Source organism: Cygnus atratus, chromosome 5, assembly GCF_013377495.2.
Source record: "Cygnus atratus isolate AKBS03 ecotype Queensland, Australia chromosome 5, CAtr_DNAZoo_HiC_assembly, whole genome shotgun sequence".
NCBI lineage: Eukaryota > Metazoa > Chordata > Aves > Anseriformes > Anatidae > Cygnus > Cygnus atratus.
This window is the reverse complement of record NC_066366.1, coordinates 22668535-22812713: the sequence shown is the minus strand read 5'-3', so window position 1 is coordinate 22812713 and position 144179 is coordinate 22668535.

Here is a 144179-nt window from a genome sequence, read left to right as displayed (position 1 = left end):
GAAGAAGGAAGTTAACCTAGTTATACTTTTCTTATAAATTAACAGTGAAGGGATGAGAATATTAAAAAATGCACTTAATTTTCAAGCTTGCTTTTATTTCCATTTTTCCCCTATTGTCTACATTGTGTCATATTCATGATAACGGCACTTAAAACTAAAAATAAACATGGGCTATTTTCTACAACTTTTATTCCACAGTAACAAAGTATCGTGCATGTCCCGTCTGATTAATTTGGGATTTTGAGTATGAACATAACAGTTTTCAAGCCTCAGGGTACTGAATATTGGCAATATTTCCATTTTAAGATATTTTTTTCTTCCTGAATCTGCCTTAACTGACTAGATCCTTGGCTGTGAAAGAACTGCATATTGCACAAGTCTAAATGGTAAAGACAGAGAGTGTTTATGATCTGAAAATGTGGAAACCAGGAGAGAAGGTTCATTACTAAAACAGTATTGTACACATATTTGACAAAGGAATAACAAAATGAAATCTAAGCCACTCAAACTGTTTTGAAAACTCAAAAGCCTTTTTATGAAATGTTTATTTCCAAATATTTTTGCATAATACCCTTACCTATCATCTCTTGTGAAGTTTCAGCTGTGACCTCATTTACTTTGTTAGAGATCAAAAATTATTGTACATGAATGCATTCAGGTGCAAAAGTGTTGCAAAATCTAATAAGGGCCAATTTATTTTAAAATGCATGTAGAAATGGATGTAATTCAGCCTGCCATAAGCAAACTTTCCTTTTATACCTTTAAGACCATCTTCTCTGTTTTGCCCTTTTCTCCATAACTTAGATTAGTTGTTCTGTTCTGACCCTATAGTAAAAATAATGAACAATTGGAGTTTAGTTTGTGTTAGTGTGAGAAGTCTTCAATCTGCCATGGGGTAAATTCTGCAAAGTGTCAAGGGCATTACTAAAGGCAGAGAATAGACTCATTTTATGTTCCAGTTCCATGAAAAAAAAAAAAAAATCAAAGTTGTTCAGTAGTGAATAACTTTTCTACCCAAATATCCTATTAATTAAAGAACTGTACTCTTCTCTTTTCCTCAAGGACCCCAAACCTCATAAATTTTGGTTCTCTGGGAAAATTAAAGTGTGTTCAAAGTGATCTCAAATTCATTTTTCCCTAATCGGTTAGCTCATTAAGCAACTTGAACCACCTTATGTAACAGCTTTTATGTTAAATAAATTATAATAAGGAATCAATAGTAAAGCTAGCCTGATCAGGGAGATGATCAAAGCTTTATATACAGATTATTGGCTGAATGTCCTTGGAATGTGAACCCTATGAAATTAAAGGCAGATGTTTAACAGTCTACAGAGTGATTTTTATATTGCAAGTATGCAGATACATGACCAGTCCTACATGTCTACAGGTTTTCAAACAGATGCAAGTACAGGTCAAAACTTATAAATGCATGTGTTCTTCATACCTTAAGCTAATTAAATTCTATTCCTTGGCATGTTCATATTTTAATGAATATGTTAACAATACCAAAAACAAAACACTACTAAACTGGCTTTCTAAAAATAACTCATTTTTTGATGTTAAAGAAACTGTCATGTTGTCTTTCCTTCACCATTTGCAATAATATATGTTTAGATAATATTAAGTAAAGTTTCTAATTTTCCAGTAATACAAAATGTAGGGTTCCTTTTCAGGAAATTTAATGATGTTAGGATTGTTATCTAACACTTAATGGATGTTATAAATGTGCAGATTCATCACTTCCTGTGTGCATGAAGGGGAAGAAAATAGGGAAAAAGATAATTAATTTAAAGTTCTTTTGTAGAAAAAAATCATCCAGGACAAGAACAGCCTTTGATTAAAGATTTGCTCTAGAATGCAACTTTGTAAAACAAGAGTGTGGGGCTCAGCTTTTATTTTAGTAATTTGCAGGGAATATCTGCTTTGTGTACAAGTGGAAGGACTATTTATTCTAATAGCCACTCAGATCAATGTATGACCTAAAAGACAAGAAAGTTTGATATGGTTTGGTTTGGTTTGGTTTAGTTTTACTTTTGTTGTGTTTTGGTTTGTTTTTAATCCTTACTCAGGTATATTCATTAATAAAGTTTCTGTAACTGCAATTTGGCTTCTAAATTTGTGAATGACATGGGAGGCAGAATAGAATAAGCTATTCTTTTATTTTACAGACTTCTTTAAAGGAAATAAATCTATTGCAAGCTTTCTTGCTAAAAGCATCAGATAGATTCTGAATGCCATCGAGTGTTTCCTCAGAAAGGACCTGATCCTATCAGGTTTCAAGAAACATTAAGCCTCACAAATCCCAGACTTAGTCACCCTTGCTTCCTTGGACCACTTGATATTACTCCTTTCTGTTCTCAAAATGAGAAAATAGCTCATGGGAATTGTTTCTTTGCTGTACCCAAGTAATCAAGCTTCAGAAACAAATGAAAACAACAGAACAAGTGGAAACAGAACGGCTCACTTTCCTGTAAGTTTGTATTTTATTGCTCTTTCACAGCAAACCCTTGTCTCATCACCTGCTATTTTCAATCATCTAGTGGGAAAGGGCACTTCCCATTCAGACCCTCCAGAGTGAACAGGGATTGGAGAATAACTGTTAGTTTGCTTTCTTACTGCTGGAAATGCTCGTTCACTGTTAGTGATGGTTACAGTGAAAGAGTTATTTTCATTCTCAGTCCAATTGCTTTCTATTTTTGGCTGATTCAGACCCATTTTCTAAGATCAGAATGCTTAATCATTCTTTCATGTATTTAGTGGTTTACACATTGGCAGTTTAACTTTAGAATCAGAAGATTAAATAATGCACTCTTAACTGAGCACTGTGGCTAGCCACCTTGATTTGTCTTGCACCTTCTGCGTTTCTTTGAGTTGTTAGTACACTATTTAGTTACTGAGAAGTGCAAGTTATGTTTATAGATCTCAGCCGCTCAAGGCCTCTTTCCGAAGACCGTTCATATATATAAAACACCTTTGCTCCATGCATGATGCCAGGAAAACAAACAAGATTTTCAAATACTATGATAAAGATGATCCTTTTTAATAGATGTGAAAACAATTTTTCCAAGTGACTAATCTAGGATGTCCAGATCAGTCTTATTTCAACTTTTAAATTATTATCTATACCATAATAATAGTCAGCCCTGAGGCTGATCTGCAATCTTAATTAAACTGTTGTGAAGTCAGTTCTCAGTAATGAATTAATTATTTGTGGTAGTGTTCTTAAACTTCAGAGAAAGATACCCACTCCACAGCTGGAGTGGACTCAACAGGTGTATGTGGATGGTTACTATGGCTGAGCTGACAACTAAAAATTTCTTTATCCCACATATATGTAGTCAGGTCTAGTTGCTGGTGCTCCTCCATGTCAGTCATGCCAAACTTCTTTTATCCTGTTTCTAAACTGAATTTACAGAGTCTATTTCTCTACTTAAGACAGCAGGTGTTAATGGCTCTTTTAAAAGCTCTAGACAATACACACAAGATTCACATTGGAACTAAACCTGTTTTTGACCTTCTCCATACCTTTAAATAGTGTGCAGGTATGCTGTTATAGTTGGAGACTTTAAAAAATATTTCTTAGAGTTTTATTTCACTGAGTGTAACTGGATAATAGCAGGGAAGAAATGTCTAAATATAATGTATACTAAGGTCTGAATACCAGTTTTCAGATCAACATTTGTAGAAAGAGAGACATGATCAACAAATACGAAACTGTTTTCTCCTCCAAATACCTCAGAAAAAAAAAAAAATTTAGTTGCTGGTAATTAGAAATGTCGGTCATAGGAATATTTCCAAAATGCTGCCACCAGCATAACATATTATGTATTACCACATCTCTTTCCGTGTTTATAGCTTCTTCTACCGGTTACCCTGATGCAAAAGTAGTTGCACAAGGGTTTACATAGTTTCATAAGAGAAATAGAACACCAAAAAATGTTGTAATTCTTTCTGTCCTGATCTGAATTGGATTAACTTCCCCCTGGACAGATGGCAAAACTAAATCTTGTCAAGCTGTGAGATACAAGCTTCCTTGACAGTGCAGTCTCATGAAGAGTTTTATCTATACATCACCAACAAGAAGTATCTCTGTGTCCCTGTATTTAGCCTAAGGTAGACTAGGCTCATGAGAGACTCACTACATGAATACGTCGTCCTAGTACAGGGTGAGTCAGGATATCTCTTTCACCCAGACTGTTTTGTTTAGGATGGCCACACTGATCTATGCTGAAAACTACTTGTCCAGTCTTCATTTTACTGTTCTATGTTTCTTCACCTCCCATATTTTATGAGGCAAAATATCCTTCTATTTCAAACCTTTCACCATGCAATTATCTCTTTTTTTCTCATGTTGTAGAACTGGAACAGGAGATGCTTCTTCATCTATGTTGTTTTGATCCTTCATTATTTCACATATATTAAAAAAAAAAAAAACATTCTTTTCATTTATTATTTTTTCATGCCTTTGAGCATTCTTGTTTTCTCTGAATTCTCTGTATTTCTCCCTTTATTTGTTACAAAGATTAGCAAATTAATTTGACATTTAACAAATTATTTATCCTTATTTTCAACCTCTATATTCTCAACTGAAAACTTTCTTTCCTCCTTTTTATCACACTGAGAATATCATTTTTCTGAAACTGCATAACTGATTTATTAATCATTTATATTTTGATATTTGTCATTATAGTCCTCATAAAATTGCAGTTAAACAGATGAAGAGCAGATCTCCTGTATGAATAGATCAAATACATCCTATGAATAATATTACAGCCAAATTGTAACTTTCAGTGGGACAGACTACTCAAAAATGGACACATTTTTGAAAAAAAAGATTCTGTGACTTAAGTCATTTAAAAGTTTATCAATATTCAGATTTTTAAATTCTTAGATTACAGAAAGGCATAGATCTCAGCCATTTATTACAATATATTTAATAGTTGTAGAAATCCAGGGTGAAAGACTCTGAAAAGAACATTCATAAGGTACAAATTTTCTATATTAGATGCTTATGTTAGACTTAATTCTTGTTGAAGACTGAGGGCAGCATATGTGTGTGTGTCTATGTCTGTGCATGTATGTGTGCAGGGGATGAAAGAGAGGAGGTAATTTTAAAAATTACATGGTCATCTAAGACATTTCTAGGGATTTTAGAAAAAGCCTGACAGGTTTCTAGTGTCTTTCAAATGCAATGTGATACCTAAGTCATTTAAACCTCTCCAGAAATTTTTCCCTTAAATGAATGACCTGTGATGGAAAAATGCAGCTCCTTCTACTGAAACTGAAAACATGAGTTTAGGATTGTAATTTTAAACAGTAATTTAAAAGATGAAATGTTAATAATCAATAATTCAACCTGAGTTAGCCACTAAATAACCTTTCCTACCTCCTTTTGCCTCCTGCTTTTTGTTCATCCAATATTTCTTTATAAAATTGTAAGTCTCTTCAAAAAACAAAATGGAGCAGTAGATATTCAGAGGTATTATTAATGTGCCTGTCACAGCAGTTTCTTGTCCGCTGGGAAATAGTTCATTTATGGTGAACCAGACCTCGACTACAAATGGAGCTTTGCGAGCTAAAAATATTTCCCTTCTCAATAATAAAGAAAGGACTTAGAAATAATATGTTAAAAATGTCATTGAGGGCACTGTAGATGACTAATGAGTGACTTGAAAAGAATGAGTGCAATGTTTTTAGCCTTAGAAGATTATTTACTGACTGATTTTTACCATATCTATTTTTGATTGACCTTTTCTGAAATATAAGAATTACTCTGTGTCTGTCACCATATTTATGAGGCTTTTGTTCTAGTGATTAATAGTTAAAGAAAATAGACATACCACTAAAGATTTGGTCTCCTTTCTTATTATTTTTTAAAAGGGATATAAGTAAGTACTACCAATACTACGTCTATGCTAATGCCAGTCTGCAGACTCTTGCAGGTTTTAGTCTTGCTTGTTTTATCACAAAATTCATATCTGTTAATTTGTTTTTAAACAGAAAAGCCAATAACTTGAATGAAGAAAGTCTCATATGCTTAAAAAATCCATTTTATCATTAAGTTGGTTAAAATTCTAGGCTAATTTTACTCAGATCAGAGTCCAGTTTATTTAGCAAAACAATTCATAATAAGTCCTTCATAAGAAAGAAAGAAAGAAGTTAGAACAGTTAGAAATGACATGAACATTTGAGAGGAAAACCAAAACAAAAAAGTATTTTTTTCCTCCCTTGATAGAAGCATGGATAGGAATTTTATTACAATTTCCTGGGAATAAAGCATATTTGATCACTTAGCAGCACGCAAAGTTTTTATATTTAAATGAAAGTAGAGAACACTGAGCAGGAGCTAATATGATTATGCCTGTACTGATGAGTCACAACTAACGACACCGTTTAATACTCATGAAGAAAAGCACATGATGTAAGTGAGAAAGATGCAAGTGGCAAGACTAAAAAGTCAGTGGAGGAGAATATGCATCTATATACCTGTGAGGTTTAGGTAAAAAAAAAAAAAAAAAATAACGTTTTTCTAGAAGAAAATGTTTCTGATAACTTTTTGGACAAATCTGCTTACTGTGTAAGAAATTCCAGGAGGAACCTCTGCCAATGTGTAAACTGTGACAGAAACTTTCATATCTAACATTTAGAAGAAAATCATAGAAAAAAAAGTCAGTTACATTTTACAAAGAGTGAGATGATAAAAAGACAGAATTCATGGACTGTGTTGGAAGGGTTTAAGACGACCTTAAAGACCATCCAGTTCTGAATCCCCTGCCATGGGCAGGGACACCTCCCACTAGACCAGGTTGTTGAAGACCCATCCAACCTGGACTTGAACACTTCCAGGAGTGAGACAGCCAGTTTGCTGAGCAACCTGCTCCAGTGCTCAACCACCCCCACAGTAAATAATTTCTTCCTCATGTTTAATCTAAAACTGCCCTCTTTCCGTTTACAGCCACTGGTGGATGACTTCAGTTGCTCATTTAGAAACAAATTCCATACTGTTTTCAGTGAGTTTATCCAACTTTTAATGTAGAATTCACCTTATTGAATTCTTTTCTACCTTTCATTTTCTGTTTAGTGTTTTTCACACTTTTGTGAGTACTGATTTTGTGATTCCAGAAACTGTGATTTTATAACTGACATTTTTCTCAATTAGACTGTATTAAGATGCCTCTTGTTGAATTGTTCTTTTAATGAAAGTACTCAAAACATTCCATGACAGTAAGATGTCAAAGTCCATCTCTAGCAGTGAATTTATGCCCGACTGGATAACTCTTATGCTGTTCCCCTAATGTTAAAATGTCTTCTGACTTCCTTTATTAAAGTTAAATCCTGTTAAATGCTCTCCTTTCCATCATAATTCATAGACATTTTAAGTTTGTATGACAGGGTTCAAAGACAAATAATCAAGTTATTTACTCTTTGCCCAGAGAGGTTGTGGAACCTCCCTCCTCTCTGTCAGCGTGTTTCCGTTATGAGTGTTTCATTTGTCTTCCTTTTAAGGGACATCTACAAAGCTACCTAACTATCATAACCACTGCTATACCTCAAAACACTCAAAATATAATTCCTAAAATAGACAACTCCTTCCCCTCTTTGCAGCAGTGCTGGGCTGCATACGTCTGCTCAGCTACTTAGTCTAGGTGCCTGGACACCACCACAAGCCTTGTGTGAGACCAGGCTCTGTTGCTTGTGCAGCAAGAGGAATCTGAGTCCTGGTGTCCCAAATGCTAACGTGTCCTGTGAGGTGAATGATTCTCAAAGATAGACCTTCCTTTATTGCATAAAAGAATATCAGTGTGTGAGAGAGGAAGAAAAAGACTAACTATATTTTACTCTCATGACACTTGTCAGGGGTATGCAACAGAGACAATTCAGGGAGATTCTAGTCACAGTGTACTTGGGATACATATGGAAAAGTGATACAATTTTCAGCAGTCACTGGGAAGAAGACTTACTTCAGGATGCCCCATGACACCTGGGATTTGCATATGCACAGCAAAATGGAATTCAAGTTTTGGCTCCAAATCTCTTCCATGTGGCAAGTAAATATTTTTCCTTGTGAGTAGGTGCAGTTGCAGTTAGCTCTTATTTTTCATGGACAGAGGGAGACAAAGTGAAAATGTCTCAGTGTAAGAAAATTCAAACCCTAAAAGTAGGTTTTGTGGCAGGCAAGAGGCACCTACCCCTGCTTAGAACAGAAGTTTAGGAGCATAAATTGTACTCTTTTTTTCTGTTTCATACCCAGAACATCTGCGACTCTTTTCACAGCCTCTTAGTTCTTATTCTGAGATCTTCTCTTGTGTGAGAAGTTTGGTTTGCCAGATGTCCCTTTAAATCTGGATATTCAGTGCTGATTTTACCCCACTGTACTACTCTTTTTTTTTTTCTTTTTTTTTTTTTTCAGGAAATAGCCCAAGGAAATATAGATTAACACAGTCTGAGGTACTGTCAGAAAAAAACACAACTGTTCATCTATGCTCCTCTAGTACTCAGTAAATACAATGTAATTAAACATAGCTAGGTTAGAAAATAAAGAGTAAGGACTGTTCTGCATTTGATTTTGTCCAAATGCCCAAGTCCCCTCCTTGGGAACTGTTATCATGGCTCAGCTGGTACACAGTAATTAAACTGTAAGAGTTTTATTGTATGCAAATCCTTAAAATGCTTTCTAAATCTCTCAGAAAGATCCTGGAAGAATGGTTTGTGTCAATACCTCTACACTAATTTCCTGCCTTCTCAATAATTCCACAATTAGAACCCATTTTCTTCTTCAGTTCAGTGCTGGTCTTATCACTCACATTCTCCTTCACAGCTACAATATGTGATCCAGATTCTCCTCCTACTGTGAAACATGTCAGAGTACATGCCTGTCTGACTAACAATATCAGACTTTTGTCTTATCTTCCTACAATTGAACATACTTGATTTTGAGGATGTAAGGGAATTCAGTTAGAGATGTCCTGTATAACCCTGTGAAGATTAATGTACACTTCTGAATCTCTGACTACTGGAGTTCCCAGTGGATGACAGGATGAGAAAAGTAGGATATTTTGACATGACATTATGTCCTAGTTTCACACTCCATGGTACAAAGCAGTCATTCAGCTCTGAGAGAAGTTACTTGCAGGGATGATGAATACAGAATATCAGAAAGCTAAAAAAATAATAATAAAAAAAATATTAGAATGAAGCATTCCCAACCTCTTACTAAGAAGTGCTATAGCTTGTCAATTACATTATTTAGCCTCATGACTCTGTGTGATTCTGTGTGATGGAGACTAGCACCTTGCATATATTTGCTACCCTGCATGATTTGGAATGCCAAGTGTTTTAAGTAGTTCTCACCTCCACCTAGTATGTAGACATCCTCTAGGCAGTTGTATCCAGACCTCCTTCTTAATGTAGTTGTGCAATACGTCTGTACTGTAATTCCTGACATGCTTCATGATCACACATGGAGCTGGATTTAAAAGCAGTAAATACAATGCTTACTTGTGTTATTTCTCTCAGATATCAGACTGTCTCCTTCACAATGTTCTGCTCCTTGTTTTCCTGGGCTTAAAGACTTTCAGAGTGGCTCTACTTCACTGCTGTTCTTTATTGTCATAGTTTGTTTAACATCTTGGTTTGAGGTTCTCTCATTTCCATATCTAGAGCAGGTAGGAGAGGTTCCTTCTCAAAGTTGCTTTAATGATAAAAGGAATATGTTTGTAACAAATGAGGGGCATCTTCAGAAGGCAACAGAAATTCCAAAAATAATGACCTGTTGTGCAAACTGTGTCAGATTTTGGATCCACTCCTCTCAGCTTTCACTGTTATATATTGGGGTCAGGAAGTATTACATTATTTTTAAGTGGAATTTCAGTATTATAGAATAAACAACATTTTTGGTGATAATAAAACTTTTTTGAAAATATTAGAGAGGAGAGGATGAGATGAATGAAGAGGATTATGTTTCCATAAAAGCCCTAAAAATATAATTTTTATGTGGTAGCACACTGGGGAGAAAAAAAAAAAAAAAAAGCCTTGGTTACAGAACAGAGAGCTCTGGAGTCTTTATCACACTACCAATACTGAGCTGTCAGAAAGCTGCTCTATTTTTTTTCTTTCTTTCTTTATTTTTTCTTTCTGTAACACTTTTTAGCCTCCTGCAAAAAGGGATTAAAAGGAAGCAGCTCTGGCTAGCCTTAGAAAAGTTATTTATTTTGCGTATTGTGGAAATGTCTTCCCCAGTTAGTTACTGCCGTTTTATAACACTGCAGCATATGGGATCAAAGACTAGAACTGCCACCTCCTGTTTACAGTGGGCTGGAGCAGTCACAGAAGTGTCACAGCTGCTTTCTGCCTCAGTATGACTGGGAATAGGACTGATAATGGTAGGTTGCTGCCAACAGGTTATTTATTTATTTATTTGCTTGTTTGTTATTTTGTTTCCTCTGCAATGTCAATGCATGTATTGCTAAAATTTCATATTCAGAAGGGAAAGTACATCTTTGCATAATTTCAAATATTTTTGACTACACCTGAAATACCACTCACAAATATACATGCAATTCTGTTGTTTCAGAGAGAATTTCAAAAGCTAAATCATAGTGAAACAGGAAATAAAAATTAAAAATAAACATTTATGTGTACTCTAGGTTTGCAATGTATGTTATGATGAGACAAGAACTGCAGTTAAACTTCACTGACACTATATTCCAGGGCTTGCATTTAGAAAGGGTACTTTTATAACTCTGCCATTATCAAATCTCTGTGAAAACAGTGAGCAGTCTTTATTTTGCAGTGACAATATGGTGTTTAGTAATATCATCTGGCTGATAATAATAATTTCTTTTAAAGTTGATAATTTCTTTTTAAGGTAAAGTTACAAAGGGTCCAAAGGGTGTAAATTTCGGGCGTTGTTAAGAAAATTGGCATTTGGCAGCCCAAATTATAGTTTATGCTTCTTATTTCTCTTTCCAGCTCTGAGCAATTATTTTTATTATTATATCACCAAATGGAGAAACAGAACAGAGAGACAAGAGAATGTAATTTTCTAGCAAATCAAATGAAAACTTTAAGATTCCCTTCACTGACTGTGCCTCTAAATTCAGGTACTACAGCAGGAAGATATGCATGGACCTTTAAAGATGTATTTCCAAAAGGAGAAAGAAACAGAAAATAAACTTGGGCACTCATCATGTTCTGATAACACAAACTCAGGTGAGAGACCTGTACCTTTCTTCTGTGCCACTTCTGCATATACCCTAAACAATGCTATTCCCAGTCCTGCATGTGCACTATGCAAGAGCTAGGAATTACATCACTGTGTGCAATCAGTGCTTCTAGTTGGCTATCCAGGGGGTGATATCCATCACATGTTAAAAACAAAAGGATAAAGATGAAGCTGCCTGCTGCTTTCTTTCTTGCAGTGGCCTTGGAGGTAGACTAAGACCACAGAGCAAGATGCACACGGCATCATAACACCAAGGAGTTTTTGACCTACATCACTGTAAAAGGTCCAGATCTTTTGGTGCATGATTTCTGATTGTCATACTGAAAGGCTGACTTGCATGCTCAGGCATCAGTTTGAGGGCTCTGGGACTATATTAGAACTTATGCTTGGAGACTTTGAAGATTTCTACAGTCTGTACAAGTGCCTTTTATTTCTTTCATGGTCTTCTACATCCAACCAGTACTGCTTATATTTTCAGCTCTGGAAGTTTCTGATTTAGCTATGATGGTGATTGTGCATCTATTTCTGCCCCAGAGCTTGCATATTAGGTGCAAAATAATTAATGTTCTTAAATTTTGATAAGATTCTTTCCTTGGGTCTCACAACACTTTATGAAAAAATAAAGGAATGTGAACTATTAGGTACATTGCTTAGTTTGGAACATTAAAAACAATGTATATTATTTTCAATACACTGATAAATACACTTTCTGTAGAAATTTTACCAAATTTTAAATGTATAGGTAGAAGTTTTTCCTTCTTAAAGGTGAGGACCTGATCCACAAAAGCAGAGCAACTTGTGCAGTTTTTAGCAATTAAAAATTCCCAAATAATTCACAATAAGGATAAAATTAACATATAAGCTTAAAAATTATGCTGGATCAAAAGTTATATTTGAATATAGTTTCTTTATATTTTTGTGTAAGAAAATGTACCTTACTTGTGTAAAACATTTCAGACTAAAAAGCACACATTTTCTTAAATGTTTTTTCTTTGTCTACATTGAGAGATCAGCAAGTAACTCAAATATCTTCAATTTTCTCTCTGAACTTCTCTACAAAAAATTGAGAAAAAAATTTACATTTTAGATCTGTTAATACAATCAAGAAATTATGTCAGTAGAGAAATGCAATCAAGAAATGATGTCAGTAGAGAGTAATTCAAGGAAAAAAAATGGTATTTGACATCTCAGAACATGAATGGGACTCTGAAATGTGTCTCATACTGAAGCCATTTACTTCCTCTGTATTTACCAAAAGTTGTTATTAAGTCAAGTGTTCAAAGAACAATTGCTTCAAATCTTGCATCTGGCCTACTTCAAACAATATCCTTGTACCTTTCTAACTACTACTTCTTGCCTTGTATATTGATTTTAAATATCTCCATCTAGTTCTTCTCTATGTGTAATTCTGTTTAATAGGGTGCTGTGTAGAAAGCAAAACACTCTGGTAATTACAGGAGCATTCTAGAGTAAGTTTTTCTGCCTCAGGTCCCCATTTGGAAAAATTATTTATCTTGGTAGCAACTCATCTTTCATTAAATCTTGAAAGCATTTGGCCATGGAACTGAAAAACCCTAGTTTCTGAGGAAAGCAAGAATGTGTTCTTGCCGTGTAGTAGATTGATGATTACATTGCCATTTCTTTGCTCTTCTCTTCTAGCTGTAACCTGCAAAAAACATATTTAATAATGCTGTCACTGAGGGGAAAGATATCCATGGAAATGTTCATTCTGTTGAAAGCATTATTAAAAAAAAAAAAAAGTTTTAATTTTAATATTGTTCCTTAGGCAACACTCAGACATTCAGCATAGGTTACCACCTACTAAGAAGGAAAATGTCTGCAAGTGCATGTAAATCTAGTTTGTGTCATTTCTTTATACTCATGGAAAATAACCGGTTAATCTGTCAGGCTGTCTGGTCAGGTGTCCTCTTGTTTATACACCTAACTACTCACCTTCACATCTGACAAAAACAAACAAAAGAGAAAAAATAATTTCTAGCTTGGTTGCTTTCCTTATTCATAAATATGAATAAAGAAGTTAAGCATTTCTTAACTGTTTCACCTGCGATTTGGATTTCATTTTTCCTATCATAGAACAGAATTGTGAGGATGATGATTCTAAAATCCTTTCCCTTTGTTGATATTTATAAAGCACAGAGGGTGGGGGTTAAGCTCTGACCATTTTCAAAGGATTTTCTCATCAGCCAAGGGCAGGAGCTGAGCTCCAGAGGGACCTTGGGTTCATAGCTGTATTACCAATGAGTAATGCCTTAAAACCGCATCTAGTTCTGCCGCATTTCAGATGTTTATGTGGTGCCGGTTTTAGTACCTTGATTAAAACTTAGCAGTTAACATAAAGTAACTCTCTTGTCACTATATATTTTCAACACTTTTGCTATTTTTTTTTTACCACTCCTCTTTATGATCAGAATAATAAATGCACCTCTATAGGCTTTTCCCTGCCATTTTATGCTTCTGACTCCATCAATAAAACCTGCTGCAGCAAGACTAAAGCAATGTCTCAGGCAGTTAAATAAGCTGAATGACCATATTAAATAGATGTTTTTCAATATTTAAAACTAAAAGATGCAAAAAGACAAAACATAAGCAGTTGGCCTTTTTTTTTTTTTTTAATTCAGTAAAAGACATACAAGAATTGTTCATTCCTCCACCTACAGCTGAATGTGGAATAAAGCAACTTGGGCAAATTTACTTTCAACAGAATATAATTAAGAATATAATTACACCTAGATTTATTTAAGATTACCCCTATTCATTCCTGGCATTTTCTTAGAGATTTGCAGACCTGTTAGCTTTTCCTCTTCTCTATTTTTTTTTCTTTTTTTCCCATAGTGTAAAGTGATGATCAGGTTCAGTGTCTAATGAGGCAGCCACTCTGAACATGTCGAGACAAAGAAATGGTTTCCCTAGCAACGAGGCCCATGCCAAAGCGCTCAGAACAGTTATTTCCCTGCATTAGGGTTCCTTTCTGTTTAGGAAGCCAGTTAGTTTGAGTATGCAGGCAACGCCTGGCAAGATTCGCAGAGATTATAACTTTTTAATATACATAATAAAATACATCTAACACTATGCCTTCTGATTAAACTAAAAAGTGGGGAGCTGGCATGTTTTGTCATTTTTATGTCTTGATTTACAGAAGCTTAAAATGGCTACTACAAGATCATTACATGTGTCTAAGGTTATTAAATATACTACCTGTATCTCTTTAAAACTGAACAGATCTCAACAAAATTTGTTGGAGTTTACTCAATTCTGAGCTATATTCCTGCCGTCCTTAGAATAAGTACTGGCCTAAGCCTTAGTTCTGAAATACAAATGAATTTCAGTACATAGAGGTGTGAGTAAAGATTTTGAATCATATAGAATATAATTTGGGTTTAAATCTGTGTTTAAATTCAGAGAAATATTACTGTAATCGAGTATTGAAATATTAACCAATTTTTGCTATTTTAAGTAAAAAGTAATTAAAGTAAAGCTTATTTTAATTAATTTAAATCTTTGTTTCCTTGGAACAATTTGAAATCTATGAACTTTCTATGAGCAAGACTTGTAGGGTCAGATCAAGAGACAAGCACTTGCACATCCTTACACTATCCAGAGCAGGCTAGTACATCATCCATGCTGACCAGTCCCAAGTTTGGTCAGCATCCTGAAGTTGTTCATGCAGCTATTCAACTCAGCTGAGACCTGCTCTGGGAAGTGTTTTCAAAGTGCACCTACTCACATACGTTAAAAATATACCTGCAATTTTCATTTTAGGACAGACATGTTAATCTCATGTCCAAGACACTCACTGGGGATGTAAAAAGTGTATATTTAATTGCATGTTCTTCAAGAGAGAATTCAAATCAGCTACCCTCCTTTCTACCTCCCCCCTTCATCCCTTCTTCCCTTCTGTCCTTCTGCCCTACTAACCGCAATTCATTGTATACAGTATTGTATGGAGCGATGGACAGCATGTGTCTGAATATTTTAAGGCAATAACAAGGATTGTTTCTGGACAAGTACTGCAGCCAATAGATTTTTACTGCAGTCATCAGCTACTGTCAGTAGCTGAACTTTCAAATCATTAATCCTGTTCGTTTTTTTTGAAAGAAAGATCCTGAGCATTTTAAAGCTCTTCAAGTGAAAATTCAGGCATTAGGATCCCAAGAGGACAAGAGCCTTGCAGCCTTGAGTAAAGAATTTAAAAGGCAGAATTTAATATCAGTCTCTTCATTATTCGCTATTGATGATCTGTAGGAAGCTATATAAAGAGTGTCTATGCATATCGAGTAGAGTCCTGCACATTCAGAGAGGACCCTAGGCAGGTGCTTCCACTGGGATCTTAAACAGATGGCATACTAATTCCCTCTGTGTGCAAGATAGGAAGCAAGGTTTTCTGATTGCCCTGTAACTATTGGGAGCCTAAAAAACAGACTTTGCAGAGTACCTTGGATATGGTTCTTATACACTAACTAAATCACTTGTCACAAGTTCAGGTGGGACTGATAGGGCCAGGAAGATATTGCAGCTCTCCTTTATATCCTATCTCAAATTCAATTTCACTGTTATATGTAAAGCCAAACTAGTTGCAAAATAGTAGATCTGAGGAAGAGAAATAAAAATGAGAACTAGGAAATAAATAAAAAAGTGGAATTTTGCTTTGAACTAGTAAAGAAGATATTCTCATTTTTTTCCCCCATGAAGATTGCAAAGGAAACTCATTTCAGCTTTGTAAGACCACAATGATTGCTTCAGACACAAAATGAATCAGGCCTCTTGTTGTATTATGTGGGTGGTATTTCTACTCTTCCCTAGTGTGATAATTCACAGCCTGCAGCTGTGGCATGCAAACTTAAATATTTTCTTTTTCTGTTTGGCTTTAAAAGGAAGGACCTGCATTCATTTGCTGTTTTTTGTTTTTAAGAAAAGATAGAAAAAGTTGAAGGCCCATTAACGACTGGTAGTTTGAAACAGAGCAGTCATAAAACAAAACAGTGTAAACTCAAAGTGAATTTGTTTGTCTTGACAACAGCGTATTTCTAGTGTAGTCATAGTCTACTATGGGACACTGAAGAAAAATATGTGCTTGCTCAGATTTATAAATAATAAGATAATGGTTGTAAACAACATGAAGTCCCTTTTGCACTGTTATCAGTCATAAAGAACACTTTTTTTTATCTAATATTTACTTACCTGTTTTTAAATAATCAAATTTTCTCTCTGTACAGAGATTTTTTTGATATTAATACCTATTAAAACATATTTCTAGGATTCTGTGTGCAATTTGAATGAATCAGATAAAATATAAACCTTAAACTTGCTATTCTGTATCATTACAATCACTTTACAAATTCCCAGCTGAACTTTACTTCCAAATACATTTTTATTAGTCTAGGAGTGTCTTTTCACAATTAAAAACAACAACAACAAAAACCCTCTTGAATTAAATGTTTCTTTGCTTGCTGCTACAACATAAAGTTGATCTTCCATGGCATGTTTCTTAAAAGCTGCTCTAAAAAGTTTTTTCATACCCTGCAAATTATTTTCTTTCCCTAATGGCTTGTTGTATTGTTTGCCAGTACAATGACTAGTACAGCACTATTAACACTTAAGCTAATTAAGGTTTTAAGAAAACATTGGTTATGTTGTTCTCATTAACAGACTTAAAAAAAAAAAAAAAGGCAAAAAAAAATCATGCTATTCAGATGTATGAAAAAAGAAGAAGATTGCTTTTAAATCTCAAGAAATGAACGTAAGTGTTCATATTCTGGTACATTAACAGTTTGTTCCAGTACATTGATATTTTATGTGGAAATCCTACTCTGCAATTAATATGCCTGATGCAAATTGAAAAACCCATAATCCATCCTTCTCTGTTGGAATGTAAGAGCATATTATTATTGAGGAACTACAGGATACCAGAACCGTTTTTTAAAGTTGAATGCTCATTACCTTAAATCTGCCTATAAAATGGTTTTCTTCAGACTAGGTAATACATAACTGAATATATCATGATACACATGAAATTGTAACGAATAATAATAATAACAACAACAATAACAATACTAGTGTGTTTCACCTCTACAGAGCTATTTATGTCTTCTAGCATTAGAAATTAAAATTAGCTAGAAAGTAAACATGAAACAGTAATGAAATACTTGACTATTCTGGCTATCAGGAGATATCTGGGTAGTCAATTCAGTTAACCCTGAAAATCAGGTGATTGTTATTAACTTGCTAGGAGTTTACCAACTCTACTGAACAAAACAAACCTGGTTTTGTAAATATCAGTTAATAATTTTGTAAGTGTAAATTAAGTATGCCACAGATAGTTACTGCCTTCTGGAGACATTTTTAGCTGCAGTGATTTTTTGGGCAGTCATTGATAGTGAGATACCCTTTCCTGATAAGATGTGAAATGTTTATTATGAAGGAGCAGAGTGCTGTGGCTGTTAAGGACACAACTCTCCTATGGGTAAAAGCAAGAAAGATTTGTACATTTCAGTCGTTTGTCATTTTATTGATCTTCTGGGTCAAGTCCTCTCAAAGGGCTTATCAGAGCCAAAATAGATGGATATCATTGGAGATGTCATTTCCTGACCCAGTTTTCAGAAGACTTTGTCTTTCATGCTGACAATAATGTGAAGGAAAAGGTTTTCAGAAGACTTTCAAACATTAGACGCAGATCTGAATGTAAAATTGCTTTCTGATTCAGGTAAAAAAGAAAATATCATTGAAAAGTTTGAGTTATTTAACCTTTATCTGAAATTGATAGTGGCAGATTTTGGAAGACTGTAGAAATCATACCTGATTTCCAAAACCAAAAATACCTAGATGTCTTTTGTATGACCAGCAAGTGCAGAGCTTTTTCACAAACTGGCATACACAGTCGGAAATTTCATTTACCTTTGAAGTTCTCTCTCTCTCTCTTTTTTCTTTTTCTTTTTTTTTTTTTTTCCCAGTCGCAGTCTGTCTGCACATAAGAAAGAGTCATGTTGCAGGAGTCAGGTTGTCATATTTGGCCGCAGAACTGAGTAGTGTGATATTCTGGGTCTCAATGCACTCTATGTGAGTTTGGAAAGCAACTTTGCCTTTCTAAAATAATTTTTCCTTCTGAAGTCTGCAAGTTGCAATTTTTCCTTAGGAAAAATGCATCTATGGAAGGTATATTAACTGCAGGCTTTTTATTAACTGCAGTATTTTGCTCTGACCCAGCTTAGTCTTCCCATTTGGTGTTATTTTTTCTTTGAGTAAGGAATGGGTTTCTGCTCTAGCAATTTTCTTATTAACAGCGATGACAACATCTCATTGTATTTTACTTTTCAGAAATTGAGACAAATCCCCACAAGGTTTGCTAAATGAAGGTATTAATTGTCTATCACATTGATTTGCATAAAGTGAAGGTGTATTCCAGAAAATCTGAGGATTTTTTTGTTTGTTTTTCAATTCTCTTAAGATTTGGTGTAAGAGGTAGAAGTAGAGGAATTGTTTTTGAATGAAGAATCATTTATGTTCTGCAAATGCTTGCTCTTGTTGTGTATCACTTAAAGACCAGTTGCTACATTGAAAATAGTATAAATTGCTCTGTTTATTGAGCTTACATTTCAACATGTTGGTTCTTTGTTAATAAAATATTTGCGTGGTTTCTTGTTCCATGTGCATTTGTTACTTATTATTTGCATGAGTGGCAAAAATAAATTGACTTAAGTAAAGGCACAATTTGTGGTGACGTGGAAATTGGGAAGGAAAATAAAGTAGTTACAAACAGAATATTACTCCTCCCTATAAATTATCACAAGGTAAACTCTGAATAAAACCAGCAAACTGGCTTCCACAAAGGTGTTTTAATAAGGTTGATTTTTAAAGGTCTAGATTTGTTCTTGCTTATAGATGTATTTTTTCCCTAATATGCAATGAATATAGTAATAATAATAATAACTAAACCTTAAAGAAAAATCCATTGATATGGTATCACAGTTTAAAAGCTTGCTGATTTTGAAGTTGTCAGAAGGCCTTCAAAGATTTCTTGATTTCACAAAATATGTTCTCTTGATTCTTGCTCAGGAAAAAGAAGTCACTGAATTTTGTATCCAAGAAGAAACAAATCCACAGCTAAATATGCACTGTTGTCACTCAGCAATGCGAGTTCACAACTAGTGTCAAGTTTTCTATTCAAGTTTTCATCTCTTTAGTTTTTACTCTTTCTCTCTAAATGTTGTTGATGAATTTTGATTCATCCTTAATCTCTTAACTTTCCTTCTTTGATGGGTTTGTTACATTTCTCTTCTGTCAAGAAAACAATAAAGTTACATTAAAAGAAACACTTCCTTCCGTTACAGCTAGACAAGAGGTTTTTTTGTTTTTTTGTTTATATTTGATATTTGCAAAAACATATAAAAAGGAAAAAAATCCATAGAAAATCTTATTTATCTTTCCCCATTTACTGTTATACCAAAAAAAAATCTAGCAAGAAATATTTTTTTTTTCCTAATTGTCATAGTGTAATCAAACTACTGCCCCTTGATGTCTTCAGCTCTCTGTAACAACATCAGGAGCACAAATCACCTCTGCTGCTTCTTGCCTTGCAGGTTTTCTCTTTCCTCGTTCAAACTGTTTAGTGCTGAGGCAAATGAAGGGAGACAGGGTTTGGACATAGAGCATGGTCTAATGATTGACATCAGTACTACTGCATGCATATTTCTATGAAATACATACTGCAGTAGAATGTCAGAATACAACTCTGCTGCTTTTTCTTTGATGTTGTGGCAACAAGTTTACATGATATATCAAATCAGTCTTTTGTACAGAATGCAGAGACCATATTTTGAAAATGTTTATCCTATCACCCCTTACTCAATTTCAAGTGAATATCTCAAGTAATGTAGCTTTTCAGAAAGATCCTGATTACTATATTATTTAAACCTTTAGCAAGCAGAGTAGTTAGAAACTTCTGTGATTCTTCAAAGATCAGTCAATGTCTGTGGTGCCCTGGTGCATTCTTAAAGGCTTCTGGCTTGAAGCCCTCAATAGAAGATGTCACCTTGAAGGTAACATTTTGCGTTACCAATTCCTAAGCATGTTATCTCAGTGGACAAACAGCACCTTCCCAATTTTGTACTGGAATGCTGAATACTGCATACTCTGATTTTAGGTATTTCCACAGCTGTGGGAAATTAACACCTCAAATATTACATACCCTGAAAAATTCTTTAAAGCCAGACAAAGATTTAAGTATCAGAAAATAAATAGTACATAGTGATACCTCTACCCAATCTAGAGACACCATGTTTCTGCTTGCACTTTAGAGCCCGAAGAGATTTTGCTTTCTGATTCACGCAACAAAAGCAGCTGGGATACTGCCTGAGCTCACAAAAGCAAAGCCTTCCTTCAGAGGATTGCTCTCTGAACAGTTCTCCCTTTCTGGGGACACATGCAGCTTTCAGAAACCAGAACCTTACTGAGACCGTAGTCAGACTTCAATCTATCTTAAGGATGTCAGGAGGTAGCTTTTAATCTTCTTCTTTCTACAGAAATGTAAAATGGCTGACAAGAAATATTGCTGCCATTTGGATATTGCAGTGCTATCATAAGCCTTATCTGTAAGCAGAACATGCAAACCATTGCTCCAGTACTTGCCTATAAACAAATAGTTCATCCTCCCCTGCTTGATTGCTTTGTACTTTGAAATCAATATTTTTTATAAACATAACCAAAAATAACATCATCTTACAGGAAAATGTAGTTCATGCCTAGTTTTTGGTCAAAATAAGATATCACAAGAGCCAAACTTTGAGGTCATAAAGGAGGTGATTTTGAAGGGTCCTATTGCTGTCACCTACAAAAAGATGCTAAAATTCTATGAAGATTTTGTCAAATATAATTGAACTTTTAAGACTATATTTTAAAACTCATAATATTGATTTCTATAGCAATTCCTTTCTTACTCTGTTGGAGCTGGAATTGCATTAGGTTATGGAGTTGTTCCATTATTCCTGTATCTCAAGCTATGTAGGTGCATGAACTTTAAGTATATATATATTCTAAGAATAGCTAACGCCAATCTAAGAGAAAGCTTTCCTTTTCCCTGACTGCTACTTCCTGCTGCTGCCCATCTAGTAAGTGTGCTTACTAGTACGCTATTCAGTGACTCCTTTTGGCATGAGTTCTATTGGAGAATATTGCCATCTTGAGCTTAGAATGGAAAAGTCTCACCCCCACGTCCTCTTGAGGACATGCTCATGACTGAGCAATGTCAAACATGTACAACTTTCCCTTTGATTTAGTTTGAATTTAGAAAAATACAAATCAATTTGGGACAAAACTAGATTTTAAAGTCTTTATTCTCGTCCCCCCAAATGACTTTATTGAATAACATTTTCTTGTCAGGTTCTATAATTTGACGTAGCATGGAACACTATCATTGCTTACACCCTGGCATCAACTGCAGTCCCTATGAGAGATATCAGGCTGTCACAGACAAAGCAGCTAGAGAGACAAAATGATCAGCACACTGTAAGACAGACAGCCACATACTTATGGCCGAACTCCACTCTGGTGGCAACAGGTTAATAATGTTTGGAGTGGCTGTGACAGCTGACAGAATGGTACCTATGAAATTTTCTTCACACTAAATAAATTCTCAAAGAATGAACCTGAGTACTAGCAGTAGTCATAGCAAAAATGAGGACAAAACTTGAAAGAATGAGATATAATTTTAAATTAGAGTTTTATATGCAATTTAGCCTCCTTTGAAGATAACTGTATGCTATTTGTAATTTGGGCTCTTCTTTTTAACAGCTTTATTCCTTCTCTTTTCACTCCCTACCAGGCGGATCTCTCTCTATATATATCTCCTCCTCCCCTTCACTCTCTCCACTCATTTTACTCTCTCCCTCCCCCCCTTCATTCTCTCTCTCTTCCTCCCTTCACTCTCTCTCTCCCCCCTTCAGTCTCTCCCCATCCCCTTTACTCTCTCTCACTCACCTTCACTCTCTCTCTCCTCTTCACTCTCTCTCCCTCCTTCTCTTTCCCCCTTTCCCTACCTCTCCCCTTTGCTCTCTCTCTCCTTCTCTCTTTCCTTCACTCCCTCCACTCTCTCACTGCACATGCTCCACTTTCTTCCTTTTTCACCATCCCACTTCAAAGTCTCCTGTTAGACAAAGTTATTAAAATAAGTTAGCACTTTTCTTCACAGAATTGCAAAATTCTCTGGGCAGAAGCAGTCTAGGTATTGTTGCAATTTATTTTTTTTTTCTTTAATATATCCTATGCCTGTTACTGCTGGAAATGCCTGATAGAAAGGCAGTGACCCACAGTTGTCAAGGGAGGCCACATGATTTATTCTCCCCATACCACAGAGGGATTCTCAGTCTTAGTCTGGAGTCTATTCATCTATTACATGATTTTACATCTATAGTCCCAAGTGAAATCAACTCCTTTAAATGAAAGAAAATTCCTTACTTTACAAAGTCATGTTTTCTGATGATTTATTTTAATAATTCCTTAATTTTAATACTCCATGTAACTCCAAACATTTTTGGGGGTGGTGGTGTGGACTTGAAGTATTTTTATTTAACTATGAAGAGCAAACCATTTTCAAGTCTCTGAATTCTGAATTTATATCATATTTGTTTAATGGCTGAACTGATGTTCTTTGTTTTTTTTTTTTTTTCCGTTTTTTTTTTTTTTCTTTGCTGTAGTCCTGAGATCTACAGAAGTTAATGAAAGAGAGGACTTGAGGCCAGATATTTTATTTCAGCTGAGCAGTGCTTGGATGTCTGTCAATCACTGAGGAAGCTGTGATGCAAGAATTATGATGAAGACTGGCTCAGACCAGCTTAGTCTTACCTCATAAGACAGATACTCTGATCCCTCAGTCATCTTTGTGGCTCTACATTGGACCCTCTCTATAAGTTCTGCGTCCCTATTGCACCGGGGAGCCCAGAACTCCACACAATATTCCAGGTGTGGCATCACCAGAGCTGAGTAGAGGGGGAGGATCACTTCCATTGACCTGCTGTCCACACTCCACCTGATGCAGGCTAAGATCCCATTGGCCTTCTTGTCCACAAGGGCACACTGCTGCCTCACGGTTAACTTGTTGTCCACCATGACCCCCAGGTCCCTCTCCGCAGAGCTGCTCTCCAGCAGGTCAGCCCCCAACCTGTACTGGTGCCTGGGGTTGTTCCTCCCCAGGTGCAGGGCCCTGCATTTGCCCTTGTTGAACCTCATGAGGTTCCTCTCTGCCCGACTCTCCAGTCTGTCCAGGTCCCTCTGAATGGTCACACAGGCCTCTGGCATGTCAGCCACTCCGCCAAGCTTTGTACCGCAAACTTGTTGAGGGTGCACTCTGTCCCTTCATCCAGGTCACTGATGAATAAACTGGACCCAGTACTGACCCCTAGGGGACACCACTAGCCACAGGCCTCCAGCTAGATGGCACCGTTGAGTACAACCCTCTGAAACCACCTGTTTTCTCTTTTATATGAAGGTTTTAAACATTATTAATTTGCCAGGAATTTTGGACTACCTGTTGGGCTGAATATCTTTTATTTGTAAAAGATGATGTTATTAATAACACTTTTTTTTTAATAATTTCAATTTATGTCATATATTTTTATAAATTTAGACAAAGCTAATAATTTACATAAGGACATCTCTGTACGTATTGACTTTGAAGAGCCAAAAAAAGTTATGTCACACTTCCATTAGGAAACTGAAGTTGTGACATATAGCAAAAGGCTTTATGGTTGTGATGTCGGTTTCAGTGAAGGAAATCAAATCATAGAATCATAGAATCATAAAATATCCCGAGTTTGAAGGGACCCATGAGGATCATTGAGTCCAACTCCTGGCACCACACAGGTCTACCCAAAAATTCAGACCATATGACTAAGTGCACGGTCCAAATGCTTCTTAAACTCTGACAGGCTTGGTGCCACGACTATGTCCCTGGGGAGCCTGTTCCAGTGCGTGACAACTCTCTCAGTGAAAAACCTCTTCCTGATATCCAGCCCAAACCTCCCCTGTCACAGCTTAGGTTCTAGCTATCATTGGTAGGACATTCCAAAGACTAGAAGGATAATCGTGAATTTAAAAAAAAAAAAAAAAAAAAAAAAAAAAAAGATTCAAAGTGAAATATAAGTTCTTCTGATCTAAACGAAGAACTATTACACAGATATCCACAGAAGACTTCCAGTAGGTAATTGTTAGTTTCTTCAGTCTTTCTAGCTGCACACAGTGTCTCTTCCTTTAAAATTAATTTTACAACAGAGTACAATGCCTAAAAATTCTCTGGGGACTATAGCTAACTAAAAAAGGAGAGCTGTTGAAGTACTGTGTACAAGATGTACTTTTCACTACTCAGATACAAACATCTAAGAGACACTACCCAATCATTTCAGTGATTGCTATGTGTTCTTTATGGTAGAGAATGGGTTGAACTACACTTTAATCCAAACACTCTTTAAACTGGGGCTGTGCAAAATCTACTGCTAAACCAAAGACTGATACTTGACAATTAGGTTCACCTTTAACCTCTGTGAGTTTGCAGAGGGATTATGTCTGATGGTCAAAATGTCCTTGTATTTCCTATCTGAACTATTCAGATCACTGTAATGTAAATCCATTATCTAAAATGTTATGTTTTATGCTGTTACTTGTTGATTCCTTTTAAGTTTATTGGGAAGTGTGTTTAAGGACTTTTATCTATGTTTAATTTGCTTCATATATGATACCCTCCTGGTCCTCCCCACACTGCCACACTGTACAGTCTCCAACAGGTCATACATAACAGGATACATAAAGGGATTATGATTGTGAAAGCTTCACTAAACCAGAATAAATATAGTCTTCTGACCAAAAAAAAAAAAAAAAAAAAAAAAGCTGAAGGGAGATAACTTTTCAGGCTTTTGCTAGCTTGGGGGATTCTTATAATTTTTATAATGACAATAATTCCAGGCCAGCCCTGATGTACAGACACACTTATTCTGATGGAAGACCTTGTAATGGATAAGGTTGTTTTTTCAGATATATTTTTCATGCTACCACCCCCATGACAACATGCAGCTTCAATGTAGATTGTGTGCCAGCTGCTGTGTTGTTTTTTTTTCTCTCAGCTCTCCATTACATAATCTCTGCTTTATTAACAAGACCATATTACTCACAATAGTAAAAAAAAAAAAAAAAAAATATTTCCTTGCATATTTAAATAGGATTGTTTTTATTTTGTTGACTTCAAATCCTTAGCCTGTTATAAATTTTCATACTATTGTATTTATCATGATTTTACAGAATTCTGAATGTTTCCTGTATAACTGTATGACAATTACTAAGAAATATGGAAAGATAAGGCAACATACAAACACAGACTGTTATTTCTGGTTTTGACTTATTTACAACAAACATACAGTAAACACACATCTTCATAATTCAGGGAATGTTAAGCCAAAGTCATCAATATGAGTGAACAAATCCATGTTCTGAAGCCTATGTTTTGTCTGATACTCTAAGGTGGATATGCAGAAGATCATTATGTATTCTTCACCACAGGTCAGTTGCTTAGCTACCGGAGAAGTAGAGAACTACTAATTGAAAGTATTCAGTATTGCTGGCAATATTTGCTGCAGGACAGAGGTCTTGAAAACAGTCAGGTATAAATGATGCAGAAGGAGAGATGAAAGAAAAGCCTGTACAACTCCATGTTGCTAAAATAACAAATGTCTTTCTTCAGTACTGATGTATGGATTCTCATCAGTAAAATGGTATTGATTCTGATGATCAGTCATTAAATGATCCTGTGATTAATTTAGTAGTTGTAGAGATTAGTTATTTCCAGCAAGTTAATATACTATGTTTATATTTTAAATGTAATTATTGTTCAAACTGCTGGAGTAATCGCTAATATAGCTCCAACACAACACATTTCCAAGTGTTTAATTATCATCAGGAATCTCTAGCTAATAGGTACAGCTATTAAAAGGGAAAAAAAAAAAAAAAAAAAAAAAAGGACTGGACAGAATATCATCCTCTCACAAGATCCCTAAAACTCTTGCATTTGGTTCAAATATAAACCTGAAACTCAGCAGCAAAAATGAATGTTCTTCTTCTTCTTCTTTTTTTTTTTTCTTTTTTATCTAATTATTCTTTATTATATCTTAGGTGCATGACTGAATCAAATGTAACATTGCAGGGCTCCAATTTGTAACTCAGTAAATCCCTATTTCTAATTGCATCATTCATTGTACACTTGAAAAAAAAATAATAAAATAAAATAAAATTACTTTTTGTTTAAGTTATACAGTTATCCATTACAGAGCAAGCCTAGGACTGACTGTCTCTTTGATGCCTTTGTAAAATGTCCCAAAACCTATTCACCAGGGAAAGTAACAAGTGCAGCTTGTTGTAGACAATTTCAGCTCACAAAACTGCATATTCTAAATAAGACACCCAGTTGGATATGCATATATTTATGACTGCATCACCTTGCAGTGAAGAATAGGACAGTAAGGCAGTTTACTTTGCCTTTTGTAGAACTAAAACATGATCTGCAGGGAACACAGCACAAAAGATCACCTGAAGTACAGAGACATGTTCAGTATATCAGGGCCTCCTTAAATTCTTACCTATGAATTCAACCTTGTACTAAATTTCCTCAGACAAAAGAAATTTTCTCCTTCTATAAAACAGTTATAGTTCTACAAATGCTAAGACATCACTAGGTAGTCTGAGCTGACAGATGACTTCCCAAGGCCTAGGATTGCTGTCAATGTTACTGCTTGTTTTTTATCCCATGGGATGCAGTTTCTGTTGTATTTAAGCCCTGCCCATTAAGCCGAGGATTTCTTTTCTCTGTTTTACACCTTCAACTCCAAATTACCTGTTCCTTGGAGAAAGTAGATTTAACTTCATAGATGTAGCTAGAAATGTTAACATTGTAGTTCTTATAGAAAATTTTTATTGTCTATTTCATCTGTCTTATATTTAGTACAGGTTCAGAAATACTTATCTGGTCTGTAGGACTCATGTTCCTCTAGAACAGAAAGTGGGATAGAAAATATGTGTTCATCCCAGCACTGTTGCCTGCCTCCTGACACTCTCCTGCCAGCTATCCCTGCCACGATGGCCACTGTTCCTTTGTAGCCTCCCTCCCTCAAAGGAGAGGGGAGAAGAGAGGAAGGCTCTGAAGGAGACATCCTGTCTGTCACTGTCATTATCCATGTGCAAGAAGCTGTGCCTCGCATTCCAGAAATTGCCATACAGAAAGTAAAGAGAAGATAGCAGTCATTAATATGTCCCTGTCTAAGATCAAATCTAACACCTCTCTAAACTGACTTTTTAAGGCTAATTTCTGAAATAACTCTCTTACCTCCCTAGCAATAGCAAAATTTCCTTATACCACATTATGACCTTCCCTGCTCCTTTTGGGTAAAAATCATCCTCTTTCCTTTGACAGGTGCTATTCTTGCCTTGTCATCTGTTTGAAATGCCCTGAAATATATATTGACAATTCAGGGGTCAATGAAGATTTGGTCTCATTTTTTTTGTTCCTATTTGATGTAAATAATAAAACTCCTAACATAGAAAATATGAGTGTTTCTGTAAATAATGTTCTATGTTTGGGAAGTAATCAGGTGGTGATTGAAGGAAAAATAAATACTTTTCATCCCATCAGCTATTAAGCAGGATGTTAGACAACAACTAATAAAGTTGCACATTTAAAATCAGAAAGTATAGATGATTTGCAAACAATAATTGGAAAAGGCTAAGCTGATGAAGTCTCTGGATTATTAATATTCAATTTCAACAACTCTGAAGGTTACAAAAGACTGATAAGAAACTGTCACTGCACATCTGGTTTAACAGAGTAAAAACAGTGGACCAAATAATTATAGATTTTTCAGTCTGACCATTCTCACAGATTAAACAGCAAAAATCCTGATGCAAGATTCGTGAAGAGATTTAAAGAAAGCCAAAGTAATTAATGACAGTTAACAACTTTTTAGCAAACAGAGCTATCCTTGAACGCTTGGATGTATGAACAAGAACACTGAATGGGGTAATCTGTATATGTCTATGTATATGTATAGTATCTGTATATGTCACTGGACTACTGTGTCCTCTTAACAACTCAAGCTGCACAGTGATAAATTTAAAGGCAAAACAAAACAAAACACACAGGCATACAAACAAACAACAACAACAAAACAACAACAACAAGAAACAGTAGAGTTCAGTTGGTGAGGTTCCAGATAGCTGAAAAGGAAATGACTGTTAGGTGGAAAAAATATAGTAATAGAGTGTCTTAAGTCTGGCTGTGGAATTTCAAAAATAGAACTAGAAATAAAACATGCATTTTAAATGTCAGGATTTCAATGTATATAGTTGGTTTTAAAATCAAAAATGAGATGAGACCATTTGATCAGGCTCTACTTTTACAAACTACAAAACTAAATCTGACCCTTTCATTCTCACAAGTTAAACTGCAGTAAAAGCCAGAAATGAACCCATACAGCTAAGAAGGCCAATAGCACCCCGGAGTGTATTAGCAAGAGAATCACCAGCAAGCAAGTTATGAGAGGTGATCCTTCCTCTTCTACTCATCGCTGCTGAGGTACATCTGGAGTACTATGGCTAGTGCTGGGTTCCCCAGTATGAGAGACACAAACACATGCAGGTGAGTCCAGCAAAAGACCACTAAGATAAATGAAGGCTTGGGGCATCCAACAAACTAGGAGACGCTGAGAGAGCTGGGACTTTTTAGCATGGGAAGAGAATAGCCAGGGAGAATCTTATCAAGGTGTGTAAATACCCAGTGGGAGGGAATAAGGAAGACAGAGACAGATTATTCCTAGTGGTGTTTACTGAAAAGAAAAGAGACAGTGGACATAAACTGAAATATAGTGAATGTCATTTAAACAGGAAAAGTTGTGATTGCTGTAAGATGATTGAACACTGAACAACATTGAATGTTGCACAGAAAGTTTGTGGAATCTCCATCCTTGGAGACAGTCAGAGGCCAACTGGACACATTCCTGAATAACCTGCTCTGGTTATTTTTACTTTGAGCAGACGGATTAGACAAGATAGCCTCTACCTAGATGTCCCTTCCAACCTTAAATATTCTTTGATTGCCTGATACAATAGCTTTTGGTCATAACCAAAAGAGGACACAGTTGTGTTTCTGATGTTTACTAAAAAAAAACTGTGACCAGAGGTTTGAGATGACGCTTCCCATAATTCTTTGTTATTAGATATTGAAATACTTTTAGATGTTGAAGTTAACCTATGAATTGTTAAAATAAGTTATGGACACTTACCTTATGAACTTTCCCTTTTTTCCCTTTCATTGTCCAACTCCTTGGTACACGTATGACCAATATGTTTTACTCTCTCTCTTTATACAAACAGACTTATCATACAATAACTGAAAATTTTGAGATACTCTCAAATTTGCTGTGAGTTTTACTGATATTTCTCTTTGTCAGTTTTCATGGTATGATCCCTGTTTTTAACAAATAGGTACAACAATGAGATGCCTAAATGGTATGCAGTAAACCACACATCTCAAGGTTTCAGTTTCCTACATGCTCAACAATATATCAGAGCTGGGAGGTATTTCTCTAAATTCACATTTAGAGAATGTTGAAGAATGTTTAGAGAATTTGAAGTTTTACAATAAAAAATAAAAAAATAAATTTTTGTAAAATAAATATATTTCAGTGTTTTCCTTTCCAGGAATTTTCAGACTTTTACCTTTTTTCAGTTCCTTCCTCCACCAATTTTCAGAATTTTCTAAGGACTGTAAAATTCTCACCAGGTCTATTATCAAATACTTTTTCTATATTATTTTTATACTGGGAAATTAAAATAAAAGCAAACACTTTTTCCACAAGTGATAAATAGTTTTCTTTAAGAGCTTTTTTCCACTAAATTTCTTGAAGGAAAAAAAAAAAAAAAAAAAAGAAAAGCAGTATTCAGAACAAGGAAAAGTTCACTGAGAGTCCCATTATCTCTTGCTTCTTAACCCAGCATCTAATTTCCTCTTCATTCATATATCACTTACTCTGACATATAGAAATATACAGTACCATGCTATTAAATTGGTGGCTTATACAAAGGAATGGTTTCCCACTCATTTTCTGACTCTAAGCTAGTCTTTGAAAATGTCATTTCTGGGTAATAACCTCCCATCAAAAAAATAAAAAAAATGATATTTGTTTATGCCCAAGTTTATTCATAACTTTTATGGCATGTGCAGAAACTGGGCTCTTAAACTGAACTTGCAATTATAAATCAGGCATGCTGGTCTCTGAAAAATTATTGTTATTACATTGCTTTTGTCTCCCTGATATAGTTTTTGATTGTGCAAACAAAATCAGTCTGCTTGGTCTCACTGATAGCTGTGGTTTGTTAGCTGCAGAATCAACATTGTCACAGAGATGGTAGTAAACTCTTCCCACCTTGTCCTCATGACTGTTCTTCATACCAGAAGAAGAAGCTAGTCAAAATAGTTCACGTTAGGAACAGTAGTACTACAGCAATATATTAAAATCTATCAATTAATTTGTTAAATTGTCACATTGTTTTAGAATCCTGGAAATTTGAAAATAAAAATAAAATTAAAAATAATAAAAATAAAAATAAAAATAAAAATGAGTAGGGGACCTCTCATACTCATAATGAAGCTATAATCAAATCTCCATCTCTGTTGCAAATATCTTTCTTGGTAATGCAGCCAATAAGTAAGACTTCAGCAAGCAGTTTGATTAATAGTATGGACCAAAAAAAGAATCTTTTATTTGAATAAAGCAGGTGTTTACCTTACTCTTTCAACTCACGCTGTTTTTTATTACCTATTGTTTCATTCCAACTACTCTTATTGTGTTTTCCTATTTTTTGTTCTGATTATTAACTTTATTTTTAGTTACTTTACAGACAGCAAGAAGTCTGACAACATGCCAGGAGTCTCTGCATCTCCTTTTTAGGTGTTCTACTCTGAATTATAAATGCACTATGTCCACTTTAAACCAGTAGATACCTTGATCATCGAAACCTAAAAATGTTCCTTTTATCCCTCCAATCCTGCTTTCTACACCACCCTACTTAAAATACTGGGTGTCTTTTCAGATTTGCACCATAGGCTGAAATGATGGAGGAGCATGAAGGTTTATGTCCAGTAAAGTTTTAAAGCAATAGAATAATATACACAGAAATCCAGAAAAAGAATAATCCTCTAAATTCCTACTGGTTCTGTTATTTTAAGTCACCCAAGATGACAACATATACTGAATTTTGACTTATCTTAAGTGTGTATTCTTTAGCTCAAAAATATATGAAGTGTTCATTTCCTTTTCCATATGGATTCAGCTTATGCTCAATTTGTATGCAAAGCAAATAATTTGCTTACACTTGTAAAGGATATGCATTATCAGAACACAACACCTGCAGGACAAAAGAGAGGTTAATTTCATTGTTGCTATGAAGCAAAGGAGATCATTATAGAGACTGCAGTAACCAAGCTCTGTGAAATAGCTGCATTAGTCATTAACTTTCCAGCACTAAATTTCATATCAGACTCAATTAACTACTACATAGCTTTTAATGACAATATTTCAGATGCAGCTCTTGTTTACTAATAAGATTTCCCATCATAGCCATTTTTGCCATTATTTTGCTGGTGTTAATATTCCAGTCCTTAGTTTCTCCATAGAAAATGGGGCAATGAAAATCACATTTGCTGAAAGTACTCCTTGAATTATGCTTCAAAATTTTAAAGTATTTAAATTACACTTTTCAATAAAAGGCAATGAGAGTATACAAGATGAAAGTCATTCATGCATTATAACCACAGATTGAAGTTGTCAAAGAACTTCTACATATGTGATCAGAAAATTTCTGTTGCTTGAGATTTTCATGATCAAAGCCCTTTAAATAAGAAGTGACCTTTAGATTTGTTATTATCTTATCATACTGAAAGCCAAAGCTCAGAATAAAAGTCACAAAGTAAATATAACCATGAAATAATTTACTTAAGTAATTAGCCTAACATGCACATATCAATAGCAGCTGGATTAAGAGATCAGATTGCCCACAGCCTACAGAAAAATATTCTAGTCTTTGTCTCTCTGGTGTCCACCCACAATTTTGCTCTTTTGGAGGGATGAAGGAGATCCTTAGATTCAGATAACGCCATCTGTACCTTTACCTTATTTGACTGATTGGTTTGATGCCTTTATGCCCTTTGTATTACTGCTAGTTTTTTATTATTATTATTATTATTATTATTATTATTATTATTATTATTATTATTATTTATTAGTCTGTGCTGTGGGAGAAATTACAAATGGAAATGGCCAACTTATAAATCAGAGTTATATTTTCAATTTGAAAAATACCCAGGCAGTCACAGCTTACCTGTGAGAAAACATAGTTTTGAAAACACTTGTGAAAGCACTTCTCTCTAGTTTGGAAAGAACTGCAAATGATATACTTAATATCTGTAGTCAATGTTGGATTGTTGTTGCTTTCACAGCCTCAGAAAGCCTGAGTAGCAAGGCTGTACAACAAAGAAAGAACTATTAAACAGTGGCAAGTTTTGTGGACATAGCGTGGAGAAATAATTCATGAAGGTATCCAGTGGAAAAAAAAAAAAAAAAAAAAAAAAGACTTCTCAAAATGAAGGGTAAAAAGTAGTCTTTAAAGTCGATTCATATAGACTGTAGTTTTTCTAATGCAACATAAAACCTGCTAATGTTGTAGCCTGGTATGTTTTTTCCTGTTTCTGTGACTTCTTCTCCAGCTTTCTCATCTCTTTTGTTCAAGATCATCTCCTTCTGCATGTTTCTATCATTTGCTATGCTTTACTATCTATCATTTGCTATGCTTTACTATTCTCTTCTGCATATGTGACTGGGACTATAGGAAAGAATCATGCAGTAGTGAATAAGAGTTATGCTGTTTTCATTTGATTTTATTATTTATTTATTTATTTATTATTTTTTTAAGGAAGTTATGTAGCTTAGTGACAACCATCAGGAAATAAACAAACAAATGAAAACCTCTACCAGTTACTGTCTAGGACAAAGGACTTATCAATCACAAAGCATTGGTAACAACTACCATCAGTAAATTTTGTACTATTTGTAAAGATCATGTTGTATTGAGAATTCTGGAGTAAGATCTAGTCATGTTTTCTCACAGATCCTGTATGGGGCATTCACTATCATTCTCCTTGTGCTGGGACCAGTTGGGATTACTGTTTTATTTGTACCATTGGGTATTTTCTACAGGTATTACTCATCTGATCTCATTTTGATTAGAAAACCTATAGGAGTAATATCTAAACGGTATGGAAAATCAAAAGAAGGATCTATGTTTAGGGCAACGCTCCAGTAAGGAGTGGGATTGCTGCCAAGAGCAATATTTATCTGAAAGAGCATATTTATGAGCTCCGCTGAGGTTCTGTGTAGTAATATGATGTGACATAGAGATGATGCATTGCACCTCATGCTGAATCCTGATGTTATAAAAACATAATGAGGGAGCCCTCGCCATTGTGTTCCCGGAAACAAAAACTATTTTAGCATAGGGCTGCCCTCAGTGACTTACATGCAAGATTGCAGAAGAGAGATAGCAACATAAGACACAGCAAACAAGCACAATTGAACTAGAAAAAAGAACATACTCTTACCACAAAGTACATAGAGTGGGGCGTATGTCCGTGTGTGTGTGATTATTTTTCATTCTAAAACACCCACCTTAGATAAAGAAATATGGTTTTCAGGTAGATCACTGTCAAAGAAAAATGTGTTGTTAAGGAAATGATCCATCTGTCAGATGAGCAAACAATCTGAGAAAAATGTGGTGGATTTGAAAACTGTTTCGAAGAAAGCTGTTAACAGTTTTGCTTCCCCACCTCATCCTGTGCACATAGAAGAATCCTACTAAACAGCAAAAGAAACTAACTTAATTTGTCTTTCAAATAGTGTTGTGGAATAAGACTTCTCAGGTAGACTTAATTAACAAAACAGAGTTCACACCTCCTATCCCTTTTCTCCAGTATTCTTTGCAGGGCAATTGTATGGGGTATTTCTCATGTTATATGGGGAACAATTCATTATTTACTAAAGGGGATAATCTGTATTGATAAGGCAAAAAGGTCTCATGTGTGAAAACTTTGTTGTCTAGTCTAATTATTTTGTATGTTGATCTCATAGAGGGAGATCTCCAAGGTTATACAAATTTAATACAAATTCAAAACATAATTTGGTGTAGGCTACTTTTCAAAGTTTATACAGTTTTAATTTGAATTGTGGCCTCAGGGGTGAAAGGCCATTAAATAGCCTAGTGATCCATGAAGACAATTTCAAAATGTACAGTAGGTAAAATAATATGAGATTGTTTTTGCATTTGCATTTTTAATTTGTTGCTGCTAAAGAACATTATTAAAAATCTTCATCTTTGGTATATGTTTTTTCTCTCTAATGAGCTAGTTGAGCTTTTCAGTACTGACCATTACACATTCCCTGTGAGACCTCTCGTCCTCCTAAAAAAATGTGTAAAGATCAGCTCTCTGGATGCTTTCTGTACTGCCTTCTATCTCCCACATGTGTCCTGTAAGATAACTGGGTTTATAAGTCAGAAAGAGCAAACTTCTCCCTTCCTCCCATCCAAAAAAAGTTGTATGCAATCATAATACTTTTTACATGCACACCTGCAGTAAACCAAATCACTTCCTTCTGAGTAGTGGTATGGTTTAGTGGAGGACTTGTCAGTATTAGGTAAGAGGTTGGACTGGGTGATCTTGGAGGTCTCTTCCAACCCAGACGATTCTGTGATTCTGTGATTCTGTGAGTATCTCACCTAGTTTTTTGCTTCCTTTGGTGAAACTTGACAGTAAATTAATTGAAAACATTTCATTACTAAGAGGATGCAACATCCTGAGAAGAAATGATAAACCTCTTTTCACATGGCATGAAGTGTTTAATGGCAGGTAAACATTCTAAAGGATATCCGTTGTCCTTTGCACCTTTAAGTGGATGACTGGCTACTGCAGAAGTTAATTGCAAATTGAAAATGTATATTTCCAGGAAGAGACTAGCTTTTGATTTTAATATTTTCCAAAGAAAAAGTTGTATTCCTTTACTGTTTTTAAAATAATAGATTCATTGATAAATCTAGATTTAAACAGAACCTTGGAAGGCCATCTTGTCCAGCCTGGTTTTGAAAGCAGGGCCTCAGATTAGGTTTTCCAGGTCCCTGTCAAGCCAAGTCTTGAATATTTCCAGTGAGGGAGATTCTACCACTCCTGTGGGGTAACCTATTTAAAAACATCTATTATTCTCATATTAAAGATTTATTTACTAAAGGGGTGCACTGCAATTTTCTCAACTGGCTGTTCAGCAGAACTTCCATGTTTCTATTTGGGATTATTTTTACAATTAGAGTTTGAATAATTTAAAATGGTCTTCCTGTAAATGATGAATAAAATACCATTGTCTGCAAGATTAACATTTTTTTCAGCTTGCCTTTTTTTTTTTTTTGCCTTTAGTTTGCGAAAGAGATGGAATTTGATAAATTATAAAAAGGATTAGATAAAAATGGCAGAGCTACTGCAGTCAGAAATTAAAATATTATCTTTGTATTGTCCTGAGGTACATTGTATTTTTCCATGTTGGTTGTGACTTTAATATAGCTTGTTGGGAATTGATCTGTAACTTGGATTTATAAGGTAATAAAAAGCATGGTATACAGTAGTACATTGCACAGAAGTGTGCAGGGTAACAATTCATGCTTTCCTGTGACTGTGAGGGGATAGACTCCGTGACTCCAAGGTTTATAATTCATATACATCAGATGCTAAAGGACTTCCGAAGTGAATACTCATGTATTAACAGTCAAAATATTTCTCATTACAAGTGTGAACTGCTTGAGATTTCAGAAATAATAAGCAATTGGATAATCTAGATTGTTCTCTCAACTTCAATGTTAAGCCATTATATGTATTTCAGCACTTTAAGTTGTATCTATTTTTTTTGTGAACAGTGACACTCTAATTTTACCTCTCTTCATCAGTTTTACAGAGTTTTCAGCCTAAAACTTCTTTCTGAGTATGTATGTTTATTGAGATTAGACAAATAATATTCCCTCTCTCTTTGGTGTTTTAACCACAGATATGCAAATAAGGATACATGTAAAGGAAAAAATCCTCTAAATAATTGTGGGAATATAAAGCTGCTTATGGATATGACAAATAAAAGGGTTGTTGACATGATCCCATACAACGGAAAATTCACTCCAATTTCATACAAATGTTTGCAAACATCACCATCACAAAAATTGCCTGGCTGCCAGCTGAATGGAAGATGACAACTGGAGCATTGCAAAGGACCACACTGTTGCAATGGAAATACTCAAACAATAGAGCAGGTGAGGTACAGTATCAAGAGCGAGAAAATAAGAAAATAAAAAACAAAACCAAAAACTTCAGCTAAATAAGAGGCGCAGAAGACATGGGAAGATGAAGGCAAAATAATACTGCTTTAGAAAGAAACTGTCATTCACATCACTATAGCACTTTTTGGTACTAAGCCTGGGCCAGGGATAAATTATGCTAAGTTTTGCAGAAAAGCAGAACAAAAGGTAAGATTCTCTATCCCCCAAATTAAGAAAACACAGTAAGTAACAACAAAATCAAACCAAATTTCCAAATTAGTGTTCACTTTTAGGTAAAATTCATAAACTTTCAAAGTAAAATAACTTTTCTTTTTAGTGAAAAGTCAGTCTTTTAACAAAAATTTTTAAAAGGGCAAATTAAAAATAGAGATTTATTAGAGTTGAGCTTCCTAACTAGAGAAAACATAAGAAAACTTTCTAAAGTGGCTAGATAAGAGGGAATATATATACATATATAAAAGCATATATAAATATTTATATATGTATATATTTATATTTTATATATATATATATTACATATATATATATATATATATAAATGCATAATAGCCTCCTAGCCACTCAGTCTTTGCCAGGCAGGTTTGCATTTCTGATCTTGCAATCTCTAGAACCCTCTAGAGTGCTCAGTTGTTCTACAGGGAAAGGAGAAGCTCCAGCTCATCCCAGAGTTTCATCTACTACAATTCCTCTCCTTAAAGAAGCATAGCTTAGAGCTAAGACCACACAAATTGAACAAATGCTATCCATTTAAAAGCTCCAAATACTTTATTGAAGAACAGCTACCTAAACAAATGTTTCCAGTCCTGATTTTGCATGGTTTTCTTTTCTCTTTTTATATTTATTTAATGCATACACATTTATATGCTTTTATATATATGCTTGAACACCATCTACAGGATAGGCTATCAATTTTTCAAAATCTTTTTAACTCTCATGCTGTCAGCATCCGTGCTCAGAACTCTCCTTCCCTCCCCAGAAAATAGTCCACCAATTTACTATTTAATATTTTCATTCCACTGTTTAGTAGTAAAAATATTAACCAGAAAGAGATTCACTTGAAATACCATTCTTGCTATTTTAGTATAATTTTTGTCACCAGAATAAATTTAGATTGGTTTATAAATTCCTTTAATTAAATCTACACCATCATAATAGAACAATCACTTAAATTTTTTTCTGGTTTTAGGTTTACCATATTTCCATACAGGTATCTTCAGTCAGCCAGCCAAAGCAAGAAAAAGGAAATGTTTAGGAACAATATTGGTTTTTTGTTTCCCCAGTAAATTTTGTTCAGTATTATACCGATTAACTACAATATTATTTTTATTAAAAATAAGGTATTTTCCTAATCCTACTGACAGATACACCAAAAATAGCTGTAATTTAAAGTTCTCTCTATATTACCATAAACTGATAGCTACTTGGGAAGTGGGTTTCAAAACGCATCAGCTATTCCTGTTTCAGTCTACAAACACTGATGTTGATATTTCCAAACTTCAAACTTGTATTTTTATGCGTTTCATATAAACAATCAGAAAGTTCCCAAAGTTAAGCATAATGTCTATAAAATGAATGTAATACATCTAGTAACATCAGCAGTGACCTTTTGTCTTTATGTTTTTAAAAAGAAAAAAAAATAGAAATTGCTCCTATTTGAAGTCAAAAAGAAAAAAAAATCTATTTCCCATATTTTGTAGAACAATGTCATGAGAGGTAAGATTTAGCTCTTCCTGCCCATACGATTGCACTTGAAAATAGTTATTGTATATTTTTACAATAGAACAAAGAAAGCTAAATCTTACCACTTTTAAAATTCCTTTCCCCATGCTATTACCATGCTTATCTTCAGCCTACATAAAGCTGCACTACATTTTATATACCTTGTAATTTCTAACCATGTCATCTGAGCTTCTCATTTCAAAACCAGTCAGCCCCCTATTCATTCACCTGCTCCTGGATTTTATCATCTCTCCAGTGTTGTTTTAGCTTCTTTACTAGTTTCTGCCTTTTGCTAGCTCTTTTCAAATTTTATAGACATAAGCAAGATTTCTTTTATAAAAAAAATACGTTATTGTTCTGTTTTTCACTTACATTCATCAAGAGTTTTTCAAGTAATTCTTCACTGGCTTTCTAATATTCTACTGGATTCCTCTATTAAAGAAGGAAATTCACAAGTCTCTTTTTGAATCCTGGAAAAGTATGGAATTTATTAGCGGAAGGTATGGAAACAGTCATGCACCAGGTTGATTCAAAGCTAAAGTCCTTTCTCCTAGTTTCGGCATTCAGATTATGTCTATAAACCAAAAGCATGTTTACCACTGTAATTACCTCTCTTTCGCACAAATAAATCAGCCTGTTAGGAGAAGAACAATGTTGTTGTTGTTGTTTTTGTCTTTGTTGTTGTTGTTGTTAATCCTTTAATAGCAAGCAAGCATGAATAGAACTTACAGAATACTCTGATTGGTGATCTTAGAGGTTACAATCACCCCAAGAAAGGTACTCGCAATATGCAGAAAACTCTAGTTTTCCACTAATATAACCACATAACTCATAACAATCCTTCATGTGGTGAAAACCTCCCAATAACAACTCCTCTATATCAACATAAGAATGGCATTAATATGTAAATTCCAGGATTCAGAAAGTAGGTTTTCTTCAGTCAACCATGCTGCAACAACAAAAAAATACTTAGAGACCCACACAAACCTTAAAATAAATTTTGAAATCATCTCATAAAACATAACACTCATACAGTGTTCCCACAAATGAACCTAAGCAAACTTGAAGACTATTAGAAAGGAGTGGAAACTCAGTGAGAAGTCACACATTCCACTTATTGAGAAGACATATTCACAGTAGGTGACCATACAATAATAGCTTGTACTATCAGGATTCTTAAGTCTGAATTTTAATCTCCCTTGAGTTTTCAAAAAGAAACCTCATTTATGTCTTCAAACTTTAGTCATTCTCTAGCCTTTCTTTAGAGAAGATCCTTCCTTTTGCTTCCTACATGCAACAGTGTCCTTATAGTTAGTTTCTTATAAAGCACTGTGATTACTTATGTTCAAATGCAGAGCTTTCAGAAGAACAGTGACAGGCTTACACATTGATCATTTATGACTGAAAAAGCAAAGAGCTACTTAGTTGGAGTAAGACTTTCTGAAATGCAAGATTTTTGTTTTGAAAAGACACTTACAGGGATGCTGAATTTACCAGACTGTCATGCAGGATTGTTGATATAAAACCAGCTCATCTTATACATCCACAAATTTTTGGACTCATTCATTTTGAACTATATCAAGCCACTCAGCGTTTCTTCTGCAGACTCCGAAATATCAGAATATATTTCCATTAGATTTGCTTGGCTTTCTTATCTTCCTTAGCCTTTTTATTTCATGCAATAAATCTCTCTTAAAGAAAGCTTTTCAAATAAACAACTTATCACTAATGAAGTAAATATATTGTTTATAAAGTTAATATTAGATTCAATACTTGTTTCATAGTCATAGTTTCTTCTAGTTCTTATAGTTTCATACTATAAGAGAGTTCTTAGACTTATCTACTTTACACCTACCTCACTTTTGATTTATTGAGAAAAACAACTAGCTTTAAGAGCTTCAGTATGGAAGGAGGGGAATCCCCAAAACTGCTACAGGAAAAGGACAGTTCAGAGACTGAAAAATTAAAGTGTCAAGCTTTTGTCACTGTTTATGAAAAGAAGTTAGATTTTTCTTACTATTCTACTTGACAGCAACATCTTCTGAACAGCTGCCAGTTATTACTACAAAGATGTGGTTTATTAAAACTGGGAAAATTAAGAACTACCAAATAATAATAATAATAATAAAAAAGTTAGTTTCATAAATGATTTTTTACAATTGAATACATTACATCTTATGTGCATGCAATTTTCTGTTTTACTCTGAACTTTTGCAATATTTGCAATTAATAAATTTGGATCCATAACAATTATGAAGCTTCATTTACTATAACTGCAATGTAAAATATATTCTAGATATAAAATACTATTATGCAAACTAATCTGTCTTAGGAAAAAAAAAGTATATATATATATATATATATATGTATATATATGTCTGACAGCTAACATAAGAAAACAAGGAAGAAACAGTTAAACTAGTAAAATGACCAAGCAGTTGAAAAACATTGTTTGTATATTTTCAAGCACATATTCTATATCATGCATTTAGCAATGATTCTCCTCAGTTCTCATTTCTTCCAAGTCTGTTAGCATTGCACTAATAACCCGCTTACCTAAGTGTGTCAAACTTCATGGAATGATTCTCAAGTCCTTTCAAACTCTGCCAGCCCTGACTGAAGACGTCAGCTCCTTTTGTCCTTTTGTTCAGATTACAGAATCAGAGAATCACAGAATCACACAGAATCATCTAGGTTGGAAGAGACCTCCAAGATCACCTAGTCCAACCTCTGACCTAAAACTAACAAGTCCTCCACTAAACCATATCACTAAGCTCTACATCTAAACATCTTTTAAATACCTCCAGGGATGGTGACTCAAACACTTCCCTGGGCAGTCCATTCCAATGCCTAACAACCCTTTCGGTAAAGAAGTTTTTCCTAGTATCCAACCTAAACCTCCCCTGGTGCAACTTTAGTCCATTCCCCCTTGTCCTATCACCGGGTACGTGGGAAAACAGGCCAATCCCCACCTTGCTACATCCTCCATTAAGGTACCTATAGAGAGCGATAAGGTGGCCCATGACCCTCAAGGCTATACAACCCCAGCTCCCACAGCCGCTCCTTGTAAGACTTGTTCTCCAGACCCCTCACCAGCTTCGTTGCCCTTCTCTTGACACACTCAAGCACCTCGATGTCCTTCCTGTAGTGAGGGGCCCAAAACTGAACACAGTATTCGAGGTGTGGCCTCACCAGAGCCCAGTACAGGGGGACAATCACTTCCCTACTCCTGCTGGCTACACTGTTCTTTATGCAAGCCAGAATGCTGTTGGCCTTCTTGGCCACCTGAGCACACTGCTGGCTCATATTCAGTTGACTATCAACCAATACTCCCAAGTCCTTCACTGCTAGGAAGCTTTCCAACCACTCATCTCCCAACCTGTAACACTGCTTGGGGTTACATGTACTTTCTTTGCAAAAAACCTATGGACATGTTCCAACATGGCTGGAAGTTATCTGAAAAGGCAGTTAAAATCATTACCATTTCTTTTTATCCTTAATATAAGGGTTATTGACAATTAGCTTAAGAGCTAAGCTCTATCTTATCTGTGATGACGAGTCAATATATTAGTGTGTATTTCAGTTCTGTCCTCCTCCCTAAATTGAATGTTTTAGTGTTTGGATTAATCTCAAATCCATTCGGACGATCATACCTTTATTTATGAGAACAATTGAACATTTAAGAAAGTTTATTTGTCTGTGAGAAGTCGGTAGCATAGTAGCATCTTTTTTTTTTTTAATATTATTAGTAGTAGTAGTAGTATTTGTTTAGTTAATTAGCAGTAGTACTAATCACGTGTTTTTAAAAGTTAAGTTTTTTGTGATACTTAATACATGCTGGCAGATGCAAGCAGTTTTGAAACTGGATGCACTTGTTTATTTTTACGGTATGCATTAATATATTAAGGAAACTGGGTTTAATAATAAAACTGAATTTCAGAAATGAAAAGAGAGTCCTCTGTGATGCCAGGTGTTTAATTCAGGTGTTAAATTTCTATAATTAACATTAACACTGAAAGCCCTTGTTTATTATAAGCAATTCATGGGTTCACTGCAAAAAAACTCATATTCTCTTCACAGGTGCTGTTAATTCTGTTCCTTGTTTGTAGGATATGCTGCTCAAACCAGCATATTAAACATTTCATAAAATTGTTATCAATTATTTCATTTCATATTGATAACAATGGACAGAAAACAAGCTAGTCAGCTCATTCCCTACAAATTTCTAGCTTTCTTCCGTCCAGGCGAGTCAAGGGAAAGGCTTTGGATCATAGATTTGCTATTAAATTTTGCTGAGAGGAGGAAAAATTAAAAGATAGTAAGTCAAACATGAATGAAGAGAAATAAATTCTTACTAAAACAGAGAAACAACTATGACAAAACAATGAAATAATATTCTATATCTTGAAAATAAACTGGAAACCTCCAAAATAGTCTTGACAATACTGTCTTGTCTTGACATAAAAGTCCAAGTGTATTAATCAGCAACACTCCAAAAAATCTTAAATTTCATGATACTTTCGTGATTTTATATTTTCATTACTGACTGTGTATACAGATGTTCATGAAACACCTTTAAAATGAGCTACAAATTTAAAACCAAATTTAAAATTACATTGACTTTATCTCACTGAAGGTGAAATTCCACTATGATGCAGTTGGATTGCTTTTTATAAAAGTGCATGTTCTTATGAAAGGATATAAATGTGTCTTTTTTCCAGTTCTAAGTACTGAAAGATAGACATGATGTTCCTAACATCTGATGGTGAATAGTCCCTTTAGTATTAATTTAGTTTTAGGACCTTCATCCTCATTTCTGCTACTTATGTTCTACTGAAATTAAAGATGTAGTACAAAGAACATGTTAAATATGAATTATTTTAACCTCTTAGTTCCAAAAAAAAAAAAAATGTATTAAATGTGTTCATATTCAAAAAATTCTGTTGAAATTAAAAGCAGATTCCTGGATTGATGGGTTGGTTTCTTTGTTTTTGTTTGTTTGCTTGTTTTGTTTTGTTTTGTTTCTTGAGACCTGAAATGATCCTAAGAACTGGCAGGTTTACCCGAACTGTTACAAAGGCACCTCCTCTTGTGGAGTTTGTTTCCCAAAGAACATATATTCTTCAAGAACAGATAACATCCAAGAGTTATCTTATATTTAACCAAGATAATGTGCAAAAACCTTGGAAAATTTCAGAATCTGAAAGTCAGTTTCAGTGTGATCTTAAATTAAAATTTCAACTAATCATGATTCTTATTCAAATAGTACCTCTAACAGAAACAGAAGACTTGTACTTTTTCAACCCTAAATCAGATTTTTTTTTTTGAGTGAATGAACAATAGTATATTAAATACTGCACAACCAGTTCAAAGTTTTCACTAAAGTGTTGTAATAATAGCTTCAACCATTACTTTTACTACTGTAATTTAAACCAATGTTAGGTTGCTTAACACTCCCAGTTTTACCCATTTAAGAATACTGATACGTCAGCTTTATGCTTCAGCTTTATACTTCAGCTTTTATATGTTTCCCAGAGATTTCTATAAGACGATGTTAGAAATTACAGCAAAGGCCTATATTCAAATCCAAGGTTGTAATGATGTTGTAATGCTTAGAGTAATTTCAGGCATGGAGTTAAAAGAAGGCTTCCATCAGAGCAGAGACATTCTCTGTCAGAGCTGTAAAAATTGCTGAGCCAATGTCATGAGATCGCACACCTTTTCTTTGCTTGCTTGTACAACAAATGTAAACTGTGAATAATAGACCTCATACCTATACCTCTTAAGTAAAGATAGAATGGGTAGCTGGGGTGCGGATGGGGAGGGAATAACCAGTGACACTCCCCACCTCCCCCCCCCCAAAAAAAAAAAAAAAAACTTTCAAAAGTTAAATCAAAAAATCAAAGGGGTAGGTGCAAACATAAGGTTTCAAATTTCTCTGTATGTGAATAGCAGAGTAAGACAAAATCCTGATAACTCCAGAACCAAAGTTTAATGTAATACTTATGTGACATGAACTTAGCATTTTCACCAGAGAAAGCAGGTCTTCCTTTCCCATAGACCAACAAGCTTTTCCTCCTCATGCAATGCTTTAGTGAACTACACTGAGAACCTGATCCAAGTCAAAATTAATCTGGAGGGAAAAAAGGCAGTTTTTCCTCTGATTGGTTCCCTGATCCAGTACAATTAGCAGTAGCACAAACATTTCTGTTAGCCCAAGAGAGGAAGCAAAGAGGGTAAGAATAAGCTATCAGGCAGAGAAGGAGGTCAAGACTGCTACTTATGGCAGCATTGCTATGTGACAGCGTATTGGAAGGGAAGGGGAGGGAAGGGGAGGGGAGGGGAGGGGAGGGGAGGGGAGGGGAGGGGAGGGGAGGGGAGGGGAGGGGAGGGGAGGGGAGGGGAGGGAAGGGAAGGGAAGGGAAGGGAAGGGAAGGGAAGGGAAGGGAAGGGAAGGGAAGGGAAGGGAAGGGAAGGGAAGGGAAGGGAAGGGAAGGGAAGGGAAGGGAAGGGAAGGGAAGGGAAGGGAAGGGAAGGGAAGGGAAGGGAAGGGAAGGGAAGGGAAGGGAAGGGAAGGGAAGGGAAGGGAAGGGAGAATCTAAATTAAATGATAGAGTTCCATCAGTTCAGAACAACAATCTTTATAGGATTTTATCTTTGAGCAGCTTCTGTAATTGAATGTGGCGGAAAATTACTTCTCATGAAGTACACTATTTTTAAAGATATTAATGTTATATTTGAATGGTTTTGGAGGCCAATGCACATGCAACTATTAGCCATGAAAGCTAGCTAGTGAACTGATGTTTTGATTCACACTGGTTACAACTTTTAAAGCAATGATTTTCCCTCAGTATAAAACCAAGATTCAATTTATATAACTATAAAGGTGAAAGACCAACCTTCTGTTGGAATACCCCTCAGTTGAATTGGATTCATAATATGACTGCAATGCAGATCTGCAGATTACATTAATTTAGAGCTGAAAGTCAGCAGATATACAGCAAATATTATACACTTCATACATACAGTGCAGTGAAACAGCAGTTGAAATGAGGTAAGGATGTAGCAACATGTCATCTAACCATATTTGCTATCTTGTGACAAAAGACCTCTTTTGTGGCACAGAAATCATTTACTTTTTCACACATTCATGGATCATAGACTCCAATTAAATACAAATAGCTTCAAATATTTGACAAGTAAGCAGATTTCTCAGATAATGTTTAAAACAATTTGAGACAATCAATTCCAGATGACCAACTGATTTTTCTTATTGTTTTAAGTGAGTAACAATATTAAGAAGAAATAGTATTTGCTTAACTATACATTAGCAGAGAGCATTTCAGAATCCTGAGCTTCCAAGGCAGCAGGATCTGATGCTTTGTTATAGCTGTCAACAATTTGCTGCATTGCAGGCTAATGGCAGTGGTTTAGGACAGTAGTGTTAATGCTAATGTTCAAAGACTGTCATTAACCACTACACTCATTCTAAAATAAGACGTTAATTGACCCCACAGGAGTGTTAAAATGTAAAAAATATTGTCTGTTAATTCTGGACATTAGTCAATTTCTGCTAGATTTCTACCTCTGCTACTGCAGCAACATAACAAAACCAGAAACAAACTTTTCATATAGAAACCTCCTCAGAGAATTGCTTATACAGTTGGACAGAAGAATGTAACAAAGAAACGTTAGAGCTCTATTTCTCCTCTCTCTTTTACACAAATATACATAACATACCCGTACATAAAAATACACATGCATTTTGTTTAATTTCCCCAAATATCTCTGCTGCCTGATATCTACTTGCAGCTTGCTTTTCAATTTTTCATGTTTTATTATATTAGAAAAAAAAAAATCATAACTCAAATAAAGATTAATAAATACTGCAAAATTACATAAAAATATATAAATCATCAGATTTTGTTTTCTGATTGAAAACATCAACTATTTGATGGTCCCAAACATTGATATTCAATGAGATATTGTGTCTTTACCATGTCAAGTTTTTGGTAGCTATCCAGAAGAGAAGATTTCAAGAACAAGCATACACACTTGCACTGAAAATTACAGCATAGCTTTATATGGTAAGGTCTTTCTGCTTAAAAGATTTCTCCTTTGTATTCTTTAGAATCTTTGCTTCCATATAAATTTCCATGAAACTGCTTTCCTCACTGGGCTTTTATGTGATCCTAATTTAGATTTTTGGAGCCTTAAATTTCCCCAAATTGCACCAAAAAAAAAATCCATAAACCCAACAGGATCTTTCAAAACTTGTAGTATTCTAGGAACCCAACCTGTACTCTAATGGTCCCATCACTAAATTCAATTACTTCTACTTTCTACAGCTAGTGCGCTATGCCTGTTACCTTCAGGGCACCAACTTGTAATTGCTATTCATGTAAGGCTTTTATCTCTAGAACGGTACATACACATTCACCAAAGTGATGTACAGAAAGGGTGAAAAGAAGCTTAGAAGGTAGTCAGTTGCTCAGTAGCTTGTTGTCTTAAAAGGACGTACTGTGATCACTGAACCAGAGGTACAAATCCTGTACCACTAAATCGAACCCTTCCTATCAGAGGTTGCATCTAACTTATAGGCATGTTGGTGCTATCTGCTTTTGTCAGAGGTGAGAGTTATATGGGAGAAAATTAGCCTTGCACATGCAATTTAAAAGGGTTAGTCACATACATGTCATTGCAGAGTACGGTACTTCTATCTGGGTGATTAAACTGGAAGCTAACTTTAATTGGTCGGCACTGATTAATTGAAAGGTTGATGTAAGACCTTTTTTTTTTCTTTAAATCTTGAACTTAAGATCAAGAGATTCAAATACAAAATTATTTGTGATATTTGGATAGTTTGTTTCTTGGAGCACTCTTGTAGAAAGTACAGGTTGGGAATGATGAGCCTGCAGCAGTGATTAGTGGAAGAGGCTGGAGGCTTTGACTACTAAGATCATGGTTTACATGAACAGCATAGATGATGAACGAGAGGGTATACTAAAGGGCATCTGGAGTGGTGGAGTGCATGAAGAATTAGACTGAGATAGCTCAGTCTTCCTTCTCTTCATCTTGAACTCTGGAGAACCTTTCTATACAAAGATCCCAAACATCCCAGCCAGGAAAATCTTGGCTTTCAAATAGAGGTGATGATCTCGATTTGCTTTTCTGGACTGATTAAATGAAATGGCATTATGGAAGATTCCTTCCTTTCACCTCACCTGGAGGCCTGGGCATCTCTTCCTAAACTCTTGAGAACACCAGAAAAAGAGAAGGGGATTTTTTAGAAGACTTAAACACCTTTCTTCCATACTTTAGCTAAAAACAAGTCAGAGATCCCACTACTTTCCTATGAGGCAAGACATGTCTTTTCCCCACATTTTTTTTGACATGTCCCTGTCTTTTCCCCACATTTTTTTTTTTTTGACACAGGATTTTGTCTGTGCTAGATTCTAGTACCTATCTCTATAAAGAAGCTCAAAGACAAAAGGAAAACTTTCATCATACTCTCTGGAGTGCAACCCCTAGTCTTTAGCTGACTATGATATTGCTATCAACTGGAAAAAGCCTATGGAAATCTGTTTCTTGTGAGGTTACAGTTTTGTCTTTTTGTGTTGAGTCAGAAACCCTTAAACCCTGAATTTGCTGAAGTGAACTCAACATCATAAAGATGATACACAATAAAAATGATACTGGATAATCATTTCACAAAGTAAATAAGGGAAAATGTCAATGTCAATAATAAATATGAACATTTAAATATTGGTATCAGAAGTACTAATTCAAAATACATTAATTAGCTTGTATAAATTTCATAGAGCAAGACTAACTAAAAATACAGATAGAGGAGTTAAATTTGGAGAAAAGTAACCAAATTTAATTTGCTGATTTTTGTTTTAAAGTTTTAAATGTAAAATTTATGAAAGCATTAATTATTATTTAACTTTCTATTTCACTTGAAAATTCTGCTTTCAGCTTTACAAAGTGATTGGAGACTTGTCCAGTGATGAATTATATTTCCTCGACAGAGAGGAGTGAAGGTTCAGGGACACATTTCCTGGCTTAGTCTGTCCAGCTCATTTGCTGTCAAGGCAACAAAAATCTCCCCAAATTGTTTGAATACATATGGATATCCATATTAGTACTTCTACCTCTCTTTTCATAATATGAACATAGGGGACATTTCAAGGCTGGGGGAGATTATGAGCAAAAGAAAAGCCAGATTACATGCTTCAGTGATACTTCAAAGATGTATGTTCCCTAGAGAGCTGAAATGATTTAAGTTTGTTGGAATTTGTTAAAAATGACCTTAGAATCTGTAACAAATTACGAACTTTTCCCATTGGACTTACTTCTTGGAATACTTATTTTTAATTATCATGCATTTTAATGGTATTGAGAGGTCCCATTCGCTGCTCATGACTCCTATATAACAGAATATGTTTGTATTATTACTGTAGGCAACCTACCTATAAATTCTCCTAGTGTATGCTCACAAATTTTAGTGCGGTGACAAGTTCAAGAGAATTTGACAATGATTAGAAGAGTATATTTTATTGTTCCAAAAGAAATGTGTTTACAGAAATTAACAGAAAGTAATACGTATGTGAAAAAAAAATAAAAAAAAACTCTATGCTGTTCCTACCACAAGAAGTTTCATTTAAATTGCCATTTTCACTTAATAGTATTTAAAATTATTTTTTCTTAATATACACTGTTGTGAAAACAGAATGTATTGTATGAGATTTTTTTAAGGATCAGATGGATTTGGCCTCAGGTAAGCACTTTAAATTGTATAACAGTATTAAAACCCATTTCGTATAATCATAGAATGAATTGGGTTGGAAGGGACCTTAAAGATCATACAGTTCCAACCCCCCTGCCATGGGCAGGGACACTTCCCACTAGACCAGGTTGCTCAAAGCCCATCTAACCTGACCTTGAACGCTTTGAGGGATGGGGCATCCACAGCTTCTCTGGGCAACCTGTTCTAGTGCACCACTACCGTCATAGTAAAGAACTTCTTCTGAATATCTAATCTACATCTATCCTCTTTCAGTTTAAAGCCATTACCCTTTGTCCTGTCACTACACTCCCTGCTAAAGTGTTCCTCTCCAGCTTTCCTGTAGGCCCCCTTTAGGTACCGGAAGGCTGCTATTAGGTCTCCCTGGAGTCTTCTCTTCTCCGGGCTGAACAACCCCAACATCCTCAGCCTGTCTTCATAGGAGAGGTGCTCCAGCTCTCTGATCATCCTTGTAGACATCTCCTGGACTTGTTCCAGTAGGTCCATGTCCTTCTTTTGTTGGGGTCCCCAGAGCTGAATGCAGTACTCTAGGTGGGGAGTCTCATGAGAGTAGAGTAGAGGGGAAGAATCACCTCCCTCAGCATGCTGGCCACGTTTCTATTTAATGTGGCCCATGATATGGTTGACTATCTGGGCTGCAAGTGCACATTGCTGGTTCATGTTGAGCTTCTCATTAACGAGCACACCCAAGTCCTTCTCAGAGCTGCTCTCAATCCATTCCCCACCCAGTCTTTTTTGGTACTTGGCATTGCCCTGATCCATGAGCAGGACCTTTCACTTGGTCTTGTTGAAATCCATGAGGTTTCCATGGGCCCTTCTCTCAAGCCTGTTCAGGTCCATCTGGATGGCATCCCCTCTTTCTGGTGTGTTGACCACACCACAAAGCTTGGTGTCATCAGCAAACTTGTTGAAGGCACACTCAATCCCACTGTCCATGTTGCCAACAAAAATGTTAATAAATGCTGGTCCCGATACCGACCTCTGAGGAACACCACTTGTCAGTGGTCCCTTAAGTACATAATTATATTCTTTAGCAAATAAATCTAAATTTCTTGAAACAAAGTTTAGTATACACTGTTTACTGTCACAAAATTAATTCTGAATTCAAAATCTTTACGTTAGCCATCAGATATAGAATTACACACTGGCTACTTGTGGCAGAGCTAAGAAAAAATAACAAATATTTGCAGTCTTAAAATACTCATAGGATGTCACATAATGCCTTTGTTCCCCATACCACACCCCCACACAGACACACTATTTTCCCCCGGCAAAATGTAATCCTCAGTTTTAAACAGACAACTTTTCAAATCAAGCACAAACATTTTATATGTAGAGGACTCTGCTGTGATAACTGAAAGGAGCTTATTTTATTTTCAGGGAAGAATATTCACATTGTTTTTGTACTGTGAATATATTCTGGAAGTATAAGATGTAAGCATAAACCCAGAATAAATGTACAGCAATAGTAATAGCATGAACAAACAGTGACCTAATTTTTCTGAATTTTGGAAAAATCTTGATTCAGTCATTGTAACTTCAGAGACTGAAGCTGCAATATTTGCAGTGTGTTCACATAGTATATGTTATAGTGGTATAATTTTTTTTTAATTTTTAAATTTAAAAATGTTTTTAGTTTTTTAAGTTAAAAGTGGCTAGACAGGCTTATTCATTTTAGCAAAAAGTACAGGAAAGAGACTGAAGTCAGGTACCTTCTAGAAACCCACCATAACAAGGTGTTAATGCTGAGGACTGGAGGTGCCAGACTCTGGGGAGGAGGCTGTATGCATAATCCCATGGGGTGAAACAAAACTTTGAACAAACACGTTGTAGTCAAAGTCAAAAAGACAAGGAATTTACTTAATAGAGTAAGGCTTGGGATAACTGATAGTCACACTAACACAAATATTCTCTGGAAAAATGAAGCAAGAGGAAGTATGATAAGGAAGCAAAGAAAATAGCAGAGCTTTTGGTAGATGGCAAAGTGTCAGCAATACTTTTCACAGGCACTCAGTTGATCTCTGCTGGTTTGCCATCAAGCTTTGTTCTCTGAGACTCCTGACTGCTTATAGGTAATTCAATTCTACAATGTTTTTTATACTAGAGCTGTAGTGTTAAATAAAGGTCAAAAATGAACAAATAAGAAAATGTTACATTTTTCTCTTTCTAAGAATGAATATATATGTATATTTAGATAAGGAAGTTAACTGCTTAGGAATCTGCTTTGAGTGTACCAAGATAACAAAGATAGTTGATGAATTATCAAGAAAAACACACAAAGAATCTCATTTTCAGTTTATGGGAATTGTGAATGGTCTTTGATATGTAGTCTTAACCTGAACCATCACCAAGAAATTTTCAGGAACAGAATACGATATTTCCAATATACATGAAATGAAGATAGATTGGGGATTTTTTTATTTATTCATTTTTCTTTTCAGCAGTCCCCTAGCTCTCATTTAAACAGGGAGTGGTAGGCCTCCAAAAAACGCCGTTAAGTTCTGGAGGGTGTGGAGTGTCAGTATGGTGGGTTTTGCCCTCTAGAAAGTGGAAATAATTAAGATGACCTGCATAGTTCCCAGATGAGTTAAGTCAGTAACGATGGAGCCTAATTAAATCACAATCCTTACATCTTGTCTTTCCTTTCATGTCCAGGACAAAGCCCAGTTAGCAAGTAGTTCTCGTACATTTTGTGCACTCCCTGAAGAGTAAAGTTCCATTACATCTTAATGGCTACTTTCTGCAAACTTTGCCTTTGAGTCTTTGTAAATCTATGTCATCCCTCTTGTACTGAGCCAGTCAAAAGATATACACCTTTCAGTGAAAGATGTGCCCTTTGAGTGATTTCACAACACCATGCTTTATCATGATGTTATGTTAGAGTGCAATTGTGGGCAAGATGGAACATATTCATACTGATTCCAGTGTCCTTGCTACCCAGGGGTTGCTTTCGAAGTGCTAAAGAGATGAAAGAGGCAATCAAGAAAGAGATTCCATTTCATTCTCCAGTGAAGGAACATTGAGCTTGTTTTCATGCAGTGTGTTTTTGATGACAGCTGACACATGGAGAGACCTTAAGGCAAGTCCACATCCTCTCATAAGACATGACAAAGGGCACAAGGCTGGCTCACTTTTTTCTTACCATCTGCCTTCATTCCACTGGCATTCTAAGTACCTCGTGAGTACAAAATTTATTAAAAGAAAAAAGTAGAACTAAGCCAGGAGGGAAAACTTCATAAAAGAGAAGGTACAGGAACTTGGCAGGGATATAGACAGCTGCATTTTTGTCTTGCTTGCTTAATAGTGTAAACAACTTTTGTTGGTTAGCCTTGTATGTGACCATTCAGGAAACCCTCTATATAGACAATGTATCTTGTCAACCATTTCCTGTGTGTGTAAAATGTAATTCGTCACCCTGCACTGTCTTGGCAGCAGCCTTGTGAAGAACACACTGAATTAATGAATATTTCATAAAGATGTGATTTATTAGCATTCCTTTGCCTTTGCTTTGAAAAGGATCTATCCTTCAAAAGCTGAACATACAAAAGCTTTCTGCAGGTATGGAAAGCAGACTGAACCCCCTAAAGGCAAAAACAGTATTTCTTAATAACCTCTGGGCCATATAGACTTTAGAAGAGATATTTAGTCAATTCTTGTATTAATATTTTAGATGGTAAAGAAATGCAGTACTAAGCTATTATACCGAATCTGATTGTCAGAACCATGAAGTATCACGAATAAAATTATTACCAACTCAGAATTTTTAAGTTTCATATATTTTGATGAACATATAACAAAATAACAAAATAGGTCACAGCATAGTATAAATACCTTGGGGCCTTCCTGATCTATGCACATTTCCATACTGCTGCAGAACACTTTTCCTTCCCAGAACCCACCAGCAAATCTATCCTATGCACAAATTCTAACGTTGTTTGTACTGATGTTTTTATCCTACCTACTAATGCCCTCAGGTACTATCTAATACAAGACCTGCTGTAACAAGTGTTCTTTTACTGTGATTGCTATTATATTTGTTTTGTTCATTTAATATGCATAGTCCTGTGTTTCACAGAAAGACATTGCTCCTTTTCTAAGAGTTTGCAGCTTCTGACAAACATTGCAATATAGGCACAAAATAAAACAGAAAATCAAATGAGGTTTCGGTATCTTTGTCGGTGCTTTAATCTGGTGACATAAAAAAAAGCATCTTAACTGCATTAAATGAAATGTTAAGTCATTTGCATTTTTTTTTCCACAGACATCCCTTATCTGCAGTGCTAGTACAATCCCAGTGTTATTTGATGGAATAGACATGAATAGAATAGATAAGAATAGGATAGAATAGAAAAGAATAGTATAGAATAGAATAAAATAGACAAGGACAGGTTAGGACAGGACAGGACAGGACAGGGTAGAGTGGAGGGGAGGGGAGGGGAGGGGAGGGCAGGGGAGTGGAATGGAATGGAATGGAATGGAATGGAATGGAATGGAATGGAATGGAATGGAATGGAATAGAATAGAATAGAATAGAATAGAATAGAATAGAATAGAATAGAATAGAATAGAATAGAATAGAATAAACAGAACAGAATAGTTTGAAGGGACCTACAAAGATAATCAAGTCCAACTGCCTGGCTGCTTCAAGACTAATGAAAACTTAAAGCAAATTATTAAGGGCATTATCCAAATATCTTTTGAACATTGGCAGGCGTGAGACAACAACCATCTCTCTAGGAAGCCTGTTCCAGTGTTTGACCACCCTCTTGGTAAAGAAATTTTTCCCAATATCCAGTCTGAACCTCCCCTGGTTCAGCTTTGTGCCATTCCCACACATCATGTCATTGGTTACCAGGGAGAAGAGACTGGAACCATTTCCCCTCCTCAGGAAATTGTAGAGAGCAATTAGGTCGCCTCTTAACCTTCTTTTCTTCAAAACTGACAAATAATCCGGTATTCTAATCTACCTATTACCCTTGGCAAGGCCTCTCATCCCTCCTGAAAGTCAGTGGCACCTCCCAGTTTAGTATCATCAGCAAAACTGCTAAGGATGCATTCAACTCCTGCCTCCAGATCATTGATGAAAATGTTGAACAACACTGGCCCTAGAATTAAGCCCTGGAGCACACTGCTAGTGACCAGCTGCCAGCCAAATGTAGCCCCATTTACTACAATCCTTTGAGTTCTGCCTGCCGTTCAGCCAGTTCATTGCCCAACATAGTGTGAACTTGTTCAGCTCACTATTGGACAACTTCAGAAGGATACTTGTCCTCTGTATATTCGATCCACAACGCACGTTACACTCATGTGATTTTTAGAGCTGCAGGAGCTTAACTTCTACTGCAGGAATTGATATTTTCATTTCAGGAGTCCTCTTATTCTGTTGAGATGGTAAATGCCATATAAAGCTAGACCAGACTATTACATAGCAGCACAGAAGACTGCTCAAAGATCATCTGTTATAATTGTGTTTAAATGTCCTAGACTAGAACTTCCATATGTTTCATTGCAAGTGGCTGGAAGATGCATAGCACCAATGCATAGCTTTGGGCTGTAAGATCACAGGAAAAAGATGAATGAGCATGACAAGTTATAAAGAATGAATTATTTTTCCCAGGTGATAGTAGAGATTTTTTGTTTGTTTATTTGTTTTTGGTGGTTGTGGTGATGGTGGTGGTGTGTTGTGTTTTTTTTGTTGTTGTTTGTTTATTTTTTATTTTTTTTTCTGTTTGTTTGTTCTTGTTAGTTTGTTCATTTTTGGACTTCAGACAGAAAAATACGTATGACGGGGAAAGAGGCTTCTGTTACATAAATAACAATATGAAAAAAAAAAATGCTAAAGAACTCCTGAGGCATAATATGACAAGAATGGGACACGGGACCAGCTGGAATGGACAATCCTAACATCTTCTGTACAGAGAAAGTTCCTGCAGAGTTTGTCTCAGAACCTAGAAAAACTTTCCCGTTTACCAAGCTATGAATCTAAGCCCAAAATATTAATGGAAAATATGGAGATACTCTTCCTGGAAGCATGTACTTGTGGAAAGGCATTCATCTAGAAAAATCATACCTATAATCCATCAAGAGTGCATACTAGGCATTCTGCATAGCTCCGATAAAGCTTATGAATGACTCAATCAAAGACTGGTGTGACATACATAGCAAAGTGAAGAACTATTGCATATTATCAGAAGTTGGCATTGTCAGACATGTCAGAAGGAAAAAAAAAATTCTTTAAGCTATCTTCATCCCCTTTTAAGAGCCATTCCCTGGAGTCTTGATGAATATTGTTGGTTCATTCTATGACCACTAGAAAAGGCAAAAATGAGTGGTTGTGGTCAGATTGCAAATTATTGTACCTGCAGAAGCAGTCGTTTTTGTAATGCAGAGGCTGAAAGACTGGCAGAAGATGTATGTCACTGACTACAAAAGGTGGATGAAGATACTGTCAGAAAAAGGACAAATTTATTTATTCTAGTTTTTAAGGATTTGTGGAACTAAATCTGTCAACGCAAATACTTAGGCTCAGAGATTGAAAGTGACACTTAAGTGAAGGTTACTAATATGGTAAAAGTGCAAGCGATTAAATTACAAAATTGCTGTACTTGTCTTCCATAGATAACCTGATATACAATGTGATAATTACCCATCTAAATGAGAAATTAACATTTTGTTGGATTTTATTATTTTTGGGAGAGTATCACAGAATCACAGAATCACAGATTTGAAGGGGTTGGAAGGGACCTCAAAAGATCATCGGGTCCAACCCCCCTGCCAAAGCAGGTTCCTTAGAGCAGGCTCCCCAGGTAGGCATCCAGACTGGCCTTGAATATCTCCAGAAAAGGAGACTCCACAACCTCCCTGGGCAGCCTGTTCCAGTGTTCCATCAGCCTCGCTGTGAAGCTCTTTTGCTTGTTGGTGCGGAACCTCCTGTGCTCTATCTTGTGGTCATTACCCCTTGTCCTATCCCCACAAACCACTGAAAAGAGGTTGGCCAAATCCCCCTGTCTCCCACACCTCAGGTATTTATACACATTGATGAGATCCCCTCTCAGTCTTCTTTTCTCCAGGCTGAACAGACCCAGGTCTCTCAGCCTTCCTTCATAGGAAAGATGCTCCAGGCCCCGTATCATCTTTGTGGCCCTCCGCTGGACTCTTTCCAGGAGATCCCTGTCTTTTTTGTACCGGGGAGCCCAGAACTGGACACAGTACTCCAGGTGAGGCCTGACCAGGGCAGAGTAGAGGGGGAGGATCACCCCCCTTGACCTGCTGGCCACGCTCCTTTTAATGCACGCCAGGATCCCGTTGGCCCTCTTGGCCATGAGGGCACACTGCTGGCTCATGGTCAACCTGTCGTCTACCAGGACCCCCAGGTCCTTCTCCTCAGAGCTCCTCTCCAGCAGGTCATCCCCCAGCCTGTACTGGTACGTCCGGCTGTTCCTTCCCAGGTACAGGACTCTACACTTGCTCCTATTAAACCTCATTTAGTTTCTTCCTGCCCAAAGAGTAGCATTGAGCAAGAGTTTGAAGCAGTCACAGAACATATCCAATGAGTCAATAATAATTTACATTCCATGAGGAATTTGTAGAGCAGTATCTAGCCAAGGAATTCCAAAGATAAGGTATCTTACACAAACATTTACTTAGATCTTGATGTCCATCTTCTTAATTCCTGTTAACTATCAGAACATGCAGAATTGTTGACAGAGGTCATTTGAAGTGGTGGAAAAGGTTAGAATGTGAGAAAATAGAAAGATAAGGTACCATGAAAATCAGTGAAGAATCAGCATGTCACTATGACTGATGCGTTTCTTTCTTGGATGGCCTACCATATTACATACAGCACATTTAATTAGATTTACCTATCAGACTCTTTCCAGAAAGGAAACATAAAAACTGTTCTCATCATGATGTGAGGCAAGATTATTTTAGAAAGCTGACTGGTCCTTCAGCTGTATATCAGGGTCAGGTCAATGAAGTGATAGGTGGATTACACAGTTGTGACAAAACTCTCAATGATCACATCACCATTTTTAGAAAAGGGAAACAAATCAAAGAAAATGTGAAATCATTGGGGGAAACCAATCTACAAATTTCAGACAATTCAAAGGGAAAATCTGCATAATGTAGTTAAAATATGGAGAGATGAAGGAGGAAATTTATCCCAATCCCTTAAATGTGGAGGCCATTGTAGGCTGACATATGTGAATGTCTAAACTTTCATAGGACTTCCAGAATATTATAGAAGTGTGCAGAAAAATTCAGTGACATTCTCACTAAAACAAAACAAAACAACCTGGAAGGTTAACAAGATAATTCTGTCTGAAAATTACGAGAAGCTTTAAGCAGGTAAAGACATTCTTGTCCTTGTGTCCTATCTTTGCTGTTCCAAACTTTGATTTAATATTTGAGCACATCTCCAATATATGAGATGTGCTTATGCAATTTGGAATAGATAGAGAAAAAAAAAAAAAAAACACCTTATTAATTTTCTTAAGCAAAAATATTACTGGATTTGAGCAAATGTTTTCTATGACAGAGAAAGTATACTTTCAAGCAGCACTCTTTAATTTGGTTTCAGACAATGAAAGGAATATATTCTAAATTGCTATAATAGAACCTTCTGTTTCAGAAATATAATGTGAGAGATGTTTTTAACAAAGGTAAAATGTGCATATCAAAATAGTAGATGATTTTTTTTTTTGGTACTTTTTAGTAAACGGGAAGTTTACATTTGAATTATGCCAATATATTTTTCTTTTCCTGTTTTTTTTTTTTTTTTCTGTCTTAACCTTTATCTTGTGTCAAGAGAGACTTCATAATAGTTGGCAAACATCAAAGCACTCTAGTCTTTACCTGTATCATCTTTAAAATAAATGCTTCAGAGCACTTAAGTATGCCCAATTTCTTGTAAAGGTCTCAGGGCTACAGAAAAACTAGGGAGAATATGAGGGAAAATCAGTAAGCCTGCAGAGGCTTCTATAAACACTGTTAATGCCACATATCAGTGTGAAAGGAGTATTTCCTAGTGATGCCTACCACAGAATCTCTGATAAGCAGTAGGATAAAGGAAAGACTGCTTAAATATCAAGGGTCTCTACCAATTCATTGTAAATAGAACTTATTTGCAAGACAAAATAATATATTATTTTTGCATTAGTAAATAATATTAAAAAATGCAATTGCCTGAATTATTAACATAAAAATTAATGCCAGCCAAATCTCTCAAAGATATGATAGTACTGCCTACAGAAACAGATGATGTATTTTTCTTTGTAGATTTTTGCCACTCTGCAGTTACCAGTATGCAAGTTTTATTTCCTCAGTTTGACTAACGATACAGACACTTTTTTTTTTCTGAGAGTTCCTGATTCCATCACAATACAAATAAGTCTAATTTGACATTTTTATTTTCTATAAAGATATTATTTTCTTATATAGCTTAAAATATGTGTCTCATCATATTACTAAAACTAGGGAATTTAAGTCAAGATGTTTTGGAAGTTTATCTCTGGTGCTTTAAGACGCTCTGCTGTGTGCCCTCTTCCTCTTCTGGAGGGTATTGTCTAGGTAGCTGAACTGGATCTTGAATCTACACAACGATAGACATCAGTTAGTTATATTATGTCATCCATTTTTATCACCATTTCCCCTAAGACACTAGTCTGTAAAATATTATTGCTGAAAAACCTACTCTTTCTCCATGTTGTCACTTTTGCTGAATGAACAGGAGTCTCCCCAGAGGATCAGGGTGGCCATATCATGGAAGAGTTGCATCTTAAGCTGCATCTGCTGAGTCTATCACATTTTTCTTCTCAGTTACAGTATGTCAATATTCCAATGCAGTATTTGCCTTGTCTAATTTGAGTGAATGGAACCTCATTCCTTTCTATTTTGAGGTTCTTAAGTCAACTGCAAAACCTAAACACAACAGGCTTACTGAAGAATGACATTTTAGCATAAACGTCCAATTTTCTGTGTTTCAGTAATTTAAAACAAATCTTTTTACTCTGGCTTTTAAATAATTTTATTGTGAATTCTACTAGCATTAATAATTAACTTTAATAGTTGAATTAAAAAAATATATGTAAAATGCTAAAAGGTAACCTTTGGATATTAGTTTAATGTTTTCTTTTGTATGTGTTGACAACATGGGATTAAGTAATGAATATATATAGCCATGCTTGGTGGAGAATGCAGAATTGTTTAGTAAGCAGTCTGAACATTTTCATACATTATCAACCTTAGAATATATTGCAGAAAAAGGAAATAAGCACAAGAATAAAGTACAAGTAGTCTGTGAGTGCATAAAACTTATTGTTAAATGTCAATTGCTGATTTACGTGTCATCTGCTACACACTTTATGTTATATCTGAATTCTCTTTAAAAATGTATGCCATGGTATGCATGTAGGAGAAGTTCAGAGGATTTTTAATAATTCTCAGCTGTACAATAATGTATTTATTAACCCTCACTTATTCAATAATATGTTTATTATGTCTAATTATATAGGTCTCCAATCTGCAAAGCTTTCATAGGTTTCAGGTAGAAATACACCTCAAAAAATGCATAAAATATATATTTAATTTGTACATTAAATGTATTAAAGAAATTTAATTTGAAGAAAGTCTTGTTTTTTGTTGTTATTTTGTTCTTGTTCTTGTTTGTTTTTTGTTTTGTTTTTAATATATATAAATGCAATGCTTGTAAAAGGGGTAGATAATTCTTGAGAAACGTTCTCATGAGTTATACATCTATGAAAGGCATTTGCATATCGCCATTCTCTAAGAGTACCTGTGGTAATTAACAAGACCACAAGACCAAGAAGAGTTCACAAACAGCCCAGTCAAGAAACTTTTTTTTTTTTTTTGGTCATGTTTGAATATATTAGAATGAAAAACAGTGTTACAAAACTGAAAGATCAGTATAAAGATGGCATTTATATGGTGAAATCCCCCAGCATTATATGTCTGGATCAAATTTAGGAACAATTACAGGAAATTATTTGCTCTAGAAATTCTAGTGGTGCATATTATATCTTAGTGCATTAGGTTGCATACACGTTTCTAAAATTTGATCATTATTTTAAAAAACTTTAGCTAAAGCTAAAAGAAAATATATTTTAAATACTAACATAATAGATACTCTGAAACACAATGTGCACAGGAAAAAAAATAAAAGAATAATGATTAGAATGGAATTTTTAGAACATTTCCCAATCAATGAGAGCAAATACCTACATGGAAATGCAAAACAGCCCAGGTGACAATTACAAGCTATTATCAAATTATTATCAACCTTCAGTAGAATTTATTGACCTTCCAGAAGACTGGAATATAGTCTTTCAAACCACATGGTTAAGAGACATCATCCTTGTAAAAGAAATAGTTTACATCCAGTTAGGCAGAGCTATTGAATATTAAAAGTAACAACTAAAAATAGACAGGAAAAAAAATTTTGGTATACATAGATACAGGAAACTGGAGGAGTCAGAACCCCAGGATTACTGGACAATTATGTTACTAGAATTAAGCACTCAGATAGTTTCATGCTGCCAAGTAGCCAGACTATCAGGAAACAATAAACGCAACCAAATGCAAAAGCTGCACTTTGCATTCTGTGGAGCACAAAATTCACATTGCTGAGTGCTAAAATCAATATATATATATATATATATATATCATATATATAGAATACTTTAAATAGAAAGTGGAAGGACACAGTGAGCCAAGTGGAATTTTTTGTTATATATTTAAAATGTAGTCATTTTAATTTCTGAATAAATCTAAAAGGGTACCAGTTTTGTTAAGATCTCCATCTTCAGTAATGACAATTTTGATGCTGTTACTAAAGGAAGTATTTTCGTTTGTTTGTTTTACTAAAACTTATACTGAGAAATATATTACTGCATTCATATAAATAAAGTAACAGCTGTTTGTAATATATGTATCTGTAATATATCAGTTTTCAGAATATTGTTTGATCACACCAAATCGTATCTCACAGCTGAATGAAACATTGCAAAATATTTCTTCATGCTTGATCCTCAGGGATGCAGATTAATGATAATTATTAATACTATGTAAATAGTTAATAGTATCCATTAACCTTTGTAGATTATTAGGGATAGAAAATAGAAAATGAATATTTTCTTTTTTTCTTTACTTACTGATTAGTCAAAACAACAAAAACAAGTTTGGGGTCAAAAAAGTCAGATTCTGAGACAATGAGAATGTGGTACAGCATGACAAAGCTATTTATTTTAAAAGAGATTTCAAAAATGCTGAGAATTGGACTAGGTTGGGAGGATAGGCAAACAAGATTAATTCTCATTCTACATCCATGGTATAATACAAATTCAATATAAAAACCACAACAGAGATCTACATTATAACACTTATGTTTTAGGTGCCATGATTTTTTGGATTAGAGTTTTGCTGTGTGGAAATAAAGGTTTATCTCCTGATAACTTCTTAGAATCATAGAATAGATCATAAAATCATAGAACAGATTGGTTTGGAAGGGACCTTAAAGATCATACAATTCCAACCCCCCTGCCATGGGCAGGGACACCTCCCACTAGACCGGGTTGCTCAAAGCCCCGTCCAACCTGGCTTTGAACGCTTCGAGGGATGGGGCATCCACAGCTTCTCTGGGCAACCTGTTCTAGTGCCCCACTACCTTCATAGTAAATAACTGAATATCTAACCTACATCTATCTTTCAGTTTAAAGCCATTACCCTTTTGTAAAGAGTCCCTCTCCAGCTTTCCTGTAGGCCCCCCCTTTAGGTACTGGAAGGCTGTAGGTCTCCCAGGAGCCTTCTCTTCTGTAGGCTGAACATCCTCTCTCAGCCTGTCTTCAAAGGAGAGATGCTCCAGCCCCTTGATAATCTTTGTGGCCCTTCTCTGGACTTGTTCCAGCAGATCCATGTCCTTCTTTTGTTGGGGGACCCAGAGCTGAGCGCAGCACTTGGTGTCGAATTCTTTGCCTTCAGTGAGACAAGTTATCTGAGCTTGACACATCTGATGAATTCACTATAGGAACCCACAATATTTACAGAATAAAGAATAAAACTAAAGAGATGCAAAATTGCATGAATGGTAGGTATTGTTTTGCAGAAAGTAATTATTTTCACTTAATTGCAAACATGGAGTGATGGATTAGGACCAGAATTTGAGTTTTCTGCACTTTCTTCCTCTTTCAGGGTGACATGCTTCTTTAAAATATGTTAAACTTGGTGACCCAGGACTGTCATGATGTAGAATTATAAAAACATAATTACTGTTAGAGAGAAAAATTTGAATGGAGAAAAATTCCTACAAAAATCAGGACACAAATTAAGTATTTTTCTATTTAACCAAAATTGCAAAACATGCCCTTTTTAAACATTTTTAATTTGTAATAATATTCCACATTTTTATATAGAGAGGTTTTATTTCTGGCTCTGTGGCACTCATGGAATGGGAAGTAGTTGTAATTATTCTGTTTTATAGTTGGGAAAGTGAGGAACAGAAATAATTTCCAAACTGATCCTGCTGTATTGGCTGTGAAAGGCATGAAGAAGGAAGGAAAGTAGGACAAATGAGGAAGATATAACTATGTGATCTGGCTTCTCTATGCCAGCATAGCGGTTCAGAACATGCCACTTTCACACTGATGTTATTTAAAACACAAATCTTACAACTTATTTCATCAAGTACCATGTAGACCGTCAGCTATCTTCGAAATATGGGATGTGTAGTTGTAAACTTGAATTTTATCCCCATTCTCACCATTGGGAGAGGAATGCAATAAAGCAAAATAATGTGTTCTGTGTTTCATTAACAAGGCTTGTATTTATCATGATGTTTCACTGCCTGAACACCTTTGCAAATGTGTCTTTACACTGTATCTATGCTTTTATTTTCTGTATGTGCCAAGTGACTATAACTTAGAGCTTCATCTCCCTGTTCAATAGCTCTGAAATCTCACAAAATGAAACAATAAAAAAATTTACAGAATCAAACCTTTATAATATATTTAAATTCATTTTTGCTAGAGAGTATTCTCAAACTAAAAAGTCTTTTACTTTAAGAGAAAGTAAAAATAATGCATTGCTATGGAAACCTATTCTTCATATTTTTTTTCCTACTGGAAATATTTCATCACAAATTATGCTGCATTTTCTGTGGCTCAGGACTCCCAAGCATGCCTTTGTTTTACCCATAGTTCTTATTTTGACTTTGTTAATCTTGAAATCTCTTTCCTCTAAAGTAATAATTTTCTCACTCTAAAAATTATTTTTTTCCTACCCAAATAAGTTCAAAGAAGAAGAAAATGAATATATCACCTTTTGAATCTTCATAAATTCTTTTCAAATGTTATTTAACTTATTTACAGTGTAAGAGGAAGAGCAATTAAATTACATCTCCACTTGGAAAAAAAATAAAGTAATATTTTCCATTTCACTTACATTTTCTAAGGACTCACACTCCTTCCAGCAAGCCCCCTTTTGAGCTATGTACTTCCGTCAAGCTTGCAATGAATATAAACAACTGTCATAAATTGTGCCAGCAAACCGCTGAAGGAATTCAAACTGCAAAAGTAAGGATGCTTTAAGGTGCTGCTGTGCCCATTACTTCATATACAGCACTAGCTCTAATGTTCTCAGTGTGTGTGCGCATGCACATGTGTGTGACTGCAGGGGTCTCAATGGCACTATAACACATGGTTTCTGTAGATGATGGAGCTTGTACATGCTTCTGATTCTTCTTGAAATAAATGTATACTTAATTGAATTAAGGTTCAGAAAGAGACATTAGGAAAGGAGAAATTGTGCAGGGGACTCAATGAGCCTAGTCATATCAGCAGTAGGCTTAAGATGGTGTTAGACGAGAGACAAATTTATGAGCTTTATTTCCCTATAACAACATAAAATCCTTCTTTAATAGATACAGGTGTTTTAATGAATGTATATTAATATGTGGTTATGAAGGTATACCTAATTGTGCTTAAAATATTTTTTAAAGTATAAAGTTATAGCTATAAATATATAAATGTAGATTAAGAATGCTCAGATAAATATCTATTACACATGTAAAAGCTATTCTATTTGAGCTAGCTGAGAATTAGACTATTATTCTACACTATAATCTTTATTCATTATTCAAGGCCGGGTTGGATGGAGCCTTGGCCAACCTGACCTAGTGGGTGGCATCCCTGCCTATTGCAGAAGGGTTGGAGTTAGATGATGTTTAAGGTCCCTTCCAAACCATGCTATGATTCATTATATGACAAAGGTTGCAAAAATCCTTGTCATTCAAGAATCTACAAGTTTTAAACCTCAAAAGCACTATGCAGTGCCATGCAGAAATAACTGAAGGAGGTGGTACAGCAGAAACAGTATAGTTGACTAATGCAGGCCTCAGCGACACCTATAAGCTCCTGCCAAATTATAAAATGAGAAAGTCTGAAACATTACCATTACAAGCATTTCATTGGTACCCTTCTGGCACAAGTTCCCATCCTGTCAGTGAAACACTCACTATTCCTGCTTTGGATAAAAACAAATTATCTCAAAACTTCAGTTTAAATTAATCATGTTTAAATTGGTATTCTTGGAACAAACTGAAGAACAGACAGATGAAATAGTACCAGAAGAGATTTTGGGACAACAACACAAAAGAGAAGAAGAGACAAACTGGTCATTCGTAGTAGCATCTTCAAAAGCTAGTTGTCTGTTAAGTGAATGCTTTTCCACAGCTGTTGGTCTTTACTAATGAGGCTACTTTGATTTTAATACCTGAGATAGCATAGCAACAAGTATACACCTGAGCTGGCATTGAGAAACCTAGCTCGAGTAACACTTCCACAGCTGTCCTGACCTGCCTAATGGCAGAATCCACAGCTAGGTTAGCCAAACAACTACTGAAACCACCTAGCATCTGCTAGATACCCATTTCATACTTATCTTTAGCTTACCTGTCTCCTTATAGACCATTTTTGTGGGCATCCTATTCCTCTTCCATGTGTAGCTTCTTATTTTATGAAGAAACTACAGGTAGTCAGTATCAAAAATGGTCTAAATAGAAAAATGTGATCAGATCACAGTATCACAATACTTTTTTTTTTTTTTTTTTTTTTCCCATGTAATTTGAGAAACAACTTTGAACCCTCCTGAGTTCTCGGTTACCTAGTGGCTCTGAGAAGGTATTTTGCTGTGGAACAGATACAGTACAAAAGTGATTCCGTAAATGTTGGTACACAAAAGATTGATCAACAAAATTTACATACCTGTAAGTTAGGGCAGCAGTTGAAAAGTAGTCCTGGAGGCTTTGGGAGAGTAAAGAAAGAAAGAGGTGCCTACATACCTTTCTGGACCTGAGTCAGAGGGTTTAAAATGCTAAGAAAAGCTGAGAAAATCCTTAAAGATTTGGCATTTACAAACCTGAAACTTGTAATTACAGAATAACTACACCTATCAACCAATCCAAGTGAGAAAGCTGTCCAGATTAAATAATATATGTGTAAGGGTAGATAAATTCTCTCTATAGTTAGAATTGAATTCCACCAACATTAGGAAAAGTTATTCTCTGTTATCACCAGTGACAGGACCCGTGGGAACGGTGTCAAGCTGAGGCACAGGAAGTTTAGGCTAGACATCAGGAAGAGGTTCTTCACGGAGAGGGTGGTCGCACACTGGAACAGGCTCCCCAGTGAAGTAGTCACTGCACCAAGCCTGTCTGAATTTAAGAAATGATTGGACTGTGCACTTAGTCACATGGTCTAAACTTTTGGGCAGACCTGTGTGGTGCCAGGAGTTGGACTTGATGATCCTTCTGGGTCCCTTCCAACTTGGGATATTCTATGATTCTATGATTCCATGATTCAGGAAATAGAATTTCTATAAGATTTCATTTTTATTATTATCTATTTCATAAATATTTTTTCATCCTAAATACTTACATTTTGAAAGATTATGTGAAATACTATTTAAATATTTCTTCTTTTAATAGTCTGATTTTTACATTCATAATAAATTTCTAAATAGTCATATTTGAAATTAAAATCTAAAATGTTCTTTTTTGAAGTGTTGAAACATTTTAATATAATTTCATCCCTTAATTTCATTTTTGTCTAAAAATTGAAGTCAGCAAGTTTCAAAGAACAATTTTTATTCCTACAATAACATGTTTTCTGACAGGAAAACAGAATAACATTTTCAGAAAATTTTCAAGTATGTTTAGTAATTTCTATAATAACAATGCTAGCAGTATGTTTTATGTTGCAGTTAAAATAAAATAAAATAAAATAAAATAAAATAATTCTACACTACCAATGATCATGCTTAGGATTGAATTAATCCTGTTCAAGGTATCCTGGCTACCAAAAATTGCACTAATGATGCCCGCTAGAATGAGAAACACAAACCTCCTTTTTCTATATGAGCACTTGGCTATCCTATTTGTTAACTTCCAGCCATACAAGAAGCTTATCTTCACTATAAACTCCCAGCCAGGTATAATTAAAACAGGAAAGTAAATTGTAAGACTTGTCTTGAAGCTCCCAGTCTGGATATTTGTGTAGCATTTCTTTGATTCTCTGCTAGATCCTAATTGTTAGAATTAGGAGAGGGTATACACAGGAATGGAAAAGTGTCCACTACTTTCAAACACAACTGCTTTTCCATTCATTGCAGAAATTATCTGGTGATTCCCATTCTTTGCAATTGGGCCAGGTTAAAACTGGGGGACTGACAAAACTGAAAGCTGGTAAAACTGTAAAGATATTAATACCAAAGAACTATTGATCTGAATGAATTATTCCCAGATTTTTTTCTTTAATTGATAAGTCAGTGAAATTATAGGCTAATTAAAACATATTTATGAGATAATTGTATCACATCTGTGGTGTTTTCTGTTTTGTACCTGATTATAAAAAAAAAAAAAAATCATATGATTCTGGTAAAAATTTCAAAGAAAGCCTTTACTAAATCAGTCAGAAGGTAATGTGTATTCAGAATAGACTTTCTGAGTACCCAGGAAATTTTTACACAGTAGAAAAGAGGTGGGATTGCTGAACTCGTACTTTGTACCTTGGATGTTTTTTTTTCATAAAGTTGTAACATTTTAGCTTTGATAATGAGGTTATGTTGCTCAGAAGATTAGAAGAAATCTTGTGAACACAAATCTAACAGATCATTTAACAGCTTTGAAATCATTATCTTTATTACTGCCTAAAGACATAATTCATCACTTTCAATGGAAGCCAGCAGTGGCATTTCTCTTCTACCACTTTCTGAGCTTCAGTTTTTATACTAATGTATATGCTACATATCTCGGAACTAATAAGACTACTGCATAATAGCAGAAACGTGCAACACACTATACAAAATGGCCTGCTTTGTTTTTTGTTTGTTTTTAGGGTCAATATTCTATTATCAAGTATAAGAAATGCTGATATTAGGTACTTCATATCACTGTGTCCTTTGGGGACCCATATCATGGGTCCTTTGGGGACCCAGGAGTTGAATTTTATGATCTTTGTGGGTCCCTTCCAACTCAGGATATTCCATAATTTTATGGAATTTTATAATCATTCCATGATTTTATGACTGTTTTCATCACAACACAGTAGATAGAATCTTGGCCATCAGATTCTTATATTGCATTATTTACAGTAAATTATAGTAATGACCAGTAAAAATTAATGGGGTCTTTTAAGTGATGTGAGATCACCCTCCACAGGAAATACTGTAGAATGCAGAATTGCTTTATAAGAATTTTATTCCTAGCAAGTTCTAAAAATACCTCGATGCACTGCTATATTCTTCCAAGCATTACACAGTATTCTTCACCTGTGGTACATCCTGTTCAGTCACTCTGTGTTTATCAAAATCGTAAAACAAATAACTCCTTGAAAACAATGAAACATACCTAGATTTTCATTTCCCAAATCTCTCAAAAGATGCTTTTAAAAATAAACAAATAGAGAATTGTGACGTAAGATTTTTCCATATTACACAATTTTTGCAAGGTCATCAGTCATAGCCTTCACCAATTTTTCTCCCTGGCTATAAGTCTTGTAGACGATAAATATGTTTGGAAAATCAGCCACTGCTATATTGACACCTTTTTCTCTTCTTTTCTTTTTTCTTTTCTTTTCTTTTCTTTTCTTTTCTTTTCTTTTCTTTTCTTTTCTTTTCTTTTCTTTTCTTTTCTTTTCTTTTCTTTTCTTTCTTTTCTTTTTTCTTTTCTTTTCTTTTCTTTTCTTTTCTTTTCTTTTCTTTTCTTTTCTTTTCTTTTCTTTTCTTTTTTTTCTTTCTTTTCCTTTCTTTTCTTTTCCTTTCCTTTCTTTTTTCTCTCCTCTCCTCTCCTCTCCTCTCCTCTCCTCTCCTCTCCTCTCCTCTCCTCTCCTCTTTCTCTTTTTTCTTTTATTTCTTTTCCTTTTTATATACTGAAGGCACACGCTACACATTTAAATTATTTCACAGAAAAAGTGCAATAATATATCTTTTTTCTCTCACATAAGTCTAGACAGAAGGTAATTAAAAAACATATATTACCGTTCCTAAATAAAAGTCCCAGGAATTAGGAATCTGTCTATGTTAACGTCAGAAAGACATACCTGTAGTATGGATAGTGCTGAATCTGCTTATTGTCTCCCAGTCCTAGGTGTTTGGCCTCTGCATGGAAATAAACAGATGACACAGCCAGATGATTCAATAAAATCTTTTGGGTTTGGTAAGACATAAAAGATACATGAAAAGTAGAAATTAAAGACAAGATCAAAGAAAATGTACCTGTCCTTATAGATAAATGGCTGCAATCAGGAATCTGTGAGTTATAGCAGAGAGGCAAGCAAAAATTCTCTACAGGTGTCTGTCCTCTACAGAGAAGAGATTAATCCCAGAAACCAATTTAAAAGGCATAGTTATTGCCCCTTTGTTTTACTGATTCAGTGGCATTGCCTTTTATCCATTCTCCTCTGCTCGGCCCATGCCTGTACATGTCATTGTTTACCATCCTCTAACCTGACCGTCCTTTTTCCTTAAGACGATTGTTTCAACACTCTTCCTAAGTGATCCAGAGTGCACCACAGCATTCCATTTTTCATGTTTATCATGAAAATGATAATGTTTAATCATGTTTAATTTTAATTTTTTGTTTAATTTTTTATTTTTTATTTAATTTTTGTTTAATCATGTTTAATTTTAATGTTTAATCATGTTTAATTTAATCATGTTTTCATGATTATCCCATACGTCTGGAAAAACATGACAAACCCTGTTCCTTTTCCTAGTTCATCAGCTGGACACTGACTTCTAGCAATAGCTGCATATACAGCTGATCTCTGATTAAAGCACTGCAGCAACTTTCTGAAGTGAGTAGCACTCTGGAATTTCAAAATGCTGTGTTCCAGGCAGACTATGAAGTTTGGAAGTAGGTATTTGTCAGCACAGTTCCTGTTTTTAAATTGGACTTGTGATCAGCTTTTAGCAAGGCATCTGTAGCTGCTCAATAAACATAGTAGTATCACTGCCTACCAGCTCCCATTATGATTTCTACAGCTTTTCTCTGTTCTTCATCCTGCAGTGACATAGAGCAGGATACTTCACACAGAAATATATAGCAGAAACATCAGAACACAGATTCTCAAGCGTGATTTGTTCAGATCCCAGTACCCAACAGATACTGATGTGTATGTTGGAGAAGGGCAGCAGCAGCCCAGGGCTTTGCAGCAGGCCAGGAGCCAGCATGGTAGGAGGCAGCCCACCACCTCCACATCCCCTCACACCCAGAGGCTGCTCAAAGACACTTCTGGCTCCAGAGCTTCTGCTGCTCCTCAGCAGGCAAAGGGGCAGCAACTCTGCACAGCCTCTGAAGAGAAGACAAAGAGATGGGTATTTGGCGGCTGAGAGAGGGGCAACTATTATTGCTTTTTGACATGCCTTTTGGCACTGGTAACATACACACCATGACTTGAGACCCTTTCTAATACACATTTGAAGGAGTGTGAATATAATTTATTACTTTTACATTTTATTTTTTTCCTTCAAACTGTCAAAACATTGATCATCTCATGATTAAATCCTGTAGTTTATACTTGGTAAACTAGTTTTATTGCTTGTCTGAATTTCAAAGAGGTATTTTGGAGGGGTAAAAGTATGTATAATGTCTATAATAAAACAAATGCTTTTTGTTTGGTTGTGGGTTTTTTATTGTTGTTTGATTTTGGTTTTCTGTTTTTAATTGTCAGTGTTCATAAATAATCAGTATTAAATGAACTATCTAGTAGAACAATATATTCATTTTTACCATTTCAAAGCCCAAAATCTTGGGATTTCTGTCCCACCTTATAGTAAGAAAACCCCCAAATTAAAAACTATAAGCAAACATTCCTTAAAGACAATCAATATATTTTATTTATATCAACATCACTTTTTAAAGTTTTTATAACTGTATCCATTATTTTATATCTAGTGGTTTTATCTGTAACATTTTCTTCCTGGTAATGAGGAAAAAAAAAGGTTGCACAAACATTAAGAAAATATTCAAAATTATATATGGAATTTTTTCTTATGAAGGACAAAGTGAAACCTGGAGATAGATGACAACTTGTAGATGAAATGTATTTAATCTGTCAATTCAAGTTTGTGTTGTTGGATTTAACTGGCATATCTAGTGGCATGAGAATAGAGTAAGTCAATGAGTAAATTAAAAGTTAGCTGATTAGATGATGCACCGAAATACCTAGCTAGCATTCTCAAAAAAGTTACTGTCGACCTGATCTTGACACCGAAAATACAAGCGTAGATATTGTTTTCAGTAATAGTAAGACAACATGAAAAGAGTTTACAGTCATAAGAAATTCACAGATGATTATCTACTAAAACTAATCTGGCTATTTACATTTTGGAATTTCTTTTTCTTATCTTTATTTCTGTGTATTTTTCTTTTTGTGTCTCTAAAATGATCTTTCCTCTTTCAAGTGTTGATGATACTCAGGAAAACATTGATTTCTTCATTTCCCTTAAACATAAACTTGCATTCTCTTTTATAATTTCCAATAAAAAGCCCTCCAATATGCATTTACAACATTTCAACATGAAGACTGTTAAAAATGTGAGGACAAGCAAACTTTCTGAAATAAAAGAATAGTGCTTATTTATCCTGCTTATAATATATATATATATAAAATAAAATAAAAAAAAAATAAGGAAAAAGAAAAAAAAAATCGTTGCTATCCAGAAAATAGTTGAAAAATAGCCCGTTTTGTAAACTATGAGATTATATTTGCAGTGTCTTGGTTTCTAATCTAAAATTATACTCCCTAATCAGTAAGTGGTTTGGTGATTTAATTATACCTGAAGCGTGGAAAAGTCTTTGTTTTCAGCCCAAGCATGAATTTCACCTCATCTAAATCTTTTAAATCAAACTATTCATACTGAAATTTACAAAAAGTTCAGAAACAACAACCAACATATACCTATGGAGATATGTACTTTTCTAAGTAGAGGTTAGATACATATACAACAAAACCAAAACTTGATTCTGTATCAACCTAGTGGAAACCACTTTCAAAGCTGCTTTTCATTATTTACCTCCCACTCCCTGAAAATAGGATTGTTTTCTAAAACAAGATTTTCATTAGAGTCCCAAGTGATTCTTTCATCTCATCTCTACTACTACATAGAGCAAAATGAATTGTCATTTAACAGAGAAATAAATTGTCAAGCAAATCTGAAATTAAGTCCAACTCAGAGAAGATAATCCAAGTAGTTCCTTCTTCACTTTTATGATTTTTATAGCTATAACACTTTTAAGAGTATTAGTGTCATTTTCCAATGACTGTACTCACTATAAAGCAAAAAGAGAAAGGGATACTGCATTAATAAAAGGGGGGGGGGGGGGGGAATAAAACTGATGGGTCTAATTTATCTATAAATAACATCAAGGTCAAATGTGTAAGCCATATGCATCTCTCAGGTTTGAAATGAGACAGAAAAACACTACTAATATGTGCTCCTTTAAGCAAGTTCACTCCTACAAAATGCAGCAATGATATGCAATAAGTTAGCAGTGATCTGAGATCAAAGCACAATGATGAGGATTTAAGTTCTGCTTGCAACTTCAACAACAGCAAGAAAACACTTATATGGGATTTTCTGTTTCTCTGAAGAAAAGCTGTTTCTGTCAGAAAGATTTCTATTTTTATTTCTATTTCACTCTTGGAGAAAAGATTTTCTATTGGACTATGTTTTCATTGTGCTCCTTTACACTCATTCCCTGTGTACCAATTTTAAATGTCTGCCTTCATGTCAGCTCTATGAAAAAACATAAAAGCCTGAGGATGGTAGGGGGGTTCTCACTGTCCACTCCAGACAGCAATGACGCAGACCACCGAAGACAGAGACACCAGGAAGACTGTTCACTTAGATCAGAATAAGACAAATGCTTTTTTTCCCCTAAATTCAGATTGCTGTTTCTTCAAGGAGGTTTTTCAAGTTGCGTCAACCCCTGCCCATGTAGAGTTCACAATCATGAAGCAACTTGAAAAGATGTGAAATGTGCCCTGAAGCAGAGAATGACCTTGGGTTATTTATAAGCTCAATGACAGCAATCTTATTAAAGTTTGGGCCCATGACTGAAACATTCTCCTTTATGTTACAGTTAGTAGAAACCAACAGAGCTTTGGAAAGCAGCTCTACAAATAAAATATTAAAAAAAAAAATAGCAAGTAATCATATCATCACAATAATTATGCAAAAGCTTCAGTCATCTGGGATGCAAATTTTCAACTTTAGCACTCTGGGAACAACTTGGGCTCCATAAGGAGTCACAATCTCCTGTTGTAACTGAATACACTTATCATCTTAGGGTTCAATCACAACTATCATCTTGAAACTGGATTGATCCCTGAAGGAACTTAAAATGATAGATACTGTAGAACATTAGATCATAAAGGGACTTTGTTGGTCATTGAGACCATTCCCTTGCCAGTACTAGAGCAGATAACCACACCACATAATCCATTGATCAAGCTCCATTTTTAAAGAAGTTAGTTTTATGGTGTTTGTTGTTTCCTCGCCTCTTTTCCCCTCCTGCTGTGATTCATCCTTTTCCTTCCCTGAACTGTAAAACCCAAATTCTTCAAATGGAAACCAATTGTTTTGATTTTGAACATATTAAGCACAGAATTTAAAAAATCACTAACAGATATAATTTTAATTTCCTTAAATAATTGATTTAATTTCAAAAAACAACAACAAAAATTGGATAGGGGATGAAGCAAAAGTGAGGAAAATAAATAAAATTAAGAAAAATGTTTTGCTTTGTAACTTCATTACTATACTCTTTTGTCTAGTTTTGTTTCCTCAATATAGTCATGATGGTCTTCTAGTACTGATTTCATGTCTCCCTACAGCTCTTTATCAGAGCTTTATTTTTCTTTACTCTTTTTCCTAAAAATCTTATTTTGGGGAACATATTTATCTTTTGGTCATTGCTTATTAACACTACAAAGTACACTGAAGCTTATTAAAATTAAAAAGTAAGGAATAAAGTGCCTATCTGAATAAGATATACAGAACATCACATAGCATCTGATTCACCTTATCATTTAGAGCACAGCAGTAGCAAACTGCTTAGGTTAGGTGCTGAAGATCAGGTTTTCTCAAACTTTTACGTGCATGTCCAGCAGTCATTGCTAGTGTGAACATATCTCATCTGCACTGTTTGCTTCTATGTTTTCAGGCAGATAATTTTCAGGCAAAGAAAAATACTATATTATAGCCTGCTATAAATGTGGATTTTCATTTTTGTCTGAAATTGCTTCCTATATTAAGATAAAATGTCTAACTTCACAAAAAGTTTATATCACATATTTAATGAGCATGTTATAAATATTTGTATATAGAGCTATGGATAAACATGTATAGGAATAGCGGATATAGCAAATATTTGACGTTTTGAGCATTTGTATTTTCTTTTAACCAGGTCATCATGAAAAAAATGTAAACTAGGCTTCATTCTATCTATATCAGAAATAATAACTGAATTTTCCTGGAAAACAACAACAACAACAACAACAACAATAGTTTTACTGAATACTTATTTTTCTCTAGAAAATTTTTAGCCTGTTGTAATCTTGAGTTAGGAAATTATTAAATGCCTGATACGTCTCAGAAGAAAGTTCTCTCCACATGCTATGCTACTACTGTTGTATTTGAAAAATGCACACATATTTAAATTTGCAATGTCAGTCATGGTTTTAAACCTCAAGGGGTTTTAGACTACTCCTTCAATATACACTTGGCATCAATTTTCACAATATTATGTTGTTAAAATACTCAAATTTCCTCAAGCAATTCAAATGAAAGCATCAATATACAACCAATGTTATATTACGTACAAGTTATTTTGGAAATTTATGCATAAAATATAATTAACATGAAAGCATACTGCAGTATAAAAACATGCTACTTTTTATAAGTATTATGAAAATCCAAATATTTATACAATGTGATTAATTAAAAGTCCACAAGGACTGTTTTTCAAGAATAGCAAACTATTAAAACCAAACAGCTCTAGTGCCTTATGTCTCATTACATGAAATTTAAGCTGGTAGAATAATCCACCAGAAATACCAGTCATTTTCATGGATTAATTCAGGTAACTTAAGAAGATTCATTTTACTGCTTTTAGAGATTGTGAATCTAATTTTATTTCAAGTGTGCTTTGAGTTAAATTTTTGTGGCACATATAGATTTGTAAAATTTACCTGATTTTATGAACATTTGATTTGTAAATGCCAAACTCTTTGTGTTTGTTGTTATGATCTTCTTATCCTGCTGTTGTCTTCTAAAGATCTAAATACAGAACATAAAAATAGGATATATTGTACTAATCTTCTCAAGAGTGTTAACAGTGAAAAGAAAATCATGTTTTACAGTGTGACCTATTCTACTTGTAGAATGTCATGTCTTCTGTAGTCAGTAACTTTCACAGTTATATCCATTATTTTTATAGGTACACTTAGAATTTTAGCAAAACTAAAACGAAACAAACAGACAAACAAAAAACAGTTTCTTATATCTTTTTTTTTTTTTTTTCAATGAGTGACAAATGGTACCATATACATGAATCACCCAGGAAAATGAGTTATTTTGAATTACATTACTCATACTTTTCTGTTGATGTTTCATGAAGAGCTTAGACTGGATGCTCTCTGTGAAGACATGAGTACCTTCTCCACTGTGGTGGAAAATATGCAAGATCTGTTTTCTGGAATTAGACTCCTTTCAAATAACCTATCAGTACTGCAAACCAACTACAACAAAATATAAGAATGTTTCAGCCATATGCTGGAGTGTAAGAGTTTATGCAACAGTTTAAGAAAATAGGGGAATATTAAAATTTAAATTTTAAAATTAAAATAATGGCACAAGCTACTACAGAAACAGGTTATCAAGAAAGCAAAAGGATTCTTTTTTTTTTTTTTTTCCATATGTCATAACCAAAATATTAGACTAGATATAGGTTGTTGGTTTCAGGATAGAGATAAATTTAATAGACTGTAATGATGCAGTTATACTTGTTCCTAATGTTAATTAATTGAAGATGTTCAATCTACTTGCCTATTTAGTTAAGGTCATCTGAGTGCTTAAGCTCCTCTATGTACTGATTTGTTTTTTCCAAGTATTGTAGGATAAAACATGACCATGATCCTGAGTTACATGTTACACCTTTTGCGCTAAGGCAGTACAGCATGTTATGTACTTCATCCTTGTGGAGAAAAAACATAATTGTAATTGAGAGAATAACCTCAGAAATCTGTATTCTATTCTGTCTATTCTTTAATAAATCAACAAAGTAAGTTTGGATTGGACTGTCAATGACAATTGACCCTAGAAACACACGGAGTTACAAAATAATAATAATAATAATAATAATAATAATAGATCAAAACTGGATTTTTAATCTGGATTGAAAAGCTGAACAAAAATAGCAGACAATATAAGTCTGTATATAAAATGTGTGTATATAAATACCAATTAAATCAAGTAAGCTACCTAAAATGGCTACCAGTGATACATTAATTTATGTATTTTTGTTATTGTTTAAACAATCTTTGTTAAATAAAGGATAGTATTGTTTCTCAGTTTACATAGAGTTTATAAATTTGGTAGGGTGGGTCACAGGTTTTCCACCTAGGTTACGCTGAAGACTAAAACTATAATAACATCCACTGGTTTCCAGGCCATGCAGTGCAGAAAGGCTGATTCCTATGCCACCCAAGGTTAGTCTCCACTAGACTGACCTCCACATTGTGTAAGGTGTTACCAGTATCTCTGCCAAACTCCATGAGGTGTCTCTCTGTGGGAAGGGAAGGGAAGGGAAGGGAAGGGAAGGGAAGGGAAGGGAAGGGAAGGGAAGGGAAGGGAAGGGAAGGGAAGGGAAGGGAAGGGAATTTATACATGAGTTCATTTTTTGTGCACCACAGAACACCATTGTACTTTCTTTAGGGTTTCCCTCATGGCTGAGCCAAGACTCAAGCTGTGCATTAGTACACCATCTGGAGATCACCACTTGTAACATAGACATGAGACCTTACAGCAGTTTGCCCTCTAAACATGTGCAAGATTTTAGTAGTGACAGCAAAACAATCTGGGATATTTGTACAAAAATCTACTTTGCATTATCTATTAGGTACAGCTGCATAGTGTGTGCCTATAACCAACAGCTGGGGTGAGTTTTATTGCTTATAAAGAAGTAGAGAGAGTATATGCTTCTACAACCATAATGGAAGTTCAAACTTTCATACCTTCTTCTTTGTATGGTAATTGTTAATAACACAGGTGCACCCTATGTGTTTATATTTGAAGTTTTAATCATGTTTTGAAGGAGAATGTTGCTGTTATAATATAGTGAGGTACGGTTAGATCTGCTCAGAACTGTAGGGATGAACCCATATTTTTGTGTTATGGTTTTGGCTGGGATAGAACTAATTTTCTGTGTAGAGGCCCATATGATGCTGTGTGTCAGATTTTTGATGAAAATACCGGTGATAACACACCGATGTTTTTGATGTTGCAGAGCAGTGCTCACACAGAGTCAAAGACTTCAGCTTCTTGTGCTGCCCTGCCAGCAAGGAGGCTAGGGGTGCACTAGGAGCTGGGAGGGGACACAGCCAGGAAAGCTGAACAAGAGTGACAGAAGTCACTCTTCTGTCACTCAGACAGAGTGACATACCATATGGTGTCATGTTCAGTAACAAAAGCTGGGGTATAGAAAGAGGAAGAGGCAAATTTTAAGAGTAATGGCATTTGTCTTCCCAAGAAGCTGTTATGCATGATGAACCCTGCTTTCCTGGAAGTGGCTGAACATCTGCCTGACAATGGGAAGTAGCGAATTAATTTCTTGTTTTGCTTTTGTTTTATCTAGAAAAGTGTCTTTATCTCAACTCAGAAGTTCTTGCATTTTTACCTTTCCAGTTCTCTCCCCCTTCCCATCTGGGGAGAATGAGTGAGTGGCTGTGTGGTCCTGAGTTGCCTGCCAGGGCTAAACCACAACATTTTTTTTTGTTTATTTTAATGCCCAGTAAGGAAATCAAACTGTATATGACATAATTTAAGATTTTTCTGTATGTAAGTAACTTAGTCCAAATTTTATGTATTTCTGTGTAATTACTACTAGCAAAAGTCTTAGAAAAATAGAGGACAGAAAGATACCCATTGATAAATATTTAATAAAAATAAGTTTTCAGTCTGTCGGACAATTCACCGATGGCTGGACTAGGTTTTCCATGTCAATCAAAGAACATGTCTATCAGCTGAACTTCTGACTTGCTGAATTTTGGAATCTGGCTTTACAGCACATAGACAAGATTATTCAGACTAGATTATCTATGTTTATCAGGGCTTCAAGCCATATTGCTATACTTTTTATTGAAAAGTAATCATATCCCTTTCTCTTTTTTGATCTCCTTACCAAACAGATGGTGCTGATGCCTGACAGTATCCTAAAATTCTGTACCTTTGTAATTAGTTCTACATTTTTTCACATTCAGATAGATTTCAGTTTAGCTCTTTGCCCTTTATTTCAGTTCCATATATCCCTAACGTTCAGCTTATAAATCATGCCTTTTTGTATTTTTATTTCTTTTGTTTTGCTTAGGTACATACATTCTGAAAACTCCTAAATGAATGTAGCCCTAAAACTTAGAGAAAAAATGTCAGCTAGGTCTTATTTTCCTGTGTGGGATAAAAAGGAAACCTACAATAAACTCTCTATAGTAGAGAGGCTGGTGCTCAGGCATGAGGCCCTGAGCTATGTTGCCCCATATAAAAATATGAGATAGTGACAAAAGGGAAGGACTTTAGCCACCTTGATATTCAATGAATGTGCTAACTGCTTTTGTGGAATTGCAGTGTTCTTCAGCGTGTTACCTTAATCACACTGAGACCTGCATAAAAATGAGAAGTCATACTCCAATACACTTCTAGTCAGTCATACAGTTTATTTTCCTGTCCCCTGATAGAGTTCACAAATTTAATAACTGTCCTTTATGCTTGTCTCAATTCTCTTTTAGCTTTCTATTCAGCTTTCCTTCTCTCCTGACTTGCAGTATATGCTTCATCTTCCTATAGCAATCATAACAGAAATAGAAGAAAAGGGTGATATCAACTACCGTTTAGAAGTGAACAAAGGGTGATAAGACCACTTGAATGGTGAGAGAGAAACAAGTTCATTTCTATCCTGGTGCAGGCAGCTTACTACTTAACCTACTTAGATATTTGCTGTCTGAATTAATTGGGTAGTTTAAATTGAAAAGTACGTTAAGATTCTTATTACCTGTACTTCATATTCTGTGTGGAAAAAGGTAATTTATTTCTATTAAAAAATAATAGGGTCATTTTGAAGAAACTGCTGATAACATCAGAATGATTTTTCATCAGAATAATATGTATAATGATGAATTTTTGGCTTTTTGTTTTTGTTTCTTTCACTATAATTAAGAATGATGCTGTAGGTCCTCACATGATTTCTAAATGACACCTAAAATATCATTAATACTGGCACCTATTTCTTCCATAAATGAGAATAAACTGAATTCACATATTTTGTGAATTAAAAGTACTAAAAAATATCACTAAAACCACCTGATGCTATGTCAGATATGTGCTTCTATGGAGATGTAAGCAACTAGTAAGAGCAAAGTCCTCATTTTTTAAAGTGCTGAGCAACATTAGCATTTGAAACAGCAGCTAGCTGCTTTACAGCTGAGAAGTCTCAGCTCAGATTATCACTAGGCAACATAGTTTTGTACATGTAATATTAATATGGGTTCAATCCAAAGCCATTTTAAATTAATGTAAATTTGCTATTGACTTTTTTTTTTCTGTCTCTAAAACAGAGAAATCTTTTATCTCTATGAATTTTACAAGAAGGGTGCATGATGGAAGCACAGGTAAATATAAATCTTGGTAAATACGGCCAAGTGAAACTCTGAGGATAAGAGTGGAAGGAACGATGGAAATGAATCAAAGGACACAGTGCTGCCTTAAACACAAGGAAAATTCTTAATAAGAAAACTGACCTACCTCACTAAAGCGAGGATATCAATGTTTAGGTTGTTGAAAAGGATACCAATTTTTACAGTTAGAGTAGAAAGTAATATGTAAATTTAAGCAAAAACTGAGTTGAGTTTATGGTTTGGGAAGAAAGACGAGATAAACCAGACAATATAAACAACGTGAAGAGAGACAAGCAATGCACACTACAAAGCAGACCTTTATTTCAGGCTTGAGTTGAATATGTTTCATCCTAGTGCTCTCATCAATGGCTGGTGACCACTACAGGAAGATTGAATCTGGGAACGTCAAATATAATCTGATAGTTTAAAAGGTAGCTCTCTTGCCTGTCAATGTAGATTTTGTTTTAAATTTCTGGTCCAGTGAAAAACACTATAGAGATTTAGCAGAAGCTGATAAGTTTTTGAAATTCCAGGACCACGTTAAACACTTTTATTTCTTTCCAAGTTGTAAAAACCTGTTATTTTATTGGCATAATAGAATCAGTTTTCTATCTTTATCTCTGATAAAACTTTTTATATTGTAATATAATAGTGTCAAAGTATCAATGTGTCACATACTGTACAGAAAAACTGATCAGAATGTTATAAGAAACACCCCCCCCCCCCAATACCAATTAATTTGCTGTTATACCTGAAATTTTCTTACATCCAGGTAACCATCAATTTAAGAGACTGATTGCCATTACAATTAATTTTGTATTGTTTCCTGTTCCTAGCACATGTTCACAGGAAGCAGGATAATGCTGTTATTCTAGGTAGCATTCAAATTCCAAGACTGGATACACTTGGTGCAAACTCACTACTTTAACAGATTGGATTTTGTGTTCATTATGATTATTCTTAGAGTGCTGACACAAAAAGAGGGGCATCATGAAATTGTAAAATGACTCAGAATGAACCCATTCACACGACAAACTTCACAAATCATGTGGAACAATTATTTTGGGGGAAAGAAAAATAGAAACCTGCAGTAGCCTGCTGCAGGGCAGAGGTAGATTTCTAGCTAATGTGTTCCACATAGTTTTCAGAAGACTTGGCTTTGATTCATACTCTGTCACAAATTTTCTGTGTGATTTTAGGCAAGTTGTTTAATTTTTCTATGCTTCTTTCCTCTTCCTGTAAAATAGGGATTCATTATTTTGCTAGTTTGGTTGGTAGTTTTGTTTTGTTTTGTTTTGTTTTTGTCCACCATTGTTTGTTTAAATTGTTGCATAGATTTAGGCATAGACTGTTTGCTCAGAATGTGTACAGTATCTTACAAGAAAGGGCCCTGCCTTTAGGTGAGGTCCAAACCAGTTAAACATTAATTTGGCCAACCTTCATGTTATTACAGAAATAATAATATAATATATATATATATTAGTAATATATGAATGCTAAAAGACAGATAATCACAATGTGCATCAGTCCATATCTTTTGCTAATAAATTACTACCCATTGAAAATGAAATAAAACTAATATATTATTATAATATACTATCTCAGTACAGCTTTGTGACTGGAATCTCACAGCATCGTTTTTCAGCCCCATGGAATGGGTGTAACCCATGCTAACTGAGCAAACTAACTCCCTGGCCCATTAAAGTACCAACATCTCACTAAAATAATATTTAAATGAGCGGAAAATTACACAACGTAGTACTTCTAGCATTTCCACAGCTAGCAAACATCTCCTTGATAATTATCTTAGGTTGTACATTGTTGACATTCTCTTCAAGAAACAAAAAGCCAACAAAAAGCAAATATCACAAAGAGTACAAATATAAAATAAATAGGACACCTTGGATCACAATACTTACTGAAAATATTTATTCATTTCTTAAAATATTTGTGTAAAGTATGCTTACAATTATCTCATTAGGTTAGCAGTCTGTTGTTCTTATTAATCAAAGAAAAAGTAGCATGAAAATTACTAGATTTCATTGATTTCTTCCTGGTTTTTAATTTGACATATAACCTGTAAGACATTAGTAGAAGTGCTTCATTAGACCTTAGTGGCTTCTGGATCAGAACTATATGGTACTATAAAAGTGAAACTTCCTTACAATGCACTGAACTGTGTAAAGTAGCTGTAGTCAATTCCATACATATGTTTTTGTACATGAGCAGAAGTTGTTTGGGTTAGAAAAACTTTTGTCTCTTAAAGCTGTGTACTCAGATGTACATACATTTGGATTTTTGCGTACGTTATATCTTATTTTGCTACCACTGTTGATGGGCGACAGCAAGCATTTTATTACATGCTCAGGAAGGATTCTTCTTCTTTGTGGTTTGTCTGCTCATAACCTCAGTGGACCCTGGAATCCAAAGACTCTCCATGAACTGCCACATGCTCAATGCAGATGGCATCTTCAGACAATTACATTAGCAGGCACAAACGAGCCCATATTTAGCACTTGCTAGCAACTTTTTTTTCAGGAGTTTGTGAATCATCCAAATGCAGGTATCTTTCACATAGATAAACAAACAGTTCTCTGACCCCATGTTGATCCTCTCTTCTATTTCTTCGGTTCCACAATTCGAAGACTTTGCTTAAAATATGAAAATACTATTTTTTTTACATCTAGGATAGGATTTCTTTTGTAAAGATGGAAAAATATATATACTTTTTTCTCTTTCTAAGGAATAGTTGATGTTTTAGCTGAGATTTAAAAGTAATGTTCAAAGTTTAACTAAAATTGTCACTTTCAACACAACCAGCAACAATAGTGAGGATAACAACAGTATAAATTTTAATTGAAAAAGTAAATGCAAAATTGTAAGAACACTTAAACAGCTTCAACAGGGATTGTTAATAATTTATCCTATTTATCTCCAAATATATTTCCAAAAGTTTAAAAAGGGGCAAGTGAATGCTGACAAGTTTATAAAGGTTGAGGGTTTGCCTTAATCTACTTTAAAGTGATGCATGATCAAATTTCAGAGCAATATGGGACTTTTCAATGAAAAGAATGACTGAAGTGTCCTAATGATCCTGCTTAGATTTATTAACTGTCTTTTCAAAACCAACATTCATGTCTATATGTGGTACATAACATATCTTAATTATACTGTAGGTCAAACAAAAATTTTACAGACAAGTGAAAAAAATTTAATAATACCTCAATGATACCTATGTCAATAACTGTTTCACACAAACATCTTCATGAGATTCTTATTGAGATAACAGTCTCCAATGAAGAATAAACAAAGATTCTAACAAACTCTGAACAGTACTGTAACTCCAAATTGATATTTTTTTTGTTCTGTTACTCAGCTGTTGCATCCATGGATTTTGATTAACTTAGTTTAGAAAGCTTTAATCTGTAATGACTATATTTCTTTTTCTGAGAAAAAGACAAAAAAAAAAAAAAGAGAGAGAGAGAAAAACAGCAATGTCTTGAGCCTTTGCTAAAGTCGTCAATTTGAAATAATTAGTGGTGTTGAGGAATGAAGAGGATAGGGGTCAGGACCCAAAAATACTATTGTGGTGAAAGATACTTTTTTCCCTTCATCTCTGCTTATCAAAATGTCTGAACATACCACTTAGGAAGAAATATATTTTTATTATATTTATGTGCTGAAAACATTTATATTTTAAACATGAATTTGTATATTACTTTGAGCATATGTTGTACTTCCTATTTGCACTAGAGATTCTTGTGATAGTAATTTCTCATAATATATATGCACCTCATATTTTCTCATAATTTATATATACACCTGAAGACGATTTTCACAGATGGAAGTACAAGGTTAGAAGATCTATATTTTAATCAAACAATACAAAGTTAATCATATTTATGTAATACGTTTGGGTGAAAATATGAGCCCAGCAACATCATAATGTAAAACGTTCACCATGTTGGTGAGTGATTTTAACTTTTATCACATCAGCTATTAGAAAGATTATTTCAGTTAGAAGAAAGAATGAAAAGGTAAATATGCCATCTTGCATCTACAGTACAGATAAAGAAATGTGCTTTCAATCATTTTCACTGATTTTCTATATGGGCTTGGACAAGATAGCTAACGGATTTTTTTCTTTCAGAGATATCAAAATGGAAAAATGAAATGGACAGTAAAATGTCTTTTCACTTGAAATATATTGAAAATAATCCTTATTCAGAAAAGGCTTGGGTATGAGTAATAGACATTTATCAGTGGAATAACATTCAGTCAAAACAGTCCCCAAAGCATATTACAATCTAGGTTGTGTTTCAAATACGTATTACTTAAATCTATGGAACTATGTGCCTACAACTCTCAGGGAATGTGTACATGGCAGTGTAGTACTATGCAGAGACTCCTGAGCTAGCTTGCTAAAAGTGACAACAGAATCAGCTTTATGCAGCAATCCCCCAAGGTGAATATATAACTCTGCTTCTAAGCAGACTTTATTCACTAGGCTACGATATCATGTAGTCTTGCAGTCTGTTCTGCAGGGCAGCTAGGCCGTTAGTGGCAGTCAGACCAGAGGTGCCCCCCCTCAGTCAGGGAGCTATTTCTGCTTCCCCTGTCCTGTCTTATCAGCTAAGACAAATTCTTGTTCTGTAGATCTTGGAGCCCAAATGTGACAGCTATTTCTCTGATTTTTCTACAACACCATTACTTCCTGGATAAGTACAATAAACATGCAAATTACAGATTTTTCATCCAAAGTGAAATACATTTCTGAACACTTTAACATTTGTACAGCTCTGAGAAAATTGAAAGTTATAGCTGAAACAGTCATTACTGTATCTCATAATGATCACAGCAGCTAAAGACTGAAAAGCCTCATCACACCTGCAGTCTACCCTTCTAGCACTATAGTGTCTTCTCAGAGAAAATAGTCCAGTCCACTCCCATCTCTAGAGCAGATACTTTCTATCTCCTAGGTGCCATTCAAAGACCTAAAAAAGGGGAAAAAGAAAAAGAAAAAAAAAAAAAAAAAAGAACGTTACTGAAAGGAAAACTCTAGTTCATGGTTCAGACAGGAGTGAGCGTGAGGTGCAGAGTCTTGCTGCAAGTTTGAACTTGCAAAGCTTTCTGCCTAGTTGAAAGGCAAGAGCCCTCTCTTTCACTACTCAGCCTAACTGTCACATTTCCCCATAATCACATAATAAATTTCTCTCAGTACTGCAAGTCTTTTAGAAAAGTGCATGATGGTATCCAACCACAAATTACTGGATAGTCTCTTTGAAAGAATTACATTCTAGCAGTATAAAAGAATCAGCACAATACAGGTCAAGATGGAAGATACTAAGTTCCTCTACAGATACCATTGAAGAATAGTATAGTCAAGCTTAAATAGCATAACACACAGAAAACAGAAATAAAATATAAACCCATTTCATATACATTACATAAATGTATGCTTGACTTTACAGAGGATGTTGCAGAGAGATGCTGATGTAATACATTCTAATATCAATATAAAACAACTAGCTAATATAAAACTGCAAGAATAATGTTTCATTTTAAATGCTCTAAGTGGGATATTTCAGTGTAGTAATTTAGATACAGGCACTCACGATGGCTTTCAGCACAGCATATATTCTAATAGCAGATTTCAGAATGGATAAAAATCTCCTGCAACATACATGCACACACACATGGAAAACTAAGCCCTTCATCCCATTTGATGTGCAAATCTTGAAAATCTGTCTGTGTAGTAATGATTCCACAGGCATTTAATAAGATAGAACTAATCAATTTGCTTCAAATATATTGATGCCAGGTAATTGACAAGATCCAGTAATTCACTGACAGCAGCTTATAATGTTTATACTTTAATGTTCAGTTTAATATTGCTCTGCCACACTCCAGGACAGTGAATATGGCTGTGAGCAGTTTGTTGAAATTTCCACACCCTTTACAAATAAATAAAGGAGTACAAGATTTAAACATGTTTGCTGTGCATAACTTGAGGAAAACAACAGCTGTAGCAACTCAGCATCTCATACAGTAGAGGATGCCCATGACAACATTATTTAATGGAGGTTTTTGTTCTTCAGAGCTATCAAACTTTGAAAGGAAGACTAAACTGACAGAAAACAACAATTAAAATAATAACTGTTGTAGGCTTATTTTCTGCAACATTTCATTTTATTTTTATGTTTCTTGGAGTTAATGTTATAGCTTTTCAGCAGTCTCTGATTGGAGAATAAGATGAGGAAGTAACCAACGGAAAATAAATAGGCCAAAATTCAGCACAGTGTAGTGAATGAGTACACAAAGCCACCCTGGTGACCAGTTGACATATAGCTAGCTGTCATGCAAGTTACCTCATGGTAGGTCATTCTAAAGCTTTACATACTGAGCCAAAGAATACTTACTGATTATTCAAATGTCTGGCATTTCTGGGCAAGGAAACTATACCACTGGTCATTCACAATATCCATCATGTGTCCTTAATATCCTGTTTAGATAAACAAGTTTTTCTTACCACTGAAATCTCCAAACATACAGCTTTGAAGTAGCCTATCAGAGGATACTTTTCTTCAACTTAGCAGATATCTGCAACTGAAAATAATCTTTTCTTGTATTGTGACTATTACCTGACTAAATCATGATCATTTTTTGAATAAACTGTATCTTCTAGGAAGGCAAACAGGTTAAATTTGAATTTAGAAAGACAGGAGGAATCTGACACACCTTTTGGTAGTTTGTTCCAGTGATTTCTGACTGATGTAGGTCTGCTTAATTTGTTTTTAATTTCACTTGTTTCAGTTTTTAGTTACTAGATCTTGTTTTGCACTTCTCTGCAAGTTTAATAAGTTTAATAAGTGTTGCTCCAATGACAATAATTGAGTCACTTCCCAATCTTCATCTTGATAAAATAAAAAGATTGATACTTTAAGTCACACTGATAAGATATTTAGTCTTTCTTTGAGAACATTTTGTGCTCCTTTCCTCACTTCAGTTTTCCAACATCCTTCAAACAGAATGTACATAAAAATATTTTGGACTATTCCAGTGTGTGATATGACAAGATAAAGATACTTGTTCACTTCTCGTTCACTGCTCCCCCATTTTTTTGATTTCCTTAGCATATAAAAATTCATGTCAAAATTTCAGAACAATATTGAAATTTGGTCTTCTTGAAGGAGAGCATAACACTAAGGACAGGGAAGCTGTGCTATATCAGCTGCAGCAAAAATATCATTAACCAGCTTGGAAAACTTTTTGCCAGTAACTTCACGAGAAATATCAGCTGTGCAGCATACGGCACGGTGATATACAGAGAAGAAAACTTGTGATTGAAGAGATGATGTTAAAGCACATATTTTAAGACAAGTGCCATGGGATATATAGATATCAGTAGGAAAGCCTCCCATTGATTTACTGTGCTTTGGATTAGAGCTTTTATACATACACAACAAAGAAGGCATCTAGTTTTGAGGTCTTGGCTAAAACTCTCAGTCTTCAGTAGCTGGGTGGAACTCATTTATCTATCTCTATTCCATTATCTATGGCATAAATGAGCACTTAAAAAAATGGAAGAGATCACTTGGGGCTGTTTCCAGCACCACAAGAGAGTGTCAGATTCACATAGTCTTTCTTCTGATTTAAGCTTTTTAATGAAGAGATGCTCCTTATTCACCATTATTGTCTTGCTTGAAAAATGAATACTTTGCCCTCAAAATGAATTCTTTTAAAACATTAGCCTCCTTGGATGTTAAAAGTGAAGCACACATAGAAAACAGCTGCACTTGCTAATTAATGCAATGTATATGGTTAATGAGATGCTATTCTACAAGAAAAAAAAAAAAAGTGATGCTTTTGGAATGATCTGTGTGGAGAGAAGGAAAAAAGTTTTACTATTGTCAGCATATCTACTTGCTCAGTTCAAGAAAGGTTATGCCATTTTGCGTAAGCCATTATCAACAGTGCACTTTCATGTATAATTATTGGTGAGTATACACAGCAATGTCTTCTTGTATCTTGTCATCTTGTCATCTATATTTTGTTCACATTTAGACTTGTCTGTAAATGATTCACATTCAGTGTCATCAAAATGCTTTGCCACTGTTCTGCATAAATCTCATCAATAGCAGATGAAGCATCAATGGACTCTGTTAAATGGTTTGTGTTAGCCTCTTTACAATCAATATAAAAACAGCATGCATAACTAGCAGAATGTGCCACATACAATACAATCAAAAGATTTGTCATATTGTAAATATTCTGCTGAAAACATGAAGGGAGGGCAAGCCCATTCCTGAGTAATGAGTCTGATCCATCTAGGTTACCTAATCAAGACCTCTTAGGCTTGTAAAAAAGACAAGTGAAGGTTCTAGTGTCTAATTACTTTGTGGACAACTATGTGAACTGAGAAGGTGGATTCAGACCAGTTCTAATTAAACAGAAGAGTTTGTTAAAATTATCTGTATTCGAAAAGTGTTTCTTGCAAGATCAGCACAGAAGACCAGGGCAGAATGAAAGAACTGACTTTTTAACAAAACTCTCTTTACTAGGCTCTTGAGCAAGCTGATTGATGTATTCATCACAACTAATGGGACTAGACTGAGAGTTCACCTAATTTCAGTTTGGCATAAGACCTAGTCAGAAAGATGATGATGTTTATATATATATTTACATTATTTTTTTTTCAATTAGGAATACTATTCCACTGCTTAACTATTTTTCTCAAAATGACCTAAACAAGGAATAAATTCACTACTGAAAAAAACTGTAATAACCAGTCCAGTGGTTTCAGACTCTTAGAATTGTGTATTACTTACAGCCATTTTCTCTCTTTGTTTTTCAACCCAAGCAGTACCACCTACTGCTGTGTTTACATGCTGACTTTGGTTCAACTGCAAGAAGTGCAGCTGAGAAAAGGCAAATGTGAAATCAGTGAAGAAACTTTTCTGAGAAGCTAATATCCATATATCCTTGACAATTAATTGTACCTCATATCATCTTCAGTTGTAAGGTTCTTGGAGAAATTGATGAACTAGAGTCAGACCTTTTCTGACTGGAAATAATTTGCGATTTATTTTACGTTCCAAAAGTTGGGAGTATACCCAAGGAGAAGGAAAACAAGGAGATATCTATGTTTCTTATATTTGCAATTCTTTCTTTTTGCTTCTTATCTGTGTTCACAAATCACTAAGTAGTGTTTTTTCTTTGACTGTTAATTCACTATGGCAACATGTATAAATTATACATAGCTATCCCATAGATGTAACATCCACAGGTAGGGAATGTTAACACTTATTGACGTTATAATGATCTCCTTTGTGTCTGATCCAATTTTACTCAGAGCTGAAGTAAAGTTTTTTCAGTATTTCAGCAATTCTGTGTTATAACCTTCATCCTTCGCTGCACACACATTTATCCTACCTTCTGAAACTATAAACCTTGTGGAAAGAGCATGGTGGTAAACTAAACAATGAATACCCATTTTACTTTTTTTTTTCTTTCAAAATTTTTATTGGGCATAGAGTTACTGATCTTTTAATCTTTTGTTTTGAATGTTTTTCTTAAAAAAAGCTCAGTCAGACAAATTTCACCAGGCAAATACTAATCCTTCCATTTACTCTTATGTCCTTATACATCTAAGAACATAACTTAAAAACACATTTCATAATGAAAGTTTGCTTTAAAAAAAAAAAAAACCTCTAAATGTTTGTAGCTGCATTGTGCACAGTGATTTCAACTAAATGTTATTAAGATAAGGTGATCAAGACATTTCTATGTTAATTGTATTTTGTTGTGCCATCGAAATGGATAATAAAAGATATTTTTTATTCAGATGTCAGTCCAGCATGAGTTCAACAATGAAGTCTTTCCCCTCTTTAAAAGCATCATGGATGCAGTAACTAAAGTTACAAATTATAAAGTTAGATGACATGTCATGTTTGGAAATTATTTAAAGCATTATTTGCATGGTTGTTTACTTATTTTCTCCTCTTGGAATCAGTCTGCCAGACTGAGAAGGATTAAGACTATTATAGGTACTTGTAAAGTTGGATTTGTATTACTATTGAAGATGTAGCAGAGGATGGCAGCCAGGCACAACATGAAAATGTATGTGTCTGATATGATGCACAGTAGTACTTGAAAAAAATGCACAGCTATAGCTGTATGCTTTGCTGCTGCTGAGAGTCACTCTCCTGTGACATATAATGTTTTCACCATTTAGGAAAACAGAAGTTATTCTCAATGCTATTATTAAATGGAGCAGACTAGCTATTAAACTAGACTAACTATTAAAAGACTAACTGTACACTTGTTTGTCTTTGAAGTCCTTTTCATGTGTTGGTACTAGCACAACTACTGTTTACATATATAGGCGATTCATTTATGAAGAAAGTTCACAACCTAAAACATAATCCCCAAAATTCTCACCTCTATATTTGAGAGAGAGAGAGAAAGAGAGACAGAAATAAAAAAACAACAAGAACAACATACTAAGAACTCAGACGGTTAGTGTGTTTTTTTTCTTAACCTAACAATACTTTTGAAGCAGGTGGCTCATCTTATGGTCTCTTCTTCATGGCTTTTTCACTGCATATTTGCTGCCACAGCTACATTTTTCATGAAAATGGATAATATGTTATATATAGGTGTAATTGAAATTGAATTTGAAAGTGATATTAATCTTCAATTTATTTGCCTCGGATCATAGCATGTATGCTTTCTTTCCACTTTCTGAATAATAGGTAGAAAACTACAAATTCTTTTCCATCTCTGTAAGTACTGATAGAACTACAGCTACAGTAGACACTGATCAGTTTGAGTAACAGAAGTGGATCTGAACACTTGATGTATCTTCATAAATATTTAGATGTTTTGTGGGATTGTACAGTTTATAGAAAAGAAAGAAAGGAAAAGGATAAAATTAATCTGCAGTGATTGTCTTTGTTCTCTCCATGTTATTTCCATCCTAAGGCCTGTTTCTGAGCTCCATCCATCTCTGCTTACACACATTCTCAGAAATTTATGACAATTTTATCCAAAAGTTACTAAAGTCAAAGAAAGAGTTCAAGTGCCTGTTTCGAGTTATTTTCACTTTCACTAAACGCATAGTCCAATTAGTAATATGATGCCAGTTAAACTCAGAATAATTTTAACTACAAAGATACTCTAAAGAGAGTATCAGAGAACTGAAATATTTATTTAGTAAGTAATAGATGTGAATACTCTTAGGGTCATAAGAACATTCTGAATGACATTCCTATGCACTGGACAGTTTTTCAGTCACATATCATCCCATCTCACCCAAAAAGTGTGGAATTGATAAATCCTTAACTCAGAAAGATGCATAGGATCCTGGGCCTTGTGGGTTTAAAGACAAATATTTCTCCTAGATGCTTTCAAATTCCTGGTTTACCAAGAGACAGCTCAGCCTGTTCACGTGTGAGAATAGAGGTTGTTTTTCCTTAATCTTACTAACAGGATATATTGTGCCTAGAGCAGCACTATCATTTCTGCTAAGGAACAGTGAACATTGCAGTGCTTACTTCTGCAGTGAATGAGTCCTTTCTTCTTTCTAACACTAAAGTACTTAAATGAACTTTGAAAGTGGTTTCAGTGCCTTAAGAATTATCCCTCTCTTTACTCTTCGTCTCCTACCTTTTGACATACAAACAAACAAATAAACAAACAAACAAACAAAAAAGGAATTGTTGTCAATAAAAATTCATGCAGTAATATTAAGTCTGATCCAAATGCCTACAGTCAGGTAGTGAAGTCCAAAGGTTTTTTGTTTTGTTTTGTTTTGTTTTACTATTATTATTATTATTATTTATTTGTTTATTTATTTAAACACTTTTTGTGATATTTTGAAAACAAAATATGTAAGTAGCTTGGGAGAAATTGTGTTTTAATCAGACGTGTTCTGAAAAAAAAAGTGTAAGCACTTTCAAGAATTCCATCCTTAGTCTTTAATTTCTGTATTTTTTTTCACTGGTACTCTTATTGTTTACTGAAGAGAGCAGTGAGTCCTTTAATATTACAAAGGCTGGTGGCATGACATTTCTACCTTTGGCCTTCTCTCGTGTTCCATGCTGACCCTCTTGCGTGGAGCCAGTATCAAAAAACGCAGCTTTGATAGTAGTGTTTACATGAATGTTTGATAAGCATCTGCCAGCCCTTAGCACTCTACAAGACTGTATAACACAAAAGACATCCAGGGAACCCTGGAGCTTTCGCCACCTGAAAGCATAATCTGTGTGTTTTCTGAATTTCAAATGAGCACAGAGATTGTTCTTTTGTAACTCTAAATGTAATTTATGTATTATTTACTATAAGAATATATTAATCAGAAAAGACATTATTACTTCTTAAAAAATGCAGCTTTGAGGAGCAAGGTCAAGATGTCTTTTATTGCATACTTATCTCACTAAATTGTCTTTGATCCCAATGGATAAAAAAACACAGACATAAAATTGACTAGTTGACAAGACTACTGACTACATCAAGATGAATAGTGTGCAATCACTTGCAAACATTTTGATTTCTGATTAGATTTTTCATTTTAGCTATGTTCTCAAATCTCTTGATTTGCTTTCTAGGGAAATTATAAGTAAAGCTTTTGTTCTATTTGTGTTAAAAAAGTCTCTGAAACCTAGCAGTTGAGTTGACTCTTGGCCCAAGTGCATGAATACTATTCCCAGTTCTACTAGTAATCAGCTACGTGACCTTGAATATGGTGAAAGTTTTTTACGGTCTTTTGCTCAAGTTGCACTGGCCCAAACCATTTAGACAATCTAGTTTGGAATCCAGAAGCTGAGTATCCAGTTTCTCATAATATTCCCTGCCATTCACAAACCACTGCTGTACATATGGATTCTGGTTAGGAAATGTCATGCAACAAACTAGCAGAACAAGGTCACATCTGTTTATTACAAAGTATGCAAATTATATACATGTTTAGTGCTTAGTTCTGTGCTTAGTATATTAAGATGTCCAAAACTGACAAGATCATTACGGAATAATAATAATTTATACATTACAAGAGCTCTAGAGATAAGGCAAAGACTGCTGAGGGCATCAGATTTCTTTTTTGATGCTGCTAGAAATTGGGATTGGCTTTTGCAACATTGTGATCAGTCTCCCACCTCCCTCCCCCAAATAAACAAATAAACAAATAAACAAACCTCAAGCATTCAGCTTTCAAGATCCAAGACAGAGGGATAAATCAAGTACTTGGACATTTTTGTATTTATACTTCAGTTCTTCAGGAGGCACTTCTTCTTCATTGGCACTGACTTTGCTTATATATATTATATATATATAAATATATATATAAATATATATAAATATATTTATTATATATTTATTTATTTATTTACTGCAAACAGATTTCAACACATTGTCAGGTATTAAGACAAGCAATCTGAGATTGAAAGGTTAGCCTCCTTTTTCCCAAGTACAGGGTAAGGGAAGGTCAACTAGTACTTGCACAAGCCAACAAAGGGGATAGAAGAAAGACTTAAAATGAAATGGCAAAGTAGCATTTGCAAGATCATAGATATCCAGCTCCAGAACAAAAGTTCCTGATATTATAGGTGCACCACATCACCTATTTTTAAGCCCTTATGTCTTCAGAAATAAAAAATGACTTCTGCCCCTGTGTGTTAATGAATATATTCTAGGAAATTCTTTTGTCTGTTTTATGAAAGAAGGGCAAAATAAGTTAGCAGCTTTGCCAAGCAACAGTTGGCTCATTTGTACTATTCCCTCTCTATGTGCTGTAACCTAGATTAATGTAATCATGCAAAAATGGATGGAAGTCCACTTGTGCCAATTAGAGAATAAACTTCCTAAATACAAAAGGGAGAGAGAATGAAAAAGCTATCTAATATTAATGAACATTTAAAAATTCCACTCAGTGCTTGAGGTGCCATTGATTAGCCTGCCTAGCAAGCAGTCCTTTAGTGCTTCCAGTTTGAAGCCAATTGTTTTTTTTTTTCTTTCAGACCAGGACTTTGTATGTTCAATTCTGCTCTCAGTTATGCTTGTATATATTAGGGGTAACTCTGCTATCTTCAAAGGCATTATTCAATTCACACCAGTGTAACTGAGATTAAAATTTGCCCCTCAGAATTGTATAAAAAGGTTGAAAGGTTTAGGGGATTTCTATATGTTGTGTGAATCAATTCTAGAAAAAACATGTTTTTAAGACAGTGTTAGTTCCTTATACTGTTAGAAACAGTTCTTTGTTGTCTTTAAAACTTATTTTAAGTTGATCACAGATTTTTAAATTGGCACATGTGCTTGTCAAAATATGCTGCTCTAAAATTATTTTTCTTTGAGGAATGTTTCCCCAGATATCATAATCAATTAAAAACATGTGAATTTACACTCCCCAAGGCTATATATCTATATTTAATCTTTTCAATACTTTCTAACGCTATTAGTAATTTTCCTCTGCACATTAGAATAAATACAGAGAAACCTGGCAGCAGATTTCAAGTAGTCTGTAATGCTTTTACTCAAACAAACAATGAGGAAATTGCTAATTAATATTTTCCATTTTTGTGCACAAGCTGTGAAATTGCACAACTAGCTGAAACTAATGAAACATTAGAAATTCTCAGTCTTGAGGGGAGTGAAATGCACAAACATTTAGTACTTCTAAGTCTCAAGTATGTAATTTTCACTAACAATGAACTCATCAGAGTCACAAACATCCAGATATACAATTGTAATATAAGTTACAGTTACAAAAATACAAGTGTACATTTTGCTGGTAGACTTGAAAATGGAGTCTTTAGGGAAAATGATGCTCAATATATGCAAATATACAATTGTAGGATGCCCACTAATGGAATACCAGTTTGCATACACAAATAGGACCTTGTTTTCAATGGCTTTTCCCTTTACCAGACTTGTTTTAATAGAAACTTCTTTCATGAACAACTTGATAAAAACTCAATGGATATTGGGAATGCCATATTTACAGTGTAATCTGTACTGGAATGTAGAAAATCTGAGCATATTTACATAAGGCTAAGAAGACACTCCTTGCAACTGCTATTTCTTTCTGGTGAAGAATGATGTAGCTGTATCTATAATATCTACTTTACAGTCATGCAGGGAACGTTACCAACCATTGGAACATAATCATCTACACTGTTAAAAAGTCTCTAGCGCAGTTCTGGCTTTGGGTCAGATATGACTCTCCCAGACAATTGTTATGCACAGTTGAGAGCTACAACACGCCAAGGACTGCTCCTATTGGACAGCTTGGATGATGTCACCCTAGTTGGAAGGGGAAAGAGCGTAATAGTATGGATGTGGGATGCTCCATTCCAGCTGGCCTCAGTGCCAAGAATGGTCCTGGGAATGTTTAATTTATGAGCACAGATGTAGACTATGGTGCCAAGAGGAGGAATTGAAAACAGCTGTCCCATGCTTTCAGTGCCCAGTTGCCAACCATGGACAGTACAGAGTGGCAAGAAATTGCCAAAGAACAAGGAAGCAAAGTCTGAGACAGATGCCCTGCTCCTGGGGTTGTTCATGGAGGGAAATAATAGGATTTTTAGGTCTGGTATCTTTTTTAGGTAAAGAACAGAAGCAATGGTTATGACAGTAACCTTTGATATGTAAGCAATCAAGGTTTAAATTTATATTCTGCTTGATTCAAGAATAGAGATTCTTAACCACTATGCCAAGAGATATTCTCTGGAAACTGCTTTCATCTATTCTTGTTAATGTTGTCCTAATTTGTCCTAAAAATTAACTGGGACAGGAGAGAGAAAGGCCTGGATTTGAGACCAGGTGGTGACAATAGCAGACTGCTGAGCACTCTGCTGTAGCTGTGCTAGGTATTACTACAGTAATAAGTAACTTACTTAACCTCTTAAATAAGCCCCATAAACAAGGCTAAATTTCATAAAGTTTCAATATTTCCTGCACAATCAGTAACATACCCTTCCTTACACATAATTTAGGGGACAAAACTAGGTCAGAATTATTTGTATAGAAGAGTTTATTAATTTTCTAGTATTATTCTTTTTCATATACTGGTTTGTACTCTGTCAAACTGCTCATATGTAATTTCTTTGTCGTTTTCCATTCAAAGGACTTCCTTCAGCTCATTCTGATATACAAATGGTAGTATATTTACCTGTGTAAGCCTTTTTTCATACACTTAGAAACTTTAACACATTCTTCTTGACTTCAACTTCTAAAAGGCAAACAGGAGATAGCACTGATATTAGTAAAAGATGTGGTTCCCAGCAGTTATGAAAAACTGTTCCTGAATTTTGGGGTTCAGCAAAAAGAGATAGAGACAGTAATGTATATTACTCATGAGCATTAACACTTACATCTATTCTAAATGCAAGTTAATTGGGCTTAAATTAAATTTAAATTAGTATATAAGATTAACAGGAAAAAAAATGACATTTTCTTATCCTCTTCATTATTTCTAGCATTATTTTATGTCTGCACCAGATGGTTTCAACAAAAAATGACTGATGTCCATATTCATTGAGTTCTCACTGAAGTGAAATTACTTACATTCATAACAATTAAAATGTCAGCCCTACTGTAACAAAAAACACCTGTCCCACAATTAATTTTTGTTTTTCTGCCTCTTGGCTTGCAAGATACAGTTTTTGTCAATCTTCTCCTATGGCATGAATAACACTTGACTAATCTTTAGAAGTCAACAAAAACATTGAGGCTGAGTCTGGCAGAGGCTGACCTCAGAACTCACACAGCAATTGATTGCTTTTGCAACCCAACCGGTAGTTACCACTGTTTTATCTTAAGTCAATGAGTGAATATATCTTGCAGAGAAACTATCTGTTCCACTGACAAAATAATTCTTTATTATCCTTCAATGAAAAACCCTGAGGAAACACAGACTGGTTTGAAAACCTTGTTTAAAACTTAACAACACTGTGAAATAGGCATGTAGTATTGTTTCTTTTTCTAAATACCACAGTGCCTCTATGTAAGGAAAGTGATTTTCCCAGAGAAACCCAGAGAGGAAATGGCAAAATGGGAAATCACACCTTGCAGTAAAAGAGTCTTGAGGCCATTGGCTGAAGGAAAAAATGGAAAGATTAAAATCTATTACTGTTACACAGAAACAGAAATTTTGGGATAAGGATATGGAAAGTTCAACAAAATAAGATAAACTGACAAACTTTGTATCAACTTAATGTGTACTTGTTGGGAGGAATGGGTTAAAAGCAGAAGATTGGTGAGAAGGATTATAAATATGTTCAAGTGACCTTGCATCTGGCAATGCGTAAAATCTGGAGAATAGTAATGTAGGGAAACATAAATTGTACCTACTGCTGTTTATTCTCTGTGTGTTTGGCAAGTAGCACGTCTGTGTATAGGTAACATAGGTATTTGGTAGACTTGGAGGTGCCCTATTGGATGCACTAGAGCTTCTGGCTTTGGTACAGAGAAGATCAAAAAGCCCAGTGAGAATCACAGCGCAGTGATAAAAACTACACCTGCACAAATCTTTGATAAATAGGTGTAAACAGCAGGTCAGTGATCTTCTAGTATGGACTGAACTTAGTGGTGCCCATGTCCCTATTTGTGTGCCTCAGCCTGGGTGTTTCCTCAGGGATCCCCTGGTTGGCAAGGTAACAAAAGTAAATTTACTCTCTGCATTTTAGCCAGGGGTCTGTAGTTGTTCCTGCTGCCTTCCTGTGCCGAGTTACAGAGCACTTAACTTGAAAACTGAAAATTTTCTTTTCCTTTTCCCTTTTTCTAGCTACCTGCATTCTGTTGAGGAAATGTTATTTAAAAATCAAAAGTTGGACATACGCGAAAAGGTCAAAATAAATTTTAGTATCTTATGTTGGTAGACATGAAACCTTCAATTTTAGAAAAGTCTGCACAATTTTTGTTTGTTTTCTGGCCAACATTGGCTGAGTTTAACTTGGGTTCACTAAGAGTTACAGCCCAACTTCAAATGCAATTTTCCCTCAAATTTTATATATCTTCACCGGATGTAAATTATCCAACTCTATTTCATAGTTCTAACTCTCATCCCATATTTGAGCTGCTGAACTATAACAGCAGAAAGAACAAAAAGAACTTTATGGATTGGGAGATATAGGAATCATCTGCCAGATTCAAGCTTGAACATGTGAGATGTTTAGTGCAGCTCTTATTGTATAAATTTTCAAATCTGTAGATTACTGTTATTAGAGTGTAGGAGGGATAGATATTATTATAATGATGCATGTAATAGAACTAGTATTTTCATTAACTTCTTAAACTTATTTCAATCATTTTTCTCTACCTTTCTCAGGTATCCTTAAAAGTCCAAACCTCCTCTCCAAAACTCCTCCAGATTTCCCTCTTTGTAGGGAAAATTCTGGTAGAAATACTTCCTGATCTCATTTTCTTCTGAGTCACAAATGAGTAAAAATCATAGAATCATAAAATGATTTGGGTTGGAAGGGACCTTAAAGATCATCTAGTTCCAACCCTCCTGCCATGGGCAGGAATGTCACCCACTAGATCAGGTTGCCCAGGGCCTTGTCCAACCTCATCTTGAACATCCTCTGGGATGGGGCTTCTCTGGGCAAACTGTTCCAGTGCTTCACCACCCTCTGAGTGAAGAATTTCCTCCTAACCTCTAATCTAAATCTCCCCTCTTTTTGTATAAAACCATTTCCCCTTGTCCTGTCATTATCTGAATGAGCAAAAAGCTGTTCTCCATCTTTTTTATAAGTCCATTTTAAGTATGGAAAAGCTGCCACGTGGTCCCCCTGGAGCCTTCTCCAGGCTGAACAGTCCCAGCTCTCTCAACCTTTCTTCATAGGAGAGGTGCTCCAGCCCTCTGATCAATCTTGTATGTCCCCTCCCCTGCCCCCAGACCAGTTCTAATAGATCAACATCTTTCTTGTGCTTACATTTAAAACTATGATATAATAAGAATGTTTCATACTTTAATATATTTAACAATATTTACATAAGAATCTAGGAGTAAATATATCCCAGAACTTGTCTTTGAAAACGGCCCTAAACAGAGTCTTAGGAATCATTAATAAGAAGAGGGCAAGGGTGAGCTGGTATGTCTGCCAGGTTTTAGAGAGCTTCTCCAACATCTTGATGGCTCTGTCACACAGCTTATAACACATTATCACTTCTCTAGTTTTTATATCTGCAAAGAGTCAAATTTTCACAATTTCACAATTGTTGATAAGAAACATCAAATCTGTTCTTGAGTAAAATCTCAGCCAAAGCTCTGGGGATTTCTGTTGCTGGAAGGGCAACCTTTCAAATGAGTGGTAAAGCTTAAAAGTAACAGAAGATTCAATGGTTTTCTTTTTATAAGGGCTACAACCTTATTTTTCAGTTTTTTGTATCATTCTTTTACACTTTCTCATACTATCATGTGATGTGCTGAAGCACAATAAGTTAGGTGTTACTGTAAGGATTCAGTTTGTAAGGATTCCTGAGGGGCTTTTATGCTGCAGGCTACTGTATTGTAAAAGTAAAAATTACTGAATCCCCTCTTTTCTGGCACTATATGTCTTTATAATGTTCAGGGAGAATATATTTACTTGCATTATGAGTCCATAGAATGAGTGCTGAGAATGAGAAGCAGGACCATGCAGGTAAAGTAAGACTGAACACATGCCCTTGGAGAGGAAGAACCTAACTCCTTACCTTGTCCATCACAGTCTTTGAGTTCTTCAGTATTCTAAAATCCAGCCTAACTTCTAACGGGGCATGATCTTTTAAGTGATACTGATTGGGGGCCAAGCCCTTTTATGTTTATATATGAAGACTTGCAGATGGGCAGTATATACCCTTCACCATAATGTAGCGCAGTAACAGATGTACCTTTCAAGCATGACTCTTGCATAACTCTAGTACAAGTCTTTACTACTAGGCACTTTGAACCCTCAATTGCTTTAACTGAATGGTTAAGTAGCCTTCCTTTGATCAATCAAAGCCTGGAAAAGGGTTCAAGTTCTCTGTGGTACTTATTGTGAAATAAGCTGGTTAAAAAGATGAAAAGCACATTTTTTTCATGTAATATCATGATATATAAGATTTTGGCAATAATTTCTTAGCTGTTTTCCATTGTGCAGCTAATCAAATCTTCTTGACCACAGACACTAATACTGAGATACATAAAAAGATCTTTACAATAAAGTTACAAAATGACCCTCACTTAAACCTTGAAATATGTGCTACTGATCTTCACCGGAGCTCAAAGTTTTTCATATAAATCTATATACTAATTTGATAATGCTCCTATTATCATATTTAAAACTATTTTTTTCCAGGCAGAAGCAGAAATGTCCCACTAGCTCCATTCATGCTTCTCAGAGTTGACTTCAATTTGGCTGATTTCAAATGGACATTGTCCTTCGTACCAAAACATGTTAACTCAGCTTTGAAAGGCATTTTTACCTTCTTAGTCTGAACCATCTGCAAATCTTTCAAGCTGCCTTACAGAAGTTCCTTTTAGATGTTTGACTTGACTATGATGGTATTAAATTGGTTTTATGTGTTGAATTCTAGTTTTAGAGAAGGGGAAATTATTTGGTTAAACATTGAAACCCGAGCATTTTACATTCACTGTGCAGAGAGTAGTCAGGCTACAGTAAAGCTTGGTTACCACAACATTTTGCATAAAGTTGTGGCAATGCCAAAAGTGATCCATTATGTTTTCATATGTGGTTTCATTAGAATAACATCAGCATTTGCTGAATTCATTATTTTTCTTCCCTTTCTATTTAGATTCATAGTGTACAGGCTGTAAAGATCAGTATTATTCTGGGAACATTGTGAAAACCCATGGGAAGGCAGACTGGCTTAGATATCTGCTGTCACAGCAGTAGCTGGCAATATTTATGAGCTCAGACTCAGGTTATTTGTGTTAGCTGTAAAAAAGAGAGCTGCTTTTCAGTCACCTGGAGACCATTTCAGCTTAGCTATGAGGCACCATTTATATGGAGGAAAGCAAAGGATAAACAATACTTGCAGGGGCAAACCACACGACAGGGTTTGACATTCAACCTTTGGTTACATTAATAGTCCAGGACAGTGCCTGTTAATTACTTAATGGTGGTACAACAGTCTTTTTTTCTTTTTTTTTCCATGGTGCCATAAGAATTTCTGATTTGTCTGGCTTACCCAGGCTCCCATCCCCCATCTGGGTGTCACAGGAGAGGCAAAGATTTCCTTAGAACTACAAGACTTTAAAAATCTGAAACACAACCCATATGTCATGTCGTAAAAAATGCAAAATATGCTGGATATGTAAAAGCAGCACACCAAGCCATATGCTTCAGATGGAACAGCTTGCATACGTCTAGGCCTCTATGCTAACTTCAGGAACTGAAAAGAGTAGCTAGGCTATTCCACACTTTTCCACTTGTTAAATTTGTTTTGCTAAAGTCAGATTTACATTGGATGCCAAAAAACAAAACAACAACAACAAAAAAAAACAGTCTTTATCAAAAGCTTGAAGCTGATGATTGGCCGCTTATTTTCTGTGCTGCTTTGAACAGTCAAGCTGTGACAAAGTGAAGTGGAACAACTGAGATTTTCCAGGACAGTTATTCAGATCCAGAGGTTTAGCCCACGGTGAGAATCAGGGCCTCAGTGTTCAACACCAGGAGAGGTCAGCATACCAATGCTTGTGGGCTTGCTGCAGAAAGTAACACCCTGCCTATTTTTGCCATCATCCCACTTTCCTGGCACTTCCACAAGGCTGAGAAATGTTAATACTTTTGCTCAGGCCTAATTCCCACAACATTATCTTTCACACAACAAAACCTGCATGAACACTGCTTTAAAGGTCTGTTTTAGTCTGGTAAATGCCAGGAAATTCTAGAGTCATTAACCTTCCTTATTGTGCATAGTGTTATGGAGGTCTTTGAACAGCAGGATACTTTGCATACAGTATCCTATGTGGTATAAGAGCTAAAATATGCACAATTAAGCAGGTTAATATTCAGGTTTAACCTCTGTATTTCAATGATGAAACATCAACAGTGCAGTTGAAAACTCCTTTTTATGTATGAACAGAACAGTGCAAATATTTGCATGTTTTAGACTTTCTGCAGAAACTTTTTTTTTAAGAAAATGTAAATTCAGAACACATCTAACCTTGCTATAGTAAGTCTTTATTAAAAAGAGACAATTAAAACAGTAACTTTTTCATTTGTGTGTGTCCCAGACTCCTAATAAAATCAAATGAGCATTTTCAACAGTATGCAAGTCCGCTTTTCAAATGCTATGTGAATTTTGCAGTGTTGTTTCCCTCAATTACTGACTGTTAAAAGATATATTGTCTACAGGAATTCAGGCTCAATGACATTTATGATGTCTTCTAGCTTTCAAGACTTATAAATCTGTTGTTACTTAACTAAAATCCTAAACTCCCAGCTTATACTGGCCAACTTCACTTTTGCATAGTATCTTTTACCTGACAGTGGATGAAGGTAGTCTCTTTCCCAGAAAGGATGCAGCAAATTTTGTTTTGTCTGGTTTGTTACATTACCTTTCTTACACTTGGAGCTTGATCACATATCCTCTTCCCACTGCTTCTGTGTCATTGAAAGCTTTCACCATGCCAGCTGCTTGTCACTGTGTCCATTGGGAGGTTTTTGTCCCCTCCAATCTATCTGCTAGGCTGATCTGCAAATGCTCCCTTATTTGTTTCTGTCAAAATGAATAGTGTTAGCAAAACTGGGCTCGTTAGACTAAATTGGCAATTTTTGACTGAAATAGGTCAAAGGATATCCATTCAAGCAGTTGCCTTGCAGATCTAAGTGAAAACTAGTATCTTATGAGGCATGGAGATGTGCAGTTGCAGGCTGACTGGAGCAAGAAATCCCTTCAGCAGACATGCTGACTCTCTTCAGCAGGATATATGATCAAGGACTTACTCTATAAAATCCATTTAGTGCTTTCATATTGCATTAAAGTTTGAAATGAAGTATTCAGAGTGGGGCTAACCTACACTATCAGGGACTAAACACACCAATCTGTCCTGAAGAGGATCTGTATGTGTTCAGACTATATTTTCTGTGTAATACCAATCAACTTCATACATGTCAACTTTGTCACATAGCTTTGAAATAAATGTATTAATCAACGTGACAATCTATACAGAGATGAGAATCTTGTCAGGAGATTTAACAAAACATCTCTTCTCTTTTGTTTTAATTACTTGTATTTATGCTGTTCAAATCTCATATACAAACACTATCATTACTAACATAAGAATTGAAATTTGTCCTTCTTACTAATAATTATTAATTTACCATGACATACAGATGTCACATGTATTCTAACAGTCTTATAGTGGGGTACTTCAATACTAGAAGAACAGATCAGTACCTCCTAGAAGTAACAGATCAGTATTTACATATGTGCCTATATTTTCTCATGCTGTCAGTAGAGATGTGTGTCACTCATAGAACATGTTTCTTTAGATCATTTTACTTTAGATTTGACAAAAAAAAAAAAGTTCATTTTGTTTTAATGTTAATTTCCTTTAAAATATGCTTGTATCTCCAGATCTCTATATTGTTTTCTCACTCAAAAAAATAGTGACACATCAGTTTTGGCAAGTATATTTCATGCACCATTCTCTTTACACTGACTTGTTTTCATTATATCAGTGGTTACTCATTCATCATTCTTATTTCATTTTTTAATGACTTTCTATTAACAATCTACGAAGTTTTGCTTTTCCTAGGTTTATATCTCTACTGGGTGCCTGGAAGGGAGCTCAAATGAAATTCAAGCATTAACAAAAGAAAAAGAAAAACATAGCATGAACAAGTCAGTGGCTCTAGCTAAACTTGTATGCACTGAAGTTCAACAATATAAAACAATTTATGCACTGCAATATTACTGAATATAGCGATCCCTGTTATGTCCAGGGAAAAAACTCAGACATAACTGTGTTTTCCAAAACCAGACATCAACTGTGTTTTCAAAAGAGAACATGCCAATTACAATGAAGTTTAGGAGATGTTCTGTTCTAGCTACAAATGCTGTCTCATTTACAGTATTGGCTAGATTTTGTCTAGCTACAGTGGCTACCATCCCCAGTTCTCCATCTCACTCCACAGTTCTCCATCCCATAAATTTACACTTCCACAGCAGGAAGCCTGAGCAGGATGTGAGCGATATGGATGTAGATGAAACATCATAGTTTACAGACTGCTATGCTAACATAAACCAGCACTAACTTTAATATACTTTACATTAATGTGCCTGGCAGGAGAAAGAAAGGCAGACAGCAGGAATGAAAATAGGTTCAGCTGTCCCAAATTAATTCTTTCTATATGTGAGTCAAAGTCTAATGTGTATAATCTTTGCAGACAGAAGCTGTGGACATGACAACCTCTTCCTCTGTACCTTAGATAGAGTCAAGGAAGGATATACAATAACAAGACAACATTTCTGAAAATAAGTGTATAAGGAAAGCCTTTGCAAATGTTTTACTCTTTTTTTTTTAGGGGAAAGATCAGGGTGCCATAGAAAATTTAGTTACAAAACCACTTTTTTTCACTCTCTTTGACTATAAAATACATAAAGTGTTTGAAAATCTCTCAGATATGTAAATTTATATTTGATTTCTAAAACTGTTTTTCTCTTTGTAATTAGCCATTTTTTTATTTTCCTTTAAATATGATCTTATAACAGTCAAATCCTTTGACAATGTGATACAATTAGTGCAATAATTGCACTAAGTATAATTCTTTGAAGCCATGACAGAGTTTAACACTAGTCAAGAGGTATAACTAGTTTAGTACATTTTTCCTGTGCATTTCCTTGTGTAATGTTCAGAGAGTGACAGCACAATTCTGTGAGTTTCAAAATATGGTTTTGGACCTCTGGAACCTGGAAGGTCTTGATACCACTTTGCCCACAGATTCGTCCTTTCCTCACATTTCTGGACAGGTTGCAGAGGATTCTGTATCAAGCATTGCAGCTTTTTTGATTCTGGAAACAAACTCGAGCATGAATCTATGATCATTCTAGCTATACATTTCATAAAACCAGCCAAGACCATTCTCCTTCCTCTTGCTTAGATCTCTGTGCATGTATATTTCTGTATGTGGCATGCAGTGAAATAAAAAGAAAGTGCAAAAGCTGTGTGAAGGGGAAAAAAATGTTTAATAGGAGTTGAGGTGGGCATATCTAAAAAAAACTTCTTTGCCTTGTGACTCTTTATGGCTTGTTTGGGGCCTTTTTTCTTATTGTTGGTTTTGTTTGATTATTCATAAATGACTTTCAAAAAAGCAGTAAGACATACTGAGCATATTATGATTGTTTCGTGTCTGAGCCTTGCCAGGCATACTCTAGGTATATAGGAATTAGTAACTACTATATTAGTTGCTCTTCTATTCTTGAAAGGAGACAGAACAAGGAGTATTTTTTTTTCAAATATGTTCTCCTACATAGAACTAAAATTGAATGTAATGTCTAGTCCAAGGAGTCTAAATAAATCAATCCTTTGCCCAAAATCATTGTAAGAAAATGTGTTATAAAACCATTCATTTTTATTAACAGAAGTGATACAACTGAATTAGTGAGCTCACTCTTTAAACTATGCAGAGTTCAGTGCAGGAATGGCAGGACATTACTTTGTGAAACCTGAAACAACATAGAACTTCCGTGGTTCATAGCTGGGAAGTTCAAGGACTAAAAAATCACAGAATTCCTCCATGTTCCTTATGTGTCTCATATACCATGGTATAATGAAAGGAGACTGAATGCAGAAGGGAGTAGCTCATGTTGATGGAACACAACTGAGTATAGCCCTTCTGCATTTACTAAGAGTCACAAAGAGACTAGACTCTAAATCAGTCCTTTCCTCTTATCCCGATATAATTCAGAGAAGCAGCTTCCAAAGCAAAATTATTTCTTTGAAAAGACTACACTGCACATCTGTGAAATTAATTCATCCAGTACAAAACTGGCAGAGGTATGATGTCCTGATGTTTCATCAGAATGGACACTGCACAGAAAATTGGTGCCAGGACACATGCAGGTCTACTAGCAACAAAGGGGCAATAATACAGAGTCTTTAGGAAAAAATAGTACATGCACAGACTGCTTGCACCAAGGGATCATATCATATGACCCAATTGAAGATGTCTGCCACTATAGTGAGATACAACTGTTTTCAATTTAAAATAATACATTTGGAAAAAAAAAAAAAGTGTTTTTTCACATTATCTTTCTGTCACAGAGAAAGACACGTGATGTACATTTATTTCCTCAAAGTGTTAATTTGGCCTTTTAGCTAATAAGCTGAATAAAAAAAATGTTATTTACAAGATGGAAACTCTCTCAGAAAATTGAATGGAAAAATATTTGGCTATACTAAACATTGTAATGAAAATACAATGTTGAAGGTGAAATAATGATGATAATAATAATAATTTAAATCTTATGTTAAAAAAAAGAAAAAAAGAAATATAGATACTCTGTTTTTAGGTAAAATAGATGAATACAGAAAGTCTAGAATTCAGAGAAACACTGGAAATGTTCGCTTTCCAATTCATTTGCAAAGATGCAGGACTATAAGCAAAGTGATGCATTTTAAAATAGTTCATCATTCTTTAAAATAGGTGTCAAGCACAGTAGTGAACTTTATTGCCTTCTGTGTTTCAGAAGGTATGAAAACCCAGAGAGAGCAAGTGTGTGTATGGGTGTGTATGTATGTGTACAGTGACTAAATGATACTGTTTTATTATTACATTTATTATGCAAGAAACAGATGGCAACATACATTTATAGCATTACTATTTGTTCTTAAGATAGTAAAGAAAACTATTCAACTGGAGTAGTCTGAAGACTATTGGAGGTATTAATTTTTAGAAGACCAAGGTTTTTCTTCCCAGAAGGATTTATTTTTAAAGTATCTGTCATTTTGTACAATCCAGTTAATCCCTGTACTGGTTTTGTCTGGAATAGAGTTAATTTTCTCCATAGTAGCTCATATGGTGTTATGTTTTGGACTTGTGATGAAAAACAGTGTTGATAACATACCTATTGCTGAGCAGGGCTTATACAACATCAAGGCCTTTTCTGTTTCTCATGCTGCCCCCAGTGAGGACACTGGGAGTGTACAAGAATTTGGCAGGGGATACAGCCAGGACACCTAAACTCAACTGACTAAAGGGATAATCTCATGAGGTTTCCCAAAATAAATCAAATTTTGAAGGAAATGAGTTAGAAAGATATCAAATTTACATACACAGATTTTTTGATGTCTATTCTAACTGAATTTTATTTTTAAGATGTGAAGATAGTCCACACATTTAACAGAACAGAGATTTTTATAACCTCAGAAAAAGTATCTTTATTCATTGTAAAGCTGTCATGATATTGCACCGTAAAGAGAGGAGGTTTAAGGTTTCCTTTTCAGTTCTGCCACTGCCTTGACACACAAGCAGAATGAAGTTATATAATCTGAAAAAATAAATCAGCCCTCTCTGTAAATGAAGACAATACTGACCTCCTCTATAAAGTGATTTTAGAACTACTAACAAAGAGCATTATGTAACATGTAAGTATGTTTGCTTGAAGCATTAGATATATATTTGCCAACTCTGGGTGTTGCGCGGGTAATTCTTACTGAAAATGTTATTGCCTTGGGTGAGACCCTAAATTCTCATATTAAAAACATCAACAAAATGATTTACTATTTCAAAGGAACATTTCTGTCTCATATCTCCCGATGGATATCACTGAGCTTCATCATGTTTATATACCTTATTCGCATGAGATGACACATAATCCCATCAGAAACTGTCAGAAAGTACTAATTTTCCATCCATACTTACTTAGGTGCGCTGGGTATCATTTCAGGGAAGCAAGAAGAGTTCAGTTTCCATTGATACTTTTTGTCTTCTCATTTCCTGCCATGTGCATTTCAAATGCTTAAGTGCGTACTATTCTCCTCCCTTTGTAACAAATACCTCCATACAGAAATAAATTCTACTATAGCTGTAACAAGGACATTTAATCCATTGTGATATTTCTCTGACTAAGCATTCCAAAGTGGTAATAAGGTAACCTAATTTGAGTCCTTAGTGTGTATTTATAGAATATCTGGAACAATTCATAGGTGTTATGGGACTATTGATAATAGTCATCATACAAACTAACGATGAAATTAAAGCACATTACTGAGTGTCAGTCTCACCAGAAAAAAAAAATAAAAATAAAAATAAATAAAATAATTCCATCTCTCTCTCTATATATATTTTTTTTTTCCTACAATAAAGCTAAGAGTTGAAAGAGTTATTTCTCTTCTGTTTACAACCCAAGGCCCAATTCTGACATGAGTTAATGATTCATGTACAAATCTATTTACATTTTTTTCTACTACAGTAAGTAATAGTTTACATTTGAATCATGTGCTTGAATGCTTCAATTATAATTCAAGACTAATGGGTATGGAGTATGATTGCATTTGTGAATTTCAGTAGGAGTATCATAGAATGGTTTCAGTTGGAACGGACCTTAAAATCATCTAATTCCAACCCCTCTGACATAAGCAGGGACACCTTCTACCAGACCAGGCTACCCAAAGCCCTATCCAACCTAGCCTTGAACACTTCCAAGAATGGGAATCCACAACATCTCTGGGCAACCTGTTCCTGTGCCCCACCACTTTCCAAGTAAAGAATTTCTTCCAAACATCTAATCTAAACCTTCCCTTTTTTATTTAAAAACCACTGTGCCTTGTCCTATCACAATGTTCCCTGACAAAGGGTCCCTCCCCAGCTTTCCTGTAGGCCCTCTTTAGGTACTGGAAGGCTGCTCTAAGGTCTCCCTGGAGCCTTCTCTACTCCAGGCTGAGCAACCCCAACATCCTCAGCCTGTCTTCATAGGAGAGGTGCTCCAGCCCTCTGATCATCTTCGTGCCCTCTTATGGACTCATTCTAATACTTCCATGTACTTCTTTTGCTGGGACCCCCAGCAGTACTCCAGGTTGGTTCTCAAAAGAGAAAAGGGGAAGAATCACCTCCCTTGACCTGCTGGCCACGCTTCATTTGATGCAGCCCAGGATATGGTTGGATTTTTGGGCTGCAAGCACACCTTGCCAGCTCACGGTGAGCTTCTCATCAACCAATCCTCCCAGGTCCTTCTCCTCAGGGCTGCTTTCAACCCATTCTCTACCCAGCCTGTATTTGTACTTGTATCTCTAGGTATGTTTTATATGCAAAGCAGAGATATTAATTTTATCCGACCAACTTTGCCATATTGTGTCTTAAAATGAAATTTAACATTTACCTTTACCAGGATCCTGCTCTAAGGAACCTGCTTTGGCAGGGGTGTTGGACCCGATGATCTTTCGAGGTCCCTTCCAACCCCTACAATTCTGTGATTCTGTAATTCTTTGATCCTGAAATACTTGTCAGCTAGCTGAAAAATAATTTTGACCCCATGTCTTTCTTTGAGGTTTTTCTAGTTTATTAATTACTTTATTGGTTGTTTTCATTTACTTGTTGCTTTTTGTTGTTAATGTTGTTGTTTGTTTTGTGCGTTCAAATCTTAGTGCCAATTCTGTATGTATTTCATACTTCCAAGTGTCAAAATTGACACCCGTTCTCTCCTTCTTTCTGGGTCCCAGTCACCCATCACAGAGGAGAACACTACCTGCAACTCCCTTCAACATCCTTCCCAGGGATGCAAAGTCCTTTTTAATATTACTCATTTTCCTTGTTGCAGCTTCCTGGGACCCAGCCTGAATGACGATAAGATAGTAGTCCTCCGGTTTAATGAGCTGTGGCAGAGCCTTCCTAACATCTCTGACAGGCACTCCAGGAAGACAACACAACTCTCTGGAGAGGTTATCCAGGCAGCAAACGGGAGCCTTGGTGCCACCCAGCAAAGAGTCCCCGATCACTAAGACTCTCCGCCTTTTTTGGTGGCACTGGTTTGGATGCAGTGCCCCTTCTGGCCCCGCTCCCTATGCTTGGTACTTCCCTCGACCTTGACATGCTTCTCGGGGCCTGGGTTCCAACTACTGTCCAGACACCTCCCATCTGTCTCCCTCAGAGACTCCTAGGACCCCTCAGGCTGCCGATTTCTTGCTGCAGCCCGGCCATCAGCACAAGCAGTTCCTTGAGCAGGGCACACCTGCACCCATGACAGCCCTCTCTTCCCTCAGGACCCAGGGGCGCCTCCAGATTCCGGAGCTCCCCACAGTCCCCAGCCTGGACTGCCACTTCACCCCTCAGAGGATCCACCTGGGTGCCCACATGAGCCCAGGGAGGTCGTGTCCCCTCAGTTTGGGTTGCTGCTTCGGCCCGGCCACTAAAACGGGTGCCCACCATGGTGAATTATAAGTTGCAAGAGGCAGAGTTCCCAGAGGAGAGGAGAGAAAGAGAAAGGGAGGTGGGAAAGGGAGGAGAGGATCCTCCCTACGCTCCTCCCTGTCCCGCTTGAACCGCCCTGCCTGAACTGTGCTGACTGGCAAGCCAGCCGTGTCCTGTTTGCGTGTCCTGGGTCACGGCACTCCCTAAGGGCCACCTTTGTACCGTCAGGGGGGGTGGCTGCTGCCACCCCTGGCTCTGCCCTCAGCACGCCAGCGCTCTTGGTGACACAAGCATAGTGCCTGCCTGCTTGGGGAGGGGGTCTGGGGCGGCGGCTCTGACCAAACGGCTCTGTGCCGCGTTGTTGGGGGGTTTTAGGGGTTGGCTCTATCCACCTCCCTGCCAGGAACCCTCGTTGCAGCCGATCCACGCGAGGTCCTTGCTAAAAAGATCATCTAGTTCCAACCCTCCTGCCATGGGCAGGAATGTCACCCACTAGATCAGGTTGCCCAGGGCCTTGTCCAACCTCATCTTGAACATCCTCTGGGATGGGGCTTCTCTGGGCAAACTGTTCCAGTGCTTCACCACCCTCTGAGTGAAGAATTTCCTCCTAACCTCTAATCTAAATCTCCCCTCTTTTTGTTTAAAACCATTTCCCCTTGTCCTGTCATTATCTGAATGAGCAAAAAGCTGTTCTCCATCTTTTTTATAAGCCCCTTTAAGTAAAGTTGCAATATGGTTCCCCCCTAAGTCTTCCCTTCTTTAGTCTGAACCGTCCCAGCTCTCCCAACCTTTCTTCACAGGAGAGGTGCTCCAGATCTCTGATCATCTTCATGGCGCTCCTCTGGACCTGTTCTAACTGATCAACATCTTCCTTGTGCTAGGGACCCCAGACCTGGATGCAGTACTCCAAGTGGGTCCTCACAAGGGCAAAGTAGAAGGGCACAATCACATCCCTTGACCTGCTGGCCACTCCTCTTTTGATGCAGCCCAGGATGCAGTTTGACTTCTAGTCTGCAAGCATGCACTGCTGGCTCATGTCAAGCGTTTTGTCCACTAGAACTCTGTAGGGCTGCTCTTGATGAGTTCTTCATCCAGCCTGTACTCATGTCTGGGATTGTCCCGACCCAGGTGCAGCACCTTGCACTTAGACTTGTTGAACCTCATTAGGTTCATATAAGCCAAATTGTCAGGCTTGTCCAGGTCCCTTTGGACAGCATCCCTTCCTTCTATCAACTGCACCACTCAGCTTGGTGTCATCTGCAAACTTTCTGAGGGTGCACTCAATCCCACTGTCTATGTCATTTGGTAAAGATGTTAAAGAGCAGCGGTCCCAGGACAGACCCCTGAGTGACACCACTTGTCATCAGCCTCCACCTGGATATAGAGCCATTGACCACCACTCTCTGGATGCAACTTCCAAGCCAATTCCTTATCCACTGAATGGTCCATCAAGTCCATTTCTCTCCATGTGGGACCATAAATATCACTCAGGTCCAGCATCATCCAACATCATCCTGGATTTGAATACATCTTTTCTGAGAGATCTAAACTGTTGTAGTCCCTACTATTAGCTACTTTTCTCACGGGAATCTGCAAGAACATTTTGTTCAGGAAATGTGAGGCAAAAAGGCATCAAGCGTTTCAGACTTACTGTTTTTACTCATTACTACTTCTCTGGCTGCCAGCCCTCATCTTCTGCATCCTGTTGACAAGGTGGTTGGTAACAAACTATCACCACCACAACACCAGTGTTCTTTCCAGAGTTTTGACAGCCATGTCTTTTTGGCTGTATGCTGGAGCTCAGCATAGTCAAAAAGTTACTTACATATAACATAAACACCTTCTCTTCTTCCCTGCTTATCCTTTCTAAACAATCTGTATTCATCCACAACCATGCCTGATATCCTACATCTTATTTTGATCATGTCATTCATAGCATGCAAGGGATGATTTCCAAAAACATTTGTATCCAATATCATTATTAAAGACACTATCTAGTGTGCTCCCGGGTAAAAATTATCAACAGTAATGCTTTTGTAAATTAAAATAGCAATGTAAATTAAAATGCAATTGTAAATTAAAATAGAAAAAAAAAAAAAACTAAAATGGGAAAAATAGTATTTTTCAGTCCTTTCATTTTATCCCTAAATAAAGTTACATACAGAAAATTTAAAGTCAAATTATCTACATAAATCAGCACTAAGAATTAGATTAATATAACATTACATCCTTTCCCATGATATTCTAAAAGAAGTATTTTGTTTTGGCTGCTGGATAGATAAGGTGTATGTATATATAAATGCCTAGAATTACAGCAAAAACTAATTGGTTTGATACCTTTCATTTGTTTAGGGGGCTTCAGGTAGCAGCCTGAAGCCAAGTTCAACACTGAAAGATGGAAATGACTAGGAGGAAATTAGCTGACTGTGCTGACAGCTAAGAAAATTTTTACAAGCCAGATTTATTTATTTTTCTTCTGAGGGTAAAGTGAAAGGCATTCATTAAGTTGAAGAACTAACGGACTTTGTAGGCATTTCCATATCACTGTATTTACAGATAGATGGCATCTTTCGACATATTTATAAAAACCTTTTGTCTCTTTCAGAACTGTGACAACTGCATAAAACTGTTCCCTGGAATAGAATAATTTTCTGAGTTGTCTGGCAAAGCAACACCAAGAAATGTTTTCTAGATGTCTTGTCTGACTTTACGATCAGTAATTATTTATTCATTAAATATATGCAATTTGTTTATTGCATAGATCAAGCTGCCATTCAATAATTCCTTAATAATTTATTGCATAACTACATAAGAAGGAGAAGCACACACTTTATAGTTATTGTCACGCTGTTCAATGTGTAGGACTCAGGAATTAAAAGCTTAATGCGTCTGTATATGTGGGCCCACAAGATAAACTGGCTAAAACCACTATTCACTTATACCCTTTGCCTGTTTCTCAGTACAAGTAGTCATTTCTGTTTGTCATCTTGTATATTTCATAATAGAGTGATCTGAATTACTTTTGGAGAATGATTCTTATTTTATTTTACTATAACCAAAAGAAAATGACACCACAATTAATGGTCAACACACTACAAAGGGTAAGAAAATAACTTCACAGCAAATGCTTACTATTATTAATTGCATTATAACTGTGTTGATGTTCGTTCCTCTGTATAAATCAAAATTTTAGAAGTTACTGAGAAATAAGAGTGGAAAAATTGTTATAATTGTTATAAAAATATCATCAGAAGGAGCTGATCTCTTTTATTTTGGCTAGAGTTGACATGATCTGTTGACGTGTAATAAACAACTACAAACGTATACATCTTCATGCACTTTACTTGCATGAAATCATAGACTAAATGTTGTATAACAACTTCTTTCAATTTACAAATTCTTATATTTTTAAAGAACTGCAATAAGTGTGACATTAAAAATCCCTTAGTTATTAACTTTAGCATTGTCACAACTTGCATCTATTGAAGAAGTTTACTTCCATAAATCTAGGACTTTATTAGGATATCTTCATGTTCTCAACTGAAAAAAGTGGAAAAGGTAACACTTGCCTGGAGTAGTACAATTGCAGTCTGGATGACTGAAAAATTTTTATACAGATACATGTAGCTTCCTCGATTCACAGATGTCAGAATCATAGGAAAAAATATATATAATCATGCATGCATGCAGTTGTCTCACAGATTGAGAGACTACAACAAGTGCAGATGATATGAGTCTTCTCTAGTTAGGGTCTAATTGAGCTCAATGAACATGTTCAAGTTATATAGTATAGCTTGCCCTAGACATATTGCTTAGGGACAATGGGAAGGCATTTCACATTATTGTATCACCAGCTGTAGACAAAGCCTTGTCATTTCTGTCTGTCACACATTTTCTTTGCCATTTTTGAAATCACACTTTAGTTTCATCTCCATCTGGGGCAGAAGCAGGGGCGTTGTAACATTTCAAGAAAAACTGTTTTTTTTAGTATTTTTAGCTTGATTGGATGATGAGAGCTCTGAAAATGCCATGACATAGGCTGGTCTTTTGATGGTTATACAGGAAGTTTATAGATGCAATAGGCTGACCAACTGTACAGCAAAAAGAAGCTTAGGATGACAAGTACTACATTAGCACAGCTCATATGGGAAATGACATTTTTTCTAAGAGAGATAGATATGCCCTGCTTACTTCAGCCGAGCAGGATTCTTCAGATCTGTTCTTTGGCTTTTTGCGTATGTGTTCATCAATTTTATACATGTCATTAGCACATTTTGTGGAAAGCAGGAGAAATGGTAAATCAAATTATGCCCCAACATACAAATGTAAATGAAGTTTGGCTTTGAATATGAAACTCAGGAGTTAAACAGCTTATACAAAATGAGTGAGAGATAATTTTTCAATGTTAATTATATTGAATTATATTTTTCTGAGAACGAGCTAACAGCAGAAGTAAGAAACAATTTTAGTGTTGCTAATTATTAACAGCAACCTTATAATATTATTGACCATTTGACCTTTTGATAATTTGTAAAATTTACATGAAGGAATATACATTTTCTTCTTTCATCAGCACAGAAATAGAAGCAGTAAAACAATTTCTATTATTCTTTAACATGGACACTGTTAATTGTCAGTAAACCCAAGAACTAAATAACAGTAATATCAGGACAGAGTTGCTGATTTTGTTAGAACTGAAAAAATCTTCAGTTCTGTAAAGATTTGCTGGCTTCCTCCCAATGAACCTGCTGGTCTTCTTAGTCTAAGCTCTGCTGGAAGTGTCTTGGATTGGTTTCTTTTGTTGGACCTCTCTCCTGCAGTAACAGAGAACAGTAACTGCATATTGAAGCATAAGCCATCATATCTTGTAATACGTAAGGTATAGCTTGATAATTTTATTTCAAATCATGAGTTTGATGATAATTAAAAATACTGTGTCATAAAAAGTAGGAAATGGAAAATGAAATAATAATACTAAGTACTAAAAGCCAACAAGAACTGTATTTTGAATTCTTTTCAAAATCTTCTGAAAATTTCCTTTATCATATTCACACAAAGTTATTCAAATTAAAATATAACCAAACAATACAGTCTTTACCAAAATTGCATGTTTTTAGTAGCCTAACCTTTATACAACAAATATTTACAAAATCCTGGCAATGTATGATTTGCCTCTGTCATATCCTGCTTGACTAAATCCAATTAAAGCTGTTTTCTAGAACATCAACACAACACTGACAGTCCATTGGTCCAGTTTCTGCTTTATCTTCGGTCTTAAGTGTCTCCATTTGTCTTGGCTGCTAGCTATTCAACATCAATACATACTAGGGGGTGACTATCTGGAAAGAAGCTTTGCAGAAAAGGATTTGGGTCCTGGTGAACACCAAGTTGAACGTGAGACACTAGTGTGCCCTTGGAGCATAGTACTAATAGTAATAGCAGGCAGTACTTATATTTCTCTCCTTGATAGGAACAACTAGGAGAGCGTCAGAACATATCACAGAATCATAGAATCATTAGGGTTGAAAAAGACCTTCAAGATCATCTGGTCCAACCATCCCCCTACCACCAATATCACCCACTAAACCACATCCCTAAACACCACGTCCCACCTTTCCTTAAACACCCTCAGGGACGGTGACTGTCCAAGTCCCTGTGCAGGGCCTTCCTGCCCTCTGGCAGACTGATACTTCCCCACAACTTGGTGTCGTCTGCAAACTTACTGAGGGTGCACTCAATTCCCTCATTCAAATCATCAGTAAAGATAATAAAGAGGATGGGCCCCAACACTGACCCCTGGGGAACACCACTCGTGACCGGTCACCAGCTGGCTTTAACTCCATTTACCACCACTCTCTGGGCCTGGCTGTCCTCCCAGTATAATACTCTTCTTTACCTAGAGCTCTAGGACCACAGTTAACATGTTATCAAATGAAAACCTGATATTGATATCTAGAAACCTATTTAATGGATAATACAATAGCAGAATAATATTAAATATGACTATGTTTCAACATTTAAACAATGAATATATTTATATAAAACTTTCTACCTCCAGATCACAAAGGCATCTATAAATTTTTGTTAATACCTTTTATGAATGTGAAAACTGCTAGATAGAGAACCAAAGAGGCTTGACTGAAGCAATACCCAAATCTACTCTCTTTTTCTGGAAAGGAAAACAAATTTCTAAGAATTCTGCATCCTTTGAAGAAAATTTTGCTTACATGACAGACACTTTATTTAACTTCTGAAGACACGTTACAACTCTACTTCTATCTCTTAAAATAGAAATGTGAAAGAAAGACAGAAGAGCAACAGTGATAAAGGAATTCTAATGAATTCCATCAAAGTGATATAGAAGTGCGAAAGTTTCAGGTTCACAGTTTAGCCTATGTCTGCAGCTTCATAATCAAACTTTTTTATCAAAGAAAGGAAAATGATCTTGAGAGGGAAAAAAAAATAAATAAATGCAGTTTTTGCTTTATCAGAAAAGCAGAATACAGACATAGAGTTATAGTCAAATATTATTACTGCTCCTTCTAAGACCTTCCTAGCAAGAGATAGAATAGGAAGTTTTACCAACCCAACAACCAATTTATAAGTAACATTTTCTTAAATGGTGAATGGGATGTGCCCCTCTGGGCAGTCTAAATCTATTGATGAGATCAATGACTCATGAAGCAGAAGAGTTTTGGCACTATTTCATATTGTACAAGAATGCAATTATTTCTTCTTTTCTGTGTAGTCGCCAAGATACTGTGAGCACAGGAGGAATTAGAAACCTGTTATTGCACTGCAGTGAGTGTTTCTGAAAAGTTTAATTTATAAATTCTCATATAATTTATAAACTCAGATACTTCAGAATGACTTATGCCTCTTGACAACTAAATTGTAAGTATACTTAATAGATAATGCTATTACTTTGTATAAATATTGTTTTATTAAATGTTGTGAGAAGAGATCCAAGTAATTACTGAATGATAATTTTAATATACTGGTGCTTAGCTTTATTTTCTCACTCCATCATATTTTTTTTCCTCATAGTTAAAAAAACAAACAAACAAACAAACAAACAAAAACAGTAGCTCAGGAAGGAAAAGGTGCCATAGATTTATTTTTCTCAAAGACTATTTGAAAGATTCTGGCTACCATTCTACCATTCTATACATACTAAGGACAGTTATCCTTATCACTGTAGTATTTAAGAATTTTCTATATGGAATTAATATTATTAGTGGACCATTTTATGAACGTGTAGGAGTATCTGGCAAGTTGTTTTTTTTTCAAGGAAATTTCAAGACTTCTCAAGGTAAAGACATGCTTAGGAGACGAAGAATTTCCTGAATGTGTAAAGAAAGACATTTCTTCAAACTGCGTATGGTGACCAAGATTTAAAGATTATTTACCAGAAAATATTCTGAGACATCTCATAGGCCTAACAAATGTCTTCTCTAAACCTTAAGTTAAAGTGGAAAAACTACCTCATACATTTACATAAGTTTTTCTCGTTATTTTCCGAGCATTATTTGTCTTGCTTTGTTTCAAACTCTGAAATATAAAATCTGATTTCTTGTAAACATTAGATAACAGTGCTTGCAGTTCTAGTTTGTCAGGAAACTTTTTCACACTAAGAGTAAATAGCCTAGTTTAAAGAGATCGCCTGTTGGGGATGAACCTTGATGACTTGTATTTATACTTGGTTAAGAAGACAAAGTTCATATAACAAAGTGATGAAAATAAATTTTTAAATAAAAAGAAATAACTTTCACAATTGCCTCTGGTTTCTAGGTCACTGGAAAATTTCCCATAATTCTAAATAATTCTATTTTCCATAAACTCAAGGTGACGGGAGCATCTTTAAATAGATTCTTCCTTTGTAAGTCGTATAAGTCCTGACAAAGGATGGACTTGAATATTGGCAGCTTTCCACTAAACAATGGAATAAAGACACAATTTCTTCTTAAAGTAACAGGAGAAGGATTTGTCTGTTACTAGCATACAGCTAAATAGAAACACATAAATCATAATAACAATATACTCAAGAACAGATCATACCTACTCTATAATTAACTATCTTCACTGATTTTGCATATCTTTAAGATTTTTATATATAAAACCTCTTTTAAGATAGATTGCACTATGTAAAAATAAATCGTAATATTTTGAAAAAGCTTTATTTAACATTAAAACAAGTATTAGAAAGTCACTGCACTGATAAGCAATAATGTCATTATCCAAAATAATTAGAAAATAACTATTTATCACCTTGGAAATCCCAAAGTACAAATTAGAGGAGGGTACAGATTGTGACTCCTAGGACTCAGCAATGATGACTACTTATAATTCATAAAACTAATATTGTCTAAAATCCATTCTGAAAAATAAATGATCAATAACATTATCTCCTTTTGCTTATTACCTCATTATTTTAAAAGTTCGTAACTTGCACTTTTGCTAATTTCATTCTCAATTTTCATTCTCAGAAATTGTTTGTTATTGGGGTGTTTTTTTTTTTTTTTTTTTTTTTTTTGTTTTTCAAAGTGGAGACAAACTGTAACTTCCAAGTGATACTTTTTCTCTAACTGCTTTATCAAGCACTATAATTCCAGAGGAAAAGAAACCATATTTGCATAGTAGCTAAGAGTCTTTTAGAATTGCCCAGTATTTCTTTCCTCTCAATATTTTGTAGCCTCCATACTTTATTTCTCCTGGCCGAGACTATCTCCTTAGTAGCATCCATTGCTGGGTGACTTGACAGATGTGAGTGGTACAGGAAGAGAAATACCTCCTCCTGCTTGAAGGAAAGCTATAATCTCAAAGTAGATGCTTTCTGTGCAGTGGATAGATGTCTGTATTAGATGCCCACACAATCTGTCATTTGAAGGATTATATGGAAGGAATAGGGTACAGTAAAGAAGACATCTATGGCCTTGTACACCCAACTGTTTCTTTAGCTACCACATCAGGGAGCTGCCATATGATTTAGGTCCATAAAGTCTTAAAAGACCAAACAACCATAGACAACAGATGAATACTTTGACCCAGTACATATACTTGTTAAGGAACTATCCTAATATTCCGTTTTACAAGCGGGAGGAAGTTAACAATCTGGCTTGGCATATAGATATACATAAAAGGTCTACAGCTATTGTGGCTGATGTTTAGCAGCCAGGAGACAGAAAGTGGTTGTGGAATCCTACTGACAAAATCCAGTGTTTGTAGAAGAACAATATTTGGTGATATGGACATCATCTATGGTCTTCCATGATGCAAGTTTCTGAGGCAGGTGAATGTATGTTCAGGAAACGCTGTAGAGACTTCTTAGATTGGCCACGTAAACAGTCACTGTATCTAATGGGTATGCATTTGTCCTTCTGCCCATAGAAATGGTGTTAGCAGTTCTAAATATATTTCACAGTACAAGCTGGTAGCCAGACTATTCAGCTGATTCCCTTTCACACAAAAACAGGAAAGCATGCACTGTTTTTTGTTTTTGTTTTTGTTTTTGTTTTTGACAATGATAGGCAGCAGCCTAAAATCAAAGCGTTATATCTGTCTCTTTAATGCTAAGAGAGAAATTAGTTGTTAATGGTAAATTAAACACGTATCAGTGTTTCTTAACACTCACAAGGAAGTCTTGGTTTCTGCCCAGTAACATAGTCCAGTTCTACAGTTCCCTGAAATAATTGGTCTGTAGTAATATAATCATATTAAATTTGCAAAAGTTATTTTCATGTGATTTATTTATTATTATTATTTTTTTAACCATTATTATCATCATAGTCTGAAAGATCAAATCACTAGTCCAGGAAGTAGTAGAAGACCATCAGTTGCCTGGGGTATACACTATTTCACAAACTTTTCTGAGCTGTTTCAGAAAAAAAAGAAAAGAAAAAAAAAAAGAAAAAAAAAAGTTGCAGGGACAATAGAGGTAAAACCTGCCACACAAAGGCAGCTTATGCCTGTTTCATCTGTTAATTGACTTTTGCCCTGAAGCGAGCAAATTTGCATCACATCTATAAATCTTTGTCTTTGATGTAAGAATAAATGTTTCAATTAATCATTAACATAGATACCTTTCTTGAAATTCTATCCTGTCCTCACTGATAGTCCCTGCAGGAAATAAGAACTCAATTACCAATGCAATTGCTATCAATCAGTCTTCAACAGAATAAGCTGCAGTTCAGGCTCCAACAGTTTCACAACAAACACATTATTGCTCTGCTATAACAGTGGTGCTAAGTAAGTTTTATGAGTCCTGTTGGGCTTTGACAGTTAACCTTTAGGATGTCTTTAGGAGAATTGCAACTTCCAAACTACTCCATTTCTATCTGATATAATATTAAGAATTATTAATTTGTCGTAAATTCTTGAGCTACCAGTGAAAAGAAACCTGTGCTGTGGCACACTTTTGTCTCTATAACTTTTCTTTGTGGAGTATTAGCAGCAGTATGCATTTTCTGTTGATGGGTCAAATACATCTAGTGCTAGCAGGGACAAATGGCACCAGGGCTGGTGCAAAGTAGGGCTGCACACATGCAGATAGCTTGGTAATTGCTAGGACCAGAGTATCTTCCTGGTTTTTGTGCCTCAAACTCATTTAGTGCTATGGTGACATGGGGAAGCCAACTGCAAGTCCACCATGGAGGACTCTGATGAGAAGCAGATGCAGGGACTTTGCATTTCCCTTTAATCTTCATGAGGTTCATGCTGGTCCATTCTCCAGTCTGCTAAGGTCTCTCTGAACAGCAGCACCATCATCTGGTGTTTAAGACAGTCCTCTCAGTTTTGCAACACCTGCAAACTGTTGAGGTTTGCTCTGTCCCATCATTCAGGTTATTAGTGAAGATGATAAATAGCATTGGCCTCAGGATCAGCTCCTGAGGCAAGCCACTGGTGACTGGCCTTTAGCTGGACTTTGTGCTGCCAATATATGGTCTTAACCCACTGTGATTCTCTGATCCCAATGAGATTGTAGCCCTGCAACTGCATATAGACCTCTAATTTCTCCTGATTACTTCCCTTACTACAGGTGTTTGCATAAAAACACATGAGAGAAATCCTCGGTTATACCATTTTCCCAGAAAAGAGCTTCCCTCATAGTGCTGTCCTGTAAGCAGTTCCTTTCTTGTTTGCACATACTTGATGTGGGCCCTTCAACCAACACTTTCTAATTGGTTTCAGAAGTCTGCCATCTACATCTGCCCACACCTTACCAATCCAGTGCATCAATTCATCTCTTAATTGTGGGTTTACTTCTCTTAACCCCACCAACCCTTGTTTAAAGTTCTTCTTGCAAAACTGGACAACTTGTTTGCAAAGATAGTTTTGCCCCAGCCAAAGAAATTAGCTGAAGATTTTGTGGATATGCTTTCAGCTTTATGAATTTTGAGAGGTATACCATTTACCACAGCATGAATATCAATATTACTATCTATGGCAAAATCAACACAAAACACTCTCTCTTCAGAATATTTCATAATATTTTACATTTCTTACTTCTAGATATCTGGGATCAAACAGTGTTAAGAAAAAAGCCCTATTTTTTAATGAATGTGTCATTTATTTTCTTCTTATTAATACCTAAAACAAGTTTCCACTTACATAGTGAAGAATGAAGATTGCAGCTTTTCCTTTTTTATTTGGAAAACTGTCTGGGATCTATGTAACTTGAAAAAGTTTGTCATTGTCATTTAATGAGACGTTTCTTCAAACTATATTACTATAAGATTAGAAATACGTATGCATGAAACTCATAGCTACTTGAAGTACAATGACCCACTGTGATGGAAAGTTATTCTCAGAAATAACGTATAGGCCTGTTGATGTTTGCAGGAACACTTTTACAGTTCTAAACATTAGCTTTTCCTTTCTGATAATACTATGTCTGTAGACACTTAAAGAAGCCTTTCCTCTTAAAATAAGTGAAAAGACAAGCATGAAAATATTTTCTTTATTCTTAGTTGTTTTTTAGGTACAAGATTTGATGATTTGACTTTATATCAAAATCTTAGTCAGATTGCTGGAGACATCTCTACCAAGGTTAATGTTTCCCTCAGAATAGAATATCAGAGAGCCCTAGGCAATAGTTTGTAATCCCCTGAAGCTTCTTGTTACCAGGCTGTGTATTATACAGGCTTACATTTTCATAGTTCACTTAACAAAGCAAAGAGACATACATCTGATACCTTACATCTAGTTTGGCATTCCATTAGAATAGCTTTAAGTGTTTCATTTTAGACTTTAAGCTCTCTGTATCCAATACCATTTGCAAGTATTTGGCCCCTAGGTTTCTCCTTGAATCTATCCTCCACTGTCTTTTTCTGCTCTTGTTCCCTGTGACATTTTCTACACCATAGCTCCCAGCTATCCCTCAGCCACAAAGGTAGTTGAAGCAGCTTCCAAAAATACCAGCTCCCAGGAGCAGTCCTTCTGTGCTTGGAGTCTCCACTCTGTGCAATAAATGAATTCATGATTTTCAATTCCCAGCTGACATTAATAGCAGCAAGGAGCAAGAAGCAAGTTAATGTTAATTTCTTCAGGTAATGCGTGAAAGCAGATAGGGAAAGCTTGAAAGGTCAACATCTGCTGTCATGACAGAAAGTTACAAAACTTGATTGGTCAGTAAATGTCAACACCATGTTCTAAAATCTACATGCTATCCTTTCAATTTAATCTTAGCTTGCAGCCCTGCTAGAGATTATGCAACGTTCCTTTAAGGGTTTCAAAAACCCCTAAGTTTGAAAACAGAGTTGTGTGATTGCCTTCCCATGGCAATAAAGCACTTGTAAATTATAAACTTGTCATTTAATCAACATAGTAGGTAGTACAACTCCTGTGACTTCGTTATATCAATTTTCAGGGAATACTGAAGAATCCATAATGATTATATACCATAAAGAACTGCAGTTCCAACTGTTGCCATGGTATTACATACTCCTCTTCAGTGACTAGAATGTAAAACAGATTATGAACCTAATTGATTGTCCCCTGCATCTCACAGAGATGTTTTATTTTGGTCCCTGCTTTGTTCTCTGTTTTGTCTCACAATATATCAGATGCAGAACTACATTGTTTAGTGAATTGATGGCATTAATTTAGAGGAGAGCAGATGCATTTTCTAAAGCAAAAATAGGATGACCAGCTCCAAGCAGATGGGAGTGAAAATTATAGCTCCTTCGTCTGGATGGCAAATAGCAGTGGCTGTTGGAAAACATATTCTCAGCCTATGTTTATGTAAAATTTTCTGTAGGGTATAAGGCAATATTGAACAAGTGGAAGCTAGAGACAGAGAGGGGAAGAGTGTGTGTACGTGTTTTCCCACATCCAGATAGCATAAACAATTATGCACAGCTCCAGCAGTAAAATGTGACTGCAAGCTTGTGGTCCTAAATGTAACTCAAATAATCATGTTAGGTGTTGTCCTTTACTAATTGTAAAGATGCACAATAGGGATGACTCCAAGTGCAGGAAGTTTCATCCTGTATTATGAAATGCTGTGTCCTGTTCTGCCCAACCTTTCTGGGCTCAGCTTTACATCACCTAGCCTTGTTGTATCTTTTAATTTCCCTGGCTTGCCTCAAAAGTACCATGATATAACTTGCTTGATCCATCTGATGATGGAGGAAGGAGAGCTAGAGGAAAGATGCATTCCCTTCTTAGTGAGCTGAAGCTGAATTTTTGTGTGAGTCAGTACGGGGAAGGAAGTAGAAAAGAGAGAGGATCAGCAAATCTCACTTGTACTCACATGAGAGAATGGTGGTGCCATCTGCATGGTGAGGAAACCCCTATGCTCTTGAATTTCCCAGCAAGTTCAGGTAAGATGGGAAATGTGGTATACTGAAGTAAGAGGGAGAGGCACAAACCACCTTCCACAAATTAGTGGAAGTTATTTTGCCAAAATAGCCTCCAAAACATTTAATACTATTTCAATACCTGATGTGACACTGAAAAGCCCCTTTTAATTTTTGGTATCAGCTTCATGTGTGTTCACCAGTAGATAGCTGTGCAAGGTTCACTAGATGAGCCAAAACAGTCATTACTCCTTTCTGTATTGAAATCATATGGCACGTGGTTAAGGAAAGGAATTATGTCCTGTATTTCTATATATTCAAACTGATTTGTTTTGCTTCTATATGTGACAAAAAGCAGAGATGGAGGAGAGAATGAGACTATAGAACTGGTATCTAGTTTAATAATTATATTTTCCTTACAAAAAAAAAAAAAAAGTGGAAATTTAAGAAGAAAATCACAGAAATAATATTTGTGAGTTCTAGAAAGCTCTAGAAAGTTCTAGAATTTAACTGATTTCACCTTCTATTTACTCTTTCCTTGTCTACTACTACTCCATGTGGGATATGATGGTTTGTAAGATACAGAAAGCCAAAAAGTTACTAAGTTTTTTAGAATTCTACTACTAATACTGAAGACTCATCCCCAAACTTTCCAGTTCCTTTCTAAATAACTGCTTAAAATTATGACTACTATTCCAATATTAGACAAGGTTGTCTGCTGTGAAAGTAAATCAGGAAAGTAAAAGGGGAACTGCATAGTTATTTTTGTGGGCACATATTTGGGAGACAAAATAGTCTTCTACACATCTCCAGTGCCACTTTCAGAGGTGGTCCTGAGGCAAAATATTCCCCAACAGTTATGGCTATCTGCATATCTTGTAGTCAATGTGACATCATGCCTGAAAGATTCATTTAGCTTCCAAAAGATCATTCTTTACAGGGAGCATCCACCCAGTCAATGCCAGTAATATAATCTTGAAAGGATTACAGAAGTTATACTGTTCCTGTCACTAAATACATTACTTAATAAGTCAACAGATTTTCCTACTCTTTTAGTCCCATCTATTTATTTTACTTATGCCTTTAACTTAATGACACTACTTTTCCTGTGCCTCTAGTGAAAGGCACTGAAAATAGCAGGACTGGGGTTTTGGCACAAGCTTCTCTTATACTGCCAATTATTTTGCCTCTCATTGATCTGGTAATACGTGCCAAGTCAATGGTGCATGGTTACTCTAATAGCTCCTCTCATCACTTGTTCTCCTTATCTCCATCACAATCACTGAAGCAAAGAACCTTACTCTACCTTTTAAATATAATTAGATGAGTAATTTGTATACGGATCCACTCATTATTGATTTTCTTTAACACTCCCTCTCCCCCAAAGTTATGTGTAGTAGAAATAGTACATCTGCTCACACATACATTTAGATTGTTAATGATTCTCTTGAACATCTGTTATACTGCTACTGAACAGTTGTGGTTTCTTTAAGAAGGCACAAGGGACTGGACCTGTGCCACCTCAATCTTGGCAATTTTTTTGAGAAAAACACCTTTGGGAGCCATTTATATATATGGTGCCATATCGACATAAACTATGGCTCACTGTTTCATCACTTCTTTGCCCATTATGTTATTGATCAGTCTGTGCACTTATTCACTACTGGAACACAAACTGCTTCACATTCTTGTTTCATTGCTTGCCACTCAGATGTGCTTAATATCAAAATGCCATAACTATTAAGTCACTTAGTCAAATAGGTTATGTAGCTGAACAACAGCTAGGATGAGAACCTCACATCAGAAAATTCATCTGGGCTGGGAGATGCTGGCAGCAATTTGTATGATAATGTAACAGAAGCAACAAAAACTAACCAAGCATATTTTTGTGTGGGAGGAGACAAACAATAACATCACGCATTCACAGAAGGTGAAACATCCTTAAAGCGAAAGCTTAAGCTGAAGTCAGTCAGACCAGCAGCTACTGCACTGTAAGAGATCTGAGGTCTGTCACCCCACAATGGAAAGTATGATGAGGCAACAAAATTTCTTTATTCTCAAATTCTCAAATTCTCAGATAATTTCTTTTTAAGATATTGTGAACAATAGTGAACATCTCCTAACCTGAATGTGTATTTGTTTTCTTGCTGGTTGTCCCATGTAAGCAAACAGTGCAGTGATTTATGTGGAAGAATCATTATGGGCAGAATTAATGATGATTTCTAGGGTAGATTTCAATAGCTGCAATTGACTAGCATAGTTTTCACTGCATGTGTGCCACTGCAGCTACTGTTCAACACAGGGATCAAAAGGGAGAGAACACAGACGGGGGACAAAAACTCTTGGAATATGTTAAACCTTTCTTCACACTGATTTGATTAAAAAAAAAATTAAATAAAATCTAGCCAACTGCAAATTCATCTATCAGATACTGATAATTTAGATTCGGAAGCCTCCCTTCTTTTACTTGAGCAGAGATAGTAAACAGCTTTAGTAGGCCTCATAAAAGATGATGGACAGGTATTCGTTCCTATCTTTTATGGCCTCCTTGCAACACTAACTCTCTCAACACTCACATCACTTTTTTTCCACTTGACAGAAATGCTAGGAAGCAACGGTAAGACTTCATGTGATTTAGGGACTTCCCAAGAGAAGTACTCAAAAAACATGCCCAGAAACCTCCAGCTCTTATCTTTAATTTTCTGAAATTTCATGGGGATCAATCCTCTCTCCTATTCGACATCTGTCTAAAACCATTAAGAGAAACAATGAAGTAAAAGACTGAAATATAGAAATGTTTGTAAAACACAGATAAAACACAGCTCAAAATATTTTTTACTATGCTTGACTCTGTGATTACTGAATGAGTACTGCTCAAATAAGAAAAATTATAGTTGATTAAAGCTTATCTCTAACAAGGGAAAAGTGCAAGATTAAAAGTTAGTAGTACTGAATTTTTAGCTAGTTTACAGCTAGTGGTCATTGAAGATTCTTCCCATTTTGATAGAACATTACTTGACCTACTCTAATAGAGATTTGTAGGTTTTCATAAGTTTTAACTCAGACTTCAGTAAACTGTTCCTACAGCAGCATAACTACTGAAGCTGTACATTATATTTAATCTTTGTTGTCTGATGTAGCTTCAGATTCAATGATCTTTGGTATTAGACTGGCAGAAAAGAGATTATTCTGAGGCAGGATACCATGAAAATTTTGGATCCATCAGATTCCTATTCTGATTTTGCCAACTATGAATTTCATGGAAAATTTTCCTAAAAATCCTAAACACATACATGGCAAGAAGGGACAATTGTCATGACTTAACCAGACAAACTCTTGAACTCAAATCACAGAATTTCAACTAATTCAAGACCACATCTATGGTTTGCAATTGAAGTGAAGTAAAATTTTTATTTACAGACTTTAAACTCCAGAAGTTTCACCACATTCTAAGTTACCTTTTTTTCCAGTGATCTAAATCCTGTTTTTTTGTTTGTTTGTTTTGTTTTGTTTTGTTTTCCGGTTTAAAATTACAGAGGTTCCAAGCAATGGACCTTTTAGCTTTGTCTGCTAAATTAGATATATTTGCACTACAAGGACGCTAATATTCTTAACTCTGACCTGTGCATTACTGGAATAGTGTGGATGTACTTTGTGTATCTCATTCCTGTTTTTATCAGTAGTTATTGGATGATAAGGGCAAGTATCTCCTACTTCAGTTATATATCTGAAACTTTGGTAGTTTTTTTTAATCTAAATTTAAGTATCAATAGTTGAAGAACATTGCAATATTCAACTTTATTTCATTTATGAGACCAATTCCTGATGTGAGAGACTTACAGCATTGTAACACTTGTGTACATGTGTACATGTACACTCCTGTACATGGAGCCACAAAATTTTCAAGTAGAGCTGGATGGTTGACTTTGCTTCATCTGAGAAAAGAAATAATGTTGTAGCTATTTTCTCTTGCAAATGAATTGGAGAGAAGCCTGATCAGAGAGAAATAGTGACTTAACAGTTGCTATGTACTTGTTTCCCATTCTACCAGCATGTTTTCAGCTTTCAGAAAACTGTTGTAGTCCATGTTTAACAACAATCTCAGTGGCCAAGCCATCTTCTTTTCCAGAAGGAATTACATGAAATCCCGCCTGAATATAAAAATGTCTTCAAGGGAAGAAAAGAATGTAGCAAGAAATTGATTAAATTTGCCAGTATCTTCCCTACAGAAATTTAAATTCTAATCTGTTTAAAACTCTTTCTATATAAAATTTCTTTCTATACCTAGTAGTTTTTACCATGTGTAGATGTGAAATATCAATATGCCTCAAGCCATTGTATTCATATAAATAACTCATATTTATATGGTGCCATTCGGCCGTGAAAGCAGAATTGCAACCTCTGGTGGATGAATGAGTTATGAACCTGACAGTTTCCTGTATGGAATTATAAATGAAAACATGCATTATGTCTCTGTAAAAATATGAATTGCATTAAAAAATATTAATTAATCATTATGAATTCCCCTCCATATCACTTATGATGAGATTTTTTTAAAATGGTTTTCTTTTTCCATTTTCAATAAACAAATAATTATTTTTACTGTTTGTTAAGAAAATGTTGGCCAACATTTTTATTAGAGAAGTAGCCAACTTCCTATTTTACAATGTTCTCAATAGACGTTGATTAATTAAGTGATAGGAAAAACATATTAGAAAGTGTGAACATACAAGAAGTTCATCTGTAATTATTAACTAAATTAAATGGCAGACATTTTAGTTACTGTCTTTCTGTTGCATATAAATTAATTACAAGGCTTGACATAAATTTTGAGAGCTAAATGTTTTTGTTTTTTATTCCATCAAGTTTCTCAGTAAAAACAATATTAAACTACTATATGAATAGGGAAATTAACTGTGTGAATACAGATGTTTGAAGATGGGAAAGGAGAAAAAAATTACAGCCCCTCGGCCCCCCCCCCCCCCCCCCCAGTATATTTTTCCAATTATTCTTGCTATCTAGAAGGGGGGGTTGTTTGTTTGTTTACCTGTTGTTTTCCTCTATGTGTGTGTGCATGGTGTATGACAAAAGTTTTATCAGGCAGAGGTTGAAAGTATTTTCAAGCAAATATAAATTTTAGAAAATTGCTTTAATTAAGTTTAGAACTAAGAGATGTTGCAACTTCAAAATAAACCATGTTTTCTTTTCAATTGTGCTGTAGTAGTTACAACCCAGACATTGCACTACAGTAAATTTAAAAGTGAAACTGACTAACTAAAATATGACTGAGTTAATTTTCATTGCCTGAGATACAATACCTGTAAAGGACCTATAAGCAAAGTACATTTTCAGAGTTCTGTTAGTTTGAACAGATAAAATAGCCATTAGTGACAAAGTAAAAAAGAAGTGCTTGTCTACGATATAAATTTGATTTAACAGTCTCTTACAGAAACAGTTAAGCTTGACATTGTTGTTAAAATAAGTTATTCAGACTGAATGATAATTCTGTTCCAAGCTACCTACCATCAAACCGAACTAAGCTCGGAGTTTTTGCAAGGGATGCAATAAACATCATTTTGTTAATGTTTTTTTAGTACTTACAAGTTCATTGAAGAGTTTGGCGATGAACAGAAGAAATAAAACTCATTTCTTATAAGTATAAAATGTTTGTATGTACCAGATTTTACAATTTTCTCCCAAAATAGACTCTAGTCTTGTGCTACGGTATTCAGTATCATCTGCAAAGATGCACTGAATTAATTCCACAGCTGAAAATACCTACTTTCTCTCTGTCTTTTGTAATAAACTATAATGTTACAAACATTTTACAGGCTCACATTTATTTTGGCAAAAAGTTAACTTGGGGAAGTGGGGATAAGACCTATAAAAATTGGCAAAAACTTTTATTGTGAACTTTTTTCCTTAAATATTTAGGACTGCACAAATATTTCTGGTCAACAAAATATTTCATTAACAGGTAAAAGGAAAATAAGGATTCTATTTTTGGTGAAACAGAGTAGATTATATGAATCTGTTTAGAGAGTCTTACAACATCAGCAACAGATTATACCAGCATCCATTATCCTTTCACATTGTCACTGTGTAGGATTTAGTTGAAAAAATAACAAAAACTGTCAAGAAAAAAAAAACTTTATTGGTGAACAATCCACTTTACACAAAGCATGTTATTTAACTGAAATAAGATAACAGGGGAAAAAAAAAAGGGGGGGGGGGGGGGGAAGGAAAAAAAAAAAACAAGGGAAAAAAAGGGGAAAGTATAAAATGTAAAATCTTACCCATGCATCAGAGGCTATCAAAACAAGAAACATGGCAGTGTAATCATCTGCCTGATATACTCAGTAGAGCAGGTTGGTGAAAGGTCCCTCACCTCTGTGTAATGTTGTGCTCTGGGGCAGGAGGAATACACGTATCTACAGTAGCATCTTCATTTTCTTGTTCTCCTGTTCCAAAAACAATAAATAAGTATTTGTACATCCAGGGACAAACCCTGGACACATTAACACTTTGCCATGCAAGAAGCAGTTCCTTCATTTTCACTGGAAAAGCAGTTTTATTTCTTTTCCATAGAAAAAAAAAATACAGAAAATGTATATACCTGTGCTTAGTCATTGTCAGTACAAATCCAGTATAGCACATAACTATAGTTATAACTTCCAATTTTTAAGTACTGCTTTTAGAGAAAATACGCTGAGAATGCTCTGATTTTTCTCTGATGTGGTTTCCCATCATGGAAATAAATTTATTTATTTATTTATTTATTTTACCTTAAGAAAAATTCTGAAAATAATTATGCTATTTTAAGTTTCTCTCATATTCTTCTGACTTTTTCCAAGGAAACAAGATGGGCTACCTGTAATTATTTGACTACATACACTTTTAAAGAGACTTGTTATTGCAAGAAGGATTATTTTTTTCAGAACAGAGCCTATTTTTTCATAATTTTTATAAATATAGTAAATAATAATATCATATAATCACACAATACTATAGAAAAAAATGGAAATTGGTGTAGATCTGTGCAGACACAAAAACATTCAAAGTTATATAGTCTTTTGTATGTTTTTGGATCCCCGAGAAGAAATCCTTCCTAAAGTATGCCCTATTTACCACATTAGCATTAAAATAACTGATCATATTGGTTCTAAAATGCACTTCCATTTAATATATTTGGAAGCAGTGCCTTGAAGAAAATTGTGCTGTGTTGAAAGCCACATTCTGTCTACTAAACTACTGCCTTAGACATATCTTATTTTGTGTTTGATGTAAGTGATGCGTATGAATTCCTGCCTCTAGTATGCGGCTATAATTTCGTCTAATGTCAGTGCATACTGCCTGTGCTCACTGTCTTTTAAAATCAGACTGCTTAGCAAGTTACCTATCATTCATTTAAGGAACTCCAAAAAAAAATTTTAAAGCAAAACAGTGTTGAACATTCATGTTCACAGTAAATACCTTTGAAGACATAATGAATAATAATTATTCATTCTTCTTACATGTGGAAGCCTCTCTATTTATCTGTTTTGAAATTCATTGCTCCTTTTAAAGTTGGCTAGAAAGGTAGGAAGCATGTAAGCTTAACCACTCAGTTAGATTTGATTACTTAATTCACTGTAGACATAACAATTCTTGTTATAGACCCAGAGGAGTGATTTAAAGTTTGCTTCTCATAACAAACATTGTCATTTGTCTCCAGCTGTAGTAAGATTCATTGTGAGATTTATCTCAACAGACAATTTTTACCAGCTTTTAGTAAAATGCAAACTGACTAAGCCCAAACTAGTAATTTAGATTGTCTCTACAGACAGTGGGGAAAGAGATGACTGATCCCTGCTATTTTTAAATGAGATTGATCATCTTATCCAAGTAATTGTTTCTCTTCATTGCCTATAAAGCTTCTGGACCTGCTTAAGACATTTAAGGCATTCTGTGCTTAAGCAGCCAAAGGTAGGTGAATCTCACCTTAACCTTTTTGCCTGATAGGCCATCCAGCTTGTGGAAATTCTGGAAAAAAAAAAAAATCACTCGAGTGCTGTAATAATCCTTCAAGAGTAAGAACTACTAAAGCATACCAAACTGCACAAGACATTAAAAATAAATAATATTCAAAGACATTGGTTTACCTAGTAATGAAAAGAACACTCATTAAGCATTAAGTTTTATTGCATTAAGATTGATACAAATAATATTGTCAACATTGAGCTTCATTTCAGAAGTTTGGATGCATGAAAAATGACCAAAATTTCCTGGAAAATAGTCTACCTTTCATTATATTTATATTTAATATTGCCAAAATGTATTCTGTTGGTTAAGAAAATGGCTTGCAGAATAACGCTTCTAGTACACATCTTCCTCAAAAAAATGAAGGATACCAGTGACTGAACTAAACTTTCCACCTGACTGAATTGAACTATGTGAACTGGAAATAGTTGAGAAAACACTCGTTTTCTCACTCACTCTCCACTAGAACGTAAACCCAGCTGGTTTATATTGGCATAGAAGAAGTCATAGCACAGGGTGAGTAGAAAATACTCATTAAAGAAATATCCTTTACTTAGACTTTCAAGATGCTTTTGATAAAATCCTTCACAGGAGATTACAGAAAGAGAAGTCACAGAATAAATGATAAAGTGCTGCTTTATATTAGAAAAATGACTAAGAGATAGGAAAACAAAGTGTAGATATAAGTGTTCATTTTCCACATGGAAGAAGGTTAATAATGATATGCCCCTACATTTCTTCTAACAGTCATGGTACTTGACACATTTATTACACACTTATTAAAGTCCCAAAGAAAAAGATAAACAGAAAAATGGGTTGAAGTCTTTTACTGAAAAGTAAGTAGGTCAAGAATAAAAAAGAACGCCATGCATAAAAAAATCTAGATAACAAGCTGGTGTAACACCCAAGGAAATTCCTACAGCAGAAGCAAAGGTAGATATTGTATGTAGCCACTTTACATTAATTCATGCGTAATGTTATATGAATATGTTACACATATATATATAACTATTCATATAATATATATATATTAAAAAACTATTCATATAACATGTATGTTATATTAATAATTGCCAGGATGGACTATATTTAAGATAGTTCTTCAATGTAGTTAGGGAAACAAAAGAACTGCAAAGCAAGCAAGATGATAATTTCTACTGAAGAAAAATAGAGCACTGAAAATATTTTACCACGTTTCTGTGGATTGTTGGCATGCCATTAGAAAAGTTCTAGAGAAGACGTAAAAGAACACAGAGTAAGACAATATATAAGGGAAAAATTAAAACATTATACCTTAGTTTTAGGATGTCAATGAAAAAGAATTGATATTGTAAAATTATTTTAAATAATTGAAAAGTTAACTGACTCATAATAATTCATATTACTAGGACAAATTTCACCCAAAAAAGCTAAAAGGCAACAAGTTTAAGTTTTTTGTTTCATTATACAGTCTCTAAATGACCTTTGGAACTCATTGTCACATTGCAGTTATTACTAGGATTAGGCCAGAAAACCACTTAGATGAGCTGCTTCAATTGCAGCCAGAAATATTTTCACTAAATATTACGAAAATCTTTTGAACATTTCAAATAATGAACCTATGGAAAGTGTTCCTGAATGTAACTGTGGAATCTCCGTCATTGTGGGTCTCACTGTACAAACTGAACAACTGTACAGGTTTTACAAACAACTTGTAACAGTAAAACTTTGTTCTTTTCTGCACGTGTGAGAAGATTTAATGACATACTGCATTTTCTTCCAAATGTATCATCCCATTAATTTGTTTTTTTACTCAAGCACCAAAAAATAAAGGTTCTTTTCTTATAGTAGAGCCTAAGTACACAAGCTGCAGTTTTAAAATAGTCATAAATATGTTTTATTAAAACTCATCAAATAGGATTAAAATTGGTGGGGGAGGTGTAGGACGACAACTATATTTAACAGGAAAATCTGGGAAAAGGGGAAACTGCTACAGAATATGTCAGTTTATATGTTTATTGATGAATTAATACAAAGTAATTTAGTAAGATATTTTTAGCTATTACAAAAAGCTTCATCTTATCATACTGACTGAAGAGTAAGAAAATGTTTTTATAACAAGGCAAAACTACAGTGAAATTCAGTGAGAATTTGTTCTGCGTGGTAATGCAGCATCTGTCCCTGCAATGCAGAGTTGTTTTAGTTTTATTTTACCGGGCAACATTTGCGTTTTAATACTTCAAAACTTTGAACACTGCAATGTTAAGTACAGCCAATACTGTTCCAATTGAAAAGCATTTCTATATGAAATTTCACATTTGCTTTTAACAGGTACTCAAGAAAGTCCATACTTTAATTAAGGTTAAAATGTTACCATTTCCATCAGTGAACACTCTGTAGAATATATTTTTGGATCTAAAATTTTAAGTAATATTCAAAAAGCTGTTATGATTCAGCTTGAATCTCTGTTTGCAAATTTGTCCAGTGGCCTTCTGAGTACTGTTGATATAGATGATTCATAGGTTTTGTTTGAACTCAGGAGAGTTCAGTCATTTCAATTACTGATGCTCAATGCTGTGTGTTAACACTAAAGGTCCAAGGTCCAACTGAACATGAGTAGTTTGAATAGTTGCATCTCAAAATGGTTAGATGGAAGTGCAAGACTGGAGGACCAAACTAAATCATTTAATAAAAAGAAATCTTCCCAGCCATTGCATTACACAGAAGAACAAATTACTATGAATCAGTATAACTCTTTTTAAAGAGCCCTTCAGAAACTGACCTGTAAGAAAACTTTGCTGTAAAACAAAAAAAAAAAAAAATAAAAATAAAACATTTTTATTAATTCTGGAATAGTTTGTTACAGAAATATTTGGTTATGAAAATCATGAATAAATTTAATAAATTTGATTTGCAGTAAAATATATTTATTTGGCAGTAAACCCAGGACAAGGAGCAAAGGCCAAAAATATTTTAATCTACTGTGCCTAAAACAATGGCACATGAGTCTATACTTCACCAACTGAATAGATTTCTTAATTTAAAAAAAAAAAAATCCATGTTGGTAATAAGTTTCTTATTGTCATTATTCCATGCACCAATTCTGACATAGTTACTAACTGTCTCAGCCTTTCAGTATTTCCTATCACAATTGGTGTTAGATGGATCTATTTTCCAAGTCCGTTAATGGTTTATTCATTTCTTAGTACCTATTTCTAAATTTTACCATCGTTCTGGAATGGTGTTAGTTTCAACGCAGTGTGGCAAAAGTTTCCAGTCTTTACCCTGGAAACAGGGAATACAGCAGTATCTGAGAGCAAGGCACCACGGACAGAAATCTAGGCCAGGAAATGGAAGTGAAGAAAGTGAGGTACCAGCTTAGCACTCCCTTTTACTCCACCTTCCCTCATTCCTTGCTCCCAATAATACTATACCAGAAGACTGCTCTAGACCTAAATTCTATATTTAAGTGCTAGAATTCAAGCAATCAGAATATTTTCTAGGTTTTCCAACATTTATTCTAGAGTGTTCTAGCTTTAAAAATCTAAATTCTTGTTTCTGTGAGTGGAGGTATTCAGGGAACCACAAAGATGAGGGTGGTTCAGAATGACCGGACTAAGGTGCACCCTCATGGATTTGTTTGGAGATCTGGAGGCTAAAGTTACAGTATTGCATCATCTTCTACTAAAATCAGGAGGAGTAAAAGACTTACAGAGTTAGGTGCTAAGCAACATGCAGGATGTGTCCCCCATGTACCCAGCAAGTACTTGGCTTTGGTCTTTTCAGTCTCTAATACATGTTACTAACCAAGAATGGTACAGAAAGTGCAACAATTCAGGAAGATGGTTTCTGAGCAGGGATATCAAAATAGTCTTTGAGTTTTTCTGCCACACTAGTGCATAGCTGAGGACAGAATTTGACCCTGAAATTTATCTTTTTACTCCTTGCAACACATCATACAAAAGCAGGAAAAAATCTTTTATCATATAGACAGCTGTCTATTATAATTTGACTCTGCTCAAAAATAATGGATCAAACTCTACTCTAGAGAACTACTACTGAAGTCAGTGGACTTCTTCCAAAGATGAATTTGACCTCATATTGTTTTCAAACAGATCAGAGAGCAAGTAAACCAGCAAAAGACAATTAAGTCAGTGATACACTTACCGTCTTGAGTACGCAAGCAATCTGAAAGCCAACATAATGCAGTTCTTATTCACCAGGCATGTAAATAAATCAACTTTAATGTCAATAAAGTCAGTAATGACAGATTTTATCACTGAGTTATAACTAAGCAATAATGATTGGGGAAAAGGCAAGTAGCTCACAGCAACAGAAGTGATTTTTTATTTTGTCCTAGGTGAAGTCAAGGGTAACTGAAAAGACTGGCCTTTAGCCTCTCTATTATTAACTGCAAATCATTCTTGTCATGTTAGAAAGCAGATCATTTTTTTCCCAAGTATTACTCACTCTTATGCTGTGTCTCAAACCATGACCTCCTTCAGAGGTGCTACCATCCATTTCCAATTAGCCTCTGTGTATTAGTAAGGTTTTATTTTAAAGAAATCAGGACCAGCAATACATTTCTATTTCTTCTGTAAATGTAGTTACTGGTTTAATTCATCCATTAGCTGTGATAACAGAAATCAGTAAACAAATAAAAAGCCAACCTGAAGATGATTACTTTACAAGAAGAAATCCTGCACTAAATACTCTAAGACAGCTGCAGCACTCCACTTGCAGTGGCTTCATTTCAGTAAGGAGTAAAACAAATTTTATAGGGGATAAGTGGCTCTTCTAAAATCCTTCTAAACTATTTGATTCAGAGTTATAATAAAAATACCAGTTATTATTTTTCTTGATGTGTTGAAGAAGGAGGAACACAAGATATAAATATTTTTAAAGTATTGTATTAAGTAGGTAGATGATCTACAGAACATCTCATCTAATTTTAACACACATAGCCACTTTAGAAGTAAATGAGTTTTTTCAGATGTTTTCAAAACAGGGTTACTAAGAGTTTGTGGAATTATTTTTCTGTCTCTTCATCTTAAACAAAAATAATACATATTTTTGTTATGTATGTAGTTTTTCTCCCTATGGGATATGTTTAACAATGATCAATTGCCATGTTTCAGTAGTTTTGGCTGACATTCAATAAATGTCTAGGCAGCTAATAATGCACTTAGTTCTGTTAGTCCACCCATCAGTCCATCACATCTGCCTGTCCTCATAAAGACTGTCATTAAGCAACATAGCATTTCTCTGACTTCCTCTCAGTATTCACTGTCCCCTGAATGCCTGTAAGGTAAATAATAAGTGCTCACAAATATTTAAATCTTTTCTTAAGATAAAGATAAATAAGAACTTCTTCTAAAATAAGCAACAAATAAACCATTTCTTTTACCATTTCGTGAATGGAAATTGAAACCTTCAAATTTGCATGACTGTTAGTCAACACTCAGTTGAAATAGTATGAAAACACAAGACCTTTCTATTGTCCATAAAAATTACACAATTATTCACCAGACACATAACCTCCAAAGACAGTGTTTTAAGGAAAATAGCATTAAATAAGCTCAGCATATGCTATCTGTTTGGGACCACACATTCTGACTGCCTGTTACAGACTTAATGTCAGGACTGAATGCCTCTACAGACTTTTTTTACATCTGAATAACTTGTTCCACATGGAGAGACCTAGTGACAGGACTCATAAAGCAAATATGCTATTGTATTAGTATGTGTCTTTGTTCATAATACATTTGAAATTGACTGCAGTTACAAAAGAAACACTAAATATTTGATAGAAAATGTTTTCTGTGTTAACACAAGAAGGAGGAACTAAAAATAGTGGAAGGAAGAACAGTGATATCAAATTGAATGTAGGATATTCCTACAGGAGGAAGGATGTCATTCTATGTAATTAAAAATTAAAAGTAAATTTTGTCACACTCTTACATAATATTATATATCTATTCTATTCTACTGTGCCTTTGTTTGTAACCTCATCTTCAGGAGAATGAATACTGAGGGTAGACCCTCAGCATGTATGTATGTTCTTTTTACCTTTATAAGAATATATGGAACATCTAGCAAACAGTGATATTGAACTTAATACCAAAAGGAAAAAAAAAAAAAAAACTATCTGGGAACTAAAAACACTGCTTTCCATTTCTTTTGAGCTTTTGAGCTGGTTAGCTAGAGGACCTATCCTAAGCAGATCATTTGTTATCCTAAGTAGTATTTTAAAGCATTTTAATATTCTATGCTTTGTAGTCAACATAATTTAAATTGTCTATGTGCCAGAATGGTAAAATAGATTGCGGAAATAAAGTGATGCACTTCAAAAGGAAGCATTATTCAAATATAAGTCAATAGATGTTTCAGGAAAACAAAGTATTCATAGGATCTAATTATACTTTTTTTTTTTTTGCATCTTCTCATAAGATAACTGTTCTTCAATTACTGATACAAACGTACCCGTTCAAAGAGAATGCTGTCCAAGGCAGTGTCTATTCTGCAGCTGTAACAGACCATACAGAAACATTCTGGAAGAACCCTTTTAGCCATACATCCAGCAAGTGTTAGCAAAGACATATAGTGAAACATATGTTGTGCTATAAAATATGATTCCATATGCCCACTTGTGAAACTATCCTGGACATGTGCTATTGATATTATGTTTGAACAGCCATTCAATACTGTCTCACAATTTGTGCAGTCTGTGTAAGTGTCCCTACATCTTACTGTAAGAAATTTCTTATGCCCTGTTCTAAGTGTGTGCCTACTTGAGATCATGAATGCAGACATTAATTAGCAAACTTGTAGGATATAGAAGGATGGTATTTGCATGTCGTTTGTTTTAGTTATTGCTAAGGAAGTCTCAACAATAAGTACAGTGCTGCTGATTGCATGAGAAGTGCATGCAGATGTGTTTGTGCTTGCAGAAAATTACAAATGCACATTCAGTCACAGGAAAAAAAAAAATAAAAAAGAGAGAGAGAAAGAAGAAAAAGAAGAAAGAAAACTATGCATTTTATATGTTTTCCTGGAAATGTATGAAAGAGGTCCATTGTGACAGAAAATTAGGCAACAGCTGGTTTTAAATATTAAAAGGTAATCTTAGCTGTAGGCTAGCTGTCTCTACCAATAGTGACAAAGGCCACAGAAAGGACATTGCTGACTTAGGTTAGGTCCCCAGTCCAAAACTGTTGTAGGTTCAATTACTGTGGTTGAAAATTTGTAATGTAGGTTATCACTTTTCTAGTGGGTAACTACAGGGAATTCTGATACCAACCAGACATGAGACAACTGCAAGAAAAGTTCCCTAGTCAAAAGCTTCCCAATTTCTCCATTACAGTAGCATCCTTTCCTCTTCCCCCTCCATCTGATCTATTTCTAACTCCTAAGACAAAGATAGTAGTTATTATATTGGACACTATCATGAGATGTAAAAGGAAATGCTTTCTACCATGCTGACATGAACCTTTACAATTATCTTTTTAATTCACCACATCTGGAGAAAATGGGCCTAATAAAAATAATGAATCATTCCATTATCTAATATTATATGGGGAGCAGTAAAAGATAAGCAGAATGTTCAGCATTGTTATTTCTTGTTATATTTTTTTAGCTAAAGTCATTAAGTACTAGGTGCTAAACAAACACAAAGAGCTGTGTATTTGGTCATTTCCAGGTCACATTCATGTGAGATGCTTACTTGAAGGGTTCACTTTGAATAAATATATGACATCACTGTGATAAGTATGCTAGTAAAACATCATCTTAGCATGCTAGCCAAGCTCTTTACCTCTGGTCAGGATAAAAACAAGAATGAGAATGCTCTAACACACAAAATCTACTATAATCTTCCTGACAAAAATTGTGGGAAAGCCTGAAAAAAAAATATACCTGATGGCAATTCATACAGCTGTATTAAGACTTACTTTTCATTATTTCTGTGCTGTATTTCAGTGCTTAAATTTTAGGCAACACATTCCTCAGAAGAACCAAGCCATATAAGTCTCTGTAGAAAGTATTAGGCCCTATTTGTGGCACAGCATATTTAATGGAACTTCAGCTGTTTTACAGTATTTGCATCCCAGTGGCACATAGTTTTCTGGATCCACTAAATAGAAACACATAAAAATAATATTCAGTATGGAAATGCACTGATAGGCAATAAAATGTTGTGAATTGAACAAACAGGTCAGTGGAAAAAAGCTCACTATAACGAGAATCAGAACTGAAGAAATTCTTGTGGTTTAACAGACCTAGATTCTTGTTTGCTTGTTTGTTTTTAATTATTCCACTGGTTATCTTTACAAAGTATTTTGAGAAGAATACAGGCTTAAGCTTTTTGTTTCCCTCCCTGAGATACTTTATCCAAGCATGAATGAAAGAACTGTACTATAGAGGTAGTCTTTACACTTTATCTTGATAATGTCAGCTTGTAGTTGCTTTAATGGAGGTTTTCCTCATATTATTAATAGAAAATAATAATTTATGTGTTATGCAACATCACATAACTATCATAAGTGTCTATAATTTGCCATAGAGAGAGCAAGAAACCGTGGCAGAAAGAAAGGAGCCACATTCACTCAAATATCTTTCACTCAAATTTCTACTGTCAGTTATTTCAGGGAAGTTATTCTCAATTTATTTGTGTGAAATTAAACTCACAATCTTTTGCAATGAGTGAATATTAAGAGAAACAAACCATGGGTTTAGGCCTTTAACAAGGCCAGTGGGATCAAAGGAGAGGAAGACTAGCACAAACACATGCTTTAAAGGGATAAACATGTTAATTTAAACTGTGTCAATGTTTTACAGGATGAGAAATTGTAATGACTATACTTATATTATCAAATTCATCCCCAACTGCACAATATAGCAAGAAAATTGTGAGTACTAATAGTAATTCAACTGATTTTCAATGGCTGTGTTTGTTTTTAGCAAGGCTGAGAAGGCAAGAACATTGCAAGACCTTCTATGCTTAGGGTTTTTTTTTCTTTTTCTTTTTTTCCTTTGTACTCTATAAATTGGTTGCAAGGCATTCTACAGACTAGCTTGTCTGTTCAAAAGTGTATTCAAGTTCAGAGATGTTTTCCATGTATTTTCATTATTTGAACCTACAGATTTGGATCTGTTTTCAAAGAAAATAGACGTGTTATCTGGACTGTGGAATTTGTAAAATGCATTAGAAAAGAGAAAGTACAGAAGTTTCAGTGTCTGATGAGAAAAGGGTCAAAAGAAGTGAGGACGTGAAGAGAATATGTCCTATACTTGATCAGAACCTGTAATATTCACTTCTTCATCATGCAAAAGTTTGCAAAAGCTTAGTTAAAGAATTTAATCTAATTACACAGATCCGATCACTCTACAAAATTAAATGTCCCTGAAAAAATATTTACATCTCAGAGCAAGTAACATTGTATCTAACATACTATCTCAGGTACAGTTAGAATTAAGAACACTGTGGGGAGAGACAGGGATCTCCAAAGACAGGTCAACAATTCTAAGGTAGAAGCTATCAGTTAAAGGTATTAATAATTCTTTAGGTAACCACTGTGGCCCCTTCTCTCCTCTCTGTCCTTTTTAAATTTATTTTTATTTCCCTCTTGCTGAAATGTTACTTGCTTTTAGCAGTTCTATTGAAGGAATATAGAAAACCTTGACTGTCTTTTTTATTTCCAAACCTACTCCCAATATCTATAACAAAGCTGAGCTACTATAACCATGAATTTCTTGCTGGGATGTTCTCAAGCTTCTGTTTCAGAGCAGTGGAAGGCTTTGCTGCGCCTTTTGTACCATACATCACACACATGCTATTTTTCTTAGCACAGGCTCAGAGAGGACGTGGTCTGCTGGAGTCAAAGTGCAAAGCACAAATAAGTAAACATGCTTTTGTTCTATTGGCTTTCTTTTTCCTTCTTTGTCCTTCATTATCCAGAAAGAGCTACTTGTTCAGTCTTCCAGGTTCAGTCATGCTGTTTGATTTTATGTTTGAAGGAGAAAAATGCTACAAGGCCTGAATCACTGGTCTTATTTGTGTTGATGCAAATGAGGTTAGAAGTCAGCTTAATAGTCAGTCCAGCAGGGCTTTTCTGCCTGAATAGGAGAAACTTGGGGGTGCAACAGCGCTGCCAACACTTAGTAGTTCTCTGTACCTCATCTGTGATATGAAGAATAGGCACAGTGAAGAAGGCATGATCAAGGCATCAGATCATTGCTTGCCCACAGAAATCTATGTCCAAATAAAAACATTTTTGAGCTGCACTATGTAATTGTAAGGGTAATGCTAAGGATGAAGCAGCCATCTCATTGTTGATATTGCTTATTTGACAAGCATATTTACCACATTCTTATTTAAGCAATGGATTAATCTAGAATGGCAACTAATTAGAACCTCTAGACTGTAAAGTAACTGCAATGTCTTATGCTCATTGTCTACTGTTTGCAACCATCTTTCTAATTCTTGTCAACTAAAAGGTTTTAAAATAATTACAGATTTCTGAAAAATGTATTTAATTTTGTCAGCCATGGTCATATGTGTTCTGGTTTTTTGTTAATCTTGTAGCCAAATAGAGGAAAGTTCATATACCTTATGGGTGGGACATAGGTGGCTGTTTAATTCTGAATTATAAATTTTATGTTACAACTTTTCAAAAAGAATTCACCTAGAAAAGAATAGTAATTTAATCAATTAAAATGATTAAAATACTGAGAAAATTTAGTTTCACATATTTCTTCATTAAATATGTCACTCCACATGTACCTGAAAAGCACATTTCATAACTTTACTAGTCTGAATATTGTCTTCATAATCTTCATCAACATCTATGGCTTCTGAGTACAAATGCAAGATCTGCCATATATTTCCCTTTTTGAAGTCTTAATTCTCCAGTGAGACTATATTTGGACTGTCAGTTTTGTCTGGAAAATGCTTAGAAATGACACCAGTGACTAGCAATATAAAACCAAAAAATAAAAAAAGACAAGGAGAGAATTTCCTGCTACATGATAAATTTTGAGCTTTATTTTGTGATGATAAGAACTATAATTTTGCTTGGGGATGGGGGAGGAAAGAATGAGAGAAGGGGAGAGAGAAACTGAGAAGACAAAAGAGAGGGAGAAAGGAAGAGAAGGATGAAAGGAAGGACACGTGTATTTGAGTTACCTAATAGCAATATTATTTCGCATCTGTAAAGGTGAATTTGTGCCAAAATCTGCTGAATCTGATTTTTGCCAAATCAGAAACAAATATTATGCAATTTTGAATAAGCAAGACTTTTGAAAACAGTAATTCCCTTGTTAATGAAAATTCTATTACTAGTTTATGTAGAGTAACACATAAATCATTTTGCATTAAAAATAGTTATTTCATCAATGAGAAATAAAAAAAAAAGCCTAAAAGAGACCAGTTGGCATTTCAGACTCATTTTTTATTTTATTTATGTAATGCTTGTTGATTATGATAATTGATCACTCCAATAACTTCAAAGATATAGCTAATTGGTAAAAGTAATTTAGTTGCCTTTTATGTGAAATATTCCTAATTATCAAAGAACATTTAAATAAATTACCATAATACTGAAGGTCACACAAATATTAGCTGCAGTTGTGCTTACTGTTCCATAGATATATATGTAGATATGTAGAGACAGAAGAATATCTAGAGTACGTCTAGTATATCTATGTAGATATCTGGAGACAGAAGGAATAAAATAACTGAATTTTATTAAAATGAAAATAATAAATTTCTTTCTTTGAAATTTCACTACAAACATTTATTTTCTTGGCCTTTTATCTAAAATCAAATGTAACATCAGTTTAATATTAAATATAGCAATGTAATTCCATCCACTTTCTACTTTGTCAAAGCTGGAACAACATCTTGATTTGTTCTTTTCTTTCTTACCATAGAATCATAGAATCTTTTCTTTCTTCAAATGTTGTAATTATTTTTTAGTGTAAAATCAAGTAATTGTGATGAGAAAGTGACATACAGAAGTTTAGCTGAAGCCTTTGATAGATATTGGAAAACAAACATTTTGTCCTTGCCTCATATGTCCTAGGTCCTCTGGCCCTAGTACTAATTATGAAAGACGTTGGCGGGGGGGGTTAGGTTGGAAATTAGGATAAATTTATTCTCAGAAAGGCATTGGAAGGGGTTGCCCAGGGAGGGGGTGGAGTCACCGTCCCTAGGGGTGTTTAAGGAAAGATGGGACATGGTGTTTAGGGACATGGTTATATTCCCATGGTTTAGTGGGTGATATTGGTGGTAGGGGGATGGTTGGGCCAGATGATCTTGGAGGTCTTTTCCAACCTTATTTATTCTATTCCATTTTTCTATGCTAGGCCTCCATCATGATA